Source organism: Scaptodrosophila lebanonensis, unplaced genomic scaffold, assembly GCF_003285725.1.
Source record: "Scaptodrosophila lebanonensis strain 11010-0011.00,11010-0021.00 unplaced genomic scaffold, SlebRS2 tig00001412-arrow-pilon, whole genome shotgun sequence".
Taxonomy (NCBI): Eukaryota; Metazoa; Arthropoda; class Insecta; order Diptera; family Drosophilidae; genus Scaptodrosophila; species Scaptodrosophila lebanonensis.
In genome coordinates, this window is record NW_022060739.1 from 1,689,766 (window position 1) to 1,811,661 (window position 121,896).

Consider the following 121,896-nt stretch of genomic DNA (forward strand, 5'->3'; position numbering starts at 1 on the left):
TTTGGTTAGCCTGGACAATTAGACGGCTGATGAGCGCGTTGGGTGCTATTCAAAAGTTGTTCGAGCGGCTCACAAACTAAACGAAACTCAGGTGGGAGTGGCACGGCCCACGCTTAACTTTCCATATAAATGCAAATGCATGACAGCTCCCTGCATATTCAAGACAAATGGCCGTGCCACAAAGTACACAAAGAAACTACAGTAGCTAGTAATTAAGTGAGATAATGTGACCACTCGAGGTGTCGGACATAACATTTAGAAAAACACAAAACTACTTATCTTAAAACAAAATTTAAATACTTGAACAAGCTGGGGATATTTGCTGATTCAGCTCCTACCAAAGATTTCTATTAAACGACCGTCTCTTCTGTTTGCTCTTTTCCCAAAGAAATACATGTCTTTGGGTTATAGTCTAGAAAAGGAGAGAGTTCTTGTGTGGCTATAAAATCGGGGTATGCTTTTAAAAACATTTATTTCTCAGTACTTAAAATTTGCTATTAATAGTACAAATAATTACAATTTTAAGTATCATTAAATAAAAACTTTTATTAACTACAAAACTTCAAATATTTGTTTCACTTAACTCGAAGTGTGCCTACTTGCTCTACTTGATAATTCCCGCCTAAAGTCTATCTAATACCTTATATTATGTTCATTTTTATAAATATAATCGCTCTGCAATAAGCCACAGTTTTTCCTTTATTTTTCATATGACGAAGCTTAAAATATTTTGAACAAACATAATGAAGTCATTTTATAATATAATTGTATGTATTACCTATTAGACGTGTTTCTGGAATGACAAATAAATTAATGTAGGGCCAAGTTTATCTGATTGTTAGAGAAGCCCAGCTATTCTTTTTTGGTTTCAGGCAAAGTTTGGAATTTTTCTAAGCATTTTGCGAACATACAATGACGTCTCTGTTGGAATATACTGGGAGTTGTCCTCGCAATTAAAAAGAGTATTAAAAGAGGACTAGCGCTTCATATTTTGGTTCTAATTGATATCCAAAATAAAATTTGAAAAGCCTAATACACTTCTGAATACTCATTCGACATTAATAAAAACCATTTATCGTTTAAGAACTACATCCGCTTACAGAGTTTACAGGACCCCGACAACCACCTGGCCCTAAACTTACTCAACAACACCAGAGAAGCCTGAAACGCTCTCTTCTCCTGAAGATGCCATTCCGCCTTTGAAATTACCCAATTTATATCTTCGTTTCTCTATTTAGATGATAGAATGCATCTAAGCATTGCATAACAAGTTTTTTACTTTTTAATGTATATTGAAACCATTTAAAAGTGGTCCCTAAGTCGGACAGCTTGTAAATAAAGCCAACACGAAAAAGTAGAAATATTATATTTTTGATTAATGACTTATATACAAAATTATTTTAAAAGTTTCAAATATATTTATTTTAAAACAGTCAATATAAATATTCCAAAAAAAAAACAATAAATATTTTAGTATGTTGCGTAAATCAATCGAAAGCAATCCTTCAATTGTAATCCCAATAATAGCTTGCATTAGGAACATAATTCTTTTCAAAGACTAAGTATTTAAAAATATTACAATTAAAATTAAAGATTCTTACATATCTAAGCATGAACCCTCACGGAATGATGAATGTCGGAAAAAGTGTTTCATGATGTTTAAATATTGGATGGGAAATTGTTTTTAATATACATATGTATATATTCAAATATAGTTTCTATTATAAGCATACTATTAAAAGTATATATCAGTGTTTGTCGATAACTAATTCGAACAGTATGTGCTGCACACGAAGCTGCACGTTGTTGCTGCTAAATATTTTTTTCTTCTGTTTAATCAAAGCATTGAAGCCGTGCATTCAGATTAGCACCTTAATTTTTCAAAATAATTTCCACATTCCTGAAAAAAATTCCAAAAATTCCTTAACGTTTTCCCAAAAATTAATCCCCATTCCCTAAACACTCACAGGACTACCATCTATGAGTATGGTAAGTTCCAGAAAGATCTAGAACTGAACAGACACGATTTCTCAAAACTCGTACGACTCCGCCTGGGTCACACTAACTTAACCCTCAAGCACCTCTTTAACCCTGCCACAAGCAATAACATGTGCCAACTCTGCAGCACTAGTTCTCCTACCTCAATAAAAACACATTTTATCTGAATGCCCACATTTTAATAGATACCGACAGATTTCTTTCTCAACCCTAGACCCATCCACTTTTCTTTTTGTGCATCTAAAGCCAACTATAAAATACTTGTAAAATTCCTTAAAAATTCTAATCCAATTCATCAGTTATAGTTCTATTACAATTCTACAAAATATTCATTAAAGCACCCATAAACTTTTGTATATAAAACTAATTCATTATAATAATTCATATTATTTTTAAGATAAGCTTAAGGCCACGTCGCCATAGCTTAGACCACCATAGCTTATCTGTAATTTTAATTACCTTTAAGCTGTATATAAATAAATAAAATAAATAAATTTCAAATATTTGTAGTTTCCATTATAAGCATTCTATTAAAAGTATATATCAGTGTTTGTCGATAATTAATTCAAACAGTATGTGCTGCACACAAATAAATACTAAAACACTCACAAAAACATATATTTTAAAAATGCAAAAGTTGTACTTAGGCGGCGCTTCCTTTAGGCCATATTGCCACAAACTGTGGCGCACAAATTGCATTCTTCGCTTTGAGCGGCGATGGGTAAAAGAAATGAAAAAGTGCGAAACTCATTACAAGACAGAGACGAGAATTAAAATGCAAAAGGTGCAGAAATTAATGTCGCTAAAGCAGCAGAGTTTTGTGTAACGTTGGCGCTGGTGTTGGTGTTGGACCTGGTGCTGGCGCTGGTGCTGGTGTTGGTGTTGGTGTTGGCGGAAGTAATAAGTGATAAAACGGAAGCAAAAGCAGAAAGTGACAGAAAAAGTCGTAGCAGTTGTCACACAGTTGTTCACTTGAAACCGGAAACGCATGCAGCCAAACTATTGGCAGCTAATCGCGCTGTTCAAGCAAACAGTCGGAGCAGTCGGGGGTGCTTGGTATCGGCTGAGATGTGAGGGGTTCCAAGCGAATTGACATGCAGCAATCGACCTTTATTAAAAAGTTTTTGGCATGACCAAAAAGGCCAAACCGCGCCCATACTTCAGTCAGGCAGTCCGTGAGCTAAGACGCAATATATGCTTGTTAGTGGAAGCTGTTAGAGGGGTGTACGGGTGGCCATTGGATTTACTGTAGCCCTGGGCAAAACGAAATGTTTGTTTGTGGCAGCCGACACCGCAGCCAAAGCAGAAGTAGAACCAAAAGCAGCAGCAGCAGTAGCAACAACATTCACCCAGCAGTGGCAACCGATGACAAAAGCTTATTGACAGATTATTCAACGTTGGCTGTGCCACATATTGCCGCCTCTTGGCATAGTTGCCAACAACTGTAACAACAACAACAACAGCAACATAAACTCTGTAATAGTAACAGCTACAGCCACAAATCAACGGCATGAGAACAAATCGACAAGCGTTTGAAAGGAAATAATTAAAAAAGTTGCCAATATTAAAACTGAATGGCAAACGTTGCCAAATGTCGAGGGCTCAGATATGGGGGATATTGTGTGTAGGAGTGTGTAAACGCAGCAATGTCTGTGTGCGTGTATTTTTATTGTTGTTAGCTTGAGTGCTATAATCGGTCAACTGCTGTGGCCGAATCGTCGTCTTTTACTTGCAGGCTGCTAACTGTATGCTGACTGAGTGACTGACTTGGCTGCCTGTCATTCACACTAATGTGCTTCAGTCCAAACCACCACCCTCCTTACGCCCCCTCCCTATCACGAAACCTGCCATCTACACATTATTGCTTTCTGCAACGTCTTTCACTTATACTCGTGCTCGTATGTTGGTTCTGTCCCAAACACAATAGAATTCCATATACAATATTCTATAGCATACATACTGTACAGTCGTGCCCATAGGAATGCTTGCAAGGATATCAAATTCTACTTTTAGATTATTGCTATGGCAGATGAGTATGTGTGTACAAAAAAAATAATTAAAAATACAGGACTCGTTGCATCACAATCTTAAATAATTATCCAGATAGTACTAAAGTGCGAAGTTCCAAAATTCAATAACGCTAGTCCGCAAAATCGAAATGTTCAACTTTTCGGCAACTAATAAAAAACACGAAAAATATTGGATTCGAAATTAACTTGAATCAGCTCCGCACACAGTAGAATGAGAACCAAATTTCTTGATGTATTATACTTTTAACTCGTATGGTAGTCATCAAAGTTGTTGCAATTAATTGCATCTGAACATCTGATACCAGAGCAACATTAAATTAGTAAATTATACAGAAATAGGCAAACCAATTCTGTAATTTTATCTGAGGTGTATTTATTTCGAGATTTAACAAATTTGTAACAATAATTTCTACTCCACAATGATTGAGTAATCAACCTTTGTGTAATGTTGATGTTGGTATCCTTTATTCAAATATGATAGAAATCAATTCAAAGCTGATTTAATAAACATTATTAAAAAGTTCTTCTTTTTAGGCACGCACAATAAATTACTATTGCCGAATATGTATAGCATTCATCATATCGGTTAAAACTAAACATCCCATTTCTTTTCAAGTTCTTAGCATGCTGTAAATACTTTTTTTCATTTTTGTGTCGACCTGCGGGAAATGAAGGCAGGTAATTAATTTAAATGAATTTATTATCGCTGGTTCTCCTACACATTTATTGTTTTTTATTTATCATAAAAACATGTACATATTTCGTTTTAAAAATACAACATTTTTTCATACAGTATTAATATTCATGATATAACAAATCACGATTTCAATTCTTCCCATCGAACTAATTCTGCTATATTCGAATTTATATGTTACGACCTTGTAGATATATTTCACTTATTCCAAATTGTTGTGTAAAAAATGTTTCAGCTCTCCACTGGAATTTGAAAGTGGTCCAATTTTATTGGAACAAACATACATGCTTACGAATTATACTTCAGCACACTCTTTTCGCATACTATATTTCATCTGCTGCAGCAATATGTTTAAGCATGTAGTCAGATACTAATGCAGAGGCACAAGTATAGGTACAGAAACAGCAGAATAATCACGCATATACATATATATACACAAACATGTACCGAGAGATACCTTTCTGCATGCTGCATCAGTTTCATTTATTCGGAAGCGCACAATCAGTGTTTGCAGTTGGCACAACGTGACGTATACTTAATATACCAATGCAAACAAGGGCAGCAGAAGTAGAAGAGGCAAGAGGCAAGAGGCAAGAGAAAGGGGCAGGGACAGTAGCGACAACAGATCCACATGAGTCGGGCAATCTAATAAGCATTAGGCTGCAATCAAATGCACTGATAAGACAAAGGGCGAGTTCATAACTAAAACCAAAAGCCAAACCCAAATACTCAGTCCAAGTCCAGTTCCCACCCTACTCTGCAGACATACCGACAGACAGACAGACAATAACTTGCAGTCCATGGGCCATAGACCATGCCACAAGCTCAGGAAATACGAACACCAATAGCAGCAACAACAACAATACCAGCAAGCAAACCAAACGGCAAGCAGTGAAAAACAAATCAAGTTGAAGTTTTCTCATTTCCATAACTAATGCAAAAATCCAATTTCTTATGCAAACATAAAATTTTCCACTGCCAACGAGGCGATTGCGGCGGCGGTAGCGGCGGCAGCGCCAGCATTGAATGCGGGCAAAAAGTAGGGGCGGGGGCGTGGTGAGAGGAGGTCTACAAAGGGGGCCTGCCAGCCTGCATGCATACTATAAAATTCAGGTCAAGCAAACCATAAAATCATTCATCATTTTCGTGTAAGTGTTGCTACACGTACAAATACACACACACATACACACACACGCACACACATACACACATGCATATGACATGCTAGTCGTGCCCTGTCGTGCCTTTTCCATAAGCCGAAGCAGGATGAAATGGTAGCTGCGTTTTGGGTTGTGTTTAAAAACGGCCGACGTTCGCATTCTTGCAATAAAAATCAAGAAACCAGCCAGCAAAATACTTAAACACACACGCACACACACACATATATATATATATATATATATACTCGTATATATGTGTGTGTACATAAAACAAAATAATAATAAAAATAATAATAATAATGAAGCCCAAAACCAAACAAAATGGTCGCGTGCGAGCGAGACAGGTGACCCCTGGGCTCAATCCCACGGTCCGCGCACATTTGCATATTCGTTTCTCTCCGGCCCACATAGCGGTACGGCTCGAATGCTCGTACATCCACAGCATCCCACAGACAGGCCCGCAGAACCGGCAAGGGATAAGTGTCAAAAGAATTTGACAATGTTCTCGTTTCGTATTTTGTCGTTTTTTATGCATCGATGGACGCGCCATTCCCAAACCAACCCCAACGCCAACCCCCACCCCGAAACAACCCACGCATCTCGCGCTGTTTGTTTTAATGGCCGTTGCGGGCATGTGTGTAAGCGTATGTGTACCGCCACCTTTTATGGGTCTTATAGGTCTGTTATCTCGTTTTGTAACGTTTGGTTATCTCAAGGAAGCACTTCTTGTGCTTGCAAACAAATACTTCACTAACACGAAGGAGGCCTGTGTATCACATATGTAGTTCTAAAGCAGATTATTAAAACCAGTTCCCAACGGTATTCCAATCCTAATTTTTTTGATTTGAATAAAAGCAACCCGCCCAGCTCTTAAAGTAAACACATTATAGTTTTAAATAAAGCTAGGCTTAATAATTATTTGATCAAAATATGAAGCAGTATCTTAAAAATCGATTCAAGTGATGACTCGAGTCTTTTAAAATTCTTCATCCATAATATCTCATGAGCTACATTTTTTTTTTTTTGATTAGCTGTTTACTTCTTTTATGTACTTTAGTGGACATGTTTGTGGCGTTTTTTTATGAATTAGCCCTTTGAAGCTCACTGGTATGACCAGCCGATCAAGTTAACAAGGATGCTTCGATTGCACAAATCGTTCTTTAAAAGACATTTGGCATTTGCCACTATAATTATAGTTTATCTGTTGAAATATGCAAGTTAAGTTAAGTTAGCCGTTAAAAACTTAATGTTCCATTCCCAATGTAACAAGATCGCTATATGTTCTTAAATATACAAGAAAAACGCAGTCGTAGTTCTCTCTATTCTTTACGTTCGTCGTGGCCTTACTTGTGTCGTTAGGTCTTATCTATTTGATATAGCTCATCACCGATTTTCTCAGTCCACAAATATTGCACTAACATTATCAAGACGAGTGTATCCCTCTGAACTCCATAAAAACTTGATTTGTGATTAATTCTGCACTTCACATTTAAATATTTAATATAAACCATGACTTAAATCGAAAATATCTTTTATTGATTTCTAAAAGTGTGCATTTTTCAACAAATTCTTATTCACAAAGTTATATGTATATGATATTTTCTTCAAGTTCAAACTGGAAATATATTTAGTATCAATTAGTGCATTTCAAAAGAGATAATTGATTAATTATTTAAGATTATTTTCTCTGCCCCATATGGAACAGCAGTTTATATATTGCATGTCTGTTCATCTGGAGATGTTTATTATTTTTAAAACTAGTAGTTTTGTTTCAGAAAATAATTCAATAATATTTTTATTTCCATTAAAGAACCGAAGATTACTCCAAAACATACTCCATTTAAGTCTTAAGCTGAAGCTTTTGTCTAATAGTATTTGTGCCCTTTTTAAGATTGTCATGTGCATGCTTAGATTTATCTTTAAATAAAAACTTAATTACTTGCAAATAAATTGTAGTATTTATTTCATTACTAAAAAAAACATAACTGTGAAAAATCATAAAACTGTCCACAAAACAAGCAGAGAACAAGGCAAAGCGGCCGTTAAAAGTAAAAAGGGACATTGCTAAGTAGGGTATGATGAAGTCGGAGAATGCAAAAACTAATCTTACTTTTCTTTAATGCCTATGCTGTGTGAGTGTGTGTGTGAGTTTATGTGTGTGTTTGTGGGTGCGTGCGTAGGCAATTTAAAGCTGCTGACAAGAACTCCAGGCGCGTTTGCCTTTCTTTTATTTTATTTGTGTTTTATTTATTTTTTTAGCTGTCATTTTTGTCTCTTCTTTTTTGTACACGTATGCAGCTTACATATTTATCAAATTTATTGTCTATTTCGGTGCGCACTGATAAAAGTTCAATTTAAATTGTCTTGTGTTGTGGCTCTTTCCAGCTCCAGCTCCAGCTCCTGCCAGCAACCCCTGGCACCTTTTTCGTGCTCGTGCTCGTGCTCCTTCAGAACTTTGTACTATTACCACAATCCAATTATTTTATTAAAAAGGCCTAACAATTGCTTTGATTGTTGCATGCAGTTAAGTTGCTGCTCGAGACCGCAACAATGGCACGAAGAACCACAACTATTAAGTCGAAGAGTTGAATAAATGATGACGATGATGATGATGATGATGAGGACCACGATGAGCATGAGTAGGCAGGGGGCTGCAAGGACACGAATGTCGAGCAAAACTGATAAGCAAAAATGTGCGTTAAATATGAAACTGCTTGCAAGGCTGCTCACAGGAATAATAGCAGAGGAAGTAGAAGTTCAAAATATGGGAGTAGAAGGCGTACAAATTGACTTGGCCCCGACTCTTGGCAGCAGCGCTCAAAAATTCAAGCGCTCCGTTGATGGCAGCAATTAAATGAAATGCCAGCCAAATGCTCGAGAATTTGTGGTAAAAAATTCAATTAATTTTTGGGACCCAGACAAAAGGCAGCTGCTCGAAGTCAGTGCGGACTTACTGAGAGTATGAAGAAGGGGCGGTTATAGTTGAAGGTCTAATGGGGACAGATGACTCGATTGCGGCGTTGTCGTGTGTCGTCGAGCGGGTGTGGTTAGCGGTTAGCAACTATAATAAATTATTCTACGACACAGCTCTCTCTCTCTCTCTGCTATATGGCTGCTGCCTCTTGATTAGCATGGCACTCAGATCACAGAGCGTAGCAGTTGCCACCCCCTTCCCCCATTCCACCCTTCGCCATACCGCCATACCGCAAGATAAAAATGCTCCGAAAATTAAATAAATTACTTTTCAAAGCTCACATTACGCCAATGAGGGCAAGAATTTGGTTGGCTGCTGTGTCCTTGGCAGCTCATCGTCGTCATCATCGGCATCAGCCGAACTTGGAATTTAATGCCACTGGCCAAGCTGAACCAGCTATATTTCTTTGGTCATGCAATTGACCAAATTAGTTGCCACACGCTGCTAGCTGCTACCAGATATTTTACATAGCACGAGGAGCTGCCCGACTACTACTTTCTGCATATGAGCACAAGACAAAAATTTAGTTATCAACTTGGGAGGGCGGCTGCTGCCAACTAACCTAATTGGTTTATTGTGTAACTCAATTATGCTCTCGTGTGCGCCCAAGGGGCTGTACATACTCGTACATCCGGCTGAGGGCAGAGGCAGTAAATAGACAGGCAGATGCGGGTCTAATGGCGCAATATTGCGTGTGATGTAGTGTTGTGGCTGTTGAGCCTCTGAGAACATTCCAGCAATTATGAGTAATAAGAAAAGTAGAGCCGCCAATGATCAAAGCACACTCATTTAAGTGCTGGAGAAGGAGAGAACAACCCAATTCGGGAGCATTTATGAACATATGAGGACATTTTCAGACTTGCTTTCCAAATTGTACAGCTGTATAGTGTGAGTCGTATGAATCGTTGTACACAGAAACTAATTATAGAAAATATGTTCCATAACATTATCATGCTAGATCAGTGTAAGTATCCTCGGCTGGCCTTCTATTTGATTATTTACTTAGTAACTTCGTTAAGTCAAAAGGAACAAATCGGATGAGACTACATTTTCTTTTTAAAACAAGGAATTTATATTTTTATCTATTTATTTATTAAATATTATGTGAACAATTATGAACTGTAGGCATAGGTTAAGCTGCACAATAAAAATCTAAACATTAATGGTAAAGAGAAAAGTTGTTGGAATATTAAAAGAGTTGTGTTCAGTATAAGCATAACTTGAATACAAAAACTGAAAACGATTGTGCAAAGTATTGTTGGACAAGCTTAAAGGAAAAGAATTTTTTATATATCGACAAGGAACATAAATAAAGTGGAAGAGGAAACACTACAAGGACAGTTCTAGGTATTGAAATTCAATTGAAAACAAAAGCCTGCTCGAATACGATGGCTAGCGATGTTCAAAATTCAAAGTTAGTAGACATAAGAGAGAACAGCTAAGCAGTATGCTTATAAAATAAAAAAAAAACGTAGAACATTTATATTATTTCCCTAGACAAACGACTTGTTTTTTAACCCTTCACATTTTTAATTTTGTACGAGTACTTAGTGTCGAACCTCGGGTGTGTAAGAATAAAAATAAATATCTTTGCAGATCGGAATTATAATTTATTTATCATGAATAAAGTTTCAGTTTTCGGCTATCATTCATTTTAAGAACTCTTGAAGCTTCCAACTTCATGAGCTCTTAATGTTCAGTATAACGCAAATCAATTTTAACTGTAAACATTAAGTATAATAATATAATGGCTATATATATTTATTCATCATTATTACTCGTAAAGAAAGAGAATAACTAAACATTTTCTTTATATATTCGTGGCGGGTATTGTATGTATTTCAAACAGTTCACACTAATGAGCCTGAAAAACTTTTAGATGGATGCATTGGTAGGGCTGCCTGGTTGCTTCCCTGCCTAGCTGTCTGGCCAACAAAGTGTTATGGAAATTTGTATTGCAAATTGCCGGCGTCTCAAACTTCAACTTTATATGCATACATATTTATGTATATAGTACATATACAGAATGTTTAAGTGCTGAGTACAGAGAAAAGCAAAGTGCAGCCTACAATGCATTAGCCTAAAACTACAAAGCACCCTAAACACAAAAACCCAAGCCACACACCACCCCACAAATACAATGACGCACAAAAATGTTCTCCGTCTTACTTTGTCGCGCTCCATTCAGGACAACGACAGCGGCAGTGGAGTGAAAATTGTGGGAAAATGGAGAAAGCGGGGGGTAACTCGAGCATACAGTGCGTCACACATTTGAAGTGCTGCACAAACATTTGCACAACCAAATGGCAAGAGAGCGCGTCAGCGCGCGCCTAAATGTATGCAGCACATAATTACAAAATACTTCATATTGATGTGCCAGCCCCCAGCCTCCAAGCAGACTAGTACATAAGGAAGGCAAAATGATGAGTACACGTTGGCATGTACACTACGCTACTTAATATTGTTAGCACTCCACACACACACACACACACACACACACACACACACACACACACACACACACACAACAACATACTCCCACACCCATTGGCATTTGCATATGTTTGCGGTTCATTGCAAGTGCGAATCCATTAACATTAAGTGAAGTTGAAGTTGAATTTGAATTTGCGTTGAGTTGATGTTTTGTGCAAACAAAGACAAGCAAAGACAAGAACTACACGAAAGACTTTTGTTTGCCAGCATTGCTTTATAGAGTGTGGCTGGCAACACCACCAGCACCAACCCCACCCCCACCCACCTTTCATTCAGCCAGCAAACCTATATGGATCTTTTATCATTAGTCAGGCAATTCTTTCAATGTTTTTCCAAAGTCGCCAGCGACTAGCAATAAATCCTATGCCAAAAGCGCCCAAAACAGTGGTCGCATATCTGCATGTAATTTGTTAAATTTCTTCAGAGCTGAGTCAAAAGGTATTATTTAAATAATTTCATTAACGTATATTTTATTTATAAATGTTAGCTTGAAGCCTTGCATTATACTTGATGAATAAATACAATATTTTAAATCGTATTTAGTTGAGCCAAAAAATAAGTGTTGTTAATCTATAAAGAGTTTAAAATTTCATCCAATTCATTAACAAAGTATCATACGAAATCCTTATCACTATTAATAGATATCTATATTCGAATGTTAGCTGGAAGTATCAATTTGCCACAACTATTGGAAACAATTTTTAAGCTTTTAATTATTAATTAAATATACCACCGTAAATATTCTGCAATAAAGTTAAAGCAGTCTGCCAATCAAAATAAATATGAATATAAACAAATTTTCTCAGAGCTCTGATATTTTTGAAAAGTAATTCGAACACTTTCACACACATCGCATAGAAGCATTTTATAAATAAATAAATGGCTTCAGAACATTACTAATGTGCGAAACATAAAAAAGATTATTTTATTCATTCAACTAACAATCAATTATTCAATGCATAATTAGTGAACGTTTTCTAAATCAGTATGTCAGTAAATTGAATAAAATATAAATAAAGTGTTCATATAAATATACTTGTGTAAGAAGGTTTCTAACATAAAGTATTCTTAAACACCCTATTAGTAATATCTTTAGTGCACACAAATGTTGAGAACAAAAACCAATGAATCATTCCCTTCAATATTTTTCAAATTCTCATATATTTCTTGCTTATGTACTCGATGTTTTCTTATTAGTATACGTATACTAACATACATTATTACAAGTAGTACCCTGTTTGCCTTAGCTATGCTCTTATATAAAACCTTATAAATATATATATATATATTATAATATCTGATATATTGCTGCATTTTATGCTCTTATTATAGCTGGTTTTCTTTGTTTATAAAAGGTACACTTTTGTGAACAACCATAATTGCAGAGATCTTTGTTGGCGATAGGTGGTCTATTCTTCACGTTATTTATATTTAATTTTTGGGGACCTTCCATCATTCTTCTCTTTGGTTCATATTGGTTGAAAGACAATCTTCGTAGGTATTTCAAATAAAGAAGAAACAATTTTCGACTACACAATTACATATTTTCATTAAATTTTCTATATGTGCATAGCTGTCGAGTTTTTGCAGAGATGGTCTTCATTTAGGCACCACTGTTTGCTTTCATACGCAGCTTAGGCAAAAGCTGCAATTGAACACACGAAAAAAAACATGAAAAAAAGAAATCAATATAAGGAAATTAATTTCGTAAGTCCAGACAAACGCAGCACTTGGCGTTCAGTTAGGGCGAGGGTTGGCGACCAAGACATAAAATTCAATTAAGCCACACACTCACACTCACACACACACAGATGCACGGTCACCCACTCGTCGACGAGTTTGAAGGAGTTAGTTGGACTGCTGCTTTTATTACTGGCTGCTTACTGGTACTGCACATGAAAGCAATTGAAAGAACATGAGCAAAACAATAAAAAGAAATTAAGGTAAAGTAGGAGCAGTAGCAGTAACAGTGGCAGTGGCAGAGCAAGAAGAAGCAGCGGCAGCACGACAGATAGTTGGAGGGAGCGGGAGGAATCATTGAATCATTTAATTAGCGTTTAGATTGCGGACACACACATACACACTCACACTCACACATGCTCAAGCACATGCTTTATTGAATGTACAAGCATACACATGTATTAACATGAACACATTTCTGCTTAAATGTATATATGTATATACGTGTGTGTGTGTGTGTGTGTGGCATGTCTGTGTGAATGAGACCACAAGCACAAGAACCATTTTCAATTAGTTGCTGACCAATTTATGCGGCGCACATAAGGGAAAGAACTGGGGTAAGGACACGTCGGCCAGTTCGGCCTCTGTGTGCGAAATAAATTCAACGCTTTCGTCACATTTGCCTTTAAGAGGCAGCAAGGATAAAAACCGCAAAACCATTGCACAACAAAAGACCAAAAGACCAATGGTAGATGGGGGTATTGCGAAACCGCAACAAGCCAAATAAATTTGTTCGCTTTCTTTTCTTTTGCTTCAGCTCTGCTTGCGCTCCGGCTTCGGTAGAGAAAGGGAGAGCATGGTAGGCGTAGGAGGCACTGAGACCATAGCACAAGCCAGGCACAAGCCACAAGCGAAATGCCCGCGCAAATACAAAAGAGTAATATTATTGATTTATTTGCCATTCACAAAGCCGCTCAACTATAGCCAACCTGCCGAAGTTGGCAATAGAGATGCTTGCCAATACTTATAACAGTCACTTACCCAATGGAAGAAAAATATATAAAAATTATTGAATTGCCTTTCATAAAATGTTAAATGCCACATTTCCACATTTCCACATGGCAAAAGTTTGAGCAAAGGATTTATGTTTTAATTGTACGACTAATCCGATAAAAACATCAAGCAATTCACAATTTTGTGGTTACATCCATTTCTCTCGTTCATGTTTAGAAATTCATTTGCAAAAATATGTAAAATGCTGCAACAAAACGTAAATATGTTTCAAGTATTTCTTTTAAAAAATGCAAACATAACACATTCAACATGTTAGTCAGAACACACAAATACTCACATAATAGCAGCAATTTTTATATGCGCCATACCGCATATATATGTATATATATACACGCATGTATGTGTGTGTTTGTTTTCGGGCAGTTTTCGAACCATTGCATAAAGAGAAGTTATATAGCAGGCAATGCTATTAATGTTCTCGCGCAAATCAAACCAAATTATGCATTGGCCAATCAAATGATAAGCAAATTGCGGGTTCCGCCATAGAGATGGTTGCGTGACAACAAACTGCAATCGATATTTATAATTGTTAAGTAAAAGCAATTCTATGTAGAAATTGCAGCAGTTATAGTTGTGTTTTTGTCTGTGCAAACATCAGATAATTTGTGAACACGAAATTATTTATTTTCATTTTTTTTAACCTTTTCTGAATTCTTTTATAACTTTATTTTCATTCGCAATATGGTCCATTTGGTATCTACTTTTGTGTCTGAACAATAGTCAAGATACTTGTATAAATACATAACTTCGCCTTATATGTGATGGAGATTTGAAATGAAAACACCACTTCATTCGTTTTGAATTGCTTTTATTAATTTTTATTATCTTAAGCTCTAGCCTTATTACATAAGTGTATCTTTTTATAGTAAATAATGTTTTGAAAATATGGAGTGGCGTTCATTTAATTCTCATTTAATACTCAACACATTCAACACGGATAAACTTTATCTGCCTCACCAAAATTAACATACTTCTTATTAATATAACACCAATTCCAATTCTATGTATTTTTTCTTTGCTATACGTTTTACAAAATAATTGCTAATTGCTAAAATTTATAATTTGACCATCGTAGCTGATAGAATATAGTATTTATTTTTCTGATTATTCCTAATCATTTCGAATAGCGAGAGTTGGAGAAATGTAATTGTTGGAAAGAAAATATAAAATATATTTCAATAATATAACATACACATTTATTTGGCTTTGATATACAAGTATCTCTACATATTCAGGTTAAAAACTTTTTTCGAATTACAAACTTCAACTGAAATAAGCAAAAACAGAAGCACGTTCATAGATGTATAGTAAGTGTACTCGTATGTGCATTTTGTAAGTTTTTAGCAGCTTTCAATCAATTAACTAACTGTCCATACTCTTACTTCGTAAAAAACTGTAAAAACTTTGTACATGTTTTCCAAGTATGTTAAGCTGATGCAATTTCAACACAAACATGTTATCTACTACAAGTATATATATGTACATATTTCAATGACATTTTTTCATGAAACTTGTTTTTCATCATCTCGTTGGCAATAGGCGGGGGTAGGGAAAATGCCCCACAAGTTGTTTCATGGTTTTGTATTCAACAATTTGATTTTCTCGCATTCCGATTGCACACTCTTGGGTTAAAATATTTCAATAACAACATAAAAATGTGAGGCATACGACATAGCTGATATTGATTACAAGTCAAATAAAATACCCACGTTACTTAGTTATTCCTAAGACTACAAATGTTCATGATTGCTATTTAAATGTAGATTTTAAAGATTAGACATTTATTGTTTTAAAAACTAAAAAGTAGTAGGACTTGAATTCGATACAAACAACACACAAAATTCCGTACCTCGGCTTAAATATAGCATTACAAGCAGACTAAACCAATTCAGGGAAAAGTAGAACGAAAACTTCTAGTACAGGCTTGATTTTACGACATTTTGTAAGTTATATTTAAAGTGTTGAACTAAAAGGGAATAGGTACGACAAATATTAGACAATAAAATGGATAAACCCTCGTCAGTTAAAATTAGTGTGTCGCACAGTAATCGGCAAACGATTTATGCCGAATCTAAAGCAGCTATCAGAAATACTCTTTATTAACAAATAATACATGCAAGTATACGTGGGGTTTATATTTCATCTGATGTAAATTCCCACGCAAGCATTTCGAGTATATTTTTCTTCATCTAATATATATTGAGGTTGCTTAAAGATAAACATATTTAATTTGCATCTTTTTCACACCAAACTAAATCACAAACTAGTAAGCAACATTTATAAATAGCTGGCGGATAAAAACCAGAATGCAATTATTAGCCAATAAATTGAGTTGCTTGCATGCTACAATACCATAGATAGGAAGGAATCCCTTCATTATTAATAGATAAGACACACATGGTATTATTTACACAAAATAGCTGTAGGCAAGAAATCCAAGAGAAGAGAACTTAAAATGAAGATGCGATTGTTAGTATATAGTAGAAGGGGAGTATTTTAGAAAATAGGCTCAGATCAGAAATTGTATTCATTATACAATATGTAGAGTTATTTAAGGAAGTTTTTTCAGAGTTATAAAAGATTTAAATAATTCGGGCGAAAAAACTTTCCTAAAAACTTAGCTCAAACATAAAGTCATAGTTTAGGGAGTTTTCCTTAACATTATAATCGTTACGCGCCTTTTTATGAAACCTTTTTTGTTTTGAATTATTAATAATTATTGTTTTGATTGATTTTGATTTTTTATTGTAAATAGAATTTACTTTACTTACCAAATTGTGTTTTTATTTATTTCCTATGTTGAAATGCTCAAGTCCTTTAAATCCAGTCATAAATTATGAAATTCATCGCAGCTTACCTCAACAACAATCGAAATGTTCACCTCTATTTCCAACAGTCGAATGACACAATAAGAGTACATGATTGCCTTTTAGCTTCATGGGTTGATAGAGGCTCATTTAATGTAACGCGACCACATAGCCCCAAAACACACACAAACACATGCACACAAGCACCCAAATGCTGTTACATATGCAATCAAGCCACAAGGCATTGACTTGCCGTTGAGCAGTTGCACTAAGCCGCAAGTCAAACAATAATGCAACATAATTATATAATAGTGCTATTTTATTGAGTGCTGCAACAAAGTGGCGGCTCAACAAACGCACTTACAGACATCAACACGTACATATTTATGTATTTGTATCTGTGTGTGGATGAATATGTATTTGTTTGCGTGCGCAATAAGCCGCTGTCACAATTCTCAATGTCTGGCGGGGCTGTGGGATTCGTCAAACATATATAAACATTGAAATAGATGAACCTGAGCAGGCGGCAAAACCAAAAACCCAAACTGTCACAACAAATATTTCAGCGCCAGTCGAAGGAGCGTCATAAGGGACGCCCAAAACATACATGATACACACACACACACAGAAAGAGAGAGAGAGAGAGAGGAAGACACCCCTCAGAACACAAGACACATACCCACAGACACAGATATACGGGCAAGCAAAATAAACTTAGCACGCTAGGCTGACTACGATGGCCGAAGAACGTTAGAGCTATTTTAACAAGGGACCAACACCAGAAATTCTGACTCTGATCCCAACCCCAATCTTTACCGAAACCCAAACAAAAATGCTGCACAAGGCAGCGCAATAGGCAATAACAACAACAACAACAATAATAACAACAGCAATGGCAGTGGCTGTGGCAGTGGCAAGAAAAAGCTCCATTTACGCTTGCTTAGTTCCTTTTAGTATAAAGTTTAAGCTTAATCCAGCATAAAATCAACTGGTAAATTTTTTATGTCGACAGCGTCGAAAGCGGCATCGGCAGCAGCAGAAAAAGGCAGAAAGATTAAAGAGTTAAGCCATGAACCCAAACACCCTGCCTATATACCCAAAACATTGAAAGCCCATACAATACAACTTCGGCAACAACAACAATAAAGCAAAATTGTTGGCTATTGATACGAGGGCAGACAGCTAAGGGGAAAAGTTTAAGTTGCCTCGCGCCATCCTTCGATCATAAGCCATTTATGGCGCAACCCTTTCAATCAATTGGATTATTGCATTTGCCCGCCAAAATTATAAGCGACATGAGCCAGATTCCAGCCCAGCCCAGCCCAGTCCAGCTAACCCTCCATTACACACCGCATTCCCCCCGCCACACCTGCGTTTGGCACGTCTTGCATAACTGTAAACAGACTATTGAATGGGCGCAACAAGCGGAAACACGTCTGCCGGCCATTTTGTGTTTGCAGTGAAATCAAACCGGAAATGTTAAAATATGCAGCGTTGCTACAACAACAAAATGCCTGCTGGACAAACTGACCAACTGATTGACTGACTGTCGGACTAACAGACTGACTGTCTGCCCCTTCCTGCCTGCCTGACGGGTCAAAGTGCTGTTGTTGACGGCAACAACAACTATAGTTGTTACAACAACTTGACACCAAAGTGCGCTAAATGTCAGAGATTACAAATGCAGGCATACATAATATATTCAAAATATGTAACTCTATACAGACAAATGTACATACGAGTATATTTCACTAAAAGGCCAACAGATTATGCATGCGTGCCTGATCTTTCATTTAAGCCAACTGCCAACTGCCACACTGTCCACTATCCATCCAAAGATGCCAGCAATTTAATTTTAAATCGATGCGGTCAAGCGAGCCAAGCCACTTACTTCTTTAAGTTCGTGCGCAAACGCTGATCTATTTGCTTGCAGGCGCCAAAAGTTTGCCCTGACATCGCCTTTGCCTTTTGCCATTTTTATGCGCCATTATAAACTGATTTATAGGTTCATTTCCAGGCATCTCAATGAAGTGCAGCAGCCCTGCTACAGCCAGTATGCGATAAAAAGAATATGTAGAGTATTAAAGAAATGTTGCTTGAAGAACTTTCTTGACTTTACAAGTATGTGCATACGAGTATGTGGAAGCTAAAGAAAACACTTCGCGGCAATGTTTTAATGAGTTAATTTAAACTTGTTAGTAAATGATTCAGTTTTTTTTAATTAAGTGCCAAGTTTTTGTGGAGGCAACAAAAATGTTGCAAAAAATTGTTCTCTTCAAATTACGTTTGAAATCTGCAAATAACTTCGAGGACACCAAATGATAAATGCAAAATTTAATTGAAATTAAAAAGCACACATCCATGAATTAGTAAATAAAACAAGATTTATTTACTTATATTTATTCATGTCAACAAACATTGACTGTCGACATAGGAAAACAATATACAAAAAATATATAGAAAAACCTTATAAGCTAGGAAAGCCTAAGTAGAAGAAATCTATTGATAGCAATATGTAAAACAAATATATATATTTAAAAACAAGGGAAAACATTTAGAAAATGTTGAGAAAAACAGTCCTGGTATTTAACTCAGCTTTGCTTGGTTGCTTGACTGCAACAACCACTAAGCGCTAGGCCTAGTTCAACAAAAGGCCTGCTGCCACATTGTAATACATATGTATGTACCTTCAAATCTAATTTATAGAATATCAGTTATCATGTTCAACTCGCATTCCTAGCAGACCAATACATGTAATTATGTTTATCTGAATCGTATCGCAAAAGTATTTTATTTTAAAGTCAACTCAAAAGTATTTGAACTGTAGCTGCAGTGTCAGCATCCGAAGGTTAAAAGTAGTAATAACTTGCCGAAGATGTGCTGCAAATTGCAGTTGCCATGGGCTCTTGAGCACACACACACACACACAAACATGCACGCAAACAGCCATACATTCACAATCACACTCACACAAACAGACAGCCAGTTACAATGATGATGCATGTGCTCGAGCAGTGGGACATGTTGCTTAAATGTGGCCTCTGATTGCATATATTTGGGCGAAAACAAAAACAAAACTTTAAGCCGATATCAAATCTTTCAATAATTAATAAAACACACCATGCACATACCAGCACACACATACACACACACACACACCCGCCCACACATACTTCAACGCACCTAGTACACGCGCGCAAACAAACGCAAGCCCGTAAATAAACAGGCAGGCAGGCAGGCAGCCTGGCAGGATTCGAGCAGCCGGCAAAGTACGAGCGATTCGAGCGCAAAGTTTTGCCAGCGTTTCCCTGCCCATGTTCCCTCCTCCTGCGACCGCATCTACTCCTGCCAGCCGTGTAAAGGCTGCGCACACATACACACACGCACACGTTCACTGAGCACGTGTTCATTTCCGGCTACAGCATTTAACGTGCATATCCTGCCAGCACTATAAAGCAGGGCAGCATCCTTGCCAGCGTGTTCGACTTGGGCATGACTATGCCTGGTTATTCTTGTTGCTGTTGTATTGCTGCCCGACTAAGCCGTCGTCGTCGTCGTCGTCGATACAACAACAAGCTTTCAGATTTAATTTTAATTAGGTGCTATTGAATTTATAAATTTTTCAACTGCTGTCGTTGCTTTGCTTTGTGTGGCTCCAGGATTGCTGTTGCTCCTACTGCTCCGCTCCTGCTACCGCTCCGGCTACAATGCCTTCCTGGCGTACGTAAAACTTTTACAGCATTTCATTGAAAGTTTTCGCCATGGTTTTGTGGCGCCTGTTGCCGACGCGTCTCTGCCACCGTCAACGTCAACGCCGACTCCGACGCCGACGCCGACGTCGCTGACACTAATAACAATAATCGCAAATTATATTTTCATGAATTTTCAACTCGTAATTATTAATATATATGTATATACCTTCCTTCTTTTCTTTTTTTTTTTTTTTTTGTTTTTGGTTGCCAAAGAGAACAGCCACTCGATTCAAAGCCAAAATGGCGCATAATTAAAATTTGTTGTTATTCAGTTTTAATTCCATGGACGGAGGTGAGTATGTATGTATGTATGTGTGAGTGTGTTTGTGTGTTTGTTTGAGGTGTGGGGCCTGCCCTCTGGCATTTTACAATGAATAACAATGTACATTCATTTTGTATATTAATTGTATATTTGCGTAGGCTGCATATTAAACTGATGCTAATTGATATGAATGATGTCCTCCACCTGGCCGGAATATAGAACAGGAGTGAGGGGGGTGGGTCCGAAAATTTCTGTCTGGTTTTGCCAGAAACCGAGGCGTATCATTCAATAATTTTCAAATAAATGCCACAATGGCAGCAATGCTACGATTATCCATCGGAAAACTTTTGCCAGCCAATTTATTATTGGAAAATGTTAACTTGATTGATTTATTTGCAAAACCACCTCATAGCTTAAAATAATTATCCATGCTCTTGAGGGGTAAGGGGGGGTAATTGAGGTTAATTAAAGTTATCTTAATCAATAAATGCCTTAGTCAGTCAGTCAAGAAGACTTAAGCGCCACTCACAAATAGTCGCTTTAAATTCCATTCATTCATTAAGTTGTGAGCAAATGCATATTTTATGAATGTTTATTTTATGAAAAATCTTTATTTTTTTAAGCTTTGGGCTAACGAGTTTTATGTTATGTAATTTATATTGTATTTATTTCTTAAATACCTCGCTTTTCCCCGCTTCAGATTTTCAATGACGGACGGACAGACAAGCGGACATGTTCCTAATACGTCATCCCTTAATTTCAATTCATTTCATATGAATTGATAATACATAAATATGTGGTCTCTCTGCCTGTTATCTTTATTTGGCGACTATATATAGACTTTCTAGTACAATTTTCACTCCAAAAGGTACAGGGTGTAATTAAATGACTAATAAAATCATTTTAATTAAAATATTTGTGGTGTATGCTTATAAATAATTGAAGGTTTATAAAGATTTATGAACAGGTTTCCCTGTCGATCTTATTTAGTGTACCGTATATCTGTTGCTGAAAAATTTTATCTGTTCTTGTATTAGACTAAAGAGTAAGTCGTTCTCAAAGCACTGCATCTCTTGTAGGGTTTTGACCAGAACCAGAGTGTTTTGTTTACTTATCTCTTTTTTATCACTGCAGTTACTATATATGATGGTTCCATGTCAACATATTACCAAGAAACTCCAGAACATTTTGTTTATACTTAGTACAGATTACACTTTTCATTCTTAATTAGCTACTCGTACATATTAATGTCTAATCATTCAGGACATTCAAGCTATATTGTCAGTCATTAGCGATTAGGTCTGATATATGTAATTATTCTTTAAAGGCAGACTAATTTGCTAGCATTTTTGATATCCGTTTTCGAGGCTCAGGAATTTATTCTTTACCAAAATTGGTGACCCCTCCATTCCAACATTTTAAAACATGAAATGGGCTACAAATGGGTGTAAAAAAATAAACAAATACTTCCTTTATACCTATTTTTTGTCACTTCATATCCTAGTAGTCTTTGCATAAATGTTTCTCTCTAAATTTTTAAAAAGTACTTATTCAATTATATTTTGATGTTATAGTTTAGGAAGTTATAGACACGAAAATACACAGCATTGACATCACTAGATTGGACCTCAAGATGGGCGGAATTGAAAAACTAAAGCTTATGCTGGTAATGGCTTTCATGTGTATGGCAATTCTTGTATGCTATGTAGAATCTGTAAATGAGACTAAATACTTGCCTGCGGACACATCTGCGGAGCATCGTGAGAATATGTTGCGTGTACGCATGCATCTGTATTGTCAGGATCGTCCCTATAAGGCGCGGAAGATACTGCGGACCAACTATTGGGTGCTCGAGAACTATGTGATGGCCGAGCATGGTGCGATTCCGTGCTTCTCATCCATCACATATACAACGCATGCGGACTACCGTTATCTGGATAATCTAATACCTTTGCTGGAGCGGTGGCGTGCCCCCATCAGTCTGGCGGTTTATGCGCCTGGCACCGATTTTGTGTCCACCCTGAACAGCATAAGGTGGTTACTCCAATGTGCACCACAGCGGGATCTGGTACGCGCCTTCGTCAGCTTTCATATATACTTCAACGCACTGCACATGCCCAGTGCAGTGCCTAAGTCGGAGCATGTCCTGAAACGAAAAGTTGACTGTAAGGACGAGGCACCATTTGCAGATCCGGAGCTACCAATGACCTATCGTAAGCAACACTTTCTCAACTATCCGGTGAATGTGGGTAGAAATATTGCCCGGGATGCGGCGGTGACACATTTTGTGCTCGCCTCCGATATAGAACTTTATCCCACGCCACATCTTGTGGAGCGTTTCATGGACATGTTGGGCCGCAATCCCAAAATGATGAAGAACAATTCCCCGCATGTCTATGTCCTGCGCGTTTTTGAGGTTGAGCAGAATGTAACGGTACCGGACACTAAAAAGGAATTGAAGTACCTGCTGCGCAAAGGTCTGGCCATCTCCTTCCACAGCCGACTCTGTCCCGAGTGCCATGAAGGACCACGCTTGAAGGCTTGGATTGCAGCCAAATCGTCGGATGTCTTAAACATTTTCCATGTAGGTCAGCGCATTGGAAGCGCTATACGCTGGGAGCCCATCTTCATTGGCACCCAGATGGATCCAGTCTACGAAGAACGCCTCAGCTGGGAGGGAATGAGCGACAAGATGACCCAAGCCTATGCCCTTTGTGCCTTGGGCTACAAATTTCTTATACTCGATAACGCCTTTCTCACGCATAAGCCAGGTATCAAGACGACGGTGGGGGATATAGAGCGCGTCTTCCTGGCAGCCCGAACATACTACATGATCAGTCGCAAGATGGTAAACGAGCTACGTATCATGTATGGCAATCGATGGGGCTGCACTATCTAGATGGAGGCCTATTTACACCTTCAGACCATCTTTCACACTATCTTGAAAATTTTAAATTTTCCGTATATCCACTATTCTGTATCGATATATAACGAATGGATTCTTAAATTTTGTGCAAACATGTTCAGCCTGTAATGCGAAATGCGAGCGTATAAAATATGAACTGTAAACCGAAATAAATATTTATTATAGCTATTTGGAGAGGGGGAGGTCGGCTTAATTGAATAACAATTCATATGCACGAGTTCATTGGGGGTCGAGTTCAAACAAAAGTCGATTCTGTTCGACTATAACATGCCCTAGAAAGAACCTGTTACAAATTAAACTAGTTGGTAAGCTAAAAATACAAAAAATACTTTACAAAATAAGTTGAAATTGTAAATACAAGTATTGATTTGAAAGTAGGCGTCGGTAATAGCTGAGGCTAAAAACATTTTTGAAATGGTAACAAATTATTCTGTTGCAATGTGTAGAGATGGGCATTCTATATTTATAAAAACACATATATACTATTAAATACTAGCTAACTATAAAAAGTGCGCGATTTTAATGAATGTTATATAACTGTAAGCTATTACTTTCTAAGGTACACATATAAATAAAGTGCCAGATTTTAATAAAATGTATATAAAGAAGCCGATCGGGCTTATTTCGTAATATGATCCAGGCCTCTGTAATTAATATTTGAAATAACTGAGTATTTATTAACAATTTCAAAAAGCCTTGGCAAATATTCAATATAAATATAAATATTTTAATAAATATTTTTAAGCAATGGGTTTTACGATTATGCTCGTAAAAGATGCAAAACTTTCAATAACTAAAATCCGAACTTTTACGAAATAAATTACTCACCACAGCCTTTTTTGAAAAAGTCTATAAATCTTTTATACTGTTTCAGACTAATATAGACGCATATCTTTAGTTATAAGAAACGAACTCTGGCAACCAATATAAAATTCAAAACTAATGATAGGGCCAAAACCAAATATTTTAAATTATAGCTAGCTGATTTATGGTTTACAGGCAGGCCAAGTTTTAGCATGAATGGTTTGTATGGGTTTTAAGGATATTGGGATCAAACTATTTCCCTTTTATAAGGAATTTGAAGATCATATTACCTCATTCAGTGCTGCTTGTGTCGGAACTGCTTTGCAATCCTTTCAATACTTTATAGCTTGTTTGAAACTAATATGCCCTTTCAAATTGTTTCACTTTTCCAGCGACATAAAAAGCGTGGAGGGAGACTTAAATTTACACAAAATGAAACTCTAAGCCATTTATTGTTATATTTGTGCGCGACTCCATTGTTGGGCAGGGGACTTAAGGGGAGGATGTAACAATATAATATTTATGCCGCAAATTATTAACATTCAAAATGCAATTGATGCCCCAAGTGATTAATTAAATTGTTTTTTTTTTGTTTTTCAAGCACAGCACACACACATGTACAGATGTTTGGTTATGTAACAATTTAGCGAATTCAAACAGCATTGTTGTTGGCTGACAACAAAAAGTATTGTAACAATGGCAACATGCAGCCAGTTACATTTTCTCTGGCTGCCCATCAAAATGACATGAAAACTTGGCGCAACAAACTGATAGGGGAAAACCAAATGAAAAACAAAAAACTTTGCTAAAGACAAATGACCCTTAAAGTTAAAACTAACAGTGACTAAATGGAGACAACAGCGAGAAAAAGTGTTATGTACGAGAAGTATGTGTGCCAGTGGCCTTAAAAACTGAATGGCAAATGGAAGAAGTGCAAGACAGACAAAAGCAGAAGTAGAGCAAAATCTTTTAATTGCTGCCAGTAGCCAAGCAAGCGAAGCTATCCATTTGTCTTTTGGCCAACAGTGCAACTTGGTTCGAGTTCAAGCCCCATGTTTGTCGAGCAACGATTTGATGACTCACTTGTGGGTGTTCCAAAGGCCTTTTTGCTCAGCCTCACCGAGATGCGAGTACTCGCGTGAAATTGCAAATTTGTTTCACCTCAGCGCAGGTGGCACTCTGCTAACTCAACCATCAGGAAGAATGCAATTTCAAAAAAGAAAAGAAAACAAGCCCAAAACAAACTTCAAGCGAGGTACAAATGCAACAATGGCACAAGAGTCGTCCATTGGCAGCGTGTGGATGAGAATGAAAATCTGGGTGAGGTGAAAGTTAAGGTGGAGGTCGAAGCATTCTGAGCACTCATCAAAGTGACCGATTGTTAGAACGTGTCATGGCATCAATGAGAGGAAACGACAAACAGGCGGCCGACACAGGATGAAAAATGAGTGGAGTGGAATTAGCTGAGAACGTGCAATCTGCCAGGATATTTGTGGAGGCATTGTCACAGCTCCCCAATGTACACAGGCTGCACAACAGTGGACAGTTTCCATTCCCTAGAAATGCTGACAGCGAAACAAGTCAATTACGTAATTACAAATACTGTAGCATACAACTAGGCGCAAAATGTAATAGCACTTCATGGCTGCGGGCACAAAAAAACATATTTTCAGTCACTTAATAAAGGGATTTCGTTTAAAAGCCTACAAAAGTACAGACTTTCAACTAAATATTTGAAAATGATTTTCCTACAATTTCAGGCTTCAACAATTTGTAGTCGGTTTGATTTCGAGCAATTTAAAGATCCGTTCGTCTCTTCGCTCTCCGTATGAACAATTTTTAATCATGACAACTAGGCACCCAAACATGGTATGAAGACTTTTCTGATTGCAAGATAATTCTATAACAAATAATGAGGCATTTTATATAGCCGCCATGGGAACGATCGGTAGAAGATACACACTTGCCTTTGCTAAGACATAGAAATCAAATTTTACTTTTTTGAGTGTTTTTAGAGACCCCCGTATACTAATCTAGTTCTAAATTTGATCAAAATCGGGACTCTATTCAATATTTAAACTGTAACGTAAAGAACGATTGGCGCAATAACATTCATTTTATTTAAAGAACTGTGGCAGAGACAAACGCAGAATTGGACTAACTTATTTATTGAAGTTGCTGCAAATATCCCAAATCTTGTAATTTTAAATGTTTTAATGTTTCATATTCATAGAGACCGACATAATGAAGAAAAAAGTACAGATTTTAGGATATTAACTTTGCCTAAAACAGAAACCTTTGAACCGTATGCTTACAAAATCTTTATCTAATGTTAATTTGCAAGTGAATTTGTATAAATTTATTTAAACATAAAATACACCTGTGAGCCATAATCGCCATAAGATGCTATTTAAGTTTTCAAAAGGTGCTCATATCACATAAGTCTTTTTTTAATTTTTCTGTATCCTTCTGTATCTTAACACATATGTATGAATAAATATTTTATTTCATTTTGAGGCAAGCAAAATTCAACTTTGCTCTCCTATCTAGGTAGTTAAAACAGAGCAGCAAAATGTGAAAAAAACGATAAATATTTCACAAAATTGAAAGAGTTGTGCCATTTAGCCAGGATGGCAAAGGAAGCAGCATAAATGTAAATATGCATAGACTCGGTATATGTACGTGTATCTGAGGTTGTAAAGGATAGTTCCCCATATTGTGCACTTGTTTACATTTACATAACAGCAACTACTTACATGAATTGAAAGCATAAGCCAGGCACGCAAACAGCAGACTGAAGTCTGCTTAGAAATCGCCTTACAAAGAAGACATCTATGTGTAAGAAGAACGACTTGAAGATGACAAATTGAATGGGCGGCTGAGGAGTTAATTGCGAGGCGTGTTAAGCAAAGACGTAATCGTGAATAAAATTGTGTGTTGTGCTGGTCACACTTTGCCTTCAAGGCAAACACTTTGCAATGAAAAGGCGTCGCACACATTTTCTATGACACATCTTGAGATTTTCTAATTTTGATGGCAAACAGCGATTAAAAGAAACGAGATTACTTTCTGCATACTGCATGAGGCCATTTAATGTGTTTGCATTGGAATAGCGCGCTATTCCACAGATTGGGCGTGACTGGGGGGGCGGATATAGAGTGTCTCTACTATTGACAGTCAGTTCGATGGCAGAAGCGTCCAAAATGCAGACATCAGTGCCATACACACGCTATGGCTATGGCTTGACGTTGGCGCTAATTTGCACTTGAATGCATCATCGGGCAGCAGATGCAGATCCGCATCAGCATCAGCATCAGATACTACTTCGAATGGGTGCGTGAGAATGGTGCAGCGTCATGCAGGTGCTGCTGTGGCTGCTGACTGACGATAATGATGACGTTAACGAGACCAATAACTGTTTGCTGCAGCATCCCAAGCTGAGCGTGAAGTAACAAACACTTGACGCCTAATCGAAGCAAATACCAAGCGGCTTGATTGTGCTTGATGTGTGCACATACACACACACACACACACACACGCTCACACAGATGAATGGCGGCTTTGCAACCACAATTTACAAAAGCCTCTAAAATCTGTTAAAATTTGAGCATAGCGGCAAGCAAAGCGGTTGAAGCGTTGACGACCATTGGCGGAATTTTCAAAAGGCTAATGGAACGACAGATGAGCGGCAATGGTGACGTAGTCGCAGATGATGCCTGCCCGCCTCCTGCCTCCTGCCTTCCTGCCATGCAACTAAACCGCACACACATCCTTCCACAGTCAAACAACCCACACACACATGCATGCAGATGTGACGTGTACGTATGTGTGTGTGTGTGTGTGTGTACCACTTCACGTACAATTTCCGGTTGAGAACATTTTGTGGTCTGGCGCAAATGCATTTATATTTCAGCAGCAGCAACAACGACAACAACAACAACTACAACAGTATCAGCATTCCCAAAAGCAACAGCAACAACAACAACAACCACCACATGCGGGAATGAATTCACAGAGCTTAAGCCATTTTTGGCCCCAGCATATTCATTTGCTTCCTTTTACTACTCTACGCGAGATTATTGAAGTACACACACACATACATATGTACAAACAAATATACATAGCAGTATATACACAAAAAAAAAAAACCTGCACTGAATCTCTGTAATCAATTCATTTAAATCTGTCTTTAATCCGCAGCATCAGAATGCAACTATACATTCAAAAGGAAAAGCATAGACGGATCGTCTACCAATAACCAATAACCAATATTTTTGTTTAGCATTATGAAGCCATATATTTTAATAAAATATACTACATATATTAATTTTAAGAAAAATGGTGAATTGGTGTACAGGTTCATCTAAGCCCATAAAAATTCAAGTTGTTTTCTTTGCGTATCCCAAAGGTGTTGTCAAAAGGCTTGACTTTGCATTCTGAATAAGTTTTGCGTATTTAAAATTTCAATGCTACCATATAATTTAATAATTTGATTAGTAAAAATATTATATTATAAGATCCAAATTTAATTTAAAAACGAGCTTAAAAGTTATATCTACGCTTTAGCAATGTACTACATGCCCTTTTCTGTGGTTTGCAACAAAAATGTATTCCTTCATTTTCATGGACTGCAAAATATCTATACATCCCCCTGTTTTCGTATTATCTCATCTTTCAATCGAATATATTTTTTATACTCTTTTATTTTGCAGGAAGGCAAAGGAAGCATTTCATTAAAATGTTCGGGAATAATTTTAAAATTGCATGTATTGTATATTAGAATGATTGAAAACAAAATAAAAAATATTCCAATCACCCCAATGTCTTTGAATCTCTTGTAATTTTGAAAGTAGTATGTTTTTTATTCAAGTGTCCAAATTATAATACAATATTCATCTCTTTTTTTTAATTATCCTGTTATTATTTACAACTTTGATTACACTTATATAAGAGTACAATTACAACTTAAACTAAAAATATAGTCTCGCGGTTTTTATTTGTTATTATTTACAAAAATCACTTTGCTCCACCGGATGTGACCTCCTTAGCGTCTTTTTCACTCTAGATTGCGCCGCTTCCAATGTCGCTTTGCTAAAGGATTCCCCTGGATCCATAACCGTAGCCTGCTCGTTGAAGACGTCACTAAATTTGAGTAGTCCCAGCTCCTTTTCGATATTTAATATTCACCGGCGGGCACCAGTTATTCCGTTATTTACCAGAATTCAAGTAACTTGCATTGTTTCTTTTAAAATAGTAAACTTGTTTTAAATATGGACTAAGTATTTATTCCAAAAAGGTAGCCTAGCCGTATGAATAAAAAACATTTAATTGTTGTTTAGTTATCGTCTGCTTAGCTCTCTTAAAATCAAGAAATATTTCATATGTATTTATTTTATTTTATTTATTTAGAAAATCAACAAATAGTGCTTTAAAATAAATTAAAGATATTTAATAACACAACGTTATAATTTCAACTTAAAAGATAAGAAAGCCTAAGAAAAAACTATACAATAATTAATAATAATAAGATAAAATAAATTCCTTTTGCAACAAAAACCTTAATTCAGTTTTGTGTCTTTAAAAAACTTTTCGACCATTTCGCAGGAACAAATAATGCCGTTGCATTTAATGGAAAATGTTTTCACGAAAATGTATTCACGAATGCATTTTGCATTTGCGGCGCGCTGGTCTGCAACACTTTTCTATTCGAGTGCTGTTGGAAGGCATTTAATCAATCAAAGTTTATTTGCTTGTCATTTGATCTGCTTTCGCTAAGTGTATTTACATGTTCTCTGGTTTGGTTTGCTTGGCGTACTCTTAGCATTTGCTTTGTTGTGTTGTTGCATCTGTTGGAATCTGTATTCTTGTAGTCAGCCACGGGGCGCTCATATTTCTCAAGAACCACAATACTAGTAGGTATATGTGTACCTATTAATTCGAGCATACATACGATATGTAAGGACATGCAAGTACATAATAAAGTGGCAGACAGTAAAAAACTAATACTTGGCCAGCCAGTGTACATTTGTAATTTATTAAACAAGGCCATAAACAAATCGAAAACATTGCTCTCCAATTTCGATTTAGCCGCCACAGTCGCGCCCTAGGTCCCAAGCCCTAGGTCACTAAGTCAATTGGCGGACATAAGCAATGGAATTGTGGCGCGTATTTGTGGGCAATAGACACGCAGCTACACACGCTTACAAACCTACACACTATACATGCATATAGTATGCATGCAGACGACTACGTATCGCATACTACACGAGTATGTACGTGAGTGGCTGGCTGGGCAGGAGCAGTTCCTAGTCGCGCATATAGGCTAATTTGTTTCATATAGAACGGCCGACTACCGAATGTTCGAATGAACGACCCACTGAGCCAACGAAGCACCTAACGAGTCCATATGAGCGAACAAACGAATGAACCTCCAACGCCCAGGAGTGATTTTCTATGTCATTTGGTTGTAATCGTGTCTGTTGTTTGTAACTTATTAGTGTGTTCAACGCACACATATGTGCCTTGTGTGTGTGTGTGTGTGTGTGTGTGTGGCATATTGCAGCAGTGTAGTCATGTGGGTGTGCGATTTGACTTGTCTTAATGGTCATGTTAAACAAATGTTTATCAAGCATGCAGCTGCAGCAACGGTCGCCTAGACACTACACATATTTAGGCCTGGTCTCAGCTCTGGTCTCAGCCATTAGTCATTTTGGTAGTCATTTTGGTAGTTGTTGTTGTTATTATTGCATTAAAATTCATTGCACTTGCTATGCGGCATCGAGTCTTGCGCAACACATTAAGAGACCCAGAGCGACGCATACACTCGTAGACAAAATAAGATGCTAACATGGCACACGCTTTTATGCTTTTATTCTTGCTACGGGACTTCCCCAAATACTGTGAAGAAAATACGAAGTTTCCATTTTGTGAAACTATTTGCAATAGGCAAATTCAGTTGTGGCCGATAAGACGCTCCTCAAAAAAAAATGTACAATAGTATTTTATAAAAGCACATATTTATATAAAGCAAATATTTATCACAATTGCAATTTTAAATGTAAGTTATCAAGAATTGGTCTATAAACACCTTACGTTTCCAGCTTAGCTGTGTAAGTTTTGTAACATGTATATAAAATTTGTAAGCAACCATGGCTGGGCTTTAATTATAGGTCCATACCATTGAAAAAAACTAAAAAATATTGAAAACATTTAAAACAACTTATACATTTGTATAGTAGTTAATATTTGATTGTATCAGACGCAGAATTATTAAGTAAGTCCTTCACAGTAAAATTATATTCTTGTATTGTTAAAAACTTTTTTAAAAATTAATTTTTTAATTTGGCCTAAAAGATTGGCATGTGCGACTCATATAAACCAAAGGCAACGAAGGACTTTTTAGCTGAATGGTTTATAAACTTTGATTCATACAACAATTATCTAAAATAAATCATTTCACCTAGGATATGCCAATATATAACAAATATAGTTTTTTTTGGAATAAAATTATATAAAATAATAGCATTCGAATTAAGTAAAAACTAACCCCCGTCTAACAAGATTATATCCTCCTTATTGGCAAGAATTGGTCCTTTTCTATTATAATGTTATTACAAACAAGACGTTTGGATTTATTGTTATTAAATTTTTATTACTTATAATGTTGTTACAAACTAAATGTTTGGTTATATTGTTATTAAACTTCTTCCCTTGCTTCTGAACTTTAATAAAAACGAACTGCCAATTTATTTTGCTACACAGTGTAGAGTGGGGGATGGCGAGCGAAGACTTTGTGAAATGTGATTATGCACAAATTTGACTTGAAATTGCTAAAGGTTAAGGTTAGACTGAAGCATTTGTCACAAGCCAAAGCAACAGTGAGAAATTTCGGTTGACGGAGCAACAGCATTAGCATATGCCTGACATGATAATCAACTTTTGTAAGTATGTATTAGGTTATCATAAATTAAGCATCAGCTTTAGACACAAATCTGAGGATTCAATTGTCGGAGACGAGCTGGTCTAGAATGAATGGCAAAATCTAAACACAATGAAGTAAAATCAATCAACTCTAAAACCTAGTCTGCATATGAATTGCGTCAATGTTCAGTGTCTCTATGTATACTGAAAGATGCTGTTATAAGCACAGCAGCGCAGTCGGGCAGATGCAGGAAAATAATCGTATAAGGTTGGTCATTAGTACTTATACTATTACTTAATGTAGAGAGAAGTGCGTGGATGTAAAGGCATAAAACTAAATCCAATGATTACCTAAAGTTGAAGGAAAGGGCTGAAGCAAGATTAAAGATTGAAGCAAGCTAAAAGCCCAAAGAGTATGATTTGTTTGCAACGAAGAACTTTTCTTAACAGCTGCATTAGCTTTTCACCTAATATTAACAAGAATATCTAGTATATAGTCTCTAGTATATAGTTTGCATCGAAGTGCTTGTTTAACCAGCAAATTTAACTTTTCACCATAATTAATAATGCAAACCAAGCAAGATAGTATTGCACTTCAAATCTACAACATTATAATTGTAAGTGTAGTATGTACTTGGTTTCATAAACATTAAAGCATGTCCAAAATATTTTATAATTATATGATTATAGTCTTTTTCGAATAGTTATTTTTTTTTATATAACCATTACTCTATGCCCTCTGAAGACATCAAGCATGAGCTCCATTTTCTATGAAAAAAAACCATTTCTTTTTCTCAGATTATACGCAATAACGGCTTCGTTCGTCGCGATGCAATATTTCTTCGTTTATTCAGAAGAATTTTTAATTATAAAGTCCAACTGAACCGAACTTTCGGAAACAAAAAGTTCATAAAAGTAAAAGTTCTAAAATATCATTTGTGGAAAACAAATGCAATCAGTAAAAGTTCGTGTTTTTATTCAATCACTCGACTAAGACTAATAACAGGTCTGCCAAAGCTGCAGCATATGTTCTAATTCCCTCGACTTATACCATAGCATGAATTCATATCAATATCAAAACTAAATAGAAGCTAAAACATTAATATATTTAAAATACCATTAGCAGACCTCTCCAAAGTGTGATCGTATATCGTTTTAGCTTGTGGGGCTTCCTCAGTATAAACGTTTCATTATTTTATGTCTTCTTCTGATGAACAGTAATTTTTCAAACGAAATCAAATAATAAAAAAAAACATTCACAAACACAACCATTTTTTGTGAATTAAAAGAACTTAAAAAAATGTCTTTTGAACGGTTGGTCCCCAACTAGAAAGGAAAAATTCATGCGTGAATTAAATTTATTTGCTCAATAAAATCATTCAATGTAGTCAACTAATTTCAAAACTACAACACAAATCCTGAAAGTGTGTCTCAATATCTTCGACTAGTGCCACAAATCAAATGCTTAACATTAGCTGAAATATGTGCTGATATAAAGAACTGCCATCCATTAATTTATAAGCAAAATGTTTGGCTCACTTGAGACATTACTTTCTAATTTTCCCTTTAACTTATACCCGTATTAAACTAACACACACATTCAAAATATGTTTTTAGAGCTAATTTGCAGGCAAACCCTTCCATTAGCTTTTGCATGTTCTGCGTAATTAAGTTCTTTATATGAGATAGCAAGCACCAGAATATGTCATCAGGGCAATAGAAATTGCAACTGCTATTCGATTATACTAAAATCTTACTTAGGAAGTTGTTTTCTTCTATTGCTACCCATATATTCTAATAGCAGCAACAACATCTTTTTTATTTAGTTACATGTGCAGCACAAATCAAAGCAGCAACAACAATGGCAACAACATTGTGTTCTTAGCACAAAAAACTACTATGAATGTACATATGATTGCAACACTTGCTGCTCCTCATCTCATCACTTCAGAACCCACGCCTCCACCCCGGGTCCTACGGGTCCACAGCCAGTTCTACAGGCATTACTCGAACGCGCGCATTTTCAGTTGAAAGGCAAAATTAACAATATGCAAAATTCATGTTAAAATATCGGAAAAATATATTTCTTTCCTGTGCCAGCAGCGCAATCCTTTCCATTCCCCTTTATGCTGTTGGTCCTTCCCCTTCTACTGCTTCTACCACAGCCAGTGTCCGCTTTGTTTGGGCTTCGTTTTTATTTTATTTTTTCTCTGTTTATATATGTATGTGTGTGTGTGTGTGTGAGTGTGAGTCTGATTGTGTGTGTGCAGTTTTTCGTTTGGGTTGGCAAAAAAGTTTCACATACTGAGGCGTGGCAAATCATGGGTGAGGGGATGGACGGAGGGTTGTTGGACGGTAAGGTGGCGGCGCTTTCATATGCTCCATGCCAAGCAATAAAAATGTAACTTACTGTTGTTGTTGCTGCTGCTGATTTTGTTGTTGTTGTTGCTGTTGTTGAATGAATGAAAGCGTCGACCCGTCGACGACTCGATGCGAATCGAATCGAATGCTTTTCCTCGCCAGTCAGCCAGCAATCCAGCCAAGCAACAACACCCAGCAATGTGTGTGTCCATTTGGAAGAGTCGGGCTCCCATGCCTGCATGTATGTGTGCTTCTATGTGTGGCTGTAAGTTTGTGTATGTGTGAGTGTGCATATAAAAATACAGTTATCTGTTCTATTTGCGCATTTATAAATATTTGTTTGCTTCAGTTCTTGCATGCAGTTACATGGCATGTGAGTGAGTGAGTGTGTGTTTGCGAGTGTATGTGTGCGGGTGTGTGTGTGTGTGTGTGCGGGTGTATGTGTGCGGGTGTGTGTGTTCGGATGTGTATGTGAGTTATTGAATTGAGCCCTTTAGTTTCGCTTGGCTGTAAGGCAAAAAGCGGCAGCGACCTTTGGCCAAACGTCGGCAATGAGCCTGCCTCTGCCCGCAGGCTTCCTCACGTTGCATATTGCTCTTTTCTTTTACCATTATATTGCCCTTCGATACCCTAACCTAATATATAGTAGCAGGAATCTTTGCTGATGTTTGTCCCACACGGAGAGCCACTTCACAGGCTTCTTGTGATGAAACCATGATCGCTATCAGACGAAAAATGGACTTGTCTCCGTTTCTATGTCAGCCACCTAAGAGTCTCGCAGAGTTTTTTGAAGCAGCATACCTCAAGAGCGAAGGTATGAATAAAATTTAAGATGTAATGTATTATTGTTATGACATAACGCTGTAATCTGTGAGCTGCTTGCTTAGCCTATGAAAAGTATCCGATACGGCATTGCGAAAGTCCATTACTGGGATTTCCTTTGTGCGACCCTCACATAAGGCTACATGGCGTAGCCATCAAGAATTTTTGGTGACCTAAACAGGATAGTCACTATATTCAAGGACGGTTATTGCGATCAAATAAAAGTAGTTATGTGGTTTACATAGTTCGCTCTTGTTCGGAGATCAGCTGCCAAAAAATCAGGGACCGCAATAATGTAATATTTTGTTTCTTTAAGGCGAAAAATCATTCACTTCTAGTAGCTTTGAGTAAAAGAGGATTATACCAATATCCTTCTTTTAGGATTACCTTTGCATATTCACCATGATTTACAAATTTTAATTTTTATTCGTTCTTTCACAATGTAGTGATTAACTTTGAGTTATACTTTAAAAATAAAATTCAAGTTGTCCATTGACCCTGCCTTTTTCATTAGGAATACGGACAAAATTTATATATATCCGTGAACATCAAGCCGAGAGCGACTTCAATAGTACAGTTTTTGGGCCAAAAAAACATCCTTAAACAAAATTTTCAGGCAAAATTACAACTGAGTTTTATATTTGATAAAAAAAATACTGCTTAAATAATAATCATTTTTATTTCTTTTTTAAATTACTTTTGGTTGAGCTGAAAAGTAATTTAATCATTATATTTTCTGAAAATGAATAAAATTTAAAAACATCTGTATTTTCTAATTTTTATAATAACTCTTATAATAAATACAGTTCCTTCCAAAAATCAGAAAGATTTCGATTAGACAAGCGGAGCAAGGTCTTAAATTCAATGAACAGGCAAAATAAATAAAAAGTGTTTGATAAAGTTTTAAAATTTTTAAAATATGTTACCATCTAAAAGCAGCAGTATGTGCTGTTGAGCAGATTATTGAACTCAGACGTTAAGTAGCTGTTGATTTAAGCATGAAATTTAAATAGTTTCGATACTGGTATTTTCTTTATACCACGGTTGTTTTTTGTACATTTTCAGAGGCAGTTTTTACCTTGCATTTCGAACGAATTCCCGAAACTTTTGCAGAATGACAGACTCAAGTACATTTATTTATTCAGGACAAAGTAATGGTATTCAGAAGGAAAATTCTAGTACTAGGCATAGTTGTATATAAAGCCTGAACTAGATTTAAATTTCAGAATTCAACCTTTAAAAACGCATCGATGACAAGTTATTCGTTTTATTTAGATGCAAAAAGGTAATACAAAACCAAAAAGTATGCAAACTGAACTTTGCCAAATGAAATGAAAATATGATACTGTTTCAAATTTTGATTTCCTGAGACCCCACACCACGGCATAAAGCTGTAGACCTTTTAAACGGTACATATTAACTAAATTTAAGTTCATATTTTATATATAAAATTAAAAAGGCTTTCATTTAATTATATCAGCCCAGACTCCGTATACCTCAGTCGCACAATTTATATAAAATTAAAGCAAATTATGAAACATATTTATTTAAAAAAAAAAAAAGATTATTAAGAATACAATAAAGATGTAGAGAAACATTCACCTCTATTTGGACTGAGGAAGATTACTGAAGAACATGCAAATAATTTGCGCACATTTGTATAATTGCACAAGTATAGAATGATATTAAATTACAATCAATAAGAATCCTATTCTATACAGTTTTCTTTTACATAATCTTCTATGGAGCTTACTTTAAGAAGCCTAATTGTGAAATAACACAAATTTCTGTGTAAATTATTGGCATGATTGAAGATTAATAATTACTTATTAATTGTATTTACTGCTTCAATTGATGTATATTTCAAACAATTATTTATATATTTTGTTCTTGCTTTGCGATGTTTTCAGCTTTTGGCTAAGGGCATGTAATATTCGTTACAATAGACAAAAAATATGACATTGTTTCTTGTGGCTTTATTTAGTTTTTTGTTCGTTGGCAACATAAAACGTTTTATTTGAATTGTTAGGCATAGGAATGTCAAATTTCTGAGTATTGAGAGTTGGTTTGCATGACAGAGCAGAGTAAATTTCCTGCCTGCCTGCCTGTGGACAGTGCATAAATGTTAAGGCACTTGGGGCCCGAAAAAAAAAGCGGGTAGGCCGATCATTTGCTTACTCACTAAAACACTTAAAGTATAAGACAAGTCTAGCAACAACCAAGGTCGCAAAGGCACACACATACGAGTATGTATGTATGTATGCATATAGTGTGTGTGTGTTGTGGATGAAAGAAAACACATTCAGCTATTGAGGCGCGTCACTTCATAGAAATCAAAACAGGGAAAAAATTCATTTTCAAATTGCACCCCAGTGACACATTTTGTGCGCCGAATGGCAACCCAGCCTCCAAATTTTCACACAGCCCCCCGCCGATTCCTTCTGACGGAGCTCTCCAGACAATCGAAAAAGTTTTTGCGCGTCGCATTTGAGCAAGTTGCGAGTTCCATTTCGAATTTTCATTGTTTTTCTTACGACTCATTTCACGTTTTAATTCCTATGCGCCTTTCTGCGTCATTTGGTGCGACAAATTTTCATGATAATGACGTTCACGATGATGATGACGACACCGAGGCCAAGACAATAAGGAGTTATGCCCAAGCAAGCACTAGATTGTGCTTGTGCTGCTTATCAGCCAAAGTGCAGAGCATTATATTGTATATATAGTATGTATGTCTGTATGTATGTATATCGTATTTGTATAAAATTTAAATATCTGTCGCGCTCGCACTAAAAGCAAATGGCGCCGACTCACTAACTGTTCAATTATGGAGCTCTCAGTGCTCGGACCAATGCGTACTGATGATGGCCCACATTGATAGCAGCTGCGATTGATGGGTTGGTTGTTTGCCGGTCGCCAGTTGCCAGTTGCCAGTTGCCGGCCTGGACAGTGCTCTCTCTTCCACTCTATATGTATATGTACTCGTATATAGAGAAGGGACAGCCTGCAATTGGTTTAAATTTTATTTATGAGCTGCCATCAAATCAGCATAAGTAGGTTAAACGCAAATGTCAATCGTAAATTCGCTGACTTTGGCCGTAAAGTGGCAAATAAATTAAATTGTCGCGTTTCACAGCTGAGCTAAAACGTTATCCAACAAAGTACGTGACGTGTCGTAGAGTGTGAGCCGGAAGGAAGGCGTCACGAGACGCAACCAATGTAATATTTCATAAAGTTCTGTGAGATCGTGGTGGGCAGCTGTGCAGCATTTATTCTTCCCTTATATTTACCAAAATACTGTCAATGATATAACAACAAAAATAAAAATAACAACAATGACATAATCCCTGCAGCACATCGTTTACTTAGATAAATAACCGGCGACATCGTCCAGACTTGCTAATCCAAATTGAAGCTGTACTCGAAGGGTAAAAGAGTAGACTGGAAATCCTGAACGTCGTGCCAGAAGGAGGCGTGCCAGACCATGTGATACGTACATACTATACATACATATATGATTAGGGACTAGCGGTAATATAATCTGTCTGTCCGTCGTGAACTTTTGAATCATAACAGCTAAGGACATCAAACTTGGTATGTAGATTTGTCCTTTTACAGTGTAGAGCTTATTAAATACATGATTATAGCCTTAGTACTATATATTAGATAGCTGTCATATGACCGATCGGCGTAAAAATCACTCTTTGTATAATAGCTTTTATTTAGTATTTATGAATTTCATTGGAATTTTTCGAATAATTAGTATTACAAAGTAAAGGAACTCAAGCCATTAATCAGTTTTAGAATAAAATATATAACAAGAGAGAACGCTACAGGCAAGCGAGCCCGACAGTGAAATACCCTGTACCCAGTCAAATTTCCGGAACTGAGTTATATGCGCCCATAACAGAAGCAAATAGAAGAAGAAGAAGAGCGAACATGATGCTGCAGTTTATGGGCGTAGTACTGAAGTGCAATTGTTTCGCTAAAAAGTTTTCTTAGAATTGACCGATTCGGATGAAATTTAAAACAAAACTATAGAATTGTATATAGATTATATGTGCAAAGTTTAGTTAATATAGCGTAGTATGGGCAATGTAGGGGGGTGGGAAATTCGAAAAAATAAAATAAACTCGTTCTTTCTCGGACCTAGGACAATCTGGATGCCAACTTTGGTTATTCCAGCTTTTATAGTCTAATCCTTGCCTAAGATCCTTGCGTTCATCCAGACAGACAGACAGACAGACATACGGACGGACATGTCTAGATCGATTTCGATGCTGATTCAGAATATATAGACTTTATGGGGTCGGAGATGCTTCCTTCTGCCTGTTACATACTTTACACAAACCTAATATACCCTTTTTACCCTACGGGTACAGAGTATAATTAAAACAAAACACTCATCTTACTATCCTAATTCTACAATACAAAGAAAAGCTCTCAAGATTCAAGGTGTGTGCCTTTTAATCTGTTATTCTTAAATGAATTATAAATCTCAAATTACTGAAGAAAAATATGCATGTGGCAATGAATGCAACAAAAGACTCGAGAGCCGTTTCCTTAAGGCACGGTTTCCATTTCCGATTACACTCTCCAAAGTATGCGTAGAACGTGTGGCATTCTGTTAACCATATTATTACACATTATATATAATTGAAAGCCTCTGGATACAAACTTTGATTGTACATCATAGGCTATTACTCCAAAATGGTGAGCCCAAGCCACTGACTTAGAGAGCCTAGCACTATTTCCTGAACATTTATCGCATCAAATATGTTCAAGTTAAGTTTCGTTCTTTCTAATTTACGAGCTTCAGTCGTGCGCAGCACGCTCAACGCACTTGACCACACACATTGGCGCATTGTCACGCTCTTGGCCAGCATTTCATCAATAAAGCGATTTCTAGACAAGACAGGTCCAACACAGCATATACTCGTTGGATCGCCTAACAACAGCAACGGGGAAAAAATACAAAAATAAAAATCTGTTAAAATAAATCACAACAATTTGTACATTTTCGCCTCGCTGCGCAGCCCAAAGACGACGACAAGGACGAGGATGAGGACGACGACGAAGTCGACACATGGCACATGGCAGCCGTCGTCTAACGCCCCTCGCTCCGTGTTTGGGCAAACCCAAAAAAGTTCAGCTTAAAAAGGACAATGTCGTCTCCTTGGCTTGGTTTTTTGGGCGATTAAGTTGTCATTTGGTTGCGTGTGTGGACGTGACCTCAGTTATCAGTCTGCTGCCTGCTTAAGACCCGATTGCCCACGCACACATATCAAAAAGGAAGTGAGGACATTGTGAGTGTGTGTGTGTGCGCAGGACTTATGACAACTTTTATTGCAGTCAATTTATTAGAAGATTTTACAAAATTTCCCTCAAACGTTGCGTACGAGTATGAACAATCTGGCATTTCAACTGGCGCTATTACATAAACAATGAGCATGTGTAACCCACTTACAAACAGACACACATTTATGGTATGCAGGCGTGTGTGTGTGTTTGTGGGTAATCTCCAGTATGTCAGGTATTACAACCACAAACGCCACCATCATAATTGTTAAGCGCAATTCTTTTAATTAGTGCCACCTGTGGCCGTGCACAAAAAAAGAAGAGATGTTGAGAAGAGAGAGACAGTCAGAATGGGATGACAAGAAAAAGCTGTGAATGTTTGTAGGATATGCTTAAAACCCTATTACCGTGGTAATCGTTTTGACAAATGAATTTTAACATGCACACTCGCACAAACACGCACACACACACACACACACACACACACACACATATATATACACATGCACTCACGCATATTCAATGTCACATGGCATAGAATGGAGCGCGAAAAAGTATGCTATAGTCTCGTACAGTGACAAACGCAAATACATTTACACTCGTACATTTGGATGTGTGCGTGTATGTGTGTACAGTTGACACTTGTGCGCGCATAGATTTTACACTAAACGATATAAGTATTTTAACAAAACAACTAAAAAACCTATCTGTTGTTATTGAGCATAAAATAAGGTCGCTTTTATTCAAAGTTTTCTTTTCCCTTATCGTGTAACAGACTCGTAGAAATTGCTCTGTAGATCGACCATGAACATTAAAATTAACATTGACTTGAGAGTCCACAAAACTTGAATAATAAAATAAAATTTATTATGCCTTTTTCTTCTTCTGAAGAATCTCTGACAGACGTTCTAATATCAGATAATTTCTATGTATGGTAATAAGTGTGCTCATTTTTTTGCATTGCTGTCTTAGTATTTATTTTAATTATAATTTTCAAATGTATTATTCTTTACCTATTTTGTTGTGACTTGGCATTAAGAAGAGTCATTGCTAGCAGGATGAGCACATAATATTCATCCAACCTGTCAAAGTACTTATTCGATATTATTGTAGGTTTAATAAGATTCTTTCTTTTCAGCCGTTAGTTGAGTACAGCCTATCGAAATTAAAATATTTGTCCTATTCGAACCAAATTTGATAGCTCGAAAGACATCAGGAGTCGGGTTGGGCCAAAACTTCCAGTACATTGTGACGTTATGATGGTGCATTCAATGAGATCCTGAAACCAAATTATAAATTGCTCCCTGATCAGACAAAATCAGAAGTCGTTTAGAGATTTAGATTAGAGTCTTGTTATGATTCGAAGAGAACTCTCAGGAACTCATTTGACTTTGCTGTGTGTTGTTTTAATTTACCGCATTTGAATTGAATATCCTGAAGAAAGAAGTTGGCACTTGTTGCGATAGCTTTTTTAAAGATAATCATAATACCCATATTCCCTTTATTTGACTAGCTTTTCGGAAAATGTCATTTGCCGTTGAAGCGAAATCACTATAAGGACGTCGAAATCATTCAAAAAGCTAGCACACATTCGAAATGCTTTTAAATGCAAAACGTTGCATTGCATTGGAAGGACTTATATTTTATATTATATTAAAATAGTGTAAAAAATTTTGTTTGTTTTGAAACGCAACCTTGATAAATAAATAAATATAAGTGTTATAAGTGTTTTGTTTTAACTCCGAATAAACAAATGAAAGAAATAAAATAATTAACAAAGTTAAGATAATCATCTGCTACGTATTCAAACTGGATCTGTATATGATTCATATTTTGAGCCCAACGAATTCTACATATTCCGAAATAACTATGTATTTGGCTAATAATGAAAAACTTGTTGGCAACATATGTAGAACCCAGTCATTAAATGCAGCTTATTGTTGGCATTACACAATAAAGATTTTCCAAGCCAGTGGCCTACGATGTTCACATCAATTGATCGAATTGATAGCTTTTTTCATTGGCTATTTAATAAATGCTGCTATATTTTTCCAAAAAGTGAAATCGTTGGCACTCAAAACTTTGTATAACAAAAGATGAAAAGCTTTACTGAGCACCTTATGTAAATCATAAAAGGGAGTTAGTGGGCTAAGCGCTGTCACAAAATTTATGCCGCCCAATGTGCAGGTGTTCACACACACACACACACGCACACACAAACATATGCGTACATGTGTAATGTCTGTAGGTGCGCGTGTATTTTATTTGAACAGAATCTCTCACATGTCATCGTCACTCGCATTCGCATTCAAGATTACATTTGGCTTTTCGTTTTTTTTTTTTACTTCTCGCTGCATGCTTTGCTATACTTGGCCTGCATTACTAAGGCAAGTGAATGGGATGGATCTGGGGGGAGGGGAGGGGCAGGGGCTGGTAAGCGGGCACGCCTCCTTCATTTGCTAGCGCCGCGTGATGTCTAAACGCGCACAATCAAATTGCTCCTTTGATGGCGCACAAATCGCAAAAGCGCGAGCGACCCACTGCAAAATTCAGCATCGCCTCGAGGACAACGCGTTTTAAGTCATCGACATTTGGCATAGTCTTACACATGAATGTATGTAAGATTTTCCCCGTTTCTCGATGTGTGTGTTTTTTTTTCTCATTTGTTGACAAAAGAAAGCACGCACATTGAACCCCCACAGCGGCAATATACGAGAGAGCAAAGGACTCAGCAGGACAGATTGTGCTTTATATCAGACGGCAATTGGTTCCATGGGCCTCAATATGTGTATATATGTATAAAAACTCTAGTTGCAGCCACGCCGCTTCAATAAAATATTCATTTATAGAATTTGTTGTTGTGCTGCTGTTGCTGTTGCTGCTGCTGCCAGGCCCCACGCGCTGAAGTGCAACTTTCAAAGGACACGCCTACTCCGCTACCACTTTGAAATTTGCTACTGTGTTTTTGTTTTTGCCTTTCGTGTGACACACTCTTTTACTTTCTCCGCGCGGTTCAAAGGCAACAGCAACAAACTTTGCACCCTTCATAAAAAATTTAATTTTCAAAAACATTTGGAAATTTCAAATTGAATTTGCCGCACGTTTCTCGTTCTTGCCCAGCACACAATTTTGAAAAGTCTCTGCTCAGAGAGCTCAGGGCTGCAGTGTTCCAATGTATGCACAGAGACAGTGGGAGAGGATTACATACCCAAATGATGATGAACAGTGGTACGCAAGAGCTTCTTGTAATAAAATATCTTACTGAGGAGTAATTTCAAATCATGCAAATTTCTTCGATAAGTATTATTCCATATAGCTGTGCTATATCTATTCAGAGAGGTACAGTTCGATATAATGATTATGCAATACGATTTCAAACCAGAAAGCATGTGTCCGTTAAGTACTCTTTTTATAGGCTGTACCCAAAGGGGAAAAAGAAGGCGTGGCAGACTCCACAAAGTATCTGCTCAGAATGTATAAGAGCAATAATAATCAAACTTGGTCTCAAAATCATCCACAGTCCGAGAAAGGACGAGTTTATGTTTTTTTTTTGCGAATGCATCCCACAGCCCCCGCTATTAGTGATTTGCCATACCTCCCGTAATTCTTGGAATTTCTGCTGTTGTTGTTGATTTATTTCTGTACTGCACACATAAACGCATATAAACAGGATTCTGATATACATAAATGTATGCTGTTGAAGCTGTACATAAACATGTCTCCATTTATGTATGTATGTATTGAATGTTTTATATTATATACTAACTTATTAGATACTTAAAACAAGAAAGTCGAGCAAGCTCAACTCTTAAATACACTGTACCTCCCACCAAAAAGAAAAAAATTAAAAAAATTTAAGTATATTAATTAAATTAAAGACATGTTCATGTACAGTTTCAACAGACTTGACCTCGGCTTATGGGAATCTGTGTACCGAGTTTGTTTATTCTAGCTCTTGTACCTTCTGAGATCCTTGCGCTCATACAGACGGACGGACAGACGGACGGACTGACAGATGGACGGACGGACATGGCTATATCGACTCGGCTTGTCACTCTGATCAAGAATATATATACTTTGTGGGGTCTGCCACGCCTCCTTCTGTGTGTTACATACATTCGCACAAAACTAGTATAGCCTTTCACCCTTTGGGTACAGGCTATAAAAAACCTGTGGAATTTTGTGGTCGATTTGAAAACAACGGTGTTAAATGCTATTTCTAGTATATTGTCTTCGCAATGGATAATTACTTTTCTACCACTGTGCATTGGTACATTCAAAAAGCAGCAACAGATCGTCCAGCACTCAGCTGGAGCCTGCTTTAGTTTCTGTGCGTAAGTGTGCGGGTATGTGAGTGCATAAGTGTGTGTATAAAGTGTGAGTGTGCCGTTTGAGACATGTGCGAAAGTGTAAGTGACATGAAAGAACATAAAGAAACACAAGGAAAAAAATAAATTAAAAAAGGAAAACCTTTAATAATTTTACGCTTTTTGTTTTCAAGTGCACTTGCCAGCAACTTGCTAGCAACCAGACGCACCACACCCGTCCCCCCTTCCACCCAAAAAAAAAAAAACTTCCAACGCGCAGCCTAACGACAATAAAAAGCCGCCGTCGCCAGAACTTCCGCTTTGAAGTTTCTTGCATGCCGCTTTTGACGTTTTTGCTGAGCCGAGCGGAGGGCAACAAAAGTGTCGCACATTTCTGACAGGTCCTTTAAAGTATTCCTGTTTAAGCTTGCTGCCAGCCTGCTAGCTAGGCTTTCGGCCTGTCTGTCTGTCTGCTTGACATCGAAGCTTAATTTATGACCTGTTTATGGACAATAAATGCAGCCTCCAAATGGCCATTTGTTGGCTAAATAAAGAAAAATGAAGTTTCTTTTGAGCTCGTGGCATAGACCCAACACAACAATATACACGCACACCATAGAGCTGGGCCAAACATCGATGTTAATATCTGTGGTTCGATGTTTTAAAGAAATCGCAAATATCTATGTTTTTATTTTCAACATAATTTTTTACCAATGAAAAGAGAACAATTCCCCGATACGCGACATTTTCTTAAAAAGGATGCCCCTTTACATAGCTCAAATATTTAGGAAACCAAATGCAGTTAAATAAACGGTACCTTTACATAATCGGAAGGTAAATGGGAATGTTGTTTTTAAAATGGATATTACTACAGCTTAAAACTAAATATAGTTTTATTAATAAGCTGTTGTCCCTTGACAAAAAAATAGTCTTCTAATTTATCAACATCTAGAATTAAAATAGTTGTTTTGCTAAATTTATATACCCTGTACTTGTGCAAAGTATGAAGCATATATGTATGTACATATGTTAATTCTTAACCAGCATGAGGAACCAAATTGATCTAGACATGTGTGTCTGTCCGGATTTCAGAAACGGCTGAGCCCACCAAACTGACCAAACTTGTTAAGAGAGTTTACTTAGTCTCTCGGCAACATGGTTTAATTTTATTATTCACCCCACATATCTCTGTTACGGCAATATTACAATTCCAAGACTACGTCAATTGCTTTTTACATATGTAAGTAACAATATGGTGTATATCTCTACTCTTGATTTTTTACCGAACCTTTTACACCGCAGCACTACGCCCACAAAATGCAGCATCGCGTTCGCTCTCCTCCTTCTTTTTGCTTCTGCTATGCGTAAACATCAGCGGCGGAAGTATATTTGGGTACAGGATGTTTTATTGTCGGGCTTGCTCGACTGTAGCATTCTATCTTGTTATTATTTTCAAATCGTCGGAAACATCGATTTTGGCGAACATCGACGTTTTCCCAGCACTAGCACACGCACACACACTCGTATATGTACACTCTCACACCTACCTATTAAAATGCAGAGAATTTTAACATTGCCTTCTAATGACCATTTTTGTTTTAGACACTCGAAAATTTATGGCTGCTCTAGTCTCCAAAATTCTACAATTTGTACATATATTTAAGTGATTAATGTCCAATGCATAAAAGCTTGGACCGAATTATGGTTTAGACATAAATTCATAAGCAAACGATCGAAATATACTTCTATATGTATACCAGCATGTATGCAAGCACAGTTTTAGTTTTTAAATTACTTTCAAAAATAACATAAAATTGAAATTATGCATGAAATCCTATAGACGCATTTTGAAATAAAATACACTTAGTCAACAACCACATTGCAATTAAAACGTTTTACAGAAAATATTGGTGTTGTGTGAAATTGGGAAAAGCATTATTGTTTAAGTATTAAAACTTTGTAGGATTTTTATATATATATATATATATATAAATGTAAAACTTTAATTATTCGGTTATTATTTACAATAACTTAAATTAAACTTATAGAAAAAAACTAGGAGTTTAGTCTTATTTAATTATTTATACTTTATATAAATCTATTGGCAAGATCAGCGGGGTGTGACCTCTTCAGCCACCATCTTACTAATCTTCTTCCTTTTCTTCGCCATTTCAGCAGGCGCCTTGCTAATACATTTGCGTGGCTTCGCAGACGCTTCATGTATTGAGCAGTCTGCTTCTTTATCACGTCACCAACTTTCTGCATCCCTAGATCCTTTTCTATATGTGCCGTTTTCATATACCAGGGAGCACCAGTTAGTAGGCGAAGGGTTTTCTCTTGAGGATCTGGATTTTCTGCAGGTGTGATTTTGCAGCGATTTTTGTAGGATAGCCTTAAAAGAACATTTGGAGGATTGAATACGTTCCGGTTATGCCAATTGTAGCGGCAGTAAACTAATTTTTGTTAATTTTTGTTAATTTTTGCTAATTTTTGTTTGCCTTAAAATTGTAGCGCTTGTCACTTAACGGAAATGCATGATCAAATTTTATTTACAATTTGTTTCAACACAACGCTGTAACATAACATAATGTTATTTGGCTGTGTCTGCAGCGCTCTCTGACTCTCATTAGCACAATGTTAATTGGCAGCGCTCTCTTCCTCGCATTGCAGCGGCTGATCTGCAAATGCAGCTGCAGTGGCAGGGCCTTGCTCTAGCCAAAGCGGGTCTTCTATTTTTTAATCGACAGACACGGTCAACTCGATCTCGCTTTTCTTATTTCGTTTAGAGATACAGCCATCAAATATTAATAAATTTTACAACGTTGCTTAAATCAATTTGTCGCATTTTGATGGATATTGTTTATAGATTTCAAAAAAGAGTTACCATATTTTACTCACCTTGAAAGCAACACACTTTATGATATTAAAATGTACTGAAATAACGAAATCCATTTACATTTTTCATATTTTTAGCTATATTCTCTCATTTAGCGATCAAAAGTTTTAATGTTACTTAGAACTATATTCTTATAATTAGAAGTTAAAGCTGAAAATTTATTTATTACACAGAAAACAAATAAAGTAGTTTTTATTATGTCAATCTTTAATAGAGCTTTTTAGTTAATATTTAAGGTACTGAATTGATAAAATGTTAAGTTTCTTTCATCATTAACTAATGGCTCATTTAAAACTTGATATTTAAGGTACTGAGTTAACGAAATGTTAAGTTTCTTTCATCATTAACTAATGGCTCATTTAAAACTTCATAAAAACAATGAAACTCAACTTCCAAACTTATAGATTGACAACCAAAATTATTTTGCCCAAATTGTCTTTATACAATAAAAGTCCTAAACGAATACGAGCTAAGAAAGACAACACAAAATCTCTTTTTGAAATACCTACCAATTCAGCTCATTTAGTACAATTTTTGAAATGTTCTTTGCCCTTCCGTCATTGTAACCTTATTCAGTCCACCGCTGCGGTGATCGTTACGGCAGCCTAAAACCGCAATGGGTTTACAAGTAGGTGGTAGTATTATATTTACAAACTTTGAAGCCAAGTGCAAATTCAAAATACATGTTTGTTGATGAAATTGGTGCAAAGTATAGAATACTTTTCTGGGCTGCCACAATCATTTCTAAACAAAAATTTACAATAAAACGATTTGCGTTTTCAAAGTGTCTAATGAGAGCCACTCAACTGTGCAAACTGAAAAATGGCAAAAACAACAAATACAGCAACTGAATGCGTGCTGTGCATGCATATTCGGCGAAAAGGCAACTAACAATTGAAAAATATATTCACACATATGTGAGAGGATCTGTATGTAAATGCACATTTAATGTTTCACATATCCGCAGGTTTTTGTCTAAATCACTAAAACAAGCCAGAAAAAACTGCTGACATATACACACTCATAGCCAAATAGATATGAATGAGTGTACATGTAGAAAATAATTTTTGTTGTTGTTGACAAGCGCGCGAGCGACAAATAGAAAAGAGAAATGAGAAAACTACGTGACGGGCTGTATACCTGAAGGCCAGAGCCTGTTGCGGAACTTCCCCAAAGCCAGATTATATACAGGACGGCACATAGGGCTGTAGCTATGGTTCCAGGCTGGAGATAGTATTAATTGCACAATTAATTAATTAAATATATTTTAAAACTTGATTACTTTTAAGCAGATTCCATCAACACTCTCAATTGTTGTCATTGTATACAACGCCCCCTAGCGCGCAAAGTGCGCACTAAAAAGCTTTTTACATGCTTGCAGGAGCTTTCAAGCTTCTAAAAAAGAAGGCATACGTCTTGGATAACCTCAGTTATGCTCTATATTTCAAGCTTTCGTTGGTCCTTTTTTATGTACAATTTGTAGACTTAGATTAGAAACAGTATCTAACAGCAGTGAAACAATATTTGCAATTAACTTAGAATCTAGACTTACATATAAAAACTACACTTCTGCTACAGCCTCTACGGACTGTAGATGATCGTGTTCCTGGTCGGTTTGCTGTTCCTGCTGCTGTTCATCGACAACTGCCACATTCAGCTCCTCAGCCGCGACAGCATTAGGTTTGATTATCTAAACAAATGACAATCACATATATATAGTGGCATATATTTGAACACAAATCGACCCAATACTTGCCGAGCCACTTGCATGCGAATTGAGCATAACATGCACTTAAAAATTTAAGTCTTAAAGAACTTAGTCTAGATTTGTCATAATTATTGTATAGTATGCCATACCGTATTTGTTTTCTTTCATGAGAACATCGAATTTCAGCTTTGTGACTTGATAATGAATTAATTGAATTAAGGTGGACTTCAACAAAACATAAAACTTACACACACACATACACAAAACACAAACATATATCACACATAAGGTCGCCCAATGGTTTGTTAGAATGCGACTTAATCTCAATGAGTTTTCAGCAATTTGTTATGGTTTTTCGTAGTGTCTGAAGCCCTTGAAGTTTCGATACTAGACTCTCTTACTTTGAAGCATCTGATGTGAAAACGATCGCACATTTCCGAAACCTGTAACATAAAAAAAGAAGAATATTAACCAAAATAAACTTTATGAATTCTTTGAATCTTCACACTATAGTGCGATATTAAAGAATTTTGGTTGTTTACACAAAAGCCGGAAATTATTTCAAGGTCTGGCGACAATCATTAAAGGTTCAGCTGCGCTGATAAATATACAGGTATAGGACAACTGTGAAAGACTGTAAGTTTAATCTGCTTAGAAAACTACCTCTATCAGTTCGTAATCGAAAACGAAGAATGAAAACATTTCTATTCCCAGTATTCTCGAAGACCAAGCCTGTGAACTACATTGCTACCGTTTCTTCTCAAATTTATGCTCTATGGTAGCTGAAAATTATACAAATTTAAGCTGGCTAACAATAATAATGTAGAGGACGATTTTTTGCACCAATCCATATTCAACGAAACTTCATAACATTTTTAAAGGCGTAATTGATTATGATAAAAATTGATCGCAATAAATGTGATTTTTATATAGTGTACCGATTTCGAATAATCCTGCTGCTATACTAACAAAAAACATACGTCATTAAGAGTGATAATATAATGAAAATGTCTAAGGTTTGGTGGCACTAGCTGTTATGGCTCGCAAATTCTTGATGTTCAAACGAATGGCCGGTAGACAGACTAACACATCTCTATGGGTTCATCTAGCCATACTCGTCATAAGTATATAAAGTATGAAGTCTGATATCCGCTTTGCATATCTTGATCCTGTTAAGTATAAGCTTTTCTACGCGGTATAATAATAATAAAACTATCTGATAATACAATGAGTAAGAGCCTCCACGTACCACACTATAACCATAATGCCAGTGCGCCAGAGTGACAAAAACAGTGAGGCCCTGCACAATCCATCTTTCCCCATCTGCCGTCAGATCCATGTTGAAGACTTTCTCGTACCAAGGGAAACAGCAAACGCCTACACAGGCCGCCAAAGGCCACATGAGTATGTTGAACGCATCGCAGCGTGTATCCGACATTTGGGCCACAATCAAACGGCACTAAAAAAAATAATATAAGTATAGTTATAACACAAATTGGAATTTCAAAAAGAGTTTGCTTTTACCGCAATGTTTGAGAAGATTGTTCCATAGAGCACCCACAAAATTCGAGGCTCCAAGTTGATCACATTATTGCGAGAGAAAAACGACCACACCAGTGTGATAGCAAAAAGCCAGAGAAAGGCAAAGAAGGGGCGTACCATTTCCCACAGGGGCCGCATTTTGCCAGTCTTGTTCTTGTAGGAGCTGAAGTTTTCAATAAATTCAACAATTTGATGAAGCATAATGTCAAAAGTATTATAAATCATACGTACAGGTAAATATTTCTGATGATAATTGGATGACTCGAAACTATGCCAGAACCAATAAGCCCTACTTCAAAAAAATTCGCTATTGTAAAGCCAAAGAACGTAGCACGATAAATTTCCGGACCGAATATAGTGGCCAAAAAGAGCATTAAACTGACACCCTTAAAATGCAGAAATAGAGAAATTTAATGCCACTTAGAGACAAACCCTGAACCTAATTCCAACTCACCCACATGGTAAAATCATAGCCCCAAGGCAAAAACATAACGCCCGTATTGTATTTCTCCACATGCGTTAAATAGAAGTTCAAGAACACGTTCCAAATCACAAAGAACATGCGGATGGGCGGCAGATCGTCGGTGCCAAATAACGAAAATATATAAATGGGTATTAGCGCAGCCGAATAGGAGTCCAATCCGTGATCAAAGAGCTCGCCCAATGGACCGCTCGTTCCTGTACGTCGCGCCTGCTTACCATCCATGCCATCTGAAACATTTAGCCTTACTACCATGCCTCTACCATACTCTGACTATACTTTACCCAGATTGTAGTAAATCAATATATTTATAGCCGCCACAGTCCACACCCAACCAGGCACCGTATTGCCTCGCTCCTTATCATTGGCCGCTGTAAAATCCCAGTCGTAGTAAGCAATGAGAATAAAGTTTATGACAGTCATGAGGAAACCCGCAAAGGTAAGCAGATTTGGCGCCAACCATTTGGGCAAAAACTGGAGTAGAGAAAAGGCTTTGTTTATAGTATTGAACTCATTCGGAGGTTATTGTACAATAACTTACCTTGACACAGACATTCCAGAACGGATGCATTACATAGACACTGAGAAAACTTGTGTCTATGCTGTTGTACTGCAAAGCGAAAAAGTGCATATTAAGATTGGAAACTAATACTTTCATTATTTTAATAAAATACCCAAAACGCTATAACTTATAAGGGCAGGATTGGAGTATCTTTTCTAGGGAGGACATATTAAGAATATAGAATTAACAAAGCAGGCGAAAGATAGAGAAACACTTAAGAAATAAATTGTTCATTTATTTTACTACAGCTGGAAGTATACATAAAAAAAAAATACATATAGTACTTATTATTTTTACTATATGCGTAAGCCCCCCGCTTAGCTTACCTCGTAATTTTCTAACCTAGATCATAATATTTTTATTTCTATAATTATTCACTTCCTCAAATTTTTACTTCCCTCCTCACCTATACTTACTTATCCACCTACTGATTCTTTGTTCCTACCTCAAAGCTATGTATATGACTCTTAATAATTGCCATCAGACAACATATTCCTATTAATAGCAACATATAGCCAGCATAGCAACCCATTCCTTCATGGTCAATAATTCGCGTCTTTCGCCATCAACGATTAATCTACATCATTTCCCTGTTACTACGAACCCTTACACTTTTTCATGGTCGTTATTAATGCCACAAAATTAGTTCCAATGAACTAACCACTTATTATAAAATATTTAACAGCAATTTTGACCCAATTGCGGGTTGAAATTTCTCAATTTAAGGTCTGCTGTGAACTAGGTTGCGTGTAAATAAATTAGTAAAACAGTGAGGAAACAGTGGGCTTATCATGTTTGAAAACCAGAATTTCTGAAGGAGGACAAGTGCTATCTGCTACATATTACAAATGTGAGAATGAATCTTAATTTTGTTGTTGAGAAAATCTGTGAAAAGATCGACATAATTCTCTCTTATCGCCAAGCCAAAAATTTAATTTTTTTGAACGGCTAGAGACGTGGCAGACAAATTAGGAAACTATCAATAAATAAGGTAGAAAATTAAAAACATATTAAGTGAAAACTTGAGTAGTCCTTTCTGAAATGGTTTCATGTTATGTAGCCTTCGATTGGGAAAAGTCACTCTTATGAATAGATATTCTTAAGTTGAAGACAGACGTTATTGGCTTTTGGAAAATATGTCTTGTCTGCTACACAAATGGAAAAATTCCATTTCAGTATTGCATGCCACTATATATGCTTTAAATTTGCTTTATGATAGTGAGAGAGAAAGCGAGTGAGAAGTCACAAAAGAGCGCAAATAACAATACGAAGCACTACTGGCATATCAATATACATATGTATGTATGTATGTAGTACAAATAGTTGTTTCTAATAAGTTCAATGCCTCCCCATTAGCACGTTTTCGAAACATTCCGAAATAGATTTGTGACCTAGGTCTAATAGACAAATTAAGTAACTGATAAGACGTAAGCGCAGCTGAAATATGACTGGGAAACTAATGATTTAAGCTCGGTTTGTATGGCCTGATCGGGACTCTGATCGACCCGGAAGTGGAGCGTGTAAAGGCTTATAAATAACACTAAAGAGCTTGTTATTTATAACATTCGAATAATCATTGATTAAATTGCTTTGGAAACATAGTATTGATTTTTGCCCAGTCCACAAATACGATACCCTCCCAGCTCCCCAACACTCACCTTATATCTCTCGAAGCCCTGCAACTGAACCTCGTCCAAGTATCGCATGAAACCCATTTTCCCGTTGTTGTTTTTGTTTTACTGCTTTTGCTAAAATGTTGAGCTATACTAGAAGCTGTTGTTATTGTTGCAGTTGTTGTACTGCTGCAGCACTCAGTGATAACAGCTGAGCGCAATGTTCAACGTTTAAGCAAACAACAGTGAAATATCGATAAAATACTCCAACACTCACTTAAATTTTGATTTGTTTTTCAACCTTTTTTCAAAATGGACAATTTTGTTGTGAGATAGTTTTCAGTTGGGCGTACTTTTAAGTTTTCAACGTGACAGCACACACATGGAACATATGCACTATATATGTATATAAATAAGTAAATATATGGCGTTCTAAATACCGATTCATACAAATACGAGTACGTGTATATAATAAAGCATATATACATACATATGTATGTATGCCTTCAATTAAATCGAGTTGTTTGCATTGTATAATCTTTGGACACGCACTCGAGAGCGAATATTTTTCAATTAAATAATGGAAAAGATCACAACTTAAGCAGGCAGACTGAGCAGACACGCCCTTTACCCGCCTACGCCTTCGTAAATCACGACAACGACCGTTACTTCACACACGCTAACTGTAAATTTCATCAAGCGAGCAGCGTCGAAGAGGAGTCGACAACGACCGGCAACGCCAATAGCGACAACAATGCGCCTCGCGGTTATTATCAAGACTGAAGACGGATTTGCGGTAGCCCCACGAGCACAGCCCCAAAATCCAAGCACGTCACAGTGGGCCCAACAGCATTATAGGCATGTAAATTTGTTCAATTCAGGTGATGGGTATTGAAGATTTTTATACAGATCTATAATTATTTCAGTTGGATTATGGATCAGGATTGTTTTCACGGTTTTCAAATAATGTTGGCGAGCTATTTTGAAACTGCTCTCAAGGACTACACATACGCCTTTTACGTCTCTAAGTATGCATCTAAAATGGACTTGGTATGGCTTTATACGATTTTTATAGGATTTTAATCAAATTTAATGTACATTTTAATTATAAATCATTCTCATATCTATATGTACATGTGTTTAAGGTACAAAGTTCCGGCAACCAAGACAATCTGAAGTCTGACATTTTTGATTCAATAGTTCCTTAAATATTAGATGTGCTCACGTTGAGAATTCTTGGAGGGCTTGCTAACGAATCTGAAGAGAGTATGTAATAATGAAAGAAGAGGAAAATTTTAGCCAAGCTGTTCTAAATGAAAAGGCGTGTTTAATGCGAGCGCACTTATTTTCACTTTCCATAAACATTATCATCTTCGGACTTTCTATAAGATAATTTTTTTCACTTTTTAACTTTACATCGTAAAAATTCCTGAATAGCTAACTAATGTCTGAGTCATCGACGATGTAAATGATTATTAAATATAAATGTATATTAGAATGACATATAATTTCCCGTACTTAACAAATAATTATAATAGCAAGTCAACCAGTAGATTGGTTCCAAAAAAAGTCGTTTATCTCATTTTGAAACGTGCTAAATGGAATAAAGTCGTGCCCTCGTTTAACACGGGGTTTGCGTTCCTAGTAAAGGTATCAAATTTGTAATCGTGTTAGACCGAATTTGTATTAAAAGAGGTCGTGTTAAGCGAGGGCTAGGTTATAAAAATTTTAATTTTCAAACCGTGCTAAATCAAAACCGTGTAAAAACAGAATTAGGTGAACTGAGACATCCCAGAAACATTAAAATTTGTACCTAACTGCAACTAAAATGAAAAGCCGCTCTTAGAACTGAATTTCCCGACAACACTGTATGCTTGCTCGATGCCGCGGCAACATCGAGCGAGGAGAACAACTAAATAACAACAACAGCAACAACAAGACCACTAATCGCAGTGACTAGTGCGCGTCTGGCTGCTATGGAGAGCTGTACTTGCTGGTGTTGTTGTTGTTGTTGTTGGCGGGCAAACGTGTCGTAGCAACAAATCTCATTACGCTCGTTATTATTAACATGCATGTACACACACACACACACACACATAGTACTGTATGTATGTATTGCACTGAATGAATTGAAAATTGTAAAAGTTAAACATGTAGTGTACTCGTATGTAGTTGCGCCCACTTGGCCGCTCATTCGCCAGCTCGGTCCAATGCAAAGGTTATCAACATCGCCATTTCGTTCCGTTCGATTCAGCTCGGCTTACGCGACTGATAGCGGTACACATATGAATATTCTAAATACATATGTACATAGGTATGGCGATGATGTCGTGCTATTTATTACAAAAACAAACAAAATAAAAATCATTAAAACAGCGGTAATGACCGATACCTGAAATGGACTGAAAACAAAACATGCCAGGCTAAATGCGCGTGCGAGCAGCACGAGCAATCGATGGAAGGTAAGTACATAAATAGGTAAAAGGGGTCCGGTAACAATATATATTTCACGCCCATTTTAATGCGGCAGCAACTAAATATAGGCTACAATTATATTTCACATTTCCAAGGTAACGGGTTCAAGTTCAGCCGATAACCCACAACATACTCGTATGTAATACAGAAAATAAAATAACGCGATTAAAAATATAAGCTCCTACTTGTGGTCGATTTCTACTACAAAGTGTGACGATTTCTCAAAATACGCTCAATTGCACCCATAAAATGATTCTCAAATTATACTGTAATGTAATTATTATAAATTAAGTGAACCACTTCGTACCCCGCGAACAAAAGTTGAAAAGAATAATAGTAACTTCAATCCTTCATTTTATCCAACTAAATATTCCAAATAGTATGAATTTTAATACCTTAATCGTATTTAAAAATATTCAATTCTACAAACATCCAACTAAATATTCCAAATAGTATTGGTTTCCATTAAAAAAGCACAAATTTAAAAACTCTCCTTTTTAATACCTAATTCATATTTAAAAATTAAATTTCAAAATCATTTCATTCAACAAACATCCAACTAAAAATTCCAAATAGTATTGAATTGCATTAAGAAAGCACAAATTTAAAAACTCTTCATTTTAATACCCAATTCATAATTATTAATTTAATTTAAAAAACATTTAATTCAACAAACATTCAACTAAAAAGTCAAAATAGTATTGAATTCCAATAAAATTGGCAGGAATTCATAAACTTTGAATTTTAATACCTAATTCATATTTAAAAACTGAATTTTAAAATCATTTAATTCTACAAACATCCAACTAAAAAGTCCAAATAATACTGGATTCCATTAAAAAAGCACAAATTTAAAAACTCTCAATTTTAATAAATATGAATAAGTCATATTTAAAAATTTAATTTAAAAATCATTCGATTCTACAAACATCCAACTAAAAAGTCCAAATAGTATTGGATTCCAATAAAATGAATTTAAAAACTATGAATTTTGAATTATCTAATCGTATTTAAAAATTAAATTTTAAAATCATTTAATTCAACAAACATCCAACTAAAAAGTCCAAATAATACTGGATTCCAATAAAAATCGCAGACTTTGTAAAACTCTCAATTTTAATACCTTAATAGTATAAAAAAATTAAATTTAAAAATCATTTAATTTAACAAAAATCATACAAAATTGCGTTATTTAAACGTTAAGCTGAACATACTACTACATAAGTCTAATTAAGCCATCTGGATGTTTCGGTGGCAGTCAAACCCTCAGATCTCAAACGCTGCAACATAGGACGATAGATGTCTGGAGTAAATGGCAGCAGCACACCGCGTTCCTGGATTTCGCCTAGAATGTAAGAGAGATTATTTTCATTATTATTATGTTCAGACTACTCGTATAACATTGAATTTAGTTTTCAACTTACCATCCAATATCATTTTGGCAGCAATCGCCGCTGGTTTTCCCACAGTCATGGCCATGGCAGAGTGACCCTGAGGCTGACCATAAACAACAAAGTTAATGCCTCGCTCCTCACGACGACCATCGGGCCACCTAATGCCCACCTCATGCCGAAGAATGACCAGATCGCGTTCATCCCGCTCTATATGTTAAAGGGTATACTTAACAAGGAAGCGGAGCTGGGACTTTAAAAACTTACCAAAGGCTAGTCGTTTGGAGAGGTAATGACTGAGCGTATCCAGAGGAGTATTCAGCTTAACCACAGGTGTATCATCCAGCAGACCCAAGCTCTCAATGCCCTCGATGTCGCCAATGCGTTCGGTAAGTTTCTGCCTCAGATTCTCAAAGAAAATGCTCGTATCGGACATGCCCAGTAAATTAGTAATCAACTGGCGCCAGGTGATATCTGGTCCGCTTGGATGCAGCAACGAATGTGGCTCTGGGTCGATGAGACCCAGTAACTGCATAGGCTTTATGGACTCAGAGAAGCCCTTGTAGCGTATGGTGCCTCTCAGCAGAGTGTGCACATCGCTTCCTAGACCATAGAGCGATCCATACTTGGTTGAGTCACGATTCGGGAAGCCCTCCAGTGCGAAGCCGGGCAAAAAGTCCAAGCTGCGTGGATTCGACATCAGCTCACCACCTCCAGAAATCTCTACTATCTGACCCTGATTGAGATACTTGGCGGCTGAGAGTGTGTTTAGCAAAACGCCGCGCGGGGACCATGAGAACTTGTAGCGCAGCGAGTTATTAGAATGCTCAGGAGCGGGCAAGCCTCCACAATAGCTAACAAAGGACTCAATGACGCCACCCTTCTCCTGCACCTCGTGTATGCACTCCAGGGCCAATAAATGATCGATACCAGGGTCCAGACCCACCTCGTTCATAATGGTTACTCCATTAGCACGCGCCTCATCGTGCAGCTCGGAAATCTCATCGTTCAGATAGCTGGCAGTAACCATGTGCGTACGCTCAGCGACACAATAGCGGGCGATCATGCCGTGCAGGCTGTAGGGTAACAGTGAGATCACAATGTCTGCCTTGCCACACAACTCCTGCAGATGTCCCGTACTCTCGTTCACATTCAGATAGACGCTGTCGACTCCAGCATATTGGTGGGCCAGTCGATCCGCCTCCTCCTTCGCCTGGGAGCAAACGGTTATGTTGACATCCTTCTCCCGATGCAACCACTCCACCAAGGGTGCGGAAACCATGCCAGCCCCCAAGACTAGCACATTCTTATTTGACTCACAACGACCCTCCATCTTGTTGCGGGAACGATTACTGTTTGCCTCGCGTAGCTCTTGAATGTATTCGTAGTTCTCTGTCATCTTACCATTGCTAGCGATAATGGCCTATATGCGAGTGCGAGAGATAATTTGAGATAAAAGGGAGTGCTTTTTGATAATGCCATCTAAGGTTGTTGTTCGCACAGACCATAAAAGCTCTTCATAATGCTAATCGTATTATATATTCTATACCCTAATTGTACCTTATACTTACAGACTGTATTGGGTAGGGGAATTGCTCTTCGTGCAAGGACTTCTTCGCATCGCTCTTAATAATATCGTGAACGAAAGGAGCCAGGAGTTCACCAAATAGATCTGTGGATTCACGCGGCAGCTGGGTTGGCATATTGTCGATGGAGCACACTAGAACTCCAGGACCTTTGAAACTTTTCGTATCCTTGTTCCGATCAGCATCGTAGAGGCAGAAGGGGGTATCTATTGTAGTGCACTCGTTCATAAACTCTATGGAACCACCGGGATCGGCAGATATGTCACAGATTGCGAGCATGCGATGAGGCAGTGCAGGACTTCCTTTGCTGGTGGGCAACCAGGGCGTATTGGCCGGACGCAGTAAGTTTTTAGCATCGGGTATGCTGATAAGTTTGGGACTGCCAACAGCCCAGTAAATGCCATTGACGATCGCTGAGGCATAGGGGGCTACCTTCTGACTGAATGTTGATATATAACGTTCGGGAAACTCATCGTATTCCTTGGCATCGAAGCCACCGCCCTCACGACGCTCCAAATGATCCGACCGACTCACCTCGCAGCCGTACAACTTGTTCTGGCCTTGTTTTGAAGATGGGGGAGATAATAAGCATGATTTCTACAAGTTCTACCTCACTACTTACTGCCATGCTCGGACACCTTACGCAGCATCTCTGGAGGCACATACTCAATTGGCAGCTCTGAGAACACTTCCTGCGCCCCCTGCGACACATTTCCAGAGCCCGTGAAGATAAATGTGAGTGGGCCTATCGATCTAGGCATCATACCCAAGGATATTTCATAGCCACAATCGCGCACAGCCTGACGAGCCATCGAAGAATTGCGATAGTTGTGAGCGGGACCAATGTGCATGAAGGGCGTGTGATGGCCCAGGGCCAGCAGACGTAGTCCTATACCATGAAGAATGTTAACCATGCCGGCGACGCCCGCATATTTGCCAAAAGCCACCTGGCGAGAGCCTCGCTCATCGATAATCCGCTCGTAGTCGATGAGGCGTATTTTCTGCAATCAGTTCAAGGGATATCTATGTAGTTCTAATATATTTCGAGAGTATATATTCGGTCGCACCTTTTCCAACACCGCATCCAATAGAGGCATATTGGACTCCTGCGCCTTGATCGTGTGCGAAAAGAAGCAGTAAGTCTTGCCTGGAATCAAGGCATCAATCGGCACTTGCTTAACCCCAAATATAACTGATGCATCACTGATGTCCTCTTGTATCTGAGCGCCAGCTTGCAGATAAGCCTGTCGACGATAAGCCGAAAAAGTGGTCGTTTAACTTGTTATTTTCCAAGGCCAAGTGTTCCCAAATATAGCTTATCAGGTTAAAATGGTATTTATGTGCCGCGCTCTGGGGGGTGTGTAGGAATGTTTTTGTATTTTTTTATTTTTATGAGAGGTACAGGCAGTAGCTCGCATGATGTTGATATGATTTTAGAGATTAGAGCGCGCTAATTTATAGAGCTATTGATTTGGAATGGCATTGGATGTAGAGTATTCCAAGTAAATAGGAAATGCTTTTTTTAGACTGTTGCTATATGTTCGTTCATAGAAAACTTAAAAGGTTTGATTAATTTGATGGCTAACTTTTTGGGGGTGTGTTAATAAAATGTACCTAATTAACTGTTCTTATAGGTTAATTATTGATAAATTCATATTTATATATATATATATTATCATTCTAACATGGATAGGACATGCAGATAAGCCTGCGTTCTCATACGTTAAATATTGATATATTGATATTTATATATATTTTTTATCATTCTAACCTGCATCGGATATGCAGATAAGCCTTAACACCTTAACACGTTAAATATTGATAGTTTGATATTTATATATATTTTATCATTCAAACCTGCATCGGATAGGCACGCCTATTCGAGGGCTGCACTATAACCTTCACGCCTTGTTTAACCAGCTTCTGTACATGGGTAGGTCCAAAGGGTGCTCTGCGCTCCCAGACCGACTGATCCTCCCGTCTAATGGCTATGACACGACCTTGCTATAATAAATATTAAAATCTTAAATCGGATTCAAGCAGTTTTACGATATTTTCTACACTTACATGCCGCTGTCTGGTGTGCAGCTGAGCTGCCAGCGCATCGCGTTGCGCTGTTGTTGCGAGTCTCGCGCGCAGTTGCAGCAATCGCAACATATCTTGGGTTTACCAATTTGAAAAACGCTTAAGAACCGACTATACTACTTACTTGGATTCACGACGATGCGTTTGCTCTGAGCGTTCAAAACCTTCTGAAAACTGGCAGGCTGACGATACCGACGCGCCTCTATCAGCGCGTGGGGAGACCGCACTCATAAAAGGCGATAAGCCGTCCAGAGATCTCTAGCTCGATGTTGCTGGCCAGCAGCACTCGAAAATGAACTGAATTCAAATAACAACAAGTAACGCTATCTGCGACGCACCGAATCCTAAATACGCTTTTTTCAACGAATGACCAATACCCGTAAGATTTCATATTTCAAAACCCAGCAGCCGAGGGATTGTTAATTGTTAACTGTTAATTAATTATTCTATTTAAAAAGGTGTAGCAGAGAGGTAAGTCTATATCTTAACCCTTAAAACTTTCGGCCCCGACTAGGCCAGTGCGCAACTTTATGGCTTTGTCATGGCATTTACAGACGTCTCAAAAGACTCCACCCGCTGACCTTCCATTCCGGGTCAACTAGAGCCTTCCAAATAACTTTTAGTTTTAATCTTCGAAGCCCCATTTAATCTTATATTTTGTAAGATGCCACTACATGAACTAACTTAATAAATGTCCTTTTAGGACAGATCTTAAATCAAGCAACATTAACAAACAAAAAGTTAGGTACATTTTTTTAAAACCTACATGTACTATTAAAAAGGATTTGATTAAAAAATTAATAATAATTAAACATAAAGCTATCGGTTTTCACTTTTATTGTATTTTTGAGTTCAAAGGGTAAGGGTAAGTCGTAGAAATATACAAATTGAAAAATGTGTAAAGAATTACATATTTGTTAAATTTTAACAAACTTTTTATATGATATTGTGCTCGTCTCTAAAAGCCTCCATTTCGTGCTCAAAACTCTACTATAAATCTATGTTGCAAAATTGTTGTAGGAGTTTTGGAAATATCTGATATGCAGACCCATTTATTAGCTGATAACCCTATCAATTCGCGTCGCCAACACTTTATTTCTTCAAGTGAATTGCAAATTCGTATAAGCACAAGAACATACAGTATAAATAGTAATAGAATCAAACCCTATGTCTGGACTTTATTTATTACTGGCCACTTTTGGGAATATTTAGCCACACATATAGAAGTGAAAGTGTTTCGAGTCGTTGATCGATGGCGGCTGTGGGAATTTTCCATTCATAAAACGCCCGCGCGTTCTCCTGATAAGAATTTTTCAGAAGGGAATCGCTGCTGATAGCCGGCGGCATCTACAATGCAATATGTACATACAAGTATATAGAGGTGCCGAGGCAATATTAAGCTTACACAAATAAATGCGTGTTTATTTACATTCAAATAAGCATAGGTTTTCATTTATTTGTAATTGCAATTCATCCACAATTTGGTCTACCACTAAGCGCAGTAGTAATTATTCACATCAAACAATTAGCGCTCTAAACAAACTTATAACTAAACTATTAAATTGCAGATAGATGCTATGGGACAGGGACAATTGTGGTGTGAGGTGAGGTGGTTTGCTTGGTTTGGATTGGATTGGGTTAGGCCCTTTTGCAATGCTCTAAGAGCATTATGCACATTACACAGACACATATCGTACATATATGTATACATATATAGCAAAAAGTTACGTTTCATAAATATAGTAATTCATATTATCAGCTAAAAACATGGTATATAGTTCAGGTATGCAAAAAAATTAACATTGAATAAAGAGGAAATCGCACTCAGAGCCAGGCACATATGTATGTCGCCTGCAGCTGATATCAGCGCCGCTGCATGCGAGCATCAATTATGGACAGGCATTGGTGACAACTGGGTGCCCTTTACAGCGCCGGCGCCTCAGGCAACAGCGATGTGAAGAACGTAATGACAAAGGTGCGCACAACGGAAATCACAGAATTATTGGCATTTGGTGGCTCAACAACAGCAGCTTCGGCGGCCACAGCTGCCTGTTCGACACCACCTGCATTAACATTGGCGCTGGCCAACGCAGCAGCTTCCGGCGCTTCCTGGGCCTCTGCTGCAGCTGGTACTTGTACCGCTGGCTCAGCATCGGCTGCAGGGACGCCAGGCTGAGCAGCATCTGGTACATCCTGTGGATCGTTATTATCTCGCTCAACGGCATCCATCATACGTTGTATTTGTTGCACAGCCGCAAAGGCGGCAGCCTCGCCAGCGGCATTATTGTTGCGATTAATATTGTTGTTGTTGCGTTCTCGACGACGACGCAGAACGCCGATGTGATAGCTTAAAAAAATAAAAACCATTATTATTACTACCTTGTTTATTACCCATAATGCAAGATGAACTCACAGATAAATAATGCTTGCTATGAGCACTACAACCAAGCACCGCAAGGGCGACGAGTTGAAATACAAAACTGTCACAAATATACCCAGACGTGTAAAGGAAAAGAAGCTATCGAGCCAGTCTCGCATTTCTGGCTCCTCTTGTATATTGGGAAAGTTACCCCCCTGCCTCTGACGACCAATTGCTGCTTGTGGTGGCTCATTGGGCTGAACCGCAGCTGCAGCAGCAGCTGCTGCTACCACCGGCTGGGGCTGCGGCTGTGCAGTGTCACCAGGTACTCGCATATTGTTAAAGTTACCGGGCATGGGCATCACCATTGGCATGTGGTGCGGGAAAGGACGCCCATATGGCAAATTTGGTGGCAAGGCTGTGGCGTCTGTGCTTGTTGGAGCAGCGCCCATTCCCGGAGCTGTCGTGCTGTGGACGAACAACAATGGAGAGCGATTAGTTAAAGTATTTTTAGATGACTGTAAATAGAAATGTTTGTGGATAAGTATTATCACTTTTTGGAATTGGATCAAATCTTAACATTTATTATTGATTATTATTCGATTAAATGTTAATTGTGTTTAAAATAATATACTCATTATCTGGCCGATAAAAGCTTTCGTCATGACAATAAAGCATATTTTGTAAATTAGTATCATCGTTATTCAAGCCAGTTAAGAGCTAATTACGAAAAATTGATTATAATTAATTAGACATACACTTTATGGGGAGATGGAAAATCATGACACATTAAAAGCATTTTAAAATTTATTAGTGTTAATTTAATAAATTACTCTTCAAGTTGGAAATATTAATCCGTTTCAGAATAATTCAAAATATTCTACGAACATTTCAGAGTTCTATATTTGTTACTTACCGCTGCATCCATTCCTGCATGTACTGTGCGTAAACCTGTTGCATCCAGGCATTATAAAGCATTGCATGTTGCTGAAAAGCCATTTGTGGACCCGATGTTACAGCTCCAGCAGCAATCGGATTCGGTATGTATTGGTTGGCCGCTCGCTGATTTTGTTCCATCTCTGCACGTTCCCAGAACTGCAGCCAGGAATGGGGTGCGGCATTATTTGGTTGTTGATGAGACTGTTGCTGCAGTTGCTGATAAGGAAATGGTTGTGCGGCTGCCACATTGCGTTGCCGAAGCTCGTTTGCAGTTTGACGCGGATTGCTGGCATCATTGCGTACTGTGGTCGTTGGGGTGGTATCTTTGATGGGGGCTGCAGTTGCTTTCACTGGTGGTTTTATGATGTTTTTGGTAGCACAGACCAGATGAAAGATGTGGTGCTGCTGATAGACATCTTTATAGCTTCGTATTACCTCTGATAACTTTTGTGCATCGTCCAGCAGTTTGCCGGAATATATTAATTTTTGATCATTGATGTCCTGCAATAGGCATTTGTAAGATATCATATTCATTAAATCTAAATGAGCTACAAGGCCACGTACGTTACGTTCAAAAATACTTGAGTACCACTGACGTGTACCACACAAATAAATACGCGAAGTCAATTAAGACGCAATTTGCAGGCACTTGTCGCTAACTTGAAAGCCTCAAGCTAGATGATGATAAACAATAACAATAGCAAAGCAAGTGCTGGCAAAAAAAAAGCACAAATGATAAGATAACTACTCGAAACGGACATGTTATTAACACAACTGTGTGGGTGGCTTTGTTGTTGTTGTTATGGATCTTTGACGTAATGTGCAAGGTGACAGCATTAAGGACGATGGGTGGGAGTGGGGGTATTTACTTACCGGTTTGCCTGGATATACCAGCGACAGTTGCTTCTTGAGCCGTTGCACTGTCCAGCAGAGATCACTGTCGATGTTCATATCGTCATATTGTTGATTCGATGATTTAATTAACAACGTCACGCTGCTGCTGCTCTCGCCAACATTTATTGTTTTATCGCGCGCCGCATCGCAGCCGGCGGCAGCAGAGGCGGACGTTGCTGACGCCGACGCAGGCGACGGCGTCGAGGCTGCGCTGTCATTCATATTGAACCCTAACCCTGGCCGCCGCTCCGTGAGCACTTTCTAATCGGGTTTGGAGCTGCTCACGCGCCTAAATTGCTTCTAATTACTGGCACGTATGTGTCAATAATTTAATATACGCGCTAACTGCTGATCGACGATCTGTAAAATAGCACTGATGCTAAAGCTGATGTGTTGATGTTGATGTTTTTATACTCCGTCTTGACGCCTTCTTCGGCGTAGTTGTAGTTGTTGTTTTGCCAGTACCAAAATAATTCCAAATGTGTGCACACTTCCTCCCCTCACACGATTTTCTTTGTATTCATCAAAATTTTGACATTCAACGAGTTTAATTTATTCTACCTTGTAAGCTTTCACGAATATATATGTAATGCGAGAAAATTATAACTGTTGTGTGCCTAGTTGTTTTGCGGCTCGTAGTTATTGATTATGAAACAAATTTCAGAGCAAAATAAATACACTAGCGTAATCTTTGCCCGATTGCTGCTGTTGCTCGACCTGTGTATTAGTGCAGCAACACTTGTTTAAGTCAGAGTTGCAGTGGAAGCTGGTGCTGCCAACTCACTGCAACATGACGTGTATCTACCACTTAAATGCAAACAATTCATGTATTTCAATTTAATTGACTATTCCAATTATTTCATGAAATATATTCTTAAATACCCAATAGGCCTTGTACAAGCATTTCGTGCTCAAAACAGAATGTTAATTTTAGTCAACACGAGACCTGAACAAAGACAACACGAACACAAGAACCGTTAAAAACATATTTTGAAACAAACATAAGATACATCGCCTATCGGACGATTACAGTTTTAATGTAGATTGCGTCCTTCATTGATTTTTTGTTGTCAAAACTGAAATTTCCTGAAACTTTAACATTTTCTTAAACGTTTTAGTTTCTTCTTTCTTGCGTGTATGCAGTTTAAAATTGTAAATCGCACTTTTAATAACCGTGATTTGAAAAAGACCATCGTTATCGGTATCGGCCCGCACTCACACCTATTTATCACCGCCTGCTGGCCGGGCATTCCAGACGGCAGCGCTACTACAACTTCATGAATTGGCGGAGACGTCTAAATAATACATTGCAAGGTAAGCGGCTGAACGAGTTTGGGTAAGTCCCGAATTTAAAACCTATGTTTGCACTTACATATTTTCTTACGTCATATGCATACATATGTATGCACTTACATAGATGGAGAACAAATCGTCTGTCTCTGCTCTTCAAGAATATTGCGCCCAAAACAAAATAGCAGCCCCAGTGTACGAATATATTGATGGTGAAGAGGGTGGTTACGTGTGCAAAGTAACGCTTCTTGACATCGAAGCGTATGGCAACGGTAGGTGGCGAACACACACATCAAATTGTTTTGCTTAAAATTACTTGAAAGTCCACAGGTCGATCAAAGCGAGACGCCAAGCATTTAAGCGCTCTAAATGTACTACGTAAAATTAAAAAATTGCCTGGAACTAAGCTCGGCGGAGATGGTGATGGCAACGAATACAGCGGGGAGATACCCGGCATCGATGAGTTGGTCGACGAAATGGGCAATCACAATCGCGACATGCTAAAGGAACTGCGCGACTTCTGTGTCAGTCATGACATGCCATTGCCCACCATTGAAATAGTCCAACAAAGCGGCTCCCCCAATGCACCCCAATTTGTGGCCTGTTGTGCTGTGGCTTCAATCAAACGCTACGGCAAGTCCGACAAGAAGAAGGATGCACGTCAGCGCGCCGCCACCGCTATGTTGTGCGTCATCTCCCAGGATTTGAATGATTTGCGTACACACACCTCCCAGTTAATACCCGTAAACAAGGACCCTGGCAACACTATTGAGGACATTGAATCGGAGCGTCGTCTCAAGTTCAAGACATATCGCGAGCTAACCGACTCGGGCAATACCGAGAACACCAGCACCAAGCTATGCGATCGTCACAATTACTTTAAAAAGTTCTTTCCTAATCTAAAAACAGCCGCTATTGAAGTTATGAACTCGGGCGATTATACGACAAACAAAGATACGGTGCTGGCTATGCTCGAAGCTCTCAAGCTGACCCCACGCATAACCACATTCGACTCCGGCACCCTGGAGCCATTGTTGCTAGTCGAACTGAACTGTGACTATGATTGTGTATTCATGGGCTTGGAAAGTCAAATTTATGGTCAAATACTAGCTTATTTCAATGACATGTTGATTTAGATTTATAAACCATACTTGTACATATATATATAACATTTATTTTAACTATGGGTTACCTAAAACTAAAAATACTTATTTACATTGCGTGTGTGTGTGTAATACGTGTGTAATTGCAAACAATTTGAAATAATGCACATTAATATATTCTCGCATGTATTCTATACTTTGTACGATTCCTAAATATAGTACATTACTAATAAATTATGTAAAGTACATTATGGAGTACAATTTGGAGCACGTGTCCCACTTTTTCTTTTAAGTTTTAGTTCGATAATTTCCGTTTTTTCCTTTTTTTCATTCTGTTAACTTTGTACAATGTTCTAAGGCAATTAAGATAACAAATAATATGTGTGTGTGTGTTTAGAGTTGATAGAAATTTCTGTATTCTATCAAGGAAATAAGTAATACCCATTTGTTTTGGTAAAATATGAAAATATGATGTGATTTGTCGAAGGCCGTAAATCAACTTAGATGTTTTGCACAGTCCGGGAAGATTGAAGAAGGATTTTGTATAACTTGTAACAACTCGTAACTTATTCTAAATATCAAAAGTGAGATTATATATTCAGTCATGTAAAAAAAATGTTCATGATAACAAAAGTGTATGGTGAACAATCCTAAAAAATATTGCAAACAGTTTTGGTTCTTTTGCTAAGGCATTGCCTCGAACGATTAACACAATCCTACTTAGGTCACAAATACAGTTATGTATATGGGTTAGCATTAAATTTTACTGCAGGCCAGAATCGGAGTATAATTTTATTTTTTACAAAAGAGACACCGGCAAACAGGAATTTTCCAGCGACAGGACAGCTCTTTCCATCAATAGCTAATTTTCTTGCGCAGCTTCAGCGTCGTCTGTTGTTGTTGCTCCGCGCGCTCGGCCGGACTGAGCTTGACGGTGCCGCCGCCTGCAGCTCGGGGCAGTTGATAAAGCTGTGAGTGCTGTTGGTGATGCGTATGCGGCTGCGTATGGTAGCATTGTGGATGCGTCGCTGTGGGCGTCGGTATGCCCGAAGTCGATGCTGATGTCGAGGCAGAGGCGGAGGAGCCGGATTCGCTCATAATGCGGCGTGTTAGCTTAAAGCTGCCGCCTCCTCCGATACCACCTGAAACTGAGGATGTCATCGCCGGTGTCGTCGTGTATTTGCCAGCAGCGTTGTTGGTGTTGTTGTTGTTGTTGTTCATGGCGCTTGTCTTGCGCAGCAGCTTTGTATTGTACTCATCGCACTTGTCCTTCTCGATGCGTGTGGAGCTGAGGGAGCGTTTGTTGCGTTTCGCGCCCAAGCCAAAGTTATGCTCAATGATGGCCTGAAGATCGGCGCTGGCACGCCCACTAAGACGGCTTGAGTCTATGGGAGGTGTAGAGGAGGAAGATTGATTATTTAGATTGTTATTGGAGTGGTTGCTGCTATTATGATTATTATTATTATTGTTGTTGTTGTTGTTGGTATGGATGTTGCTATTACTGGGTATCTTTGTGGAAGGCATGGACTGCGACTTGGAAGCCATTGTTGTACTGTTGTTGGAGGTAGTTGGCAACGGATTGGAGTTGTGATCGAGTGTGGCAGACGACGAACGCGTAGCAATGTTGTAGCAAACGGAACCACTACCACCACCTGAAACACCTGCACCAGAACCGGCACCACCAGCACCACCCAGAGACCCCAGATTGCTGCTGCTGCTGCTGCTACAAGCTACGGTGGGTATGGCCGACACATCCCGATAATAACGAGCCGTTGCCACCGTACAGGGTGGCGCCTGCTGCAGTGGCTCGGCCCCAACTCCAGGGCGTTGGTAGCGTATGCGCGATCGTCCACGCAGCGTCATATGATGATGCGAAGTGCGTGCCGCCACACCACGACTCGGTGGTATGGTGGCTGAGGACCCAGCTCCACCGCTAACCACCGGAATTTTGCTCTCGCTAATGGTGGCACTTAACAACGTGCTACCCCCACCACCGTACGGCTTCAGTTGTTTGTTGTCCGCCTGCGGCGTTTGCTGTTGTTGCTGTTGCTGCTGTTGTTGTAGATTGTGGACCTCTGCCTTGCGTAGATGCTTCAACTCCATTCTATCGTAAGCAATGTACAAGGGAGAGGCGCGGCAAGACGGTTGGGTAGCACAGTGAGCAAGAGATAAGAGAGAGAGAGAAACGGAGTAAAGGGGAAAGTGTAAGCTAAAAATATTTGACCTGTGCACCAAACCACACACTCGCGCACACACACACATTTCCATTCCATGTACATAAGTATATAGTTTATCAAAATTCAAGCAAAAGCGACAAAACAAACAAGAACAAAAATAACACAGAATTCTTGGTTGGGATCGTCCGACTAGGGAGAATAGATAATACAATCTATACCCAGTGGGGATAACAAAATAAAAACTGAATTTCCTAACTCAGCTAGATACATATGTATGTGTGTTCATTCTAGGCTTGAATCCGATTTCAGTACAGAATAGTAATCTTCGTGTCTGTAGGCTTCTATAAAAATTGAATTGAATTCCGAAGGAATAGAGTGCGCTAATTTTGTGTAAAATTCATTTCATCAAACAATTTAATTGCCCTAAGACCCTAGACTAAAAACCAGAAGTTGTTGGTGATGCTAGGAAAAAAACATATTCGCAAGCGGAAATATTTAAACATTATTCAGAATTGTATTGTTTGCCTTTAAATTTCGTTTTATTATATGTCGAGTGGCGTAAGGCCAAAAAGATATAAAAACTTCCCAGTAAACCTATTTTTTGTAGCTACTGTATTGTTAAACGTCTTTGATTTAAGCACGGACGTACACATAATTTAAATGTTAAACGCCTTAGTTCTTACGATAAATAGACACAAGGCGATGAAATTTAATTTAACATATGTACAAATCCTAAGTATTAAACTATTTACTTATATATAAGTAATTGTGTAATTGGGAAGCGAGAAGAGCTTACACACGACTGTAATTTCGATCTTGTAAATTTTTAAATAAATTTAAAAAACCCACCTTTCAAACCCAGTTAGGAGCTTCATAATACACTCAACTATCTACTTTGATTAAATGTTAAAACAGCATTAAGCCTGCTTCTCAGAATACAGAATCGTATCTATTTAATATATATATATATATATACCCAAATTTAATTAAGATAATAATGTTTATTTTAACAGACCTGAGTGTATCGAACTGATCAACACTATTTGGGGCCTTAGAAAGCATAAGTTTGCATAACTTCGATAAGCAAGCGGAAGACTTGTGAGTTAAAAATTTATATGTTGGGTAAAATACAAATCATCGATTAACATATTGCTCAAAAGCTTGAAAACTTAGTTTCGATGATAGACCAAAAATTAGGATGTAAACATTTAATGAAATTCCTGAAACTCTTCAGATTTTATAAGCTCACATTCGGACAACTAGGCTAAATCTAGATTTAATAAAAATTCATTTTTAAATATTTCTATAACTACAAACTGAGCTGATATGTAAAGTAAAAGATTAGATTTTAAAAATATTCCCTTCATATGTACATATATAGAATTTGGATGCAGATATATGTATATGCAGCAACAAAAAATAAAAGCAAAACCAGAAACAGAAACAGATATATATATATAACAGCACATGGGAGCATAGGATACATTCGCATAAATAATAATTCAGCAGCGGCATAATATAATTTTGATTTTTATTTTCCACAAAATTTTGGTTTCTATTGCATGCACAATAAACAATTTTAAGACTAATTAATAAAAATGGTTAAGAATGCCAAAAAAATGATTGCATAAATAAAAACTAACAATTAAGAGTTAATTAATAAGTACATACTGTTTTTTTCTTTTAAATATAATTTAAAGATAACAATGAGTTATAGCTAAGTATCAGCACAATTGCAGCCGCCCAGGAGCTCAAAGACAACTAAGATGGGGGATTCCCAACTCCTGGGCTGATGCACAAGACTGACGACAGTTAGTTGAGAAGTGCAGATCAACATACGGGAATACAAACGATATAGTACATACATATATATTTAATTTGTAATCTTTTTACAAGCGTAATTCATAGCGTAGTTAAGTGGGCGGAACAGTTGACGTGTAGCAGGGCAGGGGTATGGGGTTTTGGGGGTAAAAAACACCAAGACAAAATTCTAAGCTCTATAAACGGAAGTACAAAGCCGAACGAGTGAAAAATCAAAAGAGCAGGATGGTTCGTGAGACACGGTGCTTTATACAGAAGCTGCCACTCCATTGTTCGGTATAGAAATATGTAAAATAGTAGAAAATATTGCTAGAACTCTTTGAAATATGCTCTCATTGATGAACGAAAAAATGTGTAGAATGCGGTACTTTGTGTACATAAATAAATTCATAATTAGATATAAAGTACAGAAGTGTGTATAGACTACAACATAAAGTACCAAGTCAACGATCGGTACTCGTAAGCCAAGAGACGAATCGAATCGAATTGAATGGTATGGTGTTCGAGTAGATATATAAAATGGAAAAATATCGTGTACAATTCGAGTTCTTTGTAAAGTGCTTGTAAAAAAGTATTAAGTGCTCCACAAAGTACAGTAACAAACTATTTGGTACAGTATAAAGTACATACTGAATAAAATAATTTGAAATATTTGAGCTCAGCTGAAAATACTGTAATGCATGAGATAGGAGAAAGGAGTTCCTTGTAAAATGTGGTAATTCGTGTGCGGTTCGTTACAGATTTAAGTACTATGTTACAATATAAAGTACCGATTAATATAAAATTCTCTACGAGCAGTGTTAAAGAAACACAGAACGAAACCAAGAAACGTGTCACATAGCCATACAATGTATATAAAGATGTGCTGCTGTTGTTGTTTTTGCAGTTGTTGTTGTTGTTGTTGTTGGGTGTTGGGATTGCAGTTTATTTGATGGGCTGATGAACCACACTTACCTTTTGCTGTAGATGGCAAGACTGCGGGTGCGAGTGCTCAGCACGGTACTGGTCGAGTCAACAGCGGTCGAAGCTCGACCACCTGAGCCCGATCCGGCTAGGATGTTAGTGCTATTGTTGTTGTTGTTAAAGTTATGCAATGCATTGCTTAGATTACTGTTGTTGCTGTTGTTATTATTGTTTAAATTAAGAGTTGCTGCTGCTGCTACCGATGTTGTTGTTGGTGTGCCGGATATGCAATTGGCAACCACATGCGCCACATTGTTGTTGTTGTTATTGTTGCGAAAAGGCTGAGACTGGGAACGAGCGCGGGTGTGCCGCAAATTGGTCTCCTGTTCACTGTTGAAGATTAGAGAGTTTTCAAAAAATTAGATCAAGCTTAAATAATATATAGTTTCAAAAGTGCTCTGTATTGTTTAAACTTTAAAGAGACGTTTGGGTTAAAAGGGTCAGTGTTGAAGATTAAAGAGTTAAAAAAAAATAAAATCAAGCTTTAATATATAGTTTCAAAAGTGCTCTGTATTGTTTAAACTTTAAAGAGACGTTTGGGTTAAAAGGGAGCTAAGCACTCCTCTCCAATCTTAATATATAGACTATGTATTAAGTTGTGTTTGATTCGGCCAAATGCTTGATAAAATCTACACTCTCGATAGCTTTAAAACTGTCGTTCAAATAGAGTATTCAGAGTATATATTGCCGCCTCATCGTGGTAATCATTTATATAACTATCACTTGAGCTGCTGTTACAACTCAAAGGGAATGATCAGTAAAATTTTAGCTTCTCTTACTGGATGGTTGATCCATTGTGATCTGCTTAAGCTTCTTAGTAAATTTGTTTCAAAATTCGACAACCATTTCATGAACTAAGTAGGACTATACATAAGAGTTCTATTTTTAAAAACACGCCAAACATTGTGTACCTCGTTAAGAACTTCTGAAACCACAAACTTTTCTTTGAGCATAATTTAATATCTCAAATTGTGATCCAACAATATCAATTCAGGAGCTCAATGTGAACTGCTTTAGTGCTTGCTGTGTATAACCAATGAAAACACTTTTCTGCAAACAATACATACTGCCTTATCGTAACCCAAGCGATCTAATTAGATATCCAACGACATTTCGACGACCCAGGATCACTTACTTTGTGCTATTGATATTGACGGAGCGTGAATGTTGGCGTCTCAAAGCCTTGATCTGATTCAATTTGTCGCCCTGGGTCTGCGCTGCGTGCTTCTTCTCCAGCGCCGTCTGCGTCATACGGACCGTCGATGCAATAGTGTGGCGTGCCGCCTCAAAAACACTATTGCTCGGTCTACGAAGCTTTTTCTCGGTGCAGCTTGCGTTTTCCGTGGGTATAGGTGTAGAATAGAGGCTGTTCGGCACGCTGTTACTACTGCTGCGACTCCCTGGATTCACCAGACGTCGCAGTGAAGTGGCTATCACTGTCTGCTTATTGGCACCTGATGGCGATTTGCGACGACGTGTGGAAATCGTGTAGCTGGAGGGAGCCGCTGTGCTACTCAGTGGATCGGTGTCATTGTCGCTGTTGGCGTTGCAATTGGCGTCCACAGTTGACTGATACTGCGTCTCATCCTCCTCCGTTTGGCCCTCATCGTCTTCACCATCGGCCAGACGACAACCGGCAGAGGAGTTCACATACTGCTCTGCAGCCCCATCAAGTGTGTCATGCAAATGCATTGTGTCCACACGCTGTGAGATTCCCTTGACTCGCGTCAACAGCAAATCCATGTGATCATTGGCCTTCAGATCGGATTCAGCTTGCGCCTGCGCTAGCAAATCCTCGCTTAGTTTCCCCTTTAGCTCCATGCTGTAGATGCCGTACTTATGCTGCAGTACAGAATGCGAGCTGCGACGTCTCATGCGTTCACCCTCTGCCCAGAGCCAGCTTTGCTTGCTGCAATATATGGAGGATTTAGAATCGATTAGTAGTGGTCGCGATTTTATCATATATGGGGAAAATTAATTATCACTATTTAAAGTACAATCGATACTGATAGTTCACAAAGGAGAATTAGCTACTTACTCCTCCATCCACTGTTGCTGGTGTCCAATAACCGAACCAGGTCGACATAGACGCAACCAGGCAATGGCCTCTAATGCACTAAAGTTATAGTGCTTCATGATATAGGCACCAATCAGACTACCCGTGCGCCCCAGTCCTGCTTTACAATGCACGGCAATGGCGCCCTTCGTTGTCTCACAAATAGATAGAAACTTCTTTAGTATGGCATCGCTAGGCGTGCTGCCATCGATGAAGAACAGGTCCTTGTGGTCAAACCCAGCATTCTCAAATGACGATGCATGATAGACCTTGGCGTTCAAACGTATTACTGTGGTCACATTATTATCCCGAAAGTAAGTGAAGTAGCGTTCGGGCGCATGACAGGGGTAGCCATTGGGCAACGTCTTAGACTTCTGATGCGGCCCGCAAAAGGCAATAAACTTTTGTGGCACTATCCAATTAAAATCGCCATTCTCCACGCGCTCAAAGTATTCGTACTCGTCGGCGTCGAAATCATCGAAATTGTAGAAGCCCGCCAGCAATCCCTTGTGCACAGCATTAAGACAATCCAACAGGGAGATTTTGAAGCTACTAGGACCATAAGAGGCGTCACAGAAACGCGTATAGGGGGGTATATCACCAGAGACGAGAGTGCGGTAGGCCTCTTCGGGGGACTTATTCAAGAAGATTATCTATGGTGGGGGTTAAATAGAAATAAGGGAGTAGAAATTAGGGCACTTTTGTTGTTTTTCTATATATAGAAGCTGCCACGCCCCATTTTGTCACACTTACTGCATACGAACCAATCAGGTAAGCCGCATTCAGCCTTTTGGCCGGATTCATTGAGGTGTAGTGCACGATTTTCTTGTTCGCGTGACACTTGGCACTTAGCTTTGTGTTGAGTCTGGTGCAGTAGCGATAAAGCATGCAGATGTTCAACGGCCCAAAGTCATTGTAAAAGTTCTCATAGACGTACTCATCGTCTATACTGAAATAGTGGGTGTTGGGCGTATTCTTGGGCTTGATGTTCTTCTTGAATACCACAAAATAGAGGCGGTCTGAAAAGAATAGCAGTGCTAGGGGTTAAAATGCTTTATAATTGAATGTACACTTACCTTGTTGCATTTCTGAGGCGCACACCAGCAGATCTGAATTATCATCGTCCAGCATCATGTTTGCTACTGTATTTCCTTTTTATTTTCACTGGCTCTGTGAGTCAGCGCATAAACAAATATGAAAAGAGCAGGTACGGCGTCTGCAAAAGATTATATTGTAAACTTTAGCAATCGGCTGTGGTTCTGATGGGGTATTTCAGTTATCTTATAGCGTAACTTAATCCGCAATTTGAGCAGCTGCTGTCTGTCTAGATTGTTATTTTAGCCCACATGGCTGGCAAAGCTTCCGCTAGCCATAATAAATTATCGTCTAACAATGCGAAGAACGCCCACACGTAAAACTGGGCACTTCCATAATTGGTTAAACTTAACGCTGTATGTTCCGCAAAGGGTGCTTCATGTGGAGAAATGTGCAATGTAATTTGGCCTCTTTAGTAGACAAGGGAAAACAAGACAAGACAAGACAAGACAAGACATGGCAACAAACTCGTCAGTGCCAGGTTTGTTCTACTTTTTTTTTGGCGCCCTATGCATATGTGTATGTATGTATGTACATACGTATGAATGTAGGTGATGGCGTTATTGATATGCACATAAACGTCAGGCTGGCATACTCGTTGGCGCAACTATCCTAATAAACACAAAGCCAGCCGCCTTCTTACCCTAGGTAGGTGCCTGCCTAGCTAGCCGAAAGTTTATGGCCTGTAACACATTGCCCGCGTGTAGAAACGTTCGATTTTATGTAAATTTTTAACCTTTTCCATAGTTACTGACGAGGTGCAGCGCTTGGCATGCCATTAGAGAATTTGGGGCCTGTTCCCAACTACACATATAGTACCTTTTGTGTATGTTTGTATGTATGTACATGTACGATTTAAAGTTTAAATGTCAGATCGGGAATTTTTTATGGCAGCTTTGCATGTTAAGTTTAAGACGACAGGCAACAGCAAAAGCGCTAAAGGTAAGAATAGATTTCAATCTAAGTAACAACCATATGGCTGTGGCGCCTCTGGCATTGGAGCCGCTAACGGAAATAGAATAAGCAACGAGTGGGGAGAGCCTTTGCGTTCGCCTTCTCATCCTTTCATTCACACATGTAGAACAACGGCACTTGCCACATATTTGTTGTTACCATACTCCCACGTGACGATAATAGAAATATATCAAATACGTATACACATACGCACGCTCTTATCGCATTACATGTATGAATATACAGACCACAAACATACATACATACATATGTAACTATTCCTTGTTATGCTCATTGTTATTATGTATGCATGCTTGTGTGTGTTAGGGGGGTTTTGTGTGTAGAAAGTGATCTATAAAAGCTACAAACTAATCAATGGACAGGGTGCAGCAGCACTTTTAAAACAATACGAAACGCCATTTGAAATGCGATGATGGGCAGCAGCGGCACAAACAAACAAGTTTGTCTTAAATAGTGTTGGACAAATGACGTCACCAAAAACAACAATAGTCTGTATGGCGGAATGAATAACAACAAAACGAAGTTTTCAAACAACGGTTACTTCTACAACCTGCGCATGCTCTCATAAAAGCTGTGGTCGCTCTCTTTCACTGGCGACTCTCATTGACACTTGTACGTGTACGTGTAAATGTATATGTGTGTATTATTAAAAGCAACCAACGCATTTTTCTACATCCCAACTAATTGAAACGCCAAATGGTTGTACTGCGTAATCAATTTTTGTACACATTTTTCGTTTTCAAAATTATTTTCGTAGCACTTGGCGTGGTACGGGGATACTCACCTTTATTTGTGTTGTTGTAGTAGAGTGTTAAGACTAAAACGCACACACACCATGAACAACAACAATATTTGAAACAACTTGACTGCAAAATTTAATCACTCTGCATAACACTACAACAATTTTGATTGTTTTACGGATTTTTTTAAAGTTAATTACTAACAAATTTGGTTAACAAAAAGTTACACTTAAATTTTGTATATTTCTGCTAAGTTAACAACATTCTCAATGTGAGCTTTTTATACGTGTAGTAGTTCACTTTCATTTCATATTTTTTGTTATTTTCAAAAAATCCAGAACGAACGCCCGTATTATGCGCAACCCAGCGAAGTGCTCTGAAAGAGCTCCAAAAGACAACTGAGGAGCTGTGTTGGCGCTGTTAACCGTTGCATTTTGAACTCTCTTTCGCCGCGCGTACGCTTCAACAGTGTGTGTGTGTGAATGTGTGTCGGTATGCGCTCCAACTACCATGCCGCGCGCTTTTAAGCACACTAATACTAATGCGCTCACACAATTTTACGCTATGCCCCCTTATCACTTCATTCTCTTGGCAGTGTGTACACACTTAACGGCAAATTGAAATATATCAAAAGGCATTGCCAGTCATGAGTTAATCATTCGACTTTTTGTCTGTGCAAAAGGCGTTATAATCAAATTTGTATTTTAAATATGAAAAGTCCTCAGGTTTCGCACCACGCCTCAATCATCATTGCAGAAGCATGATATCAAAGTCAAAAGATGTCATAAAATTGAATAATTGTCCAAATGAATTGTTGATGCACTACTAATGTTGCTTTATTTAATTTTTACCTGAGTTTACTGGGAATGCACGGAACACAACACTTGCTAATGAATTAAGAAACTATACTTGTCACTCTTTATAAAAATATTAACACTTGTAATAAAATGTACTAGCAACTTCTTTAATGATTGCATATTATTATTACTTGTGTATGTATTTTAAATTATAAAGTTTTTTAGCTTACTTTATAACTCAAATCACGTAATAATTTTAGAGTCGATGGTAAAATTCTAAAACATTTACCCCAATAATAATATCTGAATCGCATAAGCTTGCAAGATGTTAGTCGTAATGAACTTTACAAAAGTTATGTTGTTATTCCAATGAAACTTTACATTTCAATTACTACTAATGTATTACTAATTCATTAGCTTACGTATACTTGAATGCTCACATTTCTGTGTATTTCTTTGCTAGTTATGCAGACTGCAGGGCAGCATTCCTAATTTTTTGTTTTAATTTATTCGTACACATCTTCCTGAGTTCTTGGCTAAAAGGCGACCAAAACATCAGCAGCCATTGCATGAGTTTTCTTGCTCTCCCGTTCACTCTCTCTCTCTCTTCGATTTGTGCTCTTGGCTTTTGTTTTCTTCTTCTCCTTCGCGAAGTTGTGCGCCGATCGAGCAGCAGCTACTTCAGTCTTGCGAGTGGCTCTCTTCGGAGCGGATGTATCTTTTCTTGAGGTCGTAGTCGTTTTCTTTTTTTAGGAAAAGTATTTCCTTCGTGCGCGTGTGTGTATCTTTTTATGTGTATTTGTGTGCTCCCTTCTTTTAAGTTTAAAAAAAGAAGTCCAAGTGGCTTGCTTGTCCGACCCAGTGTGCAGTGTCTTTACGCTTTATGTCTGTCTGTGTATAACAAGAAATGTTTTTTTGAATATTGCATTTTTTGGAAACTGTGCTGCTGCTGACGACACAACAACAATACCAACAAGAGTGCGCTTGGAGCACGGTGTGGTAAGTACGACTTGGCCATAAGGAAAATGCACAACAATCTTAATCAATTTTGCTTGAGCCCAACTGTTTATCTTTCGGTCAGTTGTTATTGTTACTTCACATATTACTTCCCCATGCATCCATTGCTCTGCTTTTTTAAGTTTTTCTTCTGCCGCTTGTTGTTTTATCGTGTGTTTTTTTTCTAGCGCTCGCATCGCAATGATTTCATGCTACAAAAAAAGGTTACACTTTAAGTACACTACATACAAACATACATACATATGTACATATGTGTGTAGGTACATATGTACATAGCTAGTCGAGTTCTTTTAGATTAAAAACGAAATATGATGCCATCTATATAAAAAGAGACATACTTATGTACATGCATGTATATACATACAAACATATATTGCATGTATGTATGTTGTTCGTGTGTTCATGCCTGCGAACGGGCCGGGCCGGGCCGGGCAGGGCAAGGAATAGTGCACTAAACTGCATAGCTAAGCGCATTGTGAAGCCGCCTGTGTCGTCCCATGCGCCGTTGCTAATTAAAATGTAGGCAAAGCTTTATGAGCGCCTTTGCATATACATATGTACATATTATGTCCGTACAGTGGCAGCCATTTGAATAGGTACAACATGCTAAAAACTCTATTAAACTTAATAATGCACACAGCATCTTTAATTTTATTTATTGGAAGTAAATAAGGTTCTTTATAAACCTTTAAATTATAAGTAAGCATGTATGTATGAGGCTTGATCGATTACGAGTACTGATCGCAATTTTATAAGAATATACAGTGTATTTGATAAATTTGATAGACAATTCGTTGCAGAGCACTTACTTCACTTGGGCTATTCTTTCTCATTCATATCATACATGTACACCTAGCTATTAAGCCGATCTGAAATATTCTTTGATTCCTGCTCTTCTTAACTACGACATAACCCACTAATTTTGACCAATTTCAAGATCGCAATATTTTACAAACTTTCTTCATTTATAATAAAGGTTCCTCAGTTCTATATAAAGCTTAATCTGTATGTGTATTACAGAAGTCCTTATGCTGATTTTGTTTATACTTACAGCTTGATTTTTAAATTAAATGTCTCCACCACAAAACAGACACTAAGACTGTTCTTTGCACCATTAATCATATTTCCACTAAAAGAAGTTAGGCATATATGATTTATAAAACTTGATCTGCAAATGAATGAGAGCCGCCTATGTGTCAAGTTTGGTAACTCTAGTTTGTGTGGCTTAAAAGAATTTAATGTTCATACTGACAGACAGGCAGGAAGGCGGCCAAATATTTCTTTAGTGCTTTTCCCATTTGAATGGCTGGTGATGTAGATAGGAATGCATGCTTTAAACTATGCAGTACTTGCCGATGTGCATCGCTGTAACTCAGTGTAGGTGGGAGGATTTAGTTCAAGTCTAATTATAGTGTGTTAGTAACATGCTGATCTCATTCCCATTCTCAAGATAGCCTGTTGAAAAATGTGAGCAGATCCAGCACACATGTTCCAATGCCTTGGTGGTCAATATGCGCTGTCATACGCTCGGTTAGAATTGAATATATAAACATTCCCAACTAATGTACTGCTTAGATAGAATTGTATGAGCAATTTTATTAACTTGCGCGCAAACGTCGAGTGTACACACCAACATACACAAACATCAATTAATATATGTGTGTATAGTATGTACATACATACATACATATATTTTCGTTGGCCGCTGAAGTCAGAAGAACATTGTCTATTTGCCTGGCTGCTTGGCTGCTTGGCTGCCTGCCGTTCAGAGCTCCAAAGTCGCTCCATTATTTACCCATATGGGTATGGGTAGCCCCTGAGAGAGCGAACCATGAAAGCCACATCTGTGTGCTCTGACAATTTACTTTTTGTTTAGTTCTTCGTTTTTATTTGTTTATTTGTCGTTGCTCGAAACGAAAATGAAATTAAAAACTGTGTTGGCCAAAGACTGGCCGCGCCACAGCCCCAGTCCCCCAATTGAGGGGATCTGTGAATGAACTCTTATCGCTCCATGTCGCCCATATGTATGAAATTACGAAATCGCTGCATTTATTTAGTACATACATATATAGTATATGTATTGTAGTACAATATTACCATTAAATATGACATCTATCTGGGTGCCGCATCTGCGGCATGCCTTGCCTTTGGACGTGCTTATCTCGTCTAGCACAGTTTTTAGTTTTCGGGTTCCATAATCGTTACGTCTCCGTTTCCAGGCTGAAGCCAGCAGCCGTGGCTCCCACTGGGCGGGTAACCCTTAAAGCTAAACGCTGCTCGCGCTGGTGCCACTCTTGATAAGCTTCGAGTAGAAAGATCTGAATTTAATTATAAACATGAACACATAAAACACATTCACCACCGCAAATACCCTCTCCAAACTTTCTCTGTGCTAAGAAATCAGAGTTCCTGGATATTAAGGAAACATGCAAATATCTGTTGATATTTGAAAAGTAAAACGCTGAACAGAATCGTAATGAAATAACTTTCAAGAATAAGACACAAAGGAAACCCTTTTCACAACCAAATTATTCAAGTGTTATAAACTAAGTATCTGAGCTAATTATTCAAAAGTCTATTTAAATATTTCTTAATGCAACAATAGGAAAAGTTTGTGTTGATTAGATCTATCCGAAAACATGTTGGGCTCATTTAGAACTGAAGTTTTATTATAGATCGCTTTAAGAAAAGATTTCTTCAATTCAGCAACATTATTTTTTTTTCCATTTGATTGGAATAATGCAAGTATTTAGAGGGCCTTACTTTTATAAATAGTTTAAGTAATCTTGATGATTCAATATATATGTTATCAGTATTTGTTTGTTCTCTAGGGCAATAACAGAAATGGTTTAATTACTTGCTGAAGCAATTACATTATTTTTATCTGCTCCCAATTCCCAATCCGAAATAAATAATTATCGACTCAGCTGAGGGCGAGTTCCAATTCTTTAACAATATTTATTTTTATCTGTATACAAAATCTCATCTTGTAAGTCAAAACATTCCCATATTCCACGAAAAGTTTATCCTGGGAATTTGCACAATTATACATGGACCCTCATTTGTGTTCAGAAACAGTGGGGGTATCCCATCAGTGAGGGTATAATAAACAAATGACATGTGCGCCTGCGACTTGAGCTGAACATTAATTTAGTGCAAGACTTTTGCTGATAAACAAAGCGGCGGACTAAACTAAATACATACATATGTATGTATGTACAAGAAGAAGAAGAAGAAGATGATTAAGAAGAGCAAGTATAGTGTTTATCGCCTTAATATAGTATACAGTTGTATATACATACGTACTTATGTATAGTGAGACGATGTTGCTGTGTCCATTCAAATTGCCTGCAACTCTCAGTCGGTGCGTAAGATTCGTTGGGTACGGTCGATCAACATTCTTTATGGGAGGATTCCTCAAGCTGAGAACTGATAACACTCTGACCGCATTTTGTTGAAAATTGTTATTTGTTGGAAACCCTGAATCCCCCATAACTACCTATTTTAAACTCTCATGCTAAGCAATTTTTAATAATATTGGTATTTCAACTTTTACAGCACCGTATCTGAAGACAGAGAGCCGAGGAAAACTCAGGTTGCTACTATGGGTGATGCTTAGGAAGTAGCAGTAAGTAAGGATGTCGTCCAATTGTGAAACGATTAATCCTGTAAAAGATAATTTGCTAATTACAGCGAACTGATTTGTGGAAAGAAGCAGTCACACTCCATTGAAAAGTGCTGTGAGGAAATAAGCTTGCGATACAGAAACGTGCTGATTACAGCCGGAAGTTGTTATTGGAACTTATAACCCCAACAAAAACAATAGCAGCAGCAGCATCAGCAACTACAACACACAGAAAAGCAATCGCCGAGAACGAATTAAAGCGACAAAGATGGCAGGCGGCTGTAGCGGCAGCCTTATCGCCATATTCTTTGTGCTCACTGTGGTGAGCAGTCTTCACGAGCTGGGAGGAAGCGCCCAGAAATCCCCACCACAGCAACATTATGGCGGTCGTCGAGACCGGCCGCGGAATCCGCCACGACAGTACATCAAGACGCATCCTTGTGAGCGTAGCTCCTGCTACCCGGCCACAGGAAATCTGCTAATCGGACGCGAGAATCGTCTCAAGGCATCGTCCACGTGTGGTCTGCAATCGGCGGAGCGTTTCTGCATTCTATCGCATTTGCAGGACAAAAAGTGCTTCCTGTGCGACTCACGCGAGGACACACGAGGCGATCCGCACAAGAATCATCGTATTGGCCAGATCATATATAAAACCAAGCCAGGCACTAATGTGCCCACCTGGTGGCAGTCGGAGAATGGCAAGGAGAATGTGACTATTCAGCTGGACTTGGAGGCAGAGTTTCATTTCACGCATTTGATCATCACATTTACGACCTTCCGTCCGGCGGCCATGTACATTGAACGATCCTTCGACTTTGGCCAGACATGGCATGTGTACCGTTACTTTGCCTACGACTGTGCCGATTCGTTCCCCGGCGTCCCCACCGTCCTGCGTAATATCACCGACGTAATGTGCACATCACGCTATTCGCACGTGGAACCGTCGCGAAATGGAGAGGTAATCTATCGCGTACTGCCGCCGAATAGCAATGTGCCCGATCCCTATGCGGAACATGTGCAGAACTTGCTGAAGATGACCAATTTACGGATCAAGATGACAAAGCTGCACAAGCTGGGCGACAATTTGCTCGACAATCGACTTGAGAACGAGGAGAAGTACTACTATGGTATCAGCAATATGGTGGTGCGCGGTTCCTGCTCCTGCTACGGACATGCCTCGCAGTGTCTGCCACTCGACAATTCAGTGGTGACCAACGACTATGACATGGTGCATGGTCGTTGCGAGTGCACGCACAACACGAAAGGTCTCAACTGCGAGAGCTGCGAGGACTTCTTCAACGATATGCCCTGGAAGCCAGCCTTCGGCAAACAGACGAATGCATGCAAAAAATGCGAATGTAATGATCATGCCGTCAGATGTCACTTTGATGAGGCCGTCTTTGAATCTTCGGGACGTGTTTCGGGTGGCGTTTGCGACAGTTGCATGCACAACACGCAGGGCCAACATTGCGAGGAGTGCTTGCCGTATTTCTATCGCGATCCCGCTGCAGATATTCGTAGTCCTCACGTTTGCAAGCCCTGCGATTGTGATCCCAGTGGTGCGCTCGACGATGGCATTTGCGATTCGGTCAATGATCCGGAGAATGGTGTTGAGGCCGGAGCCTGTCACTGCAAGCCCAATGTTAAGGGGCGTCGTTGTGATGCCTGCAAGGATGGTTACTGGAATCTAGATCCACAGAGTCCCGAGGGCTGCGAGGCCTGCACCTGCAACATTCTGGGTACCATCGACAACTCCGGCTGCAATATGTACAGTGGAGAGTGTACTTGCAAGCGTCTTGTCACAGGCAAGGATTGTAATCAGTGCGCACCCGAGACCTTTGGTCTTTCAGAGTCACCGGATGGCTGTAACATGTGCGAGTGCGATGCGGGAGGATCATACGACAATTACTGCGATGTGATCACCGGACAGTGTCGCTGCCGCCCGCACATGATGGGCCGCACTTGCTCCCAGCCCAATCAGAACTACTTCATACCGCAATTGCAAGTCATACACGACGCGGAGGGCTCTGATCTGTGCATCTCATATACAAACAATGGAAACTGCAGCGTAGTGCCTCAGCAGGCAAGTCCAGATCGTCCGGCCGACTTTACGGGCATTGGTTACACACGAATGCCTGAGAACTCGGAGCTTATAATCCATGTGGATGATATTCCACGCTCAATGCCCTACGATGTAGTCATTCGCTACCAGGTGACAACGCCCGGAGATTGGGAAGATGCGTTCATTACTCTGGTACGTCCCGATGAGGTGGATCCCCAAGGTGAATGTGCGGGCTCTGTACGGCCTGGCGATGACATACGTGAGTCACATATTCCATTTAGCTTACCTGATCGCGATAGACAGGTTGTGGCGCTCCATAATGTTTGTTTGGAAGCTGGCAAGCTGTACAAATTCAAAATCACTTTTGAGCGCCGTCGCCATAATGAAGACAACCCCACGGCCACCATACTGATTGATTCGCTGACTTTGATTCCACGCATTGAAGTTACTCCGGTACTCTCAGGTTCCCCATTATCCGATACACGCCTCTCCGAATACTATAGAAACAATTGCAATCAGTCGCTATATGATATACGTTACATGCATCTGACTCCGGACCGCTGTCGCGAGCTCGACAACTATCTGAGCACGTACATTCACGATGGTGCCAGCATGTGCAACTGCAATCCGACGGGTTCCTTGAGCAAGGAGTGCGATAGACAAGGCGGCTTCTGTCATTGCAAACCTAATGTGGTGGGTCGCCAATGCGACCAGTGTGCTCCAGGCACCTACGGTTTTGGCCCGGAGGGTTGCAAGGCCTGTGACTGCAACAGCATTGGATCCAAGGACAACAATTGCGATCTGCTGACTGGCCAATGTGTCTGCCATCCGAATACCTATGGACGTGAGTGCGATGAGTGCCAGCCCGGTTACTGGAATTTCCCCAATTGTCAGGCCTGCGAATGCAATGGACATGCGGCTCAGTGCGACGCGAAAACGGGTCAATGTCTGAATTGCCAGGATTCCACGACAGGCTATGGTTGTGATTCCTGCCTGGACGGGTACTATGGTAATCCGTTCCTGGGTAGCGAGATCGGCTGCCGCCCTTGTCGTTGCCCCGACACTGTCGCCAGCGGCCTGTCCCACGCGGACAGTTGCTCCCTGGACACTCGCAACAACAACATGTTGTGCCACTGCAAAGAGGGCTATGCAGGAGCCCGCTGCGAGATCTGTGCCGACAACTACTTTGGAGATACTGATGCGGGTGGTAGTTGCGAAAAATGCGACTGCAGCAACAACATCGATCCCTACGATACCGGCAACTGCGATCGTGAGACGGGCCAGTGCCTGAAGTGTCTCTACGAAACGACAGGCGATCACTGCGAGCTCTGCCGCGATGGTTTCTTTGGCAATGCCCTGGAGCAGAATTGTCAGCGATGCGATTGCGAATTATTGGGCACTAATGCGACAGTGACACACTGTGATCGGTATACTGGCCAATGTCCGTGCTTGCCAAATGTGAAGGGACTGCGTTGTGATGAGTGCGCCGTAAATCACTGGAAAATTGCATCCGGAGAGGGTTGTGAGGCATGCAACTGTGATCCTATTGGAGCGCTGGAGGAGCAATGTCAACCCTATACGGGCGAGTGCAGGTGTAGGCCGGGCTTTGGTGGACGGGCCTGCAATCAGTGTGAGAAGAACTACTGGGGTAATCCGAACGAGAAGTGCCAGCCTTGCGAATGCGAGCCTTATGGTGCTGCTGACTTCCAGTGTGATCGTGAGACGGGTCAATGTGTTTGTCATGAGGGCATCGGGGGCTACAAGTGCAATGAATGTGCTCGCGGCTACCTTGGACAGTTCCCCCACTGCGCGCCTTGCGGCGAATGCTTCAACAATTGGGATATGATACTGAGTGCCCTAGAAGAAGCCACCGAAGCAACCATTCAACGTGCTCGTGAGATCAAGCAGGTGGGCGCCACTGGTGCCTACACCGCTGAGTTCAGTGAGCTGGATAAGAAGTTGCAAAACATACGCTATTTGCTGCAGAACAATACAGTGAGTCTGCAGGACATTGACAATCTAGACGCCGAAGCTTCAGAGCTGAAGAAGAAGCTTGCCCAATCACATAAGCGTCTGGACGAAACCGAAATAAATCTAAACGACATATATAATTCCCTTGCCCTGTCCGCAGTGGAACTGGAAGGTCTGCAAAATCATTCGCAGCTCGTGAAAAAGCTGTCTAATGACCTCAAGAATAAAGGCATAAAGTTGCAGGAGTCGAACATCGAGGGTGCACTTAATCTGACACGCAATGCCTACGAAAGGGTCACTGATCTGAGCGCTCTTAAGGATGAGGCTCGCGATTATGCGGCTAATACTGATCGCAACTGCAAACGCGTAGAGGGCCTGACCAATAAGATTTCAAACGAAACAGACGAAACGGCAGCAAACGACCGTACGATCGATGAGTACCGCAGCAGACTTACCGAACTGACCCTTTCCATTCCCGAGCTGAACAACGAGGTGTGTGGCAAGCCAGGGGATCCCTGCGACAGTTTGTGCGGTGGCGCCGGCTGCGGCAAATGCGGCGGTCTTTCTTGCGAGCATGGAGCTCGTACTCGTGCCGCGGAGGCCCTCAAAGTAGCCAAGGATACTGAGGAAGCCATAACGAAAAAGAAAGACCAGGCTGATCAGACCATACGAGCACTTACGCAAGCCAAGGTTAATGCTTCAGAAGCCTATCTGAAGGCCAAGAGTGGCTTCGAAGAGGCCGAGCGTTATCTGAACAAAACCGAGGGCAACATCAAGGTGGCCAGCGCGCTGATCAATAATTTAAACAATTTCCAGAACAACAAAACAGCCTTACCTAGTGAGAGCAAGAAATTAGCGCAGGATACACTCCAGCTGGATCTCAAGCTCGATCCCAACGAAATTGATTCTCTGGGCGTGAAGATAAACGATGCCGTATCTTCGCTCAAGGACGTTGAGTCCATAATTTATAAGACGCGCCACGATTTGGATCTCGTTAACAGATTGCAGAGCAACGCCAACGCCACAAAGGCCACTGCCAACGATATTTTGGAGCGGGCCAACACAGTGGTACAAAACCTCGATGCGGCCGATGAGTCACAGGCCAAGGCACAGGATGCCATTAAGCAGGCGAACAGCAACATCGAATTAGCCGCAATGGATCTAGAGAAAATCGATCTGGTGACCAATGAAGCTGAGGAACCAGCCAATGCCACGGCCGCGCAGGTCGAGGATTTGGACAAGAAAGCCAATCGCCTGCAGAAGAACATGTTCAAGAACGAATTGGATGCCAAGGAGATCAAAAAAGAGGCGAATCGTGTCAAATCCGAGGCGATGCGGGCTCGCGGTGAGGCCAGCAATCTGCAATCCTCCACCTCGGCAACCAATCAGACGCTCACAGATCGTGCCAATCGCTCCGAGAATGCTCGTGAGCGTGCCAAGAAATTATTGCAACGCGCCTCCATATTGACCGTCGACACTAACGAAAAGATGAACGAGTTGCAACAGCTTCAGGCCATATACCAGGACAAGCAGAGTTTGCTGGAAAAACTGCAGAATAACATCAAGCCCTTAAGCGATCAGCTCACGCTTTATCTGGCCAACATTCAGGAGAATGCTGAACGCTATCGACAGTGTGTTAGCGTCGGATAGTCTAAGAAAAGTAATGTATCCATATTGATCCCTAATTAATTAAATAATAACAAATACATGTTCTTTCTTGCAGACGCTAATGCTGGTCTAGCACTTGGCCTTGTCCACCATTGCCATATTCATGAACAAAAGAGCAACAAAGTTAATGTTTAACACCGTTAAGAAGTAACCGTTACGTTTTTTACTCTAAGCCGAAACTGCAATGTAAATTTATATTTTCATGTATTGCGCCTTCTTATAGTGCCAAATCTTTTCCGATACAAATCTTCCTAAAAATGTATATGATAAATTTGTGTGTAATGTAGCCCAGCACTAAATGCTAATAAATAAATACCTAACTACTTAAACGAAATGTGTTTGTGTTCGAATTATTTCGCGGATTTCTCTCTCTATCTCTCTGCCTGTGTGAGACCCTTTAAGACGAAATCAGGTGAGCGACAATTGCAGATACATTTTTCTGTATGTGTGGATGTATGTATGGCTATATTGGCAAAGCATAATAAATAAATATCTATTTGTGTATGTATGTGTGTAATAGGCATGTTTTGTATACATACGAAATATAATGTAAACCAAAGAATTGCTTTCTGGTTTGTATTTTCTTTCGTTTTGTTTTAGTTCTTGCCCGTCGCGTGCAGCTCTTGTTTTTGTTTTTATCTCAACATATAGTAATTAAATTGACTAATTATTTCAATTGTTCTAATTGTCGTTATTCGATATTTATGTCGCCTGCATAACGTAAAACTCTAAAATGGATGTTTAAATGCAGCGGAACCTTTTTTTTGCTGCTATGGATCGGCGCCATCTTCGATCACAAAGGAGCTCCTCAGCTGTACATACAGGTAATTATTAAATTAATCCTACACCTTACACATTTAAGAAGTAGTTTTGAGGGTGTCGGTATAAGAATAAGGTCCTATTTTCTGAGGTAGAAAAAAAGGATGTCTATATTTTTATATAATTTTGTTGGAAATTATATTTAATGTTAAAAACATGTCAACACAATGTTGATTAACTATATTCATTCCACGAATTTCCCCTGGCATTAAAAATTTATCCAAAATTGAAAAAAAGTGGCAACAATATTGAAATCTTTAATCAATCGACTATCGGGATGAGGTCTCTTCGGCATTCAAAAAGCTGCGTCCGTTGTGAATGACTTGTTTTTTTTTTTCAATGAGCTTACCGCGAAAATCATATATTTGAATTGAATTTTGAAAAGGTGCTTCAATACATAAGTATTGCTTTGTACTCTTTAATGTTACTTGGAATTTGGGGAAACAGTTTAAGGCCCGAAACTTTGCTAATATAAGTTAGAGTCTCAACCGTAATTGCTTGTTTTGTTTGCAGAGCATGACTTTTTCCGTATATTATTTATTTTACCACCATATGAGTCAGTGCGAGTCAGGCACTATTGAGCTAGCTCAAGAAAACAAATTATCGTTCATCTCTACACCATATGGGATTTTTGGGGTGCTGCGTAGCTTGTCAGTTGTATTCGATGGTGTAATGAATCAATAACAATATTGCGTCGCCCGGTCAACAAGTGAGAGTGAATATAAATAATAAATTAAAAACGTAATTAAAATAACTTCGCATTAGCTCTGCTGTTGTTATTGTTCCACCGCTGAATCGTGACGAACATATGTGATTGTGATTTGGAATAATTACATATGTACACATATATACATACACGTATATGCATACATATGCGACATGTTTGCATATAGAATTTAATACATGCACACAGACACACTCTGTTCTACTTTATGCAAGAAACAGAAACACAGAGCTATAATAAGAATATCTGAAAATATAATAATATAATGCCAGAGCGAGCGTCTAAGAATAATGACAGTCAGCCCAACAGCAGCAGCCAAAATCGAAAAAAATCAAGCGTGGTGATGCGTTAAAAAAGGGACGACTACGACGACAACGGGTGTGCCAATAAATAAAATCAAAAAGCCAGGGGGAAAAACAACTTGACGTGCAACGTCAAGTGTTTTGCTGTTTTTCATATTTTTGTGTTTTTAAAATACGCATTGAATATAATATCGGAGTGCCACACAAACCACACACCAACAATAAACGACGGAACGAATCAAAAACGAATCGTTTCGAATCAATTTGCTAGCCCTAGCCACTCTTGCCCTTGCCTCTAAAACGCCTTATTTAGTATTAAATAAGAATAAAGAATACATTTTAAATCGCTTGCCCATGGATGACGAATTGGAGGATAAGGTGTTCTATCAAACATACGTTTCACACATGAAAATTCTGTCAAAGTTTGCGGTGGGCTTCTCGTCCATCAACTCGCCGTTGGCTTATCTATGGAAACTATGTCGGCTTTATGTGCTTCGACCCGAGGTCATCTTCTGCGGGCTAATTTTGTTCATAATCTTGATCTATTTGCAAGCGGTAGATGTCTGGAGCCGGAGCATATTGGGCCGAATACAGGCCACTCTGGGCCGCCAGAAGGCCTCGCGTTCTATGGACGCCATGACAGCCAGCGCGGGGGAGCATCAGTGCTGGGAGGAGATACGACAGCAAAGTGCAGCATTCGCTGTGCTAGGTCGACGGCCGCGCATGGAAGACAGGTGAGTGACAGCCATCACCAGCAGCTTGATGTGCAATTAGCCGCTTACACAGTCTTGGAGGCTAATGAACTTTTTCCATTTCCTCATATACAGATATATTATCGAGGAGAACATTAATAATACGACGGGTATTTCGTTTTTTGCCGTCTTCGATGGCCACGGTGGCGAATTTGCTGCCGACTTTGCCAAAGATGTGCTGGTCAGGAACATCTACAACAAAGTGATTGAAATGGCGAAACTCCTTAAGACTGCAGAGGGCGGTGGCGGCGATGCTAACTATGTGGACTACGACAAGAGTCCATATCTGGCTCGCAAACAAAGTCGCAAGGAGAGCAACAAGGAGAATGCCGAACCGGCTGGCGTTTCACGTCGGGATAGCTTACGCAAGGCTCAGAGCACGACTGCCGATTGCAGCGCACTGAAGCAGAAGATATCCGAGTCTGTCATTGCAGACATCTACACGGCACAACTGAACTCGGCTATGCGAGCCAGTGGTAGCCACACGGCAGCCAAAGATACTTTTCTGAACAACAACAATCAGAATGCTCAGGGTGGTGGGAAGGGCAACAATCCCCCACCCACTTACGATGCCAAGTGTTACATCGAAAACGGACGCATCAATTTTGGCAAGCTAATCAGCGATGAGATAATGTCTGCCGATTACAAGCTTCTCGAGCAGGCTAAACAAACCGTGAGTACTAAGAAGATATACAGTCGAACTACAGTAGAGTACAAATCATATGGGCTGCTTTTATTAGCAGCAGCCTTATACGTAATAGAATGCACTTTAAATTAAAAGAGGCGTCGTAACCTAAAGGGCTTTCGAATGGTAGAGGTTTCCAAAGGCAAGGCTATAATCGGAAAAATATTAATTAGAAAAATGATGCACCTTCATCAGTTTTCCCCGCGGAGATTTCAGGGTGAGACATGACTAAGATAGTTAGCTACTTTGTGCAGGAAATGGGTTTGGGAAGATTATTTTAACTACAAAAATAATTTTCAATGGAAACATTTCTTTGGCCTACTTACTTAGTTCCGGCATTTAAAAGCTCTTAGATTAGGGGAAAATGCCATTCAAATGCGGCACATCGTATGATAATCAACGGCTTAATAGATTAAGATGTCAAAGTGATCACTAGATGGACTTTGATTTATATATTTTTGGCTTTTTAAAGTGTGGCGAAATTTAATTTTTTAAAAACATACTCTTCATTAGAACGATATATAAAACAACCCAACAAAATTGTTAAATGTATCTAATTATTAGAAATGATTGAGCTATACGGTTCAAAACTTCTTGCTTGTAGTTAGTGTTCTACCAGTAATAACTATTCTACAAATTTCCATTAAATAAATTAGATCCGGATAGACAGATTTTCGTTCTTCCTTACAAATTTAATAAGACTCTATTCCCTTTTTTGCAGACGAATATAGCGGGCACAACAGCTCTAATTGCGATTGTCCAGGGCAGCAAACTGATTGTGGCCAATGTTGGTGACTCCCGCGGAGTTATGTACGACTCACGAGGCATAGCCATACCCTTGTCCTTCGACCACAAACCACAGCAGGTGCGCGAGCGCAAGCGAATCCATGATGCCGGCGGTTTTATCGCCTTTCGCGGAGTCTGGCGTGTAGCTGGCGTGCTTGCCACATCTCGAGCTCTGGGAGACTATCCATTAAAAGTACGAAGCAAGCACTTATAGCGTTTTATGCTAAATGATTTTATTTTACAGGACAAGAATCTAGTCATAGCGAATCCTGACATATTGACATTTGAACTGAACGATCATAAGTAAGTAGTAAAGCCGTAAATGGGAGAGTTGCGCTTTCTCGTTCAGTTAGTTTTATTTTAAAACTTATTGGATTGTCATAAGTTTCGAATGAAAAAATGGACTAAATAAGACTTTGAAAGGCAAAACTCTCCCATAAACAAGAAAGTTATCCCTGAGACTAAAATAATTTCTGTTTGTATGATTATAGACCCAAGTTTTTGATACTTGCCTCCGATGGACTGTGGGACACTTTTAGCAATGAGGAGGCTTGTAGCTTTGTCAACGAACATTTGAAAGAGGCCGACTATGGTGCCAAGTCTCTGGCTATGGAATCGTATAAGCGTGGATCTGTGGACAACATTACCGTTTTGGTTATCGTATTCAAGAACGATGTTTATCGCATTGCCAGCTCCACAGGGAAAGTAGGGGATGCACCCGCCCGCACAGCTGTCCTGGCCAAGCCACCAACACCAGCTGCTGCCCCAGCCAACAATAACAAGATTGAACGCTCCAATTCAATCAAAGCCAAGTAAAGCTACCTTAGAGTAATACAAGTGCCTGGCATGTACTCTAAGCCCGTAGGATCCAGTTAAAGGAAAGAAAAGTGCCCAAATTTGTAGTAAATTGCAGCTGTGTGATTCATTTTTGTACTCACATTACTGTCACATCACCGTATCCATCCAACATACATACATATCTCATACGAGACAGAATCTCCGAAGAATATATGTGTTTTTTTCTTTCTTTTTGTTAGTTTTCTAAAAATTGTTTGCTATTTCAAATCACCGTGTGTTGCACAATTCGCTCATCACATCACAACTATTTATTTGTTATGGAAAATTTTCTAATTAATAAATGTGTTTACAATACCTTCAGGTGATTTCGAATAATTATTTTAATCAATTATTCCCAAGTGGAAAAGACGAAAAAGTGCAGAAATAATGTTTTTAAGTTTCGATAGCGGAGTCGAGTTCAGAAGAATTAAGCTAATTTTATTTAGAATTATTTTAATCAATTATCCGCAAGTAGAAAAGACGAAAAAGTGCGGAAATAATTTTTTCAAGCCTCGATAGTATAGTCGAATTTCGAATAATTAAGCTAATTTCGTTCAGAACTTAAAATTTTTAAAACTAACTCTTAATAAGCGAATTTTTGAAGCATATTTACTTGAACATTCTTTTCGTCCTGCAAATTATAATTTAACGTCCAATTTATTGAAAATGTAACTCTCCAGAAGCTCTTAGAGCGAATTTCAGAATATTTAAAAATCAATTGGATTCGAGACCGACAATACATTTGAGAGGACCCCACAACCATTAAAGATCTCTTTATGATCATTGTTTAAAAAAGGACGCTTTAATGTAAATAGTTTATTTTTTGTTTCTCGTAAACAAAGCAATTGGCGACCGATTTAGGATTTTACATTTCGTACATTATTATTGTAACTTATACAATCCATCTTAGTGCGCTGATACAGACACTTGCCAGACGCGAATGGTGTTGTCGGAGTAGCCGGCGAACAGAGTCTGGCCATCCGTAGACCAAGCCAAGGACAAGCATTGTGGCTGATCGGCCTTCGACGTGGGCGATACGACCTCGGGACGCAGCTCTTCAACGGTCTTCTTGCAGGCCAAGTCCCAGATCTTGATGGATGGGCCATAGGCGACGCACAGCCAGTAACGGTTGGGCGAGAAGCACAGAGCATTAATGATGTCGTTGTGCTCCAGAGTGTACAGGTTCTTGCCATCATTCAGATCCCACAGCAGAGCCTTGGCGTCCTTGCCACCGGACGTGCAGAGCGAACCATCGGGCGAGACGGTCACGGTGTTCAAGTAGCCGTTGTGGCCATGGTGGTTGTTCTTCAACTTGCAATTGGCCAAATTCCACACCTTGACGGTGCGATCCCAGCCACAGGACACAATAATAGGGTTCGAGTGGTTGGGCGAGAAACGCACGCAAGACACCCAGTCAGTGTGGCCATCCTCCTGGATGGTGAACTTGCATTCGGCCAAAGTGTTCCACAGCTTGATGGTCTTGTCGCGGGAGCCCGACACGATTTGACGGTTGTCGGCCGAGAAAGCCACGGAAAGCACATCCTATAAAGCCCAATAAAATCCATTATTAGCATATGACAGGAATTCCACAAAGAATTGTATCAGTTATATATTCATCTAAAAATAATGAACTCACTACTTACGGGTATTGTTCACGCAAGGAGTACGTAGACCCGTTGTCAACCAGAAATTCTGCCTCGCATAGGCGCAATAATTGATTTTTTAAGGTGTGGTACCTACTCTAAGGCTAGCCGTACTCTAAATACCCTTTCAACACACCATTTTCAATGCAATTCATTCAGTTTCATGGAAAATTCTTGGCCCTATGCTCAATATTAATAAACACTTGGAAACTTATCCCACCTTAGTGTGTCCCTCGAAGCGACGAGTGGTCTTGCCAGCAGCCAAATCCCACAGTCGCAGGGTCTGATCCCAGGAACCAGACAGAGCGTAGTTGCCATCGGAAGAGAGCACAACATCGCTAATGAAGTGAGAGTGGCCATACAGACGCTTCTGGGGATAGCCGTAGTTGGTATCCTCATCGCGGGTCAGCTTCCACACAATCAATGTCTTGTCTGCAATTAACTATTTTTATTAATTGATGCCACTACTTATATGCAGTAAGTGCTCCAGGATGGCAGGGATATATAACGATTTACCGTTGCCTATCTGTGCCACCTAACCTTAAAATAATGGATATAAGGTACTTGCCACGCGACGCCGAGATGATGGTATCAGGATCCTTGGGGTTAGTGGCAATTTGGGTGACCCAGCCATTGTGGCCGATCAGCGTGCCACGCAGTTGCAATGTCTCAGACATGGTTACAAATTAATCTATTTAATTAAACCGGAGCGCTGAGAAACACGTCCAAAGCGCTGCAAGGCTGGCAAAAAAAGAGGCCGTGGGTAATCGATAACACCAAAATGTACCGATATATGGCCAGTGTTGGTCCACAAATGAAGCCAAAATTGTTTTTCTGTGCTTTTGATCAAGATTGTGAAAAATACCTATTTTACTATGACGATGCTTTTAAATTACACGAAAAATTTTAATAAATAAAATAAAATGTGCAATCTGCAACTTAATTTGAACTGCTGGTGTGGAGTAACGATATTTGTCTATCGGTGACTAAGTCGCTGAAATTAATCGTAATAGACCGTGCAAGGTATTCACTACATTTATGTCAATATAATAATAAACATATGATGTATCTATAACCTACAGTCAATTGGAAACTTCATTTATTGATTATATCCTAAGATCAGTTATACAGATGTGTCTTTGTACTTTTCACTCTTTTTGTTTATTGAGCTTGTCGTTTTAAATCTAAAACGCAACATTGACATTTATAAAAATTAGTTATTATTAAACAATAGTTCGAGATACATAGAGCTAACTCGTGGTGAGTAAGGTGAACTCGAAGACAGGCGTAGTAAACGATAATTACTATTAGTGGGACCGTAGTATCAATCGATTAATACGGAATATCAGCATCGTTTTCGTTATCGTTTCAGTCTTTTCCTTCAATGTGCCGTCGTCGCCTCTGTGAGAAACTAAACGCGAGATATAATACTTTAACGAGCGGAATTTTGCTTCATTAATTTGAGCAAAATTGGACCAATTTAGTGTGGAACTGCAGGCGACGAATAACGCAGTTGAATAATTAATTTTTCTTCCCCCTGTCGTAAAAAAAGCCATCAAAATTGAATCGACAAAGATTGACGAGTCTTTTCCTTCCACCACAACTGCGATGGAGGATAAAGCAACAACAAAAGATCTTGATCAATGGATTGAGCAGTTGAATGAATGCAATCAGTTGACAGAAACACAAGTCCGCACTCTGTGCGATAAGGTAGGAGTCGTCGATTTTCCTAATATTTAAAAATAATTTTCATCATCATCTCGACCAAAATTTGCAAATGGTGCATGCCTCTCTGTCTGCACCTCTCTCACACACGGTAAGCACTTGATTATGAATCATGACGCACTGCTTGCACAGTCAGAGGCAGCGGCGGCGGCTTTGCGTCGCCATATTGGAATATTGGTAAATTCCAACAGCCAAGCGGCCGCTATATGCGCCATAAGTGTAAGAAAGACGGCTGGTGCATTATGCGCGAGCGTGAACGCGACAAGTAGATGTGTACTTGGGCCAAACCTGGGCGAAGAGAAATACAACCGACTACACACATTTATGAATTTCTTTTATGTATCGCAGAGTTTGTTTAGTTAATGATAGTAACGCACTCTCACACACTTGACAATAATTGCTGCTGCACTTTGAAAAGTAGCAACAGCCTTGTGACTTCCCTGCCTCTTCCCAGCAGGCGTCTTCAAGAGCATTTCGTCTGCATCAAATATTACTTAATGATATGTTGTTGTGTGTTGGTGTACTGTCTAGAATCATGCCTATGTATGTATCTAAGTATATACAAATGTACATAATATATATATGCACACATACGCACGATATCTATATTAGCCCCGCTGGGTGTGCGAGTGTGGGTGTTGTGTTTTTCCATAATATTGGTTTGATAAATTAATTAAATTCACACCAGAGCCCCAAAATCAATTGTTTCCAATTTGTTATTATTCTTATTTTCTTTGTTGTTGTGCTGCGAGTGTGCGTATGTACACACTTGCCAACAATTTGGTCAATGATTTAGAGTATAAGAAGTAGGGTTATGTTTGCGTCACCCAAATATTGTGTGTGCCTATATTTAATGGGCCGCTGCCGTCCGATGCGTCTGGTCAAGCGTTGATGTTTCTCTTCACTCCCGCCTCAGGGTGCTGGCTGGCGGATTCATGCGTTTGTATTTGTTCTTCATCAGCCTCGTGATTCGAAATCGGTGTGCCAAAAAAAAAACAATAAAGAAAAAAGAACAAATTTAGCACGCCAAAACTAAAGCAGGAAACATAAAGCAAGGTAACACACTGAAGCATTTAATTGCTGTATGTAAATCTTAGTGCGTTTTAATTTTTCTGTCTACCGGTACCACATTCAACCGGAACTCTTTGTCATCATGCCTGCCTCATCATCATTATTCAACATCATTATTGGCTTCTTCAATTGTGTGTGACTAATGATAATTATTTTTCGTTTTACAGGCTAAAGAAATCCTATCGAAGGAATCCAATGTGCAGGAGGTGAAATGTCCGGTCACAGTCTGCGGCGATGTGCATGGTCAGTTCCACGATCTAATGGAACTGTTCCGGATAGGCGGCAAATCCCCTGATACGAACTACTTGTTCATGGGTGATTATGTGGATCGTGGCTACTATTCTGTAGAGACGGTCACATTGCTGGTGGCGCTCAAGGTGCGCTATCGTGAGCGTATCACCATTTTGCGGGGCAATCACGAATCGCGCCAGATCACACAGGTCTATGGATTTTATGATGAGTGTCTGCGCAAGTACGGCAATGCCAATGTGTGGAAGTATTTCACCGATTTGTTCGACTACTTGCCATTGACTGCTCTGGTCGATAGTCAGATCTTCTGTCTACATGGCGGCTTAAGTCCCTCGATCGACAGTCTGGATCATATTCGCGCTCTAGACCGCTTACAGGAGGTACCACACGAAGGTCCCATGTGCGACCTGCTTTGGTCTGATCCCGATGATAGGGGTGGCTGGGGCATTTCCCCCCGTGGCGCTGGATACACATTTGGACAGGTGAGTAGACTTGGAATCGTAACTTGTGAACATAGTGTTCATTTATTGTATGATGTGCCCTTCTACGCAGGACATTTCGGAAACCTTTAACAACACAAACGGCCTGACTTTGGTCTCGCGTGCACATCAACTGGTTATGGAGGGCTATAATTGGTGCCATGACCGAAATGTTGTCACAATTTTCTCAGCGCCAAACTATTGCTACAGATGTGGTAACCAAGCGGCTCTCATGGAACTGGATGATTCACTTAAATTTTCATTGTGAGTATTGCAGCCCATTTGTTGTTATTGTTCTAAAGTGCATTATATGAACATTTCACGTGCCAATGAATGTACGTGATAATATAGTTCTATGAATGCTACTTTAAACAAAGTATCATAATAAACATTTCATGATCAAATCAATTCGATGCTACATTGTTTATATAAGTTGCAATGCCTAAACTGTGTTAAATTACGCAACTATTACGAATATTTCGTAAATATCGTTAGAATTTCTATGGTGATAAGACCCTGCATTACAATATTACTCATTGATTCAATTTAATTGTAATTCCTTTAGTTTGTTATTTTAAGCGATTTAATTTGTTTGCTTAAGTGAATTATAAAAAGGTCGATATTTTGATCGGAAAATTGGGATCATGAAAAACATGCTTAAAGAACTTAGTAAAGTTTTAGTTGGTTATTAATTGAATTTCATCTCTCCACTTTCAGCCTACAATTTGATCCAGCACCGCGGCGCGGCGAGCCTCACGTCACTCGAAGAACACCAGATTATTTCCTCTAAGCTGGATGAGGCTTACGTTTGCGGCTTACATTCACACACACATATTACATCGCATAATAACAAGAAGAAAGTCTATAAAAAGAAACAAGAAATAAAAATAAAAACGGTAACAATAACAAACAAATGGCATGCAGTTAAACAATATATATGTAAAGTATTCACGCTACAAGAAGCAGTAATACAAGAACTACAACTACAAACAAAAACAAAAAAGAAATTGACCCTAAATGTAGGTATTGTTGCATGTGTTTAGCCAACACGAGTACAGAAGTACAGCTGCCGGTAAAATTTTTATAAACAAAAACAATACGAACAAGTGGAATAAGAGAAAAATATCTATGTATGTATTTGAAGAAAATGCATTCAATGCATTGATTTGAGGCAGTAATTTATGCTTGGACGCTTAGTTCTGTTAGAGGGAGGGGGTGAAAAGAACAGCAGCAGGGGCAGCAGCAGTATACAATCCAATCATCCACACACCAAGCAACCAACAAACAAATACAAACCTTAGCTAAATTTGTTAATTTATATAAAAACAAAAAATAAAAAGAAAATAACTAACTAGAAACTGCAAGAATGATTATCCATGTGTGGCGGCATCAAAAGTTCTGAATGCGTAAGCGGCATGTGGGCAGCGGACGAGCAGGAGCAACAAATAAAGATCAGCAAAGGGGGGAGACGTACGTGTAGGCACGGAATGCGATTCAGCGATGGAAATGCAGCGGGCGGGGGAGATTTAAAGGATATACAAAAAGTTTAATATTACTGATAACTGAATAAAATTTACAAAACAAAAACAAAAAAAAAACATGCGAAATTATACAAAAACGATAAAAATGCATTATAAATTAAGTTCATATGTAACTTTAATAATAATAAAAGAAAAAAAAAAAAAAAACAAACAAAAGCTAAACGTATCTATGTGGATGAACAAAAAATCAACCCGAAACAGTGCAGAATATTTTTAGCAGTTTAACAACACAATAACTCGTAAGAAATCAAAACAAGCCGACCACCAGTAACTAACGCTCAGACAGATAAAGAGAGGAGAGAGAGAGAAGGAGAGGGCGCTCTCTCGACAAAAGAGAGCGACGCAAAGGGTGCTCTCTTATATGCTGGCTAAAGAGTCGCTTACTTTTATTGTACTGTGAAGCTGGCAATGCCATTATTAAGTTGGGCAAACAACAATGCGGAAGGAACAACACTGCATCGCCAATTGGGATCTGTGCAGCATGAAATTGCGTGCGTGTTTGTGTGTGTGAGCCGTATGAAAATCCTGGACGTTATCTTTATAATCAACATCAAAGCTTACTGCGCAAATACTATTTTTTTACAACCTTAGTCTCATTAGGCGCACTAAATTTGAGGTAAGCAGAAGACGAACGCAAATCACAATTTGGCTAAAGTTGGGAGCTGGGATTGTGTGTGTGTGTTTTCATATGTTTCCTTGTATGTATGTTGTATGTGTGTGTGTACATGCATATATGCGTATGTATGTTTGTATGTGTGTGCAATGCGTAAATTCAAATTTCAAAACATGCTAAACCCTCAAGTACCCAAACACACAGCAAAGTCTCATCTATCATGCCCCAATGAAAGGGAGGTAATTGTCGCTGGCTGGCGGGGGTGTGTGGGGGATGCTGCTGGCATTGGCTGCTGCTGCTGCTGTGTGAATGAGCGAGTGTTGGGTAGTGGATAGGTGGGTGGGTGGCTGGGAAGGGGAGGGGGGTGTACGAGTATGTCGGTTGGGGCTGCTTGGGGGCCACAGTCAAGCAGGCAGCAGATTGTATTTGTCGTGTCGGCAAGCGACGGCGACGGCGTATGCGACATGGAAAATCCATTATCACGAAGTGAATTTTTACTGAAAAATTTACATAACCGTACCGAACAAACACACACACACATACACACAGATATGTACGCAGACATATAAATGTGAAAATAAATCCTGAGTGCGTGTCTTTGTGGCGGCTGCTGCGCACTTTTACATAAACATAGAGATGTCGACATCAGCGACTTACAAACACACACACACACACACACATACATGCGAACAAACAAACACACGCACACAGAGACACTTGTGCAGCCACAGCAAATACATCTCTATTTGATAGGTGAAATTTTGTATGCTAAGTTGCATTGTATTTAATTAAAGGCATAAATTCAAACGGTCGGTGCCATCAATCCTATATATGCCCAGATAGATACCGTTACCTAAAATAGGCATAAAAACAAAAGTGGAGAGACGGAGACGACCCCTAAACCCAGCCCAACCCACAACAACCCAATCCAGACCAAAGCATTGGAGCCAAGCGAAAGAGAAAAAAATATTAAAAATTTAAATGAACTGCTCGCTTTTTACGATTTTGTCCTTAGTTTACGGCGGTTTATGATGCACGGCTCAGCTTTTGGCTGCCTAAACAAACGTTTTGTAATTTTATGACCCAGGATGAATGCTTTTGGCATGGGCCAGTAGTGGAGGCGTTGCTGATGAGCGCGTGATTCAATTTTCTGTAATATACGGCCTCGTTTCGCCCTCCCACTCCGCTGGAATCCGAAATCGTAAGTTGCTTTGAAATCGCTTCAGAATCACTTTTGATTTCATTTAAATGGACAAACGGTTGAAATAATCATCCTGCCTATATCTATCAATGCCTCTAACATTCTATCCTAACAGTCTATTGAGATCCTCTGTGTTTTTGACTTACTGCAGAGGCTAGTCTCAAATAAACAATTACAAGCTGATATATTTTTAAGTGGAATTAAATTATGCGCACTCTTAACTTTTTACAGGCAGTTTTTGATTTATAATTTTGAATTATTAATTAATATAAATATTGTTTAATCTCATACAACTATCTAAAGAGACAACCATAAAACATTTCCTTTCTACTTCTATAACTATCAGTATATTTTATTTGGGCATAGCTGGTCAAATGGCAAATAAAATTCCCCCCAACGGGTCGGAGGCATAAATAGAAGTTGAAATTATAACGTTGTATTATTAAATATCTTTATTTTATTTTATAATATTATATTATAATATAAATCATAGTTTTTTTATATATAACGACAGCACTATTTGTTGATTTACTAAATAAATAAATATATTTAATATGTATTTTTATTTTGTGCTTATAAATTTTTATTATCTCTTATTACACTCTATCTATCAATCCTTTAACTTTTCTGTTATTATGTTTTTTTTTACCTTTTGGAGTTTGGATATATAAATCTTTTATATTTTCCCCCTTTTTATTTTATTATACATATGCGTTAATCTTTCTCTCAAGTCCTATACTTATGTATTTCTATCTACCACTTATCAATTATATACAAGTATCTATCACCTATTATTACTTATCTATTCATCATCTTGCTACCGTCTATCTTATATTAACTATCATCTACTTATCAAATATACTTACCTCATATTTCTATCATATTTCTATCTATTTAGTTTATTCGTTATATTTTCTTTTTGTATGGTTTTATTATTATGAAATACTGTTGACCATGGGATTTTACACGATAGAATCACGCACGCTTCTCATAACAATACTCTAGTAGGGGAACTGTCAGTGTGGGCGGTGGGCGGTGTGGTGGGAGTGGCTGTGAGTTGTGGGACTGGGACTGGTTTATGCCGCACACATTTGATGCCTGCAAGTATCTTTTACGATGCAAATTTGTTGCTATAAAATTGAAGAGTAGCTATAGCGGTGGTGCCTAAATAAACTTTGCAGACTCGTACAATGATGATGATGAGCCTGAGTTGCTCGTTGGTTGCTGCTTGATGATGGTCCTGATGTTTTTGTTGTTGTCAGCCAGCCAGCCTGACTGCCTGCCGCCTGCCTGCCTGCCACGTGCCTTTGCGAATGTGTAAGGTTGAAAGGTCAGGCGTGGGTAGCGCTTCCTTGAGATTTTTGCCCATTTTCTAAGGAATCTGTCCCAGCGCAAATCAACAAAAATCGATTGAATTGTCAATCGTTGTCTTTGTCCCCAAACGTCCATACAATCGTACTAAATACGTCAGTTGATAAGAGTTGTTGTTGTTGCTCCTCGTTCCTTTTTATATATACATATATATAGTATGTATGTATATACATATGTAGTGTGTGTGTGTTTGTGGGGAAAGTTTTTTTTTGTAAGTCCCTGACGAGTCGGCCTTCCATGTTCCTTGTTCCATGTTCTTCTCTTTTATACTTATATTTAAATTTTGGCTGTGTTGTAAATGCTTTTTGTTTTTACTTTGTGCGAAATTGTTGTTGTCATTCTTATTGTTGCTGCTGTTCTTGTTGTTGTTGTTGTTGTACGTTTTGGCCCTTTTGCTGCGGGCATTGACTGACTTCCGTTATGTGGTGTTCTTCGTCGCCATTGTTGTTGTTGTTCCTGCCGCTGCCTGCTGCTGATGCCACTTCCTTTGTGCGTGTTCGCTTCTGTACGTTTTCTATTCTCGCTTCCTTCCTTCCTTTCTCATCTATAGCTACTTCGTCTTCTGCTTCTGCTTCTTCTTTTTCTTCTACTTTTACATTTTTATTTCGTAGTGAATTTGGTTGTCTCGCACGTGAGCCGCATAATGAAATTTCAGAACCGACGGAACCGTGTGACCACTCCCTATCCTACATATTGTATCCTGCTGGATGCCAACACTCCAACCCCCAATCCCATACCCAATTCCAACACCCCCCCGACCACAACGACGCCAACCAGCAGCAGTTGGGCAACTGCTTAGCCTAATCCCATTGCCTTTTAAAGAGCAACATTTGCTGGCACATTGTTAAGGACTCGTATGTATGGCTCAACGTTTTGTTGCCACCATTTAATGTTCAATCTCAGTTGCCGCTTTACGATACTTTAGGTTTTGTTGCTTTGGCTTCGTTGTTTTCTTGCTTTGCCCAAAGTCGATATGCAACTAATTTGCATGCGCGCCTAAAAGGTGACAACAAAAATGTTCAATGTGGCAAAAAACAAGACACTCCTCCGACCCCCCATTTTCCCCATTTCCAGTTTCAACTGTAACTGTAACTGCAGACCTTTGGGCTGCCGCTTGTCTGCTTGCAGCTGTCCCCCCCCCCCCCCCCCTTTCCTCCCATTCATCCCCAACCCACACACACACACACACACACACCTACACCGTTTCACACTTTCGGCTTTACAAGAGTCAAAGTCTCAGCCTCAGTCTCTGTGCCAGACCAGAGTCAGAGCTGCTCGCTGTGCTTTCAAGTAGAAAATTACTTTCGCAGCTTTATGATGCGGAAATTATATGAAAATCATGGCGAATTTCCTTTACAAGAATGTGACTCTGACTCGACTCGACTCGCTTGGTCGGCGCGCCCAGTCGGCTCGACCATTCTACCGCTCTATCTACATATGCATCATGCATATAGGCAAGTGTCTTTAAAAGGAATTCGAAGCGCATCCAACATATAATGAACGAAAGCTCCACAGTTAGCCACAAACTTAACTTCTCATGACTTTGCTAATGAAGGAGGTATTGAGAATGCAATCGAAACATTTATTATACAAGGAAGGGAAAGGAGTTATCTAAGCGTTATATTTAAATTCCAAGCTCATTCTTTAGAGACATACGATGAGCTCATCGAATGAACTAAACATAACATAACCTTAAATGAGCTCCAGGTGTTAAGAAGCAGAGAAATTTGTTTGTATTTACGAAGTAATGATATGTTATCTATCGAATGAAGAGAATGAAGAAGGAAAAGACAAAGTTGAATCATGAGAGGACGTCAAGCATAAATGTCTAGGGAGGATTGGCAGAAACAAGCATGCACATTCGCGCTTGATGATGAGCCGAAGAAATCCTCAAAGGAATTGTTACGAATAGAGTCGAACAGACCATGATGGTTGCAAGGTGTTAGAGAAGACAAATAGGTTTATGACTAAATAAACTTGCTGGCTAGTGGATAGAGATGTTCAGTAGAAAACATTTCGTTATAGAGATGCCTTACTGATGATGAGCCGAAGAAATTCTCCTAGGAATAGTTATGAATAGAGTCGAGTAGAGTGCAGAGAGCTTACGACTAAAGAAATTTACTGGCTAATAGATAGAGATGTTCAGAAGAAAACAGGGCTGTCTTACTGATGATGAGCCGAAGAAATCGCTATAGGAATAGTTATGAATAGAGTCCAGCAGATCATGATGGTTGCAGTGTCAACAGAGCTTATGACTAAGGAAACTTATAGGCTAATGAATATAGATGTTCAGTAAAAAAAAACAGTTCGTTATAGAGAGGTCTTACAGATGATGAGCCGAAGAAGTCCCTATAGGAATAGTTATGAATAGAGTCGAGCAGAGTGCAGAGAGTTTACGACTAAAGAAATTTACTGGCTAATGGATAGAGATGTTCAGTAGAAAACAGTTCGTTATGATTAACTGATGATGAGCCCAAGAAATCCCCATAGGAATAGTTGTGAATAGAGTCCAGCAGAAGGTTGCAGAGTGTCAATAGAGCTTATGACTAAGGAAACTTGTTGGCTTATAGATAGAGATGTTCAGTAAAAAAAAAAAACATTTCATTATAGAGAAGCCTAACTGATGATGAGCCGAAGAAATCGCCATAGGAATAGTTATGAATAGAGTCGAGCAGAGTGCAGAGTGTCAATAGCGCTTATGATGAATAAAGATGTTCAGTAAAAAAAGCAGTTCGTTATAGGGATACTTTACTGCAATTGCTTCAATCTGTGCAGTAGCGTCGTTATCTCCGCGCCCGATCAACAGCGTAAAACTCAATAAGGCAGCCAGGACTACGCCTCTGTTTTCAAATGCCGCATAATGAAACGGGCTTAGCAGCGGGAAGGCAGGCAGGCAGTCATGGTTTGAAGGCATGGGGAGGGGCACAGGCACAGTCACAGGCACGGCAATAGCGACGCCATTGGAATGCGGCGTTGACAACGTGTGGCTGCCACAACAGCAACGGCAACAGCAATGGCAGCTGCTGACTGGCTCCATTTCCATTTGAATTAGCATAAAACGAGGCGGCTTACGTCTGTCTATTGTGGGGCTGTGTATTTGCTAGAGTGTATAGGTATGTAGGTGTAAGTGTGTGTGTGTGTGTATATATATCTGTGTGTGTGTGTGCTATAGAGCTATGTCAGATATCATCTGTTGCTGCTGCTGCTGCTGCCGCTGCTTCCATAGCTGCTGTTGCCGCCGTGTGGCAACAACAACGACGGCGACTTCGTTATCTTTTTAACTTGGCGCTGTCGTTTATTTAACTGATAATGATTTGATGGCAGTTGGCTAAGCTTTTAACAAAGCCCCGGCTCCAAGCACACGCCCCCTCTTCTTGGCTGCCCAACTCCTCAACAGCCATTGCTGAGGTCAATTACACGCTTTCGATTAAATTTGCAGCTGCCTGCCAGTTTCTCTTGCTTTGGCGCTCACTTTGTTGACAACGAGCAGCTGCCCGGGCAGCTGGCAGACTGGCAGACTGGCTCCCCCACATCTCTGCCCCATCTCCCAGTTGGCTGCCATCACACGCTGCCACACACATGTCTAGGTATGTGCCACAAATAAAGTTGAATTATTATTTTTATTTTGCTCATAGATGCTGTGACTGTGTCTGCGCTTCGCTTTGGGGTTGGGGTTGGGTCTGGGGCTGGGGTTGGGGTTGGAGTTTGGTGCGTGCCTGGCATCCACAAGTGTTGCTGTTACATATTGTTGTTCCCACTGCTTTGTTGTTGTTGCTATTATTGTTGTTCACCAAGTTTGTCAGCTAACTGCTCTGACCATATCGTTCACTTGCCAAATGAGTTAGCAACTTTTCAAATTTCACTCAAAACAACTGAGGAATGTGAGCAAAACGGGGACAAAAAGAAAATAATAGAATTTCCGTTTACTGGTCATGCTTCCTGAACAACAAACAGCACAGTGTTGTTGTTGCTGTTGTTGTGGGAGACAACTTAGTGGCATAAACAATGTGTGGTATACTTTATAGCTAATTTTATCAATACCTTTAGTTTGATATATGATTGGCCGTTTTTTGTATATATATTTTTTTAAAGAACCTTCCGTGATTGGACAACTATTATATTTCAACAATTTGTATGAGTTAATCGAAAGTGATTTAAAGTTGTTCCAATTTCGACAGCAGGGAGGGAGGGAGAGCCAGCCAAGCCAGCCAGGCTGGAGCAGATCCATTATCTAAAAATTCCTAAGTTTAGCAAGAACAGTGGCTGGAATGCTGTGTCATCTACCTAAAGGACTTCAAAATCCCCGTTACTGTTTTTTTAAAAACTGCGCAGACAAGAAAGAACTTGAATCCATCAGTAGTTTTCTTTCCTCCATCACTTGGGGGGGATTGTTCTTGTTCTGTAAATAAATATTATACTGTTTTGGCCCGGAACTCAAATATGGGGGACCTGCATGCGGCCTGTGTTCCTTTATTATTAGTTTTATGTGTACAATGGATATTTGGTTTAGTTATTATTCGTGTCTGAAACGTCTGAGATGAAACGGTTTTAAGGTATTTTGTTAGTCAATTTTCACAAATTTTAAAAATACAAGCAATGAATCCAACATTCCCTGGATGGTCAGCGTATCCCATCCTATCTAAACTAGGAAGTTACTTGCAAAATATTGGATAATGCAGCATTGTAAAATACTTGGCCTCTCCAGGGGCGTACGCAGCTTTAGCCAAAGGGAGGGGCCAAAACAATTAAAATGTTGATTATAAATTTATAATAATTTATACATATGATCAACAGAAAAACTTCAACAAATCCAATTCAGTTATATTTTAAGGCGAAATAGTCGACTTTAGATTGCGAAATTTGTTTTAAAAGATGATGACCCCCTCTGCCCCTCCTGCATACACCCTTGCACCTTTCCACTAAGATATTTGCAGCCGCCAGACCGGACCATTCAGCTGCAGTCGATGTTTCTTTCTTTAAGGACCTCACCTCTAAAAGAAACATGTATGTTTCAGGGTGGACCCCAACGGACACCCAGTGCCTAACCTGTTATACAAAAACCGTTTAACAACTTGCAAATTCGAAACCAATCGCTACATTTTCTCAAGTACTTTGCAATAAACTTAGACAGTTTTTGGTTCATCCTCTCATAGAAATGTGGAAAAGTTGTGGGCTCATGGCTTCAATGATGTTGTTGTTAGTGGCATTCTTTTTACATAACTTACTATATTCCAGCTCTTTTCAACATTTTCACTTTAATTTTTTATTGCTTGCTAGCAGCATTTTATTTTCTTTCAAAACAAATTCGGAATGTGAAAAAGTTGAGTGGAGATACAAAAAAGGAAAATCGAACTGTGCCTTCCCCTCTGCACGCCATGAGCGATCCAATTTCCGGCACCTTGCCCCGATTCGTGTACAACAGCCTGCTGCTTGGCAGTGCCAGCTATGCGGCTTGGTGCATCGACTCGGATACATATCCTTGCGCCTTTGCTGCCTGCGTAGTGGGCGGGGTCTCAGCACTGGTGGGAATATTGCGCGCCCTTTTCGGCTCCGGGCAGGCGGAGGAGTATCGCAAGCTGCGCGACGTAAACAGTGGAGTATTGGAGCTGGTGCCACTGCCTCTGGTCAATATTGATCTCTATGCTGAGTCGCAGGGTATGGGTGCCTTGGCCCTGGGCCATTGTGTGTTCGTAGTGGCATTATCCTTCGACTTGGGCTGTTCGCTGGCAAAGGATAGAAAGGACTGTGATATCAGTGAAATGTTGCGCGATCTCACCGTCATGGGCAATATTATATCTCTGGGATTTTTGGCATTTATGGAACGAAATTTTATCTATGTGCGTATGGCGCTGATCATGGGGGTCATGAAGTATGGTTCGCTGTTCGTGGATAGCATTCACGAAGGCGTTGGCGAGGACTTGCAGGTGCTGGGCACAGCCATTTTTCTATACTGGACGGCCAAGGCGTTTAATGCGGACCTCACCGACTAACCGCCTTAAGTTCAAGCGAGTTAAGTGTGCTCATGTCCTGTGGTTATTCTAACTCAAACTCCCTTCCTTGTTTCAACTTCGAAAAGGTTTTGTATTTCGGCCGCACACTCACACAATTTTTCCACTGAAATTCAACGTGTATTGTATTAAATTTCATTTGAGTGGCTTTTCAATTGCTGTGCATGTTCTGAGTAATTGCAACATGGCCTCAGTCTCTGTCTGCAGCACCTCGTACTCCCATCCAGCTGGAGTAACTTTTGTGGCTTCGCGGGTGTGTCATACAGATAGAGACATTGAGGATTATTGTTGGCTTGGTTCGGTTTGTTTAATTATTGCAACTGGCAAAATGACAACTCTAATTGGAAACAGAACAAATTTTAATGAGTGCATGCATATATGTATATACTCCTATATATATGTGTACATATATTTATCTATGTATGTACATATATGTAATTTTTTTCGCTGCTTCACTTTCCATTGCAGGGCAGCGGGAAAAGCTCCCTAGTACACTCATTTCGCTTTATTCAACTTGACAAGTGAAGTGAGTGTGAAAATTTTTTAGGTCATTCACATAAACACAAACACACACCCACACCCACTAGCACATGCTCATGTGTGAGTGTGTGTGTGTGTGTTTGTCGGGATATGCCAGTGGACGTTGGCTTCAACACCTGGAAAAAAGTGTTCGAATCCTTTGCTGTTCTCCCATCTATGGGGGGAAATTGCTGCAGAATTTATTTCCGCAGCCTGATGAAAAATTGAAAATAATTTGCGAGCCATAATTAAAAAGAGGCAACGACAAATAGTAAAATAAAGTCAAAGAGGGAGCTAGTGCTATAGTGTGGGGGACGAACTCCCACCTCCGCCCACACCCCTGCCATCATATATTAAGACGCAAGAAAGGGGCAGTCCCTAGAGTGCCTGACCAGACGTAAGGAGGGCGCCCATATTTTTTAAGGAAAATGTTTGTGGTCGATAGCTGAGTTGATAAAATGCTTTCCCAAGGGCTCTGGGTTTTTGCCTTTGCACAAATAACTATAAGGCGGACGTCACGGCAAGGCTCGCAGTGGTCGATGTATTAAGAAAAGAAAAATTTATGCATTCAAGTTTTAAATTCTTTCCCACATTCACGTCCCAAACTTAAAGGTATCTTTTTGTTGTGCTAAATATGCATACAATAGGGAGGAGGGGTCTATGGTTAATGGTTAATGGTAGTTCTCTTCGTAAACTGGAAAATCTACATATTATTCGATTAAGGACCATTTATCAAATCTATTGTAATCCAATAAGACTAATCGTAGTTTTAGTTGCATTTGCATTTAGTTCTAAGTTTAGTTTTCTGAAATATTAATCCAGCTATGATAATTCTGCGGAACTCTCAACTGATGACCTATTTTGTTCAAGTTGTAAAATCTGGAATCTATAGTTAAATGTTCTTAAATCAAATTTGAGGAGTATAGTCACTAGTCTCAGAAATATAGTTTTTAAAAAACCTTTGAAGGTATATACAACTAATTCTTTTTGTACACGGTAGATTGGTTCCAAAAAAGGACATGTAGAAAAACCGTGTAAAATAGACATTGATCAAATGTTATTTTAAATCGTGCTAAATGGAATAAAGTCCTGCAACCATATATCAAATTTCTAATTTTCAAACAGTGTTAAATCAAAACCACGTACAAACAGAATTAGCTGTATAATATCCTTAAGCTGGTTAATATTTTCACAAATCAAGTACCATCATTCACATTCACATTCACATACCATCATTCACATCATTCACATTCACATCTCTTGCTTGTTAAGCCGGTTTTCTACAACCCGCAGGACTTCTAAGATAATTTTTTTGTGTTTCCCTACGGGTTTATTTCTGCTAATATATATGTCCTGTGTTAGACTTATAGTTCGTGCTGCCTCTCTAAGGCTTCTTATTTTGTAAGCGACAGATGTGTGATGTTGGGTCTCTATTAATTTATTTTTATAGATAGGTTCTACTATGTTCAGACGTACGCTTGTAAAATAATTAAAAATGTTTTTTATTAAAATCAAATCAAAACTGTGACAAAAATACTTTAATTAATTTCAAAATATATAAGTATTGTTCGTTTTGTATTGTCAATCATAATAAATATTGTTTAAAGCTTGTTTTAGTACCGATTCTGTTTGATTTATTATAAATCAGTAGTTAGTAAGGAATAATTACAAAATACATACCTGGGTAGAGACCATAGCTTGTTTAGAAATCAAGTGCTTATAGTACGTATTGGAAACCAGTTGGGAATTTTAGCAAACTGTAATAAAAAACAGCATACCTCACGAATACTGAGAGCAGCATGAGACCCGGCGAAATATAGATTTTATAGATTTGTTCATAATAATGTTGATATTAGTCCGTTTGGCTGAATTGATATAAAATTTATTGTTCATACTTATGAGACTATAAGTGTTGGTATACGATTTTCGGGCATTGATTGATTATGATTGGGATTGTAAAATTGAGTACGTTTTTGGATAAAATTTTTACTATGTAGGCTGTAGAAAATCCGTTCATCTGTGAGTATTACTTAGTCAGGATAATATTTGCTGCTTGAGAAATTGTTTCTAAACTGTGATAGCTTCCACTATGCTTGGGGATATTCACGATAATGTTCTATATACTCGTATATTTTTTTGGGGTATTTCTTAGGCGACTCCCACATTGGAGGGAGCAGGTCATAAACAATCCATAGACGCTTTCGATTTTGCGTCAATTGGCAACATATGGCGAACACTGCTGCAGTCAATGTCTGCAACTTGAAGGCGTTGGGCGGGCACACGCACACACACACACGCACACACGCGAGACACACACATGCACATCCTTAGCAGTAGAATTGTGAGCATCAGATGGAAGGAAGAAAGAAGCGGCATGGTGGGCGGGGCAGAACATTTGCATTTGTGACTGCGAATGCGAAATGCGAAAATTTAAAGTTTTCCTGATAAGAGGGTTGTAAAAAATTGCGACGTTGCGATGCCGTTACATGAAAAGGGCGGCAGACAAAGAAAAATCGCTAACAACTGCGTCACAGCAGGAGGGCGAAGGTGGGGGTGAGGATGAGGGTGAGGGTGGGGGTGGGGGTGGGGGTGGTGTCGTCGATTGTGCTCTCAGCACTGCCAGAAGGTGCCAACACATTTTATTGTGTACACACATACTCGGTTATACTTATATATATAGTAGTATAGTATAAGGGACTGACTTACAGGGGGTAGTGGTTGGCTCGAGGCATGACAGTTGGATATACTTGTATCTATAAAATGTCAACTTTATTTGCGCAATTTCCCCAATTCTATGCCCACTTCCCACTTCCCATACCCCAAAACCCATTCCCCTGCAACTTGCAATAAAACCAGCTGTCAATTTGTTTATATTATAAAAAATAATTAGTCTGTATTTGTTGTTGTTCTTGCTTTTTTTTTCGTTTTGTTTCGTTTCGTTTAGTTTTCTCGCTGAAGTCGACGACATATGTTTTTGTTGCATATAAAGAATTTGAATTCGTGTAGTTGCTTGTGATTATGTTTAAACTTTAAAGTATAGCTTGGTGATTACTACGATAAGTGGAATGCATAGCTGCTGTTATACAAATACAAATACGAATACATAAATGCAATATCGTGTGTATGTGTGGGTGTAATGCGACTAAAAGGCCATAATGAACGCATATGCATGTGTTGTGATTAATGTAATAAAATCGCTCGTAGGTGAATTAAATGAAAAAGTACATTTTTGATAAATTTTTTTGTTTTGCGAATTTGACTATTCATTTGATTAATAAGTACATAAAACATAATGAATAATATATAAAATGGCAAGCATGGCATGGCCGATGCTTTTGTGCGCTTCACCAGGACCAGGATTCCATGATCGAACGAGTTGAAATCTTCGACTGCACCTTTTCACCAAGTGTTGGTTGATTTGCCAATTTGTGCATAATTGTATGTTTTAAACGTTCATTATGTTTCAAATCGTGGAATCATGAATGAACCCTCTAGTCTTCAAATCCAACTCAGGAGCCAACTTGAAGTCAGCCTCTCAAAATATTGCATAGCATACCTTGAGGCGTCTTTGAAATGCAACTCCTTGGCTTCGCGCACCCTTTTCGCTGATATTTTGTAGTATATTGTATATTTGTGTGTATATATATAATATGTATAAGTGTATTAGTATTTGCATAATTCTTAAAAATGTTCGTTCCTCGTTCTTATATATTATATCTCTGATAAATATATATATGTGTGTATATATATATATATAGATATCTGTTGAATTTTTTTGTAACATAGTTTATTTAGGCAAAAATGGCAACAAAATTGTATGTTTAACATTTGTCTACTCAAAAACCGTTTATAGTCTGTTGTTGTTCTTCATATTAATATTCTTGCTTAAGTTTTTGTTTTTGGGTTGTTTTTGTTGTTGTTAGTTTAGTAGTAGAAATACGCTCCATCAATACGCTCACCAGCAATATGCATATAATATAATAACTTTAGCTAACTAACAATTAATTTAAACATTTTGTAACTTATAATTGGCAATAAAGTGTTTGAATAAGCAAACATTTAACATTTAGCGTACAAGAATTTTGGGTCGCAACCCAAAATAAAAATTCGAAACAATAAATATCATAGCTTTTCATACACATGTACACACATATGTGTGTATATATAGTATTTTAATATGTATTATGTATATAGATATATATATATGTCTCTCTCTCTGCACTGGTCTAAAGTCGGTCGTAGTGATTGTGACTGTGTGATTATTAATTATTAATTATGTTTATTATATATGCGTAATTATTTTATCGGTTCATTATGCTAGCATATGTATGGCAACTTAAGATACTTTTAAAGCCCCTTTGAACTTATGCGTGTACATACATCTATATATGTACGAATATATGTATGTATGTATATATACTTGTAAGTGAGTGAGTGAGTGATTGTGTGAGTGTAATTGTGAGTGTATTTAATGCATCATAGTTAGGTAGTTGGGTTAGTTAGTTAAAGTACATAGTTTAAAATTGCTGGGCATGGTGCCTAGTAAAAGATAATCAGTCGCTGTTTAAAAACCACACCAAAAGCTGCCATTACGACTCTTATTCGAATCCGTCTGTATTTTAGGGCTTTTGATGTCTATAAAAGGCCAAGTTCCAAAAGTTTATATTGTAATTATTTGATGTGAAATTCGTGTTACATACAACTAGCTGGAGAGCTAGTTTGATGTTAGAGCTTGAGCTGCAGATATTTTAAGAATAGGTTGTATTGTCTATTGTTTTAATAATGTCCGGGGGAGAGCAAATCATTGAAAGACGACATCAATAGCCCTAAAATAAAGGTTTTTTAAATGTGTGCGCATTTCGTTGTGTATTTGGCTATTTTAACGCTAGACTAGCTTTGGTTACTGCATTACTTGTTTGTTTCTCTGTTTCTTTGGTGGGTATCAACTATTTTCACACACTTGGTTGCCGGTCTTAAAAGTCGCTGATCTCGCCCTCAGTCTCTGGATAGGTGCAGGAGAAGGGATTGAGCAGCCAATTGCACAGACCCTTGCCCTCCTGACGCTGCTTCTTGTGGCGTTGATAGTTGCTTGACGATATGACAATCCGATTGCGTTGACTCTTTGACATGCCCGAGGCGAAGCTGCTCTCATCAGAGTCGCGTACCGTGGCCACACTGTGGTAGCCGCTCTCGGCGCGTCGGGACATACCTGAGTGCTTGGAGGTGCGCGGCGTTGAACTATCATGTCCACTGTCATAGGCCTCGGACGAGGTGTTCAGCGGCAACAACGGCAGTCGAGTCTGTGCTGTCAGCGGCAGTATGTTGGTGATTTCGTTGAGTTTTTGTTGTGCATCTTCGAGAGAGCCTCGTTTGCCCGACGATGCAAGAAATGCTGTCTTCTCATCCAATTCGCATATGTCGTCGTGCTGGGGCGTAAATCGTTTCTCAGACTTCGGCAGACTGGGATCTGATGCACCATCGGGCTGACGAAGCAACGCATAGTCGTCCATTCCAGCAATCTCCATGATGCCATTCAAGCTGGGCAGCGAGCCTTGGCTGGGACTATGCGAGGGCTGCTTGGGACTAGGCAGACGATAAGCAGGCTCGCTGCATACACTACTCTGGCCCACGTTGAAGCGATAGGCTGGTTCACTGAAAACGCTGCCCACATCGCAGCCGGTGCGGAAAAGACAAGTGGATGGTGTCACCTCGGCCATGGCTAGTTGCGAGGTAAAGATCTCATGCAGGCGCGCTAGTTGATCGAATTGATGTCTAAAAATAAGTGAATCATAAGTCTATAGCTAAAGAATGAAAGGTTTGTGCACCCACCTGGCTTGTTCGCCACACTCGCTGAAGGACTCGCAGGCCATATTGAAGCTGGAAACATAGGATATATTGTCGCAGTGACTGAGCGCCGCAAGGGGATGTTCCAGGGCCATGGTGCGGGCAATTTCCTCCTCAGTTACTTGAAGGCCGCAGTCAATGCTGCGCTGTGAGGGATGCTGCGAGGACGGGCGACTAGAAGGAAACGCTGGTAGCTCGGTATCCAGTAGGTGTTGTGGCAGCGATTCCCGCGAAACATGACGATTTAGCATACGATGCAAACTATCGTGGGATATCTCGCGAGACCCTAAAGGATCGAGCAATGGCAGTGCGGGTGGTATCTCTGATGGACCGCTGTCCTGATCCTCATCGCAATCCGCCGGACGCTCCACATTCACATAACCAGCTTCCAACTCAGGATAGTTATCAAAGCTCTGTGGAAGTGTAAGCGGCTGCTCTGCTAGGAGCGTTTTATCACCGCTTCTGCCATACAAATCCGTATGAGTGGGCAGATCGAGAGACTTTTGCTTCAGCTGAGACAGTTGGAAGTTAGTGCTGCGTAATTGCTGAGCCGTGTACGTCGGTGAGCAGCTAGCTGAGGTGGTCTGGAAGACTTGCGACGTTTGGTTCTCCACCCACTGACGTATCATGGTCTTTTTATGCGCATCCATGAACCCATAGCCCTGCGTTTGGGCCCCAGATGAGGGCAAATTTCCCGCAGTCAGTGAACGACATGATTGCGATTTCGGTCCATCAACCCAAGTCTCGCACTGCTTGACGTGATTGACCTCACGCATTAGATGTCGCGCTTCGGCCACCTTCGCTCGTGAGACACGTGGACCATCGATCCATTGCTCCTCAGTAATCTTTCGCATACCCGCCTCTAGTTGTTCCAGTGCACCACCAGGATTGGATGTGGCCGCAGTGGTTCCTGCATGTGGTCGTCGTAGTGGCGAGCCCTTGGGCGTTGGCACATTGGAAGCCTTGGAGCACATGAGAGTGGCACCACTCAAGTGTCGAATATTGCTCAGCAGGGGTGAGCCTGGTGGCGGAGTATCGCCACTCGCGTAGGGAGCTGTGGGCAGCGGACTGTGTGAGGAGATATGGCGCTTTAGGCTGCCCGTTGCGCTCAGCGCTGGCAACTTTTTCGCTATTAAAGATAAAGAGAGAAAGTAGGCGAGGGGGGCCACAGCAAATAGTTAATTACATCCGTTGGATAGATGGACATATGCTTAATTACCCACCCGGGGCATATGACCCCAACTCACCTTTGTCCACTGCTGTCTTCTTGACCACACTTGCGCCCTTGGTCTGCATTGGTTGTTTCTCTGCTCCACTGCCCTTCAGCGCCTTGCTGAGCACAGCACGATTGTCGCCAGCATTCAGCGAGGGCAAGTAGACTGGTGGATGTTCGCCATCGGTGGCATCGTCGTTTGGGCCCATGTAGATAACCGTATCGGCAGATATTTCTGAGCTGGATGGATCTGCACCCGAACCGGCTGAAGAGCCCGCACCCGAAAGATGACCCCCACCCAGACCTGCGGCCAATCCCACGGCCAGGGGCATGGGTACGCGGTGTTTCCTTCGGCGCAACCTGTGTATGCGCGATGCAATCTGAATGGTGGACAATGCATCTGTATAGCTCTGCTCGTGCAACACATGTGCCAGAATAGCCACGTGGCAGGTGATGGGTGCCAGGCAATCCTTAAGCAATGGCGTTAGCGGGTGGTCCTTGTGTGGCGGATGTCGTTGTCCGCTAAGTATGGCCAGTAAAATGTTCCCTATGCCCGAAAGTGGGAGGCCACCGCTGCGATTGGCACAGCCACCCAAGTCGATGATATGTAAACGACTACGACCACCGGCAACTAAACAGCAGGGAAGCATTAGAATGAGGAGAGGGGGAACAAAAGGAGTGGGGTGAGATGAAAGTGACACTTTAATGGCGAAGGCGTCTAGTGAAACATTTAGCGGGCCACTTGAGTGGCAACAAAAACAACAACAACAGCAATAGCAACAATAAAGAATTGCTGCTTGTGTGTTTCCTAAAACTCTCACGCTCACTCTTACACTCTTGTACTTACCACCCCCCTTGCGCGACAAACTGTACTGGTAGACGTGTAGCGTAAATATGAGGGCGGGCTCCAGTCCCAGCCCCCCACCAGAAGAACTTTTCAAGCGTCCGGCCGCTAGCGCCGAATCGAGGAAGAGCGCAGCACGTTCGGCGGTGGGTGCACGTAGTTCCGTTGGACCGCCAAGGAAGTCGTCACGCAAATAAATCCCCGGGGAGTCGTCAGATTCTGCGAGGCAGCCAGCACCAGTACAGGAAGTGAATGAAATGGGCATTAGGCTTTATGTTAGAATAACTGCTATTCCAAAACATACGGCAACCAGCGAGCGAGTCGTGGGGGAAACTTGTTTTGGGGCCAGGGCGTAGGTTAAGATTATTCAAATTGGCCAGTTATCGCACCCGACCCCGACCCCAATGAAACTCCTAACAAGAAATTCGGCCCAGGGGCAACATTACACGCTCGCTGGCAGCTGTCAAAAGTCTTGGCTATGTTTTGGCCTAGCATCTAACAGGTGGTGCTAGTCTCATCATTGCTTACCAGCCGCATGCGAAATGAGCAAATCCGTAGAGACGGCGTCTGGTTTGGTAGCGCTTACGCCCACAGCACTAACCCGCACTGAAAAGCGTGCCCCGCTCTTTTGCCTACGCTCATTGATGCCTTTATAGAGCCAGGCAATAGCACAGGGCACAGCCCCAAGTGCTGAGGGCGTACTTAAATCGCCTAGTATGCTCTGCTGCTGGCCTGTGCTGGGATAGCCCATCGCCAGGAGGCAACCATCGGAGCCCTCGAGCACGGCAGGAATGACTTCACTTAGGGCAGCCGCACAGACATCCGACTGATGAATAATCGCAGTTTCTTAGTTCCATATTGTTGCAGATAGTCCCCATCGTATCTTCACTCACCTGCTTATCTTCAGTCGTAAATAAATTGTCGAAGGCAAACATCTTGGGCGCGGCCACCATAGGTGCACGCTCCTGTGCGAGGGGCGCACAAACATTTTTCGGATCGCTTAACGTCACCTGACGCTTCTTCTTGTCCAGCGTGATAAAGTGCTGTGCTGCCTGCTCCTCCGGTTTATCCGATACGCGCAGCATGACTTTGACTTTGCCCACTCCGTAACATTCCTTGTTGCTGAGACGTCGCGCCAGGCCCGGCGGCAAGGGCGGTGGCGCCCTTTGTAGGGCGCCACAGTAGCCACCGTTGCCGCTGTTGCGTGTACTGGCATTGGACATGATAATTGGGCTACTTTAGCTATGGAAGTTCCTGTCCTGATGTGTGGTGTATGTGGAAGCACTTTGTGATCCTTTTTTTTTTGTTTTTTTTTTTAATGGAACAGGAAGGCAAGTTAATGAGAGAAACAGAACAAGAGGAGAAGGGGGAAATTAGCACTGTCACAAGGTTCCGTTACACTTGCTCTATGATTTTCATAAATCAAACAGTTCGTTGTTATTATCGTATTATTATCGTGCTCATCCATATTCTCACATTATGTATTATGCACTGTCACTAGATTTTATGCATCCTCATGTACATGTACTTTATACATTTTTTAGGCTGCGCACCTGCACAAACTTCGGTGCCAGCTTTTACACAAATCGATTGGCAATGCTGCCTAATTGTACACAAAAGCGACAGCGACAGCGACAACAACAAAATGGCTATAATGCTTTATCCAGTACAATGGCAACAACTACAATAACAAGCAGAGTAACAACAACAGCAGCAGCAACAACAACAACAACAATGGCACAACACAAACCCTTTTTATGACTGGCAATTTCTCGTTAGATTCATCTTTGGCTTTTGCACACTGCTTTAACTTCGATTCTGATATACATCATTTATTCGATTCCCCAAGTCAAACGAAAATTCATTTTCATTTTTCCTCAAAAAAAACGCGACGCGTTCGCGACTCGCGTGCCATCATCGTTGGCATTACAATAGCAACTGATTCAAGTTGTGTGAAGTTGAAGAGCAGCGCCCCCTCAACGACACCATAAGAGTGTGAACACAACTCTTGGCGCAGGCGCGTGCTCAACATAATGGGTGGCAATGCCTCTGCCTTAGCCGCGTATCCTGCCAAGGGTGGACTTTCGCTTTTGGTCGAGTCGGTTCCATGCTGCTTAAGAGAGCAAGCACTTGGAGACGTGCTCTTCACGCCTCCATTTGCATTAAGCGCCGTTACGGGACAGGTAAACAAAATCAGCGAGGCTAAAACAAAAGGAACAGCGCAAATGATGTTTATATTGTAGACATCAAAATGCAAAAAGGCGCAAGGAGCAGAAATGAAAAAAATTGAAAAAAAAACAACAACAACAACGAACCTAAGGCGATGATAGTTGAGCTGTAGATGTTGATGGAGCTTGTGTGCTGGAGAATGGAGCGTCACTTAAGTGCTCCTGAAGATGGGTGCAAATGCAAACGATGTGTTTTTAAGTTCGCTTACAGTGCGAGCCCTTGTTGAGTATGTGTGTGTGTGCGTGTGCGTGTGTGGCACGTGTGAGTATGTGTATTTAAAAGGAAATATGGCTGGATGGGTTGCCTGGCAAATGTGGCGAGTTGAAGTGCCAAAAAAACAGTTCAACACACCAAACAGTGGGGCAAAGCCGCCTAGCCATTGCAACGGCTCAATTAATGGCTCACTAAGGTGTGAATAGATTTTACAATTTTGGGTTAGAAGCGAAGGCTTATGGTGTGCAGCTGTAAGATAAAATGAATAATGCCCTTAAACTGATCACATTTAAGAAATTTAATTACAAGTATGTAAGCGTTATATTTATTGAATGGGTGTAGTTTGTATTGCAACATTTCTTCAAAATCAAAACGGATCTAATTTTCATTTTGTTGCAATGCTATGTTAAGCAATTTGTATAATTAAATTTGCGTGAATATTGTCATATTTTTAAATAACAAATATGTACATAATTAACTGAAGAATGCGCAAGCAGTCTAATTAGACATAAGGTAGATACAAGTAGATATAGATTTATGAAAAAGTGTGCTGAATATGCTAGAAAGCACTAAAAAAGAAACTGAAATTTCAAAACTGTGTTACAAGTAAAAGCTTCATGAAAATCGAGAGCCTTATTAACACATTAAAGTTTTGAAAACCGGGCCAAATAGTGCTGATTTTGTTATTTTAATTTTAAGTGCATTTACATTTCGAATAAGGCCATTATTTTGTTTGAAACTATTCTATAAAAACTTGTCTTGCTTTTAAAACAGTTGAAGCAACCTCTCCGGGAAAATGTGTAAAGCTTCACATAATACCTAAACAAACAATAAACTATAATAAGCAGGAGCTCTTGTGTAATCACTAACTAATTAGAAAATAGTACCTAAAGAAACAAAGAAGTATATTCAGCAGCCCAATTGTAATAATTAACTAATTAGAGAATATAGTTTCAATTCTCTGTTCACTTACCG

The 121,896-nt window shown here is 39.3% G+C and overlaps 12 protein-coding genes across 17 annotated transcripts; 6 read left to right on the forward strand and 6 right to left on the reverse strand.

Annotated features, from left to right (window-relative positions):
• The first annotated feature begins 22,557 nt into the window (after positions 1-22,557).
• Positions 22,558-23,823, forward strand: LOC115631192 (beta-1,4-glucuronyltransferase 1). The gene has a single exon (XM_030527882.1). It carries the CDS (start codon positions 22,558-22,560, stop codon positions 23,821-23,823), a length of 1,266 nt encoding a protein of 421 aa, XP_030383742.1.
• Positions 23,824-49,674: 25,851 nt separating this feature from the next.
• Positions 49,675-54,886, reverse strand: LOC115631437 (ethanolaminephosphotransferase 1). The gene is made up of 10 exons (XM_030528175.1): positions 54,762-54,886; positions 54,210-54,560; positions 52,531-52,599; positions 52,274-52,463; positions 51,963-52,219; positions 51,740-51,894; positions 51,491-51,671; positions 51,216-51,425; positions 50,368-50,409; positions 49,675-49,948 (listed from the first exon to the last, which is right to left on the reverse strand). Exons 2-10 carry the CDS (start codon positions 54,264-54,266, stop codon positions 49,820-49,822), a joined length of 1,290 nt encoding a protein of 429 aa, XP_030384035.1. The 5' UTR covers positions 54,267-54,560; positions 54,762-54,886; the 3' UTR covers positions 49,675-49,819.
• Positions 54,887-57,780: 2,894 nt separating this feature from the next.
• Positions 57,781-61,819, reverse strand: LOC115631210 (alpha-aminoadipic semialdehyde synthase, mitochondrial). The gene is made up of 8 exons (XM_030527915.1): positions 61,684-61,819; positions 61,474-61,620; positions 60,684-60,860; positions 60,239-60,617; positions 59,602-60,176; positions 58,298-59,453; positions 58,064-58,240; positions 57,781-57,984 (listed from the first exon to the last, which is right to left on the reverse strand). The coding sequence occupies exons 1-8, from the start codon at positions 61,771-61,773 to the stop codon at positions 57,866-57,868; spliced, it is 2,820 nt and encodes a 939-aa protein (XP_030383775.1). The 5' UTR covers positions 61,774-61,819; the 3' UTR covers positions 57,781-57,865.
• A 1,306-nt stretch (positions 61,820-63,125) lies between these two features.
• LOC115631195 (homocysteine-responsive endoplasmic reticulum-resident ubiquitin-like domain member 2 protein) lies at positions 63,126-66,115 on the reverse strand. Its single transcript, XM_030527886.1, has 4 exons — positions 65,873-66,115; positions 64,977-65,500; positions 64,115-64,528; positions 63,126-64,048 (listed from the first exon to the last, which is right to left on the reverse strand). The coding sequence occupies exons 1-4, from the start codon at positions 66,113-66,115 to the stop codon at positions 63,625-63,627; spliced, it is 1,605 nt and encodes a 534-aa protein (XP_030383746.1). The 3' UTR covers positions 63,126-63,624.
• A 904-nt stretch (positions 66,116-67,019) lies between these two features.
• Positions 67,020-68,509, forward strand: LOC115631095. Of its 2 annotated transcripts, none has more exons than XM_030527746.1 (3): positions 67,020-67,229; positions 67,311-67,455; positions 67,514-68,509. In XM_030527746.1, exons 2-3 carry the CDS (start codon positions 67,311-67,313, stop codon positions 68,317-68,319), a joined length of 951 nt encoding a protein of 316 aa, XP_030383606.1. In that variant the 5' UTR covers positions 67,020-67,229; the 3' UTR covers positions 68,320-68,509. The 2 variants fall into 2 exon arrangements, with proteins under 2 accessions (XP_030383606.1, XP_030383607.1); XM_030527747.1 differs by having other exon boundaries at positions 67,020-67,207.
• A 343-nt stretch (positions 68,510-68,852) lies between these two features.
• Positions 68,853-78,367, reverse strand: LOC115631094 (dual specificity protein phosphatase CDC14A). 2 transcript variants are annotated; one of them, XM_030527745.1, is made up of 8 exons: positions 78,158-78,367; positions 76,380-76,519; positions 76,057-76,322; positions 75,286-75,956; positions 74,383-75,156; positions 73,239-73,577; positions 69,821-70,390; positions 68,853-69,727 (listed from the first exon to the last, which is right to left on the reverse strand). In XM_030527745.1, the coding sequence occupies exons 2-8, from the start codon at positions 76,435-76,437 to the stop codon at positions 69,142-69,144; spliced, it is 3,264 nt and encodes a 1,087-aa protein (XP_030383605.1). In that variant the 5' UTR covers positions 76,438-76,519; positions 78,158-78,367; the 3' UTR covers positions 68,853-69,141. The 2 variants fall into 2 exon arrangements, with proteins under 2 accessions (XP_030383605.1, XP_030383604.1); XM_030527744.1 differs by lacking the exon at positions 69,821-70,390 and having other exon boundaries at positions 69,529-69,671; positions 78,158-78,316.
• A 1,266-nt stretch (positions 78,368-79,633) lies between these two features.
• LOC115631006 (laminin subunit beta-1) lies at positions 79,634-89,582 on the forward strand. 2 transcript variants are annotated; one of them, XM_030527607.1, is made up of 4 exons: positions 79,634-79,909; positions 83,486-83,555; positions 83,603-89,245; positions 89,309-89,582. In XM_030527607.1, the coding sequence occupies exon 3, from the start codon at positions 83,821-83,823 to the stop codon at positions 89,233-89,235; it is 5,415 nt and encodes a 1,804-aa protein (XP_030383467.1). In that variant the 5' UTR covers positions 79,634-79,909; positions 83,486-83,555; positions 83,603-83,820; the 3' UTR covers positions 89,236-89,245; positions 89,309-89,582. The 2 variants fall into 2 exon arrangements, with proteins under 2 accessions (XP_030383467.1, XP_030383466.1); XM_030527606.1 differs by having other exon boundaries at positions 83,621-89,245.
• A 428-nt stretch (positions 89,583-90,010) lies between these two features.
• LOC115631008 (protein phosphatase 1L) lies at positions 90,011-94,330 on the forward strand. Of its 3 annotated transcripts, none has more exons than XM_030527610.1 (6): positions 90,011-90,077; positions 91,652-91,832; positions 91,926-92,523; positions 93,257-93,514; positions 93,566-93,624; positions 93,813-94,330. In XM_030527610.1, exons 1-6 carry the CDS (start codon positions 90,026-90,028, stop codon positions 94,135-94,137), a joined length of 1,473 nt encoding a protein of 490 aa, XP_030383470.1. In that variant the 5' UTR covers positions 90,011-90,025; the 3' UTR covers positions 94,138-94,330. The 3 variants fall into 3 exon arrangements, with proteins under 3 accessions (XP_030383470.1, XP_030383471.1, XP_030383469.1); XM_030527611.1 differs by having other exon boundaries at positions 91,658-91,832; XM_030527609.1 differs by lacking the exon at positions 90,011-90,077 and having other exon boundaries at positions 90,785-91,832.
• Positions 94,331-94,959: 629 nt separating this feature from the next.
• LOC115630969 (guanine nucleotide-binding protein subunit beta-like protein) lies at positions 94,960-96,550 on the reverse strand. Its single transcript, XM_030527548.1, has 3 exons — positions 96,370-96,550; positions 96,022-96,233; positions 94,960-95,700 (listed from the first exon to the last, which is right to left on the reverse strand). The coding sequence occupies exons 1-3, from the start codon at positions 96,476-96,478 to the stop codon at positions 95,065-95,067; spliced, it is 957 nt and encodes a 318-aa protein (XP_030383408.1). The 5' UTR covers positions 96,479-96,550; the 3' UTR covers positions 94,960-95,064.
• A 635-nt stretch (positions 96,551-97,185) lies between these two features.
• LOC115632023 (serine/threonine-protein phosphatase PP2A) lies at positions 97,186-100,912 on the forward strand. The gene is made up of 4 exons (XM_030528968.1): positions 97,186-97,511; positions 98,765-99,328; positions 99,399-99,589; positions 100,043-100,912. The coding sequence occupies exons 1-4, from the start codon at positions 97,410-97,412 to the stop codon at positions 100,113-100,115; spliced, it is 930 nt and encodes a 309-aa protein (XP_030384828.1). The 5' UTR covers positions 97,186-97,409; the 3' UTR covers positions 100,116-100,912.
• Positions 100,913-109,339: 8,427 nt separating this feature from the next.
• On the forward strand, positions 109,340-110,214 carry LOC115631843. The gene has a single exon (XM_030528686.1). It carries the CDS (start codon positions 109,427-109,429, stop codon positions 110,039-110,041), a length of 615 nt encoding a protein of 204 aa, XP_030384546.1. The 5' UTR covers positions 109,340-109,426; the 3' UTR covers positions 110,042-110,214.
• A 5,013-nt stretch (positions 110,215-115,227) lies between these two features.
• On the reverse strand, positions 115,228-120,332 carry LOC115631561 (kinesin-like protein GA13060). Its single transcript, XM_030528352.1, has 7 exons — positions 120,230-120,332; positions 119,373-119,773; positions 119,008-119,305; positions 118,483-118,698; positions 117,670-118,266; positions 116,408-117,551; positions 115,228-116,350 (listed from the first exon to the last, which is right to left on the reverse strand). Exons 2-7 carry the CDS (start codon positions 119,700-119,702, stop codon positions 115,552-115,554), a joined length of 3,384 nt encoding a protein of 1,127 aa, XP_030384212.1. The 5' UTR covers positions 119,703-119,773; positions 120,230-120,332; the 3' UTR covers positions 115,228-115,551.
• Between the last annotated feature and the right edge of the window lie 1,564 nt (positions 120,333-121,896).

Excerpts from the sequence above, each read along its gene's own strand:
- LOC115631192 (XM_030527882.1), top strand. The coding sequence starts at position 22,558 with ATGGGCGGAATTGAAAAACTAAAGCTTATGCTGGTAATGGCTTTCATG.
- LOC115631437 (XM_030528175.1), bottom strand. The coding sequence starts at position 54,266 with ATGGGTTTCATGCGATACTTGGACGAGGTTCAGTTGCAGGGCTTCGAG. Across the intron at positions 52,464-52,530 it reads TCTGGAATGTCTGTGTCAAG|TTTTTGCCCAAATGGTTGGC; the intron begins GTAAGTTATTGT and ends TCTCTACTCCAG. Across the intron at positions 50,410-51,215 it reads GGCATTATGGTTATAGTGTG|GTTTCGGAAATGTGCGATCG; the intron begins GTACGTGGAGGC and ends TTTATGTTACAG.
- LOC115631210 (XM_030527915.1), bottom strand. The coding sequence starts at position 61,773 with ATGTTGCGATTGCTGCAACTGCGCGCGAGACTCGCAACAACAGCGCAA. Across the intron at positions 59,454-59,601 it reads TCCCCTACCCAATACAGTCT|GCCATTATCGCTAGCAATGG; the intron begins GTAAGTATAAGG and ends ACTCGCATATAG. Across the intron at positions 58,241-58,297 it reads CTCCAAACGACTAGCCTTTG|AGCGGGATGAACGCGATCTG; the intron begins GTAAGTTTTTAA and ends TTTAACATATAG.
- LOC115631195 (XM_030527886.1), bottom strand. The coding sequence starts at position 66,115 with ATGAATGACAGCGCAGCCTCGACGCCGTCGCCTGCGTCGGCGTCAGCA. Across the intron at positions 64,529-64,976 it reads ATGCAGGAATGGATGCAGCG|CACGACAGCTCCGGGAATGG; the intron begins GTAAGTAACAAA and ends GTTCGTCCACAG. Across the intron at positions 64,049-64,114 it reads ATAGCAAGCATTATTTATCT|CTATCACATCGGCGTTCTGC; the intron begins GTGAGTTCATCT and ends TATTTTTTTAAG.
- LOC115631095 (XM_030527746.1), top strand. The coding sequence starts at position 67,311 with ATGGAGAACAAATCGTCTGTCTCTGCTCTTCAAGAATATTGCGCCCAA. Across the intron at positions 67,456-67,513 it reads CATCGAAGCGTATGGCAACG|GTCGATCAAAGCGAGACGCC; the intron begins GTAGGTGGCGAA and ends GAAAGTCCACAG.
- LOC115631094 (XM_030527745.1), bottom strand. The coding sequence starts at position 76,437 with ATGATGCTGGACGATGATAATTCAGATCTGCTGGTGTGCGCCTCAGAA. Across the intron at positions 70,391-73,238 it reads CTTGCCATCTACAGCAAAAG|AATGGAGTTGAAGCATCTAC; the intron begins GTAAGTGTGGTT and ends TGCTTACGATAG. Across the intron at positions 69,728-69,820 it reads AGTACAACAATGGCTTCCAA|CAACCACTCCAATAACAATC; the intron begins GTCGCAGTCCAT and ends TCATAATAGCAG.
- LOC115631006 (XM_030527607.1), top strand. The coding sequence starts at position 83,821 with ATGGCAGGCGGCTGTAGCGGCAGCCTTATCGCCATATTCTTTGTGCTC.
- LOC115631008 (XM_030527609.1), top strand. The coding sequence starts at position 91,453 with ATGGATGACGAATTGGAGGATAAGGTGTTCTATCAAACATACGTTTCA. Across the intron at positions 92,524-93,256 it reads TCGAGCAGGCTAAACAAACC|ACGAATATAGCGGGCACAAC; the intron begins GTGAGTACTAAG and ends CCTTTTTTGCAG. Across the intron at positions 93,515-93,565 it reads TGGGAGACTATCCATTAAAA|GACAAGAATCTAGTCATAGC; the intron begins GTACGAAGCAAG and ends TTTATTTTACAG.
- LOC115630969 (XM_030527548.1), bottom strand. The coding sequence starts at position 96,478 with ATGTCTGAGACATTGCAACTGCGTGGCACGCTGATCGGCCACAATGGC. Across the intron at positions 96,234-96,369 it reads CATCATCTCGGCGTCGCGTG|ACAAGACATTGATTGTGTGG; the intron begins GCAAGTACCTTA and ends AGTTAATTGCAG. Across the intron at positions 95,701-96,021 it reads GCTTCGAGGGACACACTAAG|GATGTGCTTTCCGTGGCTTT; the intron begins GTGGGATAAGTT and ends TGGGCTTTATAG.
- LOC115632023 (XM_030528968.1), top strand. The coding sequence starts at position 97,410 with ATGGAGGATAAAGCAACAACAAAAGATCTTGATCAATGGATTGAGCAG. Across the intron at positions 97,512-98,764 it reads TCCGCACTCTGTGCGATAAG|GCTAAAGAAATCCTATCGAA; the intron begins GTAGGAGTCGTC and ends TTCGTTTTACAG. Across the intron at positions 99,329-99,398 it reads CTGGATACACATTTGGACAG|GACATTTCGGAAACCTTTAA; the intron begins GTGAGTAGACTT and ends CCTTCTACGCAG.
- LOC115631843 (XM_030528686.1), top strand. The coding sequence starts at position 109,427 with ATGAGCGATCCAATTTCCGGCACCTTGCCCCGATTCGTGTACAACAGC.
- LOC115631561 (XM_030528352.1), bottom strand. The coding sequence starts at position 119,702 with ATGTCCAATGCCAGTACACGCAACAGCGGCAACGGTGGCTACTGTGGC. Across the intron at positions 117,552-117,669 it reads GAAGACAGCAGTGGACAAAG|CGAAAAAGTTGCCAGCGCTG; the intron begins GTGAGTTGGGGT and ends TATCTTTAATAG. Across the intron at positions 116,351-116,407 it reads GAGTGTGGCGAACAAGCCAG|ACATCAATTCGATCAACTAG; the intron begins GTGGGTGCACAA and ends ACTTATTTTTAG.